This window comes from Leptinotarsa decemlineata, unplaced genomic scaffold (assembly GCF_025532065.1).
Source record: "Leptinotarsa decemlineata unplaced genomic scaffold, Ldec_3_MD MMD2_P_RNA_scaffold_1, whole genome shotgun sequence".
NCBI classification, from domain to species: domain Eukaryota; kingdom Metazoa; phylum Arthropoda; class Insecta; order Coleoptera; family Chrysomelidae; genus Leptinotarsa; species Leptinotarsa decemlineata.
In genome coordinates, this window is record NW_027412523.1 from 1 (window position 1) to 144179 (window position 144179).

General features: G+C 35.8%; 3 protein-coding genes and 1 pseudogene across 12 annotated transcripts; 3 read left to right on the forward strand and 1 right to left on the reverse strand.

The window, feature by feature from the left end:
* Positions 1 to 11345: 11345 nt before the first annotated feature.
* Positions 11346 to 26698, forward strand: LOC111517452 (regucalcin). 2 transcript variants are annotated; one of them, XM_023173612.2, is made up of 5 exons: positions 11346 to 11544; positions 20158 to 20361; positions 20745 to 20960; positions 22880 to 23061; positions 26400 to 26698. In XM_023173612.2, the coding sequence occupies exons 1-5, from the start codon at positions 11388 to 11390 to the stop codon at positions 26553 to 26555; spliced, it is 915 nt and encodes a 304-aa protein (XP_023029380.1). In that variant the 5' UTR covers positions 11346 to 11387; the 3' UTR covers positions 26556 to 26698. The 2 variants fall into 2 exon arrangements, with proteins under 2 accessions (XP_023029380.1, XP_023029379.2); XM_023173611.2 differs by lacking the exon at positions 11346 to 11544 and adding an exon at positions 12174 to 12384.
* Positions 23236 to 25969, reverse strand: LOC111511591 (small ribosomal subunit protein uS5 pseudogene; annotated as a pseudogene).
* Positions 26699 to 26847: 149 nt separating the features above from the next.
* Positions 26848 to 32646, forward strand: LOC141481055 (uncharacterized). 2 transcript variants are annotated; one of them, XM_074172239.1, is made up of 3 exons: positions 26848 to 30218; positions 30278 to 30499; positions 30557 to 32646. In XM_074172239.1, the coding sequence occupies exons 1-3, from the start codon at positions 30048 to 30050 to the stop codon at positions 31202 to 31204; spliced, it is 1041 nt and encodes a 346-aa protein (XP_074028340.1). In that variant the 5' UTR covers positions 26848 to 30047; the 3' UTR covers positions 31205 to 32646. The 2 variants fall into 2 exon arrangements, with proteins under 2 accessions (XP_074028340.1, XP_074028805.1); XM_074172704.1 differs by having other exon boundaries at positions 30278 to 30401.
* Positions 32647 to 37408: 4762 nt separating this feature from the next.
* On the forward strand, positions 37409 to 89094 carry LOC111511675 (sodium channel protein Nach). 8 transcript variants are annotated; one of them, XM_074177175.1, is made up of 10 exons: positions 37409 to 37695; positions 63116 to 63322; positions 69715 to 69895; positions 75438 to 75595; positions 75646 to 75763; positions 78719 to 78868; positions 82089 to 82284; positions 84426 to 84576; positions 86548 to 86648; positions 88750 to 89090. In XM_074177175.1, exons 2-10 carry the CDS (start codon positions 63192 to 63194, stop codon positions 88920 to 88922), a joined length of 1359 nt encoding a protein of 452 aa, XP_074033276.1. In that variant the 5' UTR covers positions 37409 to 37695; positions 63116 to 63191; the 3' UTR covers positions 88923 to 89090. The 8 variants fall into 8 exon arrangements, with proteins under 8 accessions (XP_074033276.1, XP_074032809.1, XP_074035248.1 ...); XM_074176708.1 differs by lacking the exon at positions 37409 to 37695 and adding an exon at positions 55908 to 56172; XM_074175782.1 differs by lacking the exon at positions 37409 to 37695 and adding an exon at positions 58036 to 59779 and having other exon boundaries at positions 88750 to 89091.
* Positions 89095 to 144179: the final 55085 nt, after the last annotated feature.

Sequence of the window (144179 nt, forward strand, 5' to 3'; positions counted from 1 at the left end):
TTAAGGAAACTTTCGGCTATGGAAGTTTATATTCTTTTCATTAGGTATTAATCATCATCTCATGCATGAGAATTTCTGAATGCTCAAGAAGTATTGTTCAATTTTGTTATTTTCACACCACCCAAGCACAAACAAGTGTTGCGATTTTCTTAATCAGCCGACTCGTATCTTTTCTACTTTCCAATTTTCCCTGGCCACCCTTATCTTGGATACGCAGTATATACACTTTCTTGATTTTCAGTTTTCGAAAACAATTCAGCCTGTTAAACTACCCAAAAACAACGAGTGTCCACTGGCAGGAATGAAAGGATTTGTATCAGGATGGGGTAGTATCTCATCTGTTTATACGTACATCCCTGATACTCTTCGAGCAGTTGAACTTCCAATACTCCCACAACAGTGGTGTCAGGCAAGCTACAGACATGTTCAAATTACTCCAAGGATGTTCTGTGCTGGATACAGAGAAGGAGGAAGAGATTCTTGTCAGGTAGGTTTTTGGTTGATGATTGATTAGGTTTTATGACGTCAAGGGCGATCCAGATTTGGTTATGACATCGAAACCAAAGTCTAATTGTCCCATTGGAAAATCCAGAGGAGCTAACACCAAAAAGTTCGATCAAATGTCAGGGTATTGCTCACTGTTTTCTTCGATTACCGTAGCGTAGTACAACAGGAGTTCTTGCCACATGTTTGTCCTTGCTTGTTCTTGATTTTTGTACCATAAACAACGTAACGACATCGTAATCAAGCATCAGCCATTGTATTCACCAGATTCACCCCCTACTCCTTTTTTTGTTCCAAGATTGAAAAGAACCATGAAAGGATGGCGTTTTGCGACGATTGAGGGGGAGAAAAACTGAATCAGAGAGATCTCAAGAACATACCATTATATCTGAAGGTAAATACTTTGAAGAGGACAAAATCGGAATTGATGAATGAATAAATATTTCTTGAGAAAAATTAAAATTCACACCATTTTTGGAACAGAGTAGTACACAGCAGAAATGGAAGAGACCATTAGGATATTCATAACTGATAGGAAACAGTGCGTCAAAATAAATGAAACACTTACTGTACCATAGAATATGGAGTCCCCAAGGAACAGTATTGGAGCCTTTCTTATTTAATATCTACTTGAATGATTTGTTTAGGGTCAATTCAGTTTCGCTGATGACACAGCCGAATTATATCGCGCTGATACTTGGAAAGAATTGAAGAACAAGATTGAGATAGATTTCATAAAAATTGACAGTTGGTTTAAAAGCAGGTTGCATCTTTCACTTATTTCAGCAACAACTTGCCAATTCATACTTCTTTGGAAATCCATAATGACAATGACACAATGACTATAACTATGAAAGAACATATAAAATATCTTGGCATAATAATAGATAAAAATGTAAGATGGAATAAGCACACAGAATATGTTGCGAATGAAATGAGGTTTCTACTGAACAAATTTAGGTTTTTCAAAAAAATTTTTGACATAGCACAGCTACGAATATTATATTTCACTCTAGTATAGTCCCATATCAACTAGGGAATAATTGTATGGGGAGTGGGGGGTATTACTGATAATCATCTCAGGTTATCAATGTCACTCAAAAAAAATTCTCATCAAAATTATTTTTAATAGAGACAATACATATCCGTCTGAAACACTTTTTACAGAATCTAAATTTTTTACATGTAGACATCTATATTTTCTAAGTCTTGCAATGCATCATAGAAGATATGAAACAAAATCATTGTCTTTGGATCACTTGCACAATACCAGATTCAAGCAAAAAACCTCAAGGATTCCTAAAGTAAGCACATCTCGAAGTCAAATATTTCTCACATACTTGTGCTCTATTGCCTATGCAGAAGTTCCATTTGAAATAAAGTATATTACAAGTGATAACAGATTTAAAAAAGAACTGAAATTATGGCTAACTAATATAACAATAGTATAATAAATGAAATATTGGAACGAACAAAAAATGAAGTAGTTATACAGAAAGAAAAAGCACATGTTCTCACAAAAAAATGTAAATATTTACAAGTATAAATGGAAATAATTTCACAATTCATGATCTACACCAGCTTTATACGTATATTTGAAATTTTATTCATATGTTTTAATTTACATGTGTCATTATTGTTCACCATAATCTGTACTGTTGCAATCTTTCTGAACAGGGACTTATCTTATAGAATAGACAGCAACTCTACAAAAGTGCAGGACCATATTAAGAACAGAACATTCAATGAAATATATATGACATATGGCTTTCAATTACTCTACGTTTATGGTGTATGAATGATAAATGTTATGACCGATAGTTTAGTTTGTATTGTTGTTTGTTCACTGATTCATGTTCATGTTATTTTAATTTTTTTTCCATCTCAACTGACATCATACACAAAACGTCTTAACTTTTTGTTTATTGTTTCAGTTTTTTTTTTGTCATACACAAGCTCTATGAGCTTCAGTGTCTTGTCATGTTTATTTCTGCATTTCTTCTTTTTTATATGTATATGTATTCAATCTTATGAAATAAACATTATTATTACTATTATTATTATAACTGTAGAGAGAGGTTTACATAAAGTATAAACATCTCCAAGTATCATGAAAACTTTGATTCTACCGATTTCTGTTTTATATTTGGTATGATTTTCCGTTTCGTAAACACATGCTTTCACTAAACTGTGCTTAACAAATAAAACTATCAAGTTGGAATTATTCCTAAGGATTACTATTACAACTTCAATTTTCCCTGCCCAATCATTATTGAATGATCATTATTGAATGATTAGGCACGGACTTATTGTAGTATCAAGAATAAAAACAACACCAATCAAAGTATCATAAGGGGTACTTCGTTTGGATTTTTGATATTACGGTAAGCCGCGCTTAAGAATAAAATGCGGAAGCATGCTTATTAGAAAGATTTTTTTTAGAGATAGCTTACAAATGACGTACACTTTGATTTTCCTAAAGAAATATTCTTGAGAATCATCAGAAATTCGGCTACAGATGTGACTTTTTTCAGGGTGATTCTGGAGGACCTTTCGTGTCAAATGGCACCCTTTTTGGATTGGTTTCCTGGGGTTTCAACTGTGCCGAGCCTGGTTATCCTGGAGTTTACACGAACATAGCAAGTCTTCGGAAATTCATAAAAAATTATACGGGTGTTTGACATGTCGTTTCATTTCATTTCTAAACACTATTTGCTAACTTTTATCCACTGCAATGAATAATGATCGTTGAATCACGATTCAATTCTTCTGTTTGTTCATAATGAGGCGATCAAGTACCATCGAAAAAAAAAACACTCAACAACTGAAAGTGAGGTTCTTCATGGTCTACAGAAACTCTTTAATACGGTTTGCTAACTGTCGTTCGTCGTTCCACAAATATTCAAGGTTTTACGTATTTATTATTTATTAATAACTAGTTGTTGCCCGTGGTAAAACGTGTGCGATTATTTAATGAACAGGAAGCTGAATAGGAAGGTGTTCGATTGAGTGGCTACCACATTTAAATGATTTCGATTTTCTTAAACCACCAGACACATAACAAGATCTGCAGGTCTCGAGTGTAATATCTCAAGTGCTCCAGAATATGCGACAAGCTGAATAGGAAGGGAGCTATTGGGTGGCTTTCTGGGTTACCCGATTTGAGTCCACTTCCTGGATGCTTTTCATTTGAGAAAGTAGCATCGTTGTTGTCATTTTAAATGCGAAAATCTTGCTAGGTACGGTTTTGATGGATGCAGTTGATCACTTGATCATTACCATAACACCGAAATAACGACTGACAGCTATTTGATATGGAATTAGTTGACAGTTTGATTTTGCATGGTTTATGTTCGCAATTATCGCAGTAGACTATGGAAGGCTGTAGCGACTGTTAGTTTGAAAATGTACCTTACGAAAATTATAAAATTTGATGATACACGAAAAAAATGTCAGATTTGACCCGTGTAAAGTATTCCATGACAAAAATAAATAGGTTGTTTTCTGAAGCAAAAAATCCACTAATAAAAAAACTTGAATATGCCGTGGACTTTCTATGAAACTGTATATGATACTTTTCATCATGAATTGATTAAAATAATTGACATTTTGGATAAATCATTTCTGTACTGACAATTTCTATCACAAATAGGTCACAGAAACAGGTCATGAAAAGCAAAAAATCACACATTTTTTCATTGTTTCACTGTTTTTTGTAATTTAAATAATTAACATTGATAGGTGAAATAAATACAAATGTAGGTATAATCAGGACCAAACAACAAATTGTTTCTCTTCAAATGTGATACTTGTAACATAAGCAATTTGACCCATTTTCTTCCCAATTCATAAATCCATAGGGTCCTCGCTGGTGGAAAAGTAATACTTCATGACAAATGATTGTAGCATTTTTTGTGATACATTTTATTTCCTCTTAACAGATGGCCCTTTTAAAACTGAGGTTTCGGGCATAAAAAAATTAGGTCATTCGAAAATAGATGTTAAATCATCTTCAAAATAACCTCTGAAGTAAATGGCCAACCACCATGTTCTGAATGTTAATTTATTTGATTCATTTGAGAGGTAATGATTATAAATTCTATAATGATAATCTTTAAACATTATTAAAAGCTTTGGGAAGTGAACAAGCATTTTCGATCTATAGGGTTTCATTTCAACTGACAGAGATTTGGAACTCTGTGTTTCAGTTATCGAAACTTCGACGAGGATGAAAGCAGACTGACTCCATACATACCACTTCTGCGTATTTTCAACTAAACAACTGTTGAAAGTGGATATCAAAGTGATTCGATCTATAGGATGCATTTTCTTAAAATGATCTTCTAAACCAAAAAGTTTTGAAAGGTAGTGTCCAATCTCCATATAGTTTTTTTCAACTGAAATTACTTTTTCAATCCTTTTCTGCCAATCTTCTCGGTAATATTAGATACTTCTTCTTCAACTACCTCTATCACCTTGTTATCAAATTTTGGAAAATTATTTTACGCCTGACGCTTTGTTTCAATGTTCGCCAAATCAACTCGATGGGATTGAAAACACAAAAATAGGGGGTAAGTCCCAATATGGTGTGTCCATACTTTTCAGCAATATTCTCAAGGGCAAATACTTTATCAAATGTTTTGCCTGTAAAACTTCAAGTAGTTGGTTTTTGGTAAAGTTATCTTCAAAATACAAATTGTTATCAATCAAAAAGTTTGTATTTCATCTTTCTTCAAATAGGAAGCTTTGTCAAGAACTATTACACTATTCACATCCAAATTTGAGATCAATGTATTAAAAATATTAGCTTCCAAGTTTTTATGATAGTCAACATTGCAGTCCTCAAGTTTTTTTCCACATAATTTCAAAGAATTCGGAACCCATCCTTTACTTCCTCCGCAATGCACAATGATTAGTAGCGATCCTTTGTTTGCAGACATGTTAGGCGTAGACATTCTCGAACCATCAGTCCACCCTTTCGTAACTGTGTCGTGAGTGTCATACCCAGTTTGGTCCAAATAGAAAATTTGCCGTTGTTCTTGTCTATATTTATTTATTTGTTCTAAGTGTTTGTCACGCAATTCTACTATTCTTAAGCGTTCCATAACTTCTTGACGTTTGTTTATTATTTTAAATCTAAATCCTAGTTTCTTTATCCAATTCTGAAGAGTTTTTGTCACAGCAGCTCACGTTATGGACGAAAGTATTCAATTTCTGCCCTATGATTTCAATTGTAGGAATCTCATTGCTTTTGTAACAGTCGTTACAGTCGTTAATGATTTTATTAGATGAACATCTAAAGGTTTTGGTAATCCCGCATCAAATCGCGTCTTGCGCTCATAAGGTTTGCTTTTGACTATTTTACGTACAGTTGAGAAAGGAATTTCGGTCAAATCTGATGTTGCTTGTAATAGTTTTTTCCCTCGAAACCAAACTTGATATGCAGATTCTCATATACATCGAAGCATACTCTTCGAGTTTCAGTATTCAAATGCATCCGAATCTTATTCACTGGTATCTCTTTTCGCATTGTTCACCAGCGCTATTGGAATCACTACACAGGAGAAAGTCTGCGTTGTTATCACACTATCATATTATTCATACTATTAGTACTTGTCCAAGGACGCCACATTTTAAACAAATAACAAAAATGTTAAGTAATTATAACTTCACCAATATCGAATTTCAACACTCAAATCGCGATCAGTTCCTGAAATGAATACTGACAACACGACTCTTCTAACCATCCTCACATTCTATTGGTCACCGTAACATGCCTTCAAATTTAATTTTATGATTCTTCAGCCAATCATAAAACCTGATTAGTAAAAATTATCCAATACGAACTGCCAATTCTTCATTCCACGTGGACTTTGGCCTTTGAGTTCGCCGATAGCTTTAAGAATTACTATATTGGTTACTTCGACTATACCCATTGATTAACTGACACTCTTATATTAACCTAAAGCCGAAGCTACTGAACCTATAATCTTGAAATATGCAGATAGGTTTTTTGTATAGCGAATCAGGGAATCAGGGATTTCCATCCATTGGGGTACATAGATTGTATTTTATTCAGAACTATTCAAGATAAACTTACGGTACATTATCTGCATGTAACTCCAACTGTATAGGCATCGCATGGCAAGATAGCTCTCAGTGAGCAAGAATTTTTCCCACTTAATTAATATTTATTGTGACCAAATTTACACAAAATCTTCGTAAATTGTAGCTTATATGTTATTTTGATGTACAAGCTGTATTTATGTAATGTTTCATCTGAATTCGTTCAGTCGTTTACGCGTGAAAGAGCCACAAACATACGTACATACATACATACATCCATCCTCACAAACTTTCACATTTATAATATTAGTATAGATGATTGACATTTGAATAAAAACAATGTTTGGGGCTTTTATTTTTATTTTTCTGTACACAATAAGCACTACACATGGAAATTTTCGTTGAAACGGTTTTAAATTACTCTAGGTAGATAACAGTTAATCTCTTTACCATTTGATCATTTAGACTGTAAACTATTCTTTGTAATTCTAATCTCTAACTAGAAAATACGCAGAGAAGCAAATAACATTTCTGAAAATGATTATTGTTTGGAGTGTGAGTTTTAGAAAATTATTACAAACGATATGATTCCATAAATAACGACTGCAAATTACTAACATAAGTGGTTTTTAATTATGCTTCACGGTCAGATTCGGATTATATAATTATTCGATGGCGTAGCTTATTTTTAACTCGTTCGAATTGAATGATGGCTTATCAATAGAACTATGTTAACATTTATGGGTTTTTGCTGATAAGTACGGCTATAATTCCCATTATCTCACCTTGATGTAGTCTTCTGCAATAAAAGTAGTACGCATAAGAATTTAGTATTACTATGTTTGGATCAAAAGACGTATATTTTTAGAAGATATTAATTTTTAGGAAAGACAGGTTTTGGCTTTCTTCTTCTCATACAAGAAAGTGTGAGAATCTCCCAAAGAAAAGAAGGAAGCAATTGATTTCAAAATTTACACAGCACTTCAGGAAAATTTTTAAGACGCTCAAGAGTGGTGCCTGTGCGAAAGTAGGGATTCATATTGGATTTAAATAGCTGGAGATCAAATTCTTTTGAAATAAATTTCTCAGAAAGTTTATTCCACATAAACGCAGTTCTCTATACAAATATGTGCAGTTCATGCAAAGAAGTAACTTTCAGGCACAAACTGAATAAAAAAGTCATCTCGTCACAATCACTTTCATATGCACATGGAATTACACGAAAGAAAAATACTTTGGAAACAACTACTTTTCTATTGATATTGAATTATACTATTATGGAATTGAATCAGATATTATTCGCAGGATTGCTACACGATGTAGCATATAAAAGAGGAACAAAGAATTTCCTTCAATTCGAAAGGGGTACATTTTTATGAAGGAATAATTTTTGGAAAAGAAAGTTTTTGCCTTTCAACTCTTTTCTTCATTCAAAATTTGTAAATCTTCCAAAGAAATGATGGGAGATTTCAACAATTTTTATAGTTGTTTCGAGCTTTTTCTGTCGATTTGTGTCTTTGTATGAACTACACATCATTTTGAAATTCATTGATTTTTCTTTTCTTTGGAAAATTACAACATATTTCTTGTATGAAGTAGAAATCCTAAACTTTTCTTTTCCATCAAGTTGTTGTTCAGAACTGACTGAAGTATTTTATAGAAATATGTTGAAAAATCGTCATAGTTTGAGAATTTGATTCAGTAGGAGTAAGACATGACAAATAGTTTTACACTCGATTTTTACCGAAATTATCGTAGTAAAAATCATTAAACAGCTTTTTAATGAGATAGAAAATTTGAATATTCAAGCAATAAAATAATTTTCAAACTATAAAGTAAACACTTGAACTCACGTGATTTACTATACGACCATGCAGTGGTGTAGGTAGCATTGAACATTTCATACATTGAAAAACAAAGAATCTGTGTGAGTTCGGCGAAAGTTAATTGAGGAACTGAGGAATATCATGAATAGGATATTCAGACTGAAGATGAACTTGGATAATTTACTCGTACGGTTTTTGGTTTTGATGCTAAGTACGTCAGCATAGCGCTGCTTATAAGAGGCTTTCCCGTTTCTCACAGGAACTTCTTCCGAAAGATCTCCATCTTGAGTAGTCATCAGTGTTGCTATGCAACATTTTGAAGACCATAATAGGTGGAATTGTCAGTTTCCCCAAAGAGTGCCTGTCTCGAAAATCAGTTAATCCATATCAGAGATATGTACATTTTCCATGTCACATTAGTCCAGCTATCTATCTATCATCATTGTAAGGGCCAAGAGCTCTCTCAGAAATGATAAAGAAAAAACGGCATCATGATAAAATTTACCTGTTTCTATCAAACCTCGTCTCGATTTCAAAACTGGTTATTTTTCGATTCGAAATCTGGTCAACTTACCTTTGACTCCTCTATATTCCTCAGTGGAATTTTAAATAACAAAACATACAACAATTTCATTTCTTGGTCTGAATTGTACTAGAAACTTGGATGACGTAGAATGAATGGGAACTCCAAATTTTGAGGACAGAGAGCCATTATATGACTAACATTAACAAAATGACCGGATCAATATTTTCACAGACAGACTATTCTAGGGGCACTGACGAACCCAAAACAGACATAAAGACTGAACTGGTAATATCGAGAGGAAGTGAGGAAACTGGAGGACAGGAATGAACTGACTGTAATTAACGAGTGTGCCAGATACGGATTCTCAACTCCCTATATAGGGCCTGAACCAAAATATTTGGTACGGAATCAGATTAGGAAATGGGTCTATTGGATTTCATTCTTGTGTATATGACCATGATATGATTACTTCCAACAGAAATGCTCTTTCATAGCTCTCCAGACTGGTAAAGATCAACCAAACTTTCCCTGCTAATAAAATGGCTGCTGGCTGAACAAACAACCTCTGGAATGTTCAAACAGAAATTCCACTTTCAATTGAAAATATAGCTCAATTTCATCCCTAGCTACAATTAAATATGAAGGGAAAATGTTCGAAAGATCAGGAATTTCATTAATATCGATTGCACAATCCTCTTTTGTGGATTGAGAAGGACCTGCAGAATAAGTATTGAGCTGAATATCTGAAACAGATGATGATGAAGTTTGAATTCATTGAAAAATACATGGACAATAAAAGGAAGAGTAAAATTCAACCCGATTCGGCATTTTCCACGGCTATCCGTTTGGAACAACTCTGAATCCTTGTTTGAAAGTGGTTGACAATGTCTCGTGGTTAATTTCATTAGTTCGGATTTCCATTGTCTAATATGATTCTACTATGATTCGAAATCTATGAAAAAACAAATAAAATTAGAATGAAAAACTGAAACGAATGAAATAATCAAGATACGAAATGAAAGCGACTACAGAGAGCTTTCACCTATCCCTTTTTCCATCTCTACGCTTCACCGGTTCAGCGGGAAATCACTGTTAGGCGGAGTTGAACCGATTTTTACTTGGTTTCCATATGTTTATATATGTTGCGTATATGTACACTAACTTGGCTGAATGTGTCGTTGGACAACACAATATTTGTCACCACTGCAACATATATGCAGCTTCTTTGAACTTCCTCCTGAACCAGTGTTCCTTCCTGTGGATGATCTCGGCTTGGGACCACTTGATGTTTTGTTGATGAGTCCAAACATGCTCTGCTATTACCGATTTGCCGATTTCTCCTTGCTGTATGTTTTTTGTGCTCAGCAATGCGGATTTTCAATGGCCTCCCAGTTTCACCGATATAAGAATTGCGGCACTCACATAGTATGCGGTAAATGCAATTTTTGAAATCACAGTCCTCGTTTGGTGGCCTGGTTTTTATGGGGCAGCTACGGATGATGTTTCCGGATCTGAAGAAGGCTCTGATGTTGTATTTGGACCCAATTCTTCCTATCCTTTCCGATAATCCTCTGACGTAGGAAAGTACAAGTACTGGTTGTGACGGATTCTCTTCCTTGCGAGGCTCTTGCTGTCTTCTAGCCAAAATCAGTTAGTTGAACCATCACTTTGGAGTAACCATTCCACTGAAGATATTTTTTGATGATGCCCAGTTCCTTTTCGAGATTTTCCACCGTAATACAGAGCCCGAAAGCTCGATCCACTAGAGTCTTGATGATTTCCTCTTTTGGTAGATTGAGGGAGGTTGATTCGTGATTCAGGTAATGCCTCATGTGAGTGGATTTTCGGTATACAGATGTTTCCCACTTAGTGTCGGTCTTTTTCACCAATACGTCCAAGAATGGCAATTCGTTGTGGGCTTCCTTCTCCATTATAAAAGTGATGGAAGGTCTTATGTTGTTGATGTGCTTCAGAAAGGTGACTAGTTCTGTATTCCCATGGTTCCATACTATGACTCGGGGCTTCTTCATTGGCCAGAGTTTCTTAGATTCCTAATGATAATAGACAATGGAAGTCCAGACTGATGAAATCAACTTTGAATCTATTGCTATATTCGTTTTATTTGGTAATTTGTTATGCTGCATACCAAAAACTGTTAATTTCTCTACCCTCTCTGCCCTGAAAATTACCTGCCTGATTTTTGATGATCGTAATACAGCAAAACTTTATCTTCTAACTATTTTTATGCTATAATGTAAAGCATGTGTATATTTATTCACATTTATTTAAATTTATTTACAAATACATTCCTGATTTCTCATGTATATTTTGTCGAATATATTTGCTGCATGTGTGGACGCCTCTGCTCACTCAATTGTAATAACCATTCCAAATATAAATTCTCAAACAAATCAGGTTTGAAGTAAACAATCCAAGTCAGTGCATTACTGTGCATTACATATAAAATGTCATCAAAAATAGAAGTAATTCTTGAAGGGTTTTCACTTTTGGAAGGACCTCATTGGGATATTGAGAAGCAGTGTCTTTATTTTGTCGATATTCATAATCACAGTATTTTCAAATACGTGCCATCTACGAAGAAGCTGACTAAAGCAGTTATTGGTAAGGACATACTTCTATTTTCTTTCATCGACTTTCGTGTAGTCACTTTGATAAAAAAATTCAGTTATGTAATAACATGTTAGGAATCACACGTTAAAAGGTAAGACCTCGTTAGTCCTTAGCTCGCACAGTTTCTCAACTTCTGAGAGTTGTAGTTCGTATAGGGGCAAAGGCTGATTAACGAAAAAACAGATTTTAACAGATTTTCAAACAATGAATGTCTGTTTAAAAAAAGTTGATGATGAAATCTAATGAATGAAAAGTCGAATTGCAAATGGAATATATCAGATTATAACAAATATGAAGCGGTAGAGCAAATAAACAAAATTCTACAATTATAATTTTTGGCGAATATTTCAAAAACTACCACTAAAATTCTCCATCTGAAGAGAGATTGTTCTAGTTTTCGAAAATAGTGAGGTTTTGCCCGATTCAACCGACCTTGTAAGTCTTACCGTTTACCAGATAGAAATAGTGTTAGGAGGATTAGCTAAAAAGAACGACCTGTATAGTAGTTCACGCATCAATTTTATCGCATGTAGTTGTTTTCTGTATACGGTCGAAAGCATCTATGAGCTGAATACTTCACATTTAATCTAATAAAATTATCAAACAATTTGTTGTGAATACTGAACGAATCGAAACAGTTTATAGAAGTTCACGCGACTTGACGTATCTACAAAATGGCACCAAATGTAGAAGTGATATTGGAAGGTTTCTCTCTTCTGGAAGGCCCACATTGGGATATTAAAAATCAGTGCCTTTATTTTCTCGATTTTCATAAGCACAGCGTTCATAAATACGTGCCGTCTACAAGGAAGTTGACTAACGCAGTTATAGGTGAGGGTCCTTTGGATTTTTTATAGATTAACAAAAAAAAGTGTGCCATTAGAAAAAAAAAAGATCATTATCAAATGCATACTATCAATTATTTCGACGTAAGAAGAATTCAACGTAGAGATACAAATAATTACTTAAGGCTAATTTGGTTTTTAGGAAATTCATGGGAAGAACTGGAAAATTTCCTTTTCTATTTCGCACTGTTTCTTCTTTATGTAAAGAGATTTTGAAAGTCTAATTGAACTTTTTCACGTGAACTTTTAATTAGGTTCTCGTGTGACTTGGACCACATTCGACTTTGGAATTTTGAATAATGACCTGCATTTTTTTGGAGGCAAAATATTCATGTAAAACTGTGAAATTAGTTAGAAATAATGATTTTCTCTACGGTAACTTCACGAGTTTTAAATGAAGTATTATTGTTTTATTACGACTGTGATAATCATATGCATCAAGTAATATATCCTTTTATGTACCATGACTGATTTTCAAAAAAGGGTTTTCACAGAATCAGCTGTGGTACATAATGGAGGGATTACATGTATGTGATGAAAAAAACAATTAACATTTACACGTTGAACATCAAAATATATTGTTGATCAAAGAATTGCTACAAATAATACAGGTTCTATTTTAACATGGTCGAACGGTAGCCGGGTAGTTCGACGTGGGTGCTTTGTTCATTCACTTAAATCGACCGCCGTGTTGGTCGGTGGTTCAAGCCTCAGGCTGAACGATCGATTTTCTCTTGCGATCGTCCAACCCATGTTGGGAATCACACGTTAAAAGGTAAGACCTCGTTAGTCTTTAACTCGCACAAGTTTCGACTTCTGAGGGTTGTCGTTCGTAGGGGTGCGACAGCTGGTTAACGGAAAAACATATTTCAAACAGATTTAAACAGATCTATAGCCACACGTAAAACCAATTGCTGGCGTGGCGACGGTCGCCATACACAAGCCACTGTGCGATTCTTTTCCCACTGGTTCGGCGTTTCGCTATCTCTCTGACATGAAAGTCCTTGTGGCAAAGTATGGAAATATTTCCAATGTATCTGCATCACAAGAGATATAGCAAAGAATGAATTTTTGAAAATTTTGGTTTTATCGGTATATCTTCTGAACCAAAAAACTGAAGTCAATTTTTTATACCATTCAGTCGTATTCAAAACCAGACAAGTTTGCCACAATTCAACCTAATCTGTTTCCACGATTTTGTTTCGACATTTCCGTACATTATACCCGAATTTGAGTATGACAATGGTCCCATAAGTACCCGGCCTGACCTAGAAATGGCGGTAGTTGTTTGAAAAATATCACTGTATTAGAAAGTACACAATCTATAAAGCATATGTTTCAAGTTTGAAGACGCTGCGTTGTTTAATATTCGTTTGGCAGCCATCAATAGCGAACGTTTTCGGTGAATTTGTGAAAATGAAGAAAATTGGTCATCGTAGTGTGGTACAATACTTTCATTTGAAAGGCCTCAGCCCAACCAATATGATGCCCTCGACAGAAAAAAAGCATATCTGCAAGCTTATGCAGATGACCTTGTCATCTTGACAAGGTCCACGTCGGGAAGGGTACAACGTTGGACGTTGTTCAAAGTTGGTGCCTGAGGGAGCAGATGTCTGTCAACCCCAGCAAAACTGTGATAATTTCCTTCACCAGGAAGGGAAAATTGGACGATCCAACTCCACTTTCCTTCAATGGGGAGGTCATTCCATTTGGAACGGAGGTGACATATCTTGGCATTGTCCTTAATGAAAAACTCACCTGGAACGTTCACTTGGAAAAAATTTTACACAAAGCCAGACTATCCCTATGGACAAGTCGAAGGATTTGTGGAAAAATTTGGGGGTCAGGTCCCAAACAAATTCAATGGATTTACGTGATGATTGTCAGACCAATGATCACTTATGGTGCAATTGCCTGGTGGCCGAAGGCTTTACAGAAAACGGCCCAAGCGAAGCTCTCTGGCTCACAGAGACAGGCTTGTCTGGCTATCACTGGTGTCATCAGTACCACACCGTCAGCGGCAATGGAGATCCTTCTAGATCTAACTCTCCACATTTTTCTGGAGAGAGAGGCTAGATGGACTGTATACATACTTATGTACATTGCCAATTACACAAATCAATTAAATGCAGAGTGCAACAGACTGTTGGTTGACATTGGAAGTCACAGCATTTTGGAAATGACCTCTGACTTTATGCCTCCAACTGTCAAATACGAAGTGCTTTATAAAGTACTGTTCCCGAGTAGAGAGGATTGGATCCTCCGGGAGAAGAAATATTAAGAGCAGATAGTTGTTGGTTCACAGATGGATCAAAAACACCTTCCGGTTTTGGTGCAGGTGTTTTCAGTCGCAGACCCAAGACAGAGATATCAACCTGCCTAGGAACCTATGCGAGTGTATTTCAAGCGGAAATTTTCGCTATTGAATTGTGTGCGGAGAGATTGAAAGAATCCAACCTCATACAGAAGTCAATAAAAATATTCTCGGACAGTCAAGCGGCGTTGGAAGCTCTTGGCTTCCACCGAGCAACGTCTAAATTGGTAGCAAATTGCCAAAAACGACTCTTCTCGATAGAAAGATTCAACAGATTGCCTCTGGTGTGGATTCCTAGCCATACTGGCCTGGAAGGCAATGAGGCTGCCGATTCCCTCGCGAAGGAGGGTGCTGGAAGCAGTTTCATCGGACCAGAACCTGTCATTGGCATCATTTCAGGCTTTGCCAAACAATGGTTGAACACCTGGATGGCAAGAAGATTTATGGACTTCTGGCAGAATCTTCCAGAATTGGCTCACTCCAAGGCGTTTATTTACCCTTCGAGGCTTGATACCAAACAGTAGTTGGATCACAGTAAGGATGAACTACGATGTTTAACAGGCCTTCTTACAGGTCACTGTTATTTGAATCATCATATGCAGAGACTCGTACTGTCGGAAGACATAGTATGTCGCCTCTGTGTGGAAAATTATGAAACAGACACCAGAGCACATACTTTGTGCCTGCCCCGCTGGGGACCGAATCAGGTTTTTAGAGTTTGGCAGAGCCGTACTCTCACCATCTGATCTGAAAGACTACCCACTATACAAACTAATCGGCTTCGTAAAGAACCTGGGTTTATTTGGTTTAATGTGAATAGGTGTGAGCCACACTAAAGCCTTGTGGGTTACGGTGGGCATTTTTACATTTCCTACACCGTTAACGCTACTGGTTGCGTTGACGAGCCAGGAAATGTACTGCGTATCAAGCTCTCCGTTCCCAAGACGATGGACGCAACAATTCGTGATTGATACTCAAAATGCCTGAGAGTAGGTCATAGTGGTGATAGTAGGTAGTAGGATTTTTCTGAAAGTAATAGAAACAAGTTGGGTGATAATTTGTGATGTATAATATCAATTTAATGTGTCATTTACATATATTTTGACAGTAGGTAACATTGTGTAATAGGTTAGGTTAGGTTAGGTTAATAATATATGAATAAATGCAGAAATATGTATACAGGTAGCACATTTTAATGTTTACATGGCTGATAGCATTTGGTTGATTAGGCTCAATATTTTTACCTAATGATCTCTTCTTTTTTGATCTCTTATTTTTGTTTCTTAAAACTTTGAAGGCCTCTAGCTCTAGCTAGCATGCTCTAGCGCCAGCATGTAAACTTCTACTTGCCCGGCGTGCAATAGAAGTAGGTTGGACTTTTATCCTTCTCGTTTTTTAAAATTACAAATGCTTGTGCAGATATTAGCAAACGACTGAATATTTTCAATAGTTTCGATTTTCTTAGCCTTGAGGACGTTACCACAATATAGCAAAACGGCTCTTCGCTTATAAACGTCTTGTTCCTTTCTCTTCAAAATACGTCTTCTTCTCCTTTTTGGTGGCGAAAAATCACTTTCCTATAACGGTTTTGCTGCTGTAAAAAAATCTCTCTATCATAGCAAAAAATTTCTCTCAGCGTACGTACATTCATTGTTCATACAAATGATAAATTGATCGTTTCATATGATTTACTTGGATATTGGCAAGAGTTTCACATATTTCATCACTTGAAGTGGTAGCTATTAGTTTCGACTTATTGAAATTTTTGGCAAGGGATCCCTGCATCTTTAATTTGCTTTCATTTTTAACCTCAATAAAGATTTAAGCGCCACAGTTCCTGTTTCTTTTCCTAACGCTGCTTGTTTTTGTTTTCTTATTTTTAGCATTGTGCTGACAAACCCAATATTTTCGATACTGTAGGTTTTTATTTCAGGATATGTTCTGTTTACAATCCACTCTGTGCAAGTAGCTTTAGGAAAGTTATTAATCCAATTGCAGTAATATCTACATCTCTTTCGATGTTGGTTCTCAAAATGAATTTGTTTTTGTCTATATCAATTATTCTGATATTACTATCAAACGTTTATACAGTTTCTTCTCCGCCCTGATTCATCTTGACAAGCCTACCTTCACAAAACAAACAAAATATGTGAAATAACTTTTCTAACTTGTACGTGAACGACTTACTGGCACCATAGCAAAAAAAACGCGCGAAATAATAAAGCACGTGGCGTTGCACCCACTATCTAGATCTAGGGAACGGAGTGTTTGGCACTCAATACATTTCCTAGCTTGTCAGCGCAACAAGTAGCGTTCACGGTGTAGGAAACGTAAAAATGCTTACGGTGAAGGGTTGAATAGACCTACTTACTTTGGAGCTATTGTAACCAATATGAAAGCTGAACTGGATTCTACACTGGGTCAGTCTGCTTCTTCTTTCACAATAGTAAGATATTGGATAGCAGAGCTTAAACGAGCCCGTACGAGCTGCTAAGACGAGCATTGCAGTGGTCGACCTAATGAGGTGACGGCTCCAGAAACGGTACTGAATGATTGTCGACTGAAAGTGCGCGAGCTAGCAGACTTAGTGAGTATTTCAAAAAGTTCGATATATCGTATATTATCTGAAGATTTGGACATGAGAAAGATGTGTGCAACACAAATCCTTCATCGCAATTACCAAAATTAAAGTTTGAATTGCTATTTCAAGCATCCTAATCGCCAGATTAAGCCCCTTCGGATTATTTTCCATTCCCAAACTTGTAAAATGGATCAGTGGCAATTCTTATTATAAAAACGATATTGAAATTATTGAATGTCGCTGGGACAACTGTATAGAGCTGCAAGGAGAAAATGTTGAAAAAAAAATTGTTTTTTCGAATTTTTTTCCTGTCCTGTATAAGTCCTAGTCCTGTTGAGGATGCTACTGACAACAGTAGTCGCGTCAAAGCTTTTTTTGTTTTTTTTTTGGCCTTGGACTGTGAGTTTTCATACCTGCCGTTTAGTTTACTAATGCGGCGATGAGGTAACGGTCGAAGTTCTCGAGTAGAAATTCGAGAATCTTTCTCCTTCGAAAGAAACGCAGGAACTCGCAGGATAGTCTTTCGTCGAGTAGAGAGACGTTGAGAACTACTCGAGCACTTCAATCTTTACCACATTGCCTCTGATGATGTCTACCGCAGTGGTAGACGAAACGTCAGACATAAAAACTCGCAGACCATGGCTGAAAAACCTGGAAAAATGTTTCGTCACAGTTATCTCCGGCCGTGAAAGTTTGAATTCTTTGATCAACCGTAGCCGCGTCCGGGCCTGGAAATTGCTTATCGCCAGATGTTGAAGTGTTTTTGTTATTTATCAACCCAACTCTGAGGTTTATCTGAATAATCGTTGAACTCAAGTAGCAATCATCACGTAATCATGTAATTTGGTACGAAACCAAAAAAAATAATTCTGAACTCAATTGTATCTTCTGAAATAAAACTATAAAAAACTTTTTGAAATATCCCAACCTTCAACCTATTCATAAAACCATATGAAATCAGTATCAACGTCATCAATTAGAACATTCTAAAAATGCCTACCGAAACATATTTATATTTTCTTCATTTCGTGTAACTTCAAGAGTACTGATCTACTAAAAGAAGATAAAAATAATATTTACATGAATCTCAAGTTGAATTAAAGTGGTCTTTCAAGAAAGGAATTTACCAGAAATAAGGAATCTCTGTCCGATATATTTTTTGTAGTAATTTTCACATGATCTTTTTGAATTTGATGTTGAAGTTATGCCTTCAAGTTTTTCCATTTGAGATTTTTCTTACAGTTTCATTTTATTTCGGAGCAAAACTTGCGACAGGAATGAAATTTCTACATATCAATAATTTAGCTAAATTATTATGTCAATAGAGACGCATAAGATGACAACAAATTTTTATGTGACAGGCGCTCTAAAAGCGGATTTGAATCCCTGGTGATTAAATCAATCAGAAAGTTTATTTCACATAAACGCAGTTCTCCAAATGAAAGAGTTCTTGAACAGTGGAGTTCGAGGTGTACTGAGTTAAACCTAAAAACGATGAGCAGCCACAGCCCGTCAAGAATTTCTGATATGTACCGCTCTTGGTGGAATTAAATGTCCAAGTCGCTTGAACACCTGTCCTAAAAGTATCTATAAAAGAGAGACAAATCCCCATCCTTTCTTCGATGTTCCAGACTATCAACTTTTACTACAACTGAATCTCGGAATTCAATATTATCGTGAACTAGATGTTATCATCGAACCCTAGAAGAATGGACTTAACATATTTTCGTCATCAGTCTGATTTTTGTGTCCTATAATTTTTTCTCTGATCTCTAAACTGATTTATCACTGTATGTGAATTTTTATGCAAATAGATATCCATACTGTATACAGGGCTTTTCATGATGAGCGTTAATTAGCCGTTTCTGACAAACTATTTAACGGATCAACCTGAAAATTTCACAGTATGCATAAATCAATAAGACCTACACGCCTAAAATATTTCAGACGAAGCGGCGTTGTCGCTTCTACCATAAAGTAGCGGCTTCTTTGATTTTTCAATTAGAACACCCCGTATATAATATCATATTATGATTCATCATCACTTTGTCAACAAATTCATATACTATTTCCCTATACATATCTATTACCGTTTAGAAGATATAAATTAATTTCGATTTTTTTTTTACCAAACATGAACTTTTATAAATGCTGATAATCTTGAATTCTCTTGCACTAAAACGATCAAATTTGAAACGGTTCAAAATAGTAGAGATCAAAGTATCTGCATTTTTTGAAGACCCTGTATGAGGCAAATGAAAATATGACTCGGAGTAAAGATCCTCATAGTTTCACTCCACTCTATTTCAAATTTGATCGTTTTAGTGCAAGAGAGTTCAAGATTATCAGCATTTATAAAAGTTCATGTTTGGTAAGAAAAATATCGAAATTAATTTATATCTTCTAAACGGTAATAGATAGGTATAGGGAAACAGTATATGAATTTGTTGACAAAGTGATAATGAATCATAATATGATATTATATACGGGGTGTTTCATTTGAAAAATTAAAGAAACCGCTACTTTATAGTAGAAGCGACAACGCCGCTTCGTCTGAAATATTTTAGGCGTGTAGGTCATACTGTGAAATTTTCAGGTTGATCCGTTGAATATTTTGCCAGAAACGGCTAATTAACGCTCATCATGAAAAGCCCTGTATAGTATTATCAAATTTTTATTACGATTGGATTATTAATTACTAAATGTTTGTGTGAAAAACTTACCAATATTAAAAAAAAAACAATAAGTGCCTCACCCGAGTCAGTTTAAACTGTAGACTTCGCTTGGACATCAGTCAAAGACTTGTTGAATTGTTCTCAGTTTTACAATCTATCATTGAATTGCTTTTATATTCTTGATTTCAGGAAATCACAATGTTTCAATAATTATACCAATCAAAGATAAAAAGGACAATTTCGTGATAACCGTTGATAGATCAGTGTCAACCATAACCTGGGATGGAGAGAGTAACACTGTGCTGAACCTCAAGAAATTGTATGAAGTTGATCATGGAACAGACCATGTCTTCAATGATGGAAAATGTGACTCAAGTGGAAGACTTTGGTCAGGTTAGTTTTGATTTGAATTCTACTAAATCGGTAGCGATATTTTAGTTTATAATTGTGACTGTATTGGAAATATTATTGAGCTAAATGTTGAAAAGTAGGCTGGTAACTGTGGTCTAATATGAATCCCACAAAAACATTTGATTAGACGAGTAAATACATATCGCTTGAACTAAAAAATGTTGTATATTACTGGAGGTTTATTCCAACACCTCAACGCGTGTTTCGATCACCAAGTGATCATCTTCAACTGTTTAATGAGATGAGATGGGAAAATGACTCGACAAGTGAATCATAGTATCAATAACCAATGTATCTGTTACAAAGTCAGACTCTCAATTTTCAAAATCAAAGATTGATTTAACACTTTTTTGTTTTCGTCACAGGAACTATGGGAGCACATGCATCCACTATTGATGGAATACCTCCAGGCAAAGGAACTCTTTACAGTTTTCAGAATAATTTGGTCCAGAACTACAGGGGCGGAATTGGGATATCCAATGGTATTGCTTTCAACAAAGAACTGGGAAAAATGTACTATATCGACTCTATGAATGGAACTGTAGATCAGTACGATTTGGATATCAATCGAGGAACTTTATGTGAGTGAATTATTTTGTTATGCTTTAAATTACCTAGAAATGTGTAGATGATTGGTTTGGAGTTCAGTTCGATTTTTTTTATTGCAATATGTCTCATCGGTGTCCGATATTGAAATTTTTTCATTGAAGTTCAGATGGTGTGCTAATAACAAACTTTTGTACTGAAGTACTAGAAGTGAATACAGCTTACATTCTGAAATCTCCATATGAGCAATCACATATTGTATCTACCAGCAACCATATTCTATGAGGGTTGAAGTGTATTCAATGTTTTTCAGTCAACTTTTTGAATTTCTCCTGAAGCATATTTCTAAGAACAATTCTTCAGTAAAGAGTTGCTATCAGCAACACAACGTCAGCGACCATGGACAGTTATCGAATCCTCTTTCGTCTCCGCATGAACATACAGAAGCAATATGCATATTGCTGATTGTACAAATTAGACTCTTACTGAACAACATTCTGGGAATTACCTCCGATTTGATGCTACCAAAAGTCAACCTGCCTTTATACAGTCCTAATTGCGAGTAAAGGACTGAATCCTTCGGGAGGAGTTAATAACTAAGAGCAGATATATGTTGGTTCACAGATATATTGGAATCATCCTGTAGGTTCTAGTGCAGGTGTATAGAGTGACCGAGCCAGGACTAAGGCATTGAAATATTCTTCGAAGAATGTCACTAAATAATTGTTCAACTACGAGAAGGTTATGTTGTCTAACATACTTTCTTACAGGACACTCATTTGAATCATTACTTGAAGATACTTGGACTGTCGAAAGATCTAGTGTGTCATCTGTGTTTGAAGATGATAAACCAGAAGACCAATAGCTACTTTTTGCCTGTATCGTTATAACCCAAATCAGGTTTTCAATCTTTGACAGAGTTTCACTCAGAGGAATGGTGGAGTGTGAGCTACAGTACATCCTGAAACATATTCGAGGATTGATTCAATTGATACTGGGTTGAACCGAACATTGAAGTTTTGAACATTAGTTTGAAATCTAATTATGTTGTAACACTTGTTGATCGTGTCATCAGGATTTGTGAACCATATCTTCTTTAAGAAAAACCTTGTCATCTAGATCAGGCTCTACAGCGCAAGAAATCGAATGTAATCTATATCCTAGAAGAAGAAATACTCCAACTTTGATGACGAAGTGGCAACCAGAGTCTATTTGCCTTACATTGTCATGGACCGCATCGAAAAACTGTTTGAACGTCACAACATCAGGACCATTTAAGAGCCAGCTAATCAACCAAACAACACTATCAGATCGGTCAACGACAAAAGAAAACATCTGACATCCGCCGATGTTAACAGGATTCCCTGTTTCTGTGGCTCAGTTTACGTCGGAACTACCAACAGCAGCATCAACACCAGGATACAAGAACACAAGCATAGTTGCAACAGGAGAAACTCGCGATTGGAGAACATGACCTCGAAATGAAATACGAAGAAACTGTTTAATTCAACGCATTACTACGTACCACTTCATACAGGAAGGCCCTTGAAATCAATGAGCATCTCAACAATTTCAACTGAAAAGAGAAGGCGTACTGGTCAACAAAATGAGGTATCCAGTAGTCAAGAAACCTATACATAGACTAGAATACAACTCCTATCGACATCCTACCAGTATCATACATGTCAACAACGTGGACCAATCAGAACGACCCAGCAAAAGTAAGGACCAATCAGGAGAGATAATTTACATGGAAACCCCGCCTTTGTTCCCACCATCAGATCCACCACCATCCATATCATCATCCCGACTATCCTCTGAAAGTATAAATACGAGTAAATATTCAGCTCGCCAGGGTCCTTTACGACTTCAATGAAATACTTCTTGAAACGAAAACTAATACATTTCATGTTTTCAAAATACGGAAATAGTCACATCGTGTTTTCTATTATAGCGAACCTCCAACCAATATTCACCAGAGAAAAGCATGGATTCGACGAATGTTTGTTTGACGGTATGACAATTGATTCAGATGGCAACTTATGGGTAGCAATATTCTTAGGCTCAAAAGTGATTAAAATTGATCCAAGACGACCTGAGACACTTCTAGAAACTATAGAATTTCCAGCATCCCAGGTGAGTTGATCAATCTCCAAGCATTCAATATTTCATCGTGATTGATTTCTTTTGAAGAGTATACATTATGTGTAAAATGTATTCAGCAAGAGTCTTAAATTCTGTAGAGAATTTTCACGAATAGTAACTTATCCCTCCTTTTCTCTTATGGCCTTCGATTCATTCTTCAGAACATCATTTTGGTACAGTTATTTCACTGAAACAAACAAAAAAACAATCACCTCTATTGAATGGATTAGAGTACTGAGTATATTGTTTTTGATAATCTGTCTTGTTGACGTTTGTGACACTTGTATTGACTTTGACGTTATTCCATCCAGCGATATGACTGATGGGACTAAGCAGCCATGAAACTCTGTTGGTGGTTAACATAGTCATCGACATTGAAAAAAATACAATATTTTCTCTTACTTTGTCAGCAAATTGATGACTGAACGCATTGAAATGTACCAAAATATAGAAAATGATTCAAAATGAATATTTATTGTCATAGACTTTCTTGTAACTTTGGTCTCCGGATAATGTTTATTTATTTATTTATTCATTCTACACACTATTCTACAGGATGAACCCAATTACACAATAGGTAGAAACAGTAGCATTTACAAATATGTACTTCCGTAATCTATATAAAAAATAAATAAAAACAGAACAGTCAGTTAGCTACGAAATGTCTTTTGATTTGTACAATCGGGCAGTTGAATATATCTAGGACACGACTAACAGAAATAGAGGTATCGCACATTGTATAAATTGGGGATATTTTCATTATATTTGCTCGCTTAGTGTTGAGATAAAAGGTGACACTATTCCACCTAGGAACCCAAAAATTGTAGCATGTAGCATGTAATAATTAAGAGCAGGTAATGATATTATTATGATTTTGAATAAAAAAGAAACGAATAATATCTACGCCTTACCTCAAAACTACAAAAATTATGAGTTTCAAGCAATTCATAATAGGGTATTCCCACAGAAGGATACCTGCCTTTAAGTTTAAAAGATATATATTTGAGGAAGCGCCTCTGTAGGGCTTCTAGTTGATTTATATGAACCTGATAGTAGGGACTCCACACAACAGATGCATATTCCAGCCTAGATCGAAAAAAGTGAAATAAAGTAAATGTTGAAGCTTTTTCGAAGTCTTTTGTATTTCTAACTAAGAGTCCATACATACGATAAGCAGCTGTGAGAGTAGTGTCAATATGTTTGTTGAAAGAGAAGAATGAATCAAAAGTAACACCTAGATCAGTGAGTGTGTCAGGACGCTCCAGAACTTGAAGGTTTATGACGTAGTTATGTAATGTCAGATTCCTTTTCAGTGAGCAGTTATATTTGAATATGTTGAGAGATAGATTATTCTGCTGACACCATGTAACATCACGATATAAATTCAGGGCGAGACGTTCGCAAAGATTATATTGTAATAGAGTTTCAAGTCATCTGCGTATAAAAGGAAATTGACATCAATCTCAGCTTCGATATCATTGATGAAAATATTGAACAGTGGGGGTCCTAGGTTTGACCCTTCTGGTACACCAGATGTGGCTACATATTCGACAGACTTGAGGCCATTGATTTGGAAATACTACATACGGTTGTAAAAATACGATTTGAAGAGAGTAATTAAGCTATTGGATAACCCAAAAGTCGAAAGCTTGTTGAGCAGGATACTATGGTCTAGTCTGTCGAACACTTTAGAAAACTCAGTGTAGATGAGATCAGTCTGAGACTGACAATCAATAACCTCCGCAATACATTGAGTGACTGTTACAAGATTGGTGATGGTTGAACGTCCTTTCATGAAACCGTGTTGATTGGGGCTAATAATGTTGCTAACATGACAGTAGATTGTCTTCTCAAGGAGCATCTCAAACACTTTACAAAAGTTGGATATGATAGAAATTGGTCTGTAATTTTTTATCTCCTTTTTTGAAAATTGGACACACTTTCGACATTTTCCATATTGATAGTACAATACATATATATTTAATGTTTTTATTACATTGCTGTTAAACACGATCCAAGCAGTTTCAGTACGTGCTGCGGCAGATTCATTGCGGTGATTTTTGTACAGGTAATCCGCAAACTCCTGGTAGGGTGTCTTGGTAAGAGGCATCTCCTTCCACAAATCTGGCGTTAAGTATGCGTAAGTCTTTGCAATTGCTGCATAAGTTGCCTTGGCGAAATTACCCAGAGTACCAGTGGAGCCCTTGGCTGATGTATAGCAGTCTTCGATACCCGCCATCTGCAGTAGTTTCTTGGGAACAGGAGCAGAAACGATACCAGTACCACGGGGAGCTGGGATGAGACGTACAGTTACAGACCCGTATTTTCCGGTGACTTTGCAAGGCACTGTGTGGGGTTGACCGATTTTGTTACCCCAGTAACCTCTACGAACTGGTACGACAGAAAGCTTGGCTAAGATGATGGCTCCACGGATAGCAGTAGCAACTTCTTTGCTGCACTTCACTCCCAAACCAATGTGGCCTTTGCTATCACCAATAGCTACGAAAGCCTTGAAACGAGTACGTTGACCAGCACGTGTCTGTTTCTGAACAGGCATGATCTTCAAAACCTCATCATTCAGTTCTGACCCAATGAAGAAATCGATGATTTCATACTCCTTGATTGGTAAAAAAAACAGGTAGATCTCCTCCAAAGAGCGGATCTTACCATCTTTTACCAACCGTCCTAGCTTAGTTACAGGCACCCATTCCTTCTGGTCTTCCTTTCCGCGACCACGGCCTCTACCGCGTCCACGTCCACGACCTCTGGGGCCCCCTCGGCCACCTCCTCTACTACCACCACCGAATCCACCACGGAAACCGCCACGACCACCGGCTGGAGCTGCGTCCGCCATTGTTTAATACTTCCTCCAACACTGTTGTCGAACGAAAGATAGTACATATAGTACAATTGATGTTTTCAGGCATATATTGATTAAAGTTGTTAGTGATTCAACCAGAGCTTAGGTACAATCTTTAATGATGAATGCTGGAATTTGCTCAGATCCTGCAGTAAATTTAGGCTTAAATTCTTTTAGGGTATGATAAACATCTTCATTACTAATATTTTCGATTACTAGGCTGGGAGTATCAGTACTGTTGTTCGCATGGTCACTTGATGTTGACGCTATATATCAATCACTGAAAAAATCTGTTAATTAACAAAGCCTGTATAAAAAATATATCAGATATAAACTGTTTCTCCTGTCTCTGAGTTACTTGATTCTGATACAACAGCTTTCATAGGTTTTGAAATAAAACACAAAATTTGCAGTATGATATAATTAATCAATAAGCTAGTATTATCTAATAATATTTTTTTATTATCAGATCACTTCTGTTGCGTTTGGCGGAGCAAATTTGGATGAGCTTTGGGTCACCAGCGCTAATTTCAAGGAATTTTCCCCCGGACAGAAAGGAGGGTCGTTATTCAAGGTCACAGGAATCAATGCTAGGGGCTTGCCAGCTGATGAGGCTGTTCTGTGAGATTCATTCGTAGAGATGTTATTTTGAAGGCGGTGGCGGAATACAGAGTTACATGTTATGTAATTGATAAAAAAAGGTGTTTGCATGTATTAAACTAGGTCAATAAGTAGCAAAATAGAATACAATAAATAATTACCTCATAAGACTGCCTGTTGCTTGTAACTTACCAATAAAATTCAATATATGAATCTTACGCGATGGTAAACGACTGAAAAAATATGTTGTTATCCAAGTCAATATGTTGTTATCCAATACTATAGTTGAGGTGCAAGAGGCATATAGGATAAGAAAGTAACTTTGGACTGGGCCTGATTCATTGTACATTCATAAAATTTTGTTCTGTGTGGACATGAACTGAAAATGTATCCATACTTTTTTGCAGAAAAGCCAAAACTAGAAATGGTAAAACAATACTAAAGTTGGGTTAGGCGCAATTGTCAGAAGATGAAATTTTTTCGATTAGCCAATTTTCTATAGCTTGTGCCTGTATTTCATAGTCAAGTATATCATAAAACTAATTGCTTGTTGCTTGTAACTATTGCATTACGACACGACTTCAGTGTATGAATTATAATCTTCAATAAGGAGATGAAGTGATACGAATACAAGTATATCATGTGAAATGAAATTTGGTATTTATTTTTGAAGTTGTCACCCAAAGGTTCGAATTGACGAAGCCAAAATATTGTAAATCCAGAATTACAAAGATTAAGTTCTCTATCGATCACATAGATGGCGTCTTCGTGAGGGAAGATGTCATCGCCGTTGTTTACCCGCACCTGTTAAGCGTGAAGGCAAAGATCCAGGGTCGGGTGGCAAGCCTGTACCCTTTGATAAATAGAAAATCTAAGTTAAGCCTAAAGAATAAAATCACGATCTATAACATGATGTTCAAGTCTGTCATCATGTATGCTTCAGGTGTTTGGGGACAAGCGGCTCCGACTAACATCTCCATCTTTACAAAATAAAATTCTACAGATGATTGTGAATGCTCCGTGGTTCGTGCGGAATGAAGCCATCCGCAGAGATTTGAAGCTGCCTTCCATTCAGCAGTCCATCCAGTCGAGAAACCGGCGAGTTTTTGATTACGCCGAAACTCACGAAAATCCGTTAGTCAGGGAAGCTATAGATTACGCTGTAGACGACCCCTCCCGATATAGAAGGTCCCGACACTCTGTCGAATGAGGCCCCTATGTCCTCCGTTAACAGATGAATAATATCTTCATCCATCTCACCCCAGCCAGGTAGGGGTATACAGCGAAGGGCGGTATGGATGTCTGAGGACTTTCATGCCACCATCAAACACCAGTCATGACCCGTTTGTCTTTCTGACAAACACCAGTTAAAAGGGGAAGGGAGCCAGGCTTCAACCTGAATAAACTCAAAATGGATTACGTCATGCATTTATCCACTGCGGAGCCACAACCAGGACAGAGTGTCCTCTGCGGAGCTACAATGAGTTTCCTCCCAGGATAAAGAACCTTATCCGGGAGAGAAATCGACTCAGACGAGTTTATCAGCGAACTCTCCACCCTGGAGACTAGGCTGCGGCTAGCAGAATGGCCAACCAGGTTAAACAGGCCATCACTGACTATAGAAACGAGAGGTGGAGCGAGTGTTTGGAATCGCTCGAACCTGGGGATGATGAGCTCTGGCGAGTCATCCGCAGGCTCGAGAAGGGGAAAACCGCTCCCTTCCCTCTTCACGGACAGCGCGGCATCTGCTACTCTCCCGCCGAGAAGGCATTGGCATTTGCAGATACAATGGAGAGTCAGTTTCGACTTAACGTTGATCCGGATGATGATATTAACCGTGATATTCGGTTGGAACACTGGGTTCGGCGCATCCTTAGGAAAAATGATGACGATGTGATCCGTCTAGCTTCAGAGGAAGAACTGGAGGGGTACATTAGGGCCTAGAAACCCAAGAAGGCTCCGGGAATTGATTCAATCAACAACAGGTTGTTGAAGCAGCTCCCGGAGAACTTCATCAGATACCTGCTGGATATTATCAACAGCTCAATCACTCTCAGATACTTTCCTCGAAGATGGAAGCATGCCACAGTTGTCATGATTCCCAAACAGATTCCGAAAGTTGATGACCGAAATGTTCTGCCTGACGAACAATTCGGCTTCAGGAGGGCACACTCCAACGAGCTGCAGGCTCTGACACGAGTCAAAAATTCCATCTCAGAGCTGAACAAAAGAAAGACAGTCCATCTTGTCCCCCTGGATATTTCGAAAGCCTTCGACCGAGTCTGGCACGAACGCCTGCTACACAAAATGCTCGATTTCGATCTGCCTCGGGGTCTGGTCCGGTGGATTAGGTCCTTTCTGAAAGGCAGAACATTTCAGGTCCGAGTTGAAAGAACCCTGTCTCCCGTCAGGCACGTCAGCCTTTACGTGAGCGACCTTCCTAGGTTCGATCACGTGAAGGTTTCCTTTCACTCCGATAATACGGCTCTCCTCGCTTCTTCCATGGGTCGAGCGTTGGCGGTCGTCTACATGCAACGCGCATTGGACGACCTCGAACGCTGGTACCTTGACTGGAAGATTCGAGTGAATCCAGAAAAAACTCTGGCGATAGACTTGGGGAGACGTAAAGTTTTTCCAGACACAAGGGTCACGATTTCAGGCAGGAAGATTTAATGGAAAACGCGAGTCAAGTACCTAGGTCTTTGGGTAGACCGCCGACTCACCTGGGCAAATCACATTGATTATATCAAGAGCAAAGTGCAGATGAGGATAGCTAAACTCTATCCTCTGGTCAATAGAAATTCAAAACTCAATCTCAAAAACAATATTTTTCTATACAACACGATGTTCAAGCCTGTCATCATGTATGCTTCAGGTGCTTGGGGACAAGTAAAACCGAGTTGGTGAGTTTGTAGTTATCCAACAGGTTGAATTATTAGTAAATAGCATGATAAAATTGGCGACATTTCCTTTGTTCTATTTTCTTTTATTTTACAGAATTTAACATTTTCCTTTTATATAAGATTTTACAAGTTGTTTTTTTATCATTTTGTCCATATAATCTTTTTCTACTTATTATAATTTATATTTGAACCTTTGGACTTTCATTTTCTCTTGGACTGAGAAAAATACCATTCTCCTAGAGTGAGATGAAGTTAAGAGAACAAATAGTTATTTATGTATCAAGGGAATTAGGAGGGCCTTAATTACCGATGGCAAAGTTTGCGTCCCGAGGGCCTCTGGCCCGAGGGACAGCAATTGCCTGAGGTTATTAAGGCTCATTAATTCCCGTGGTACATAGATAATTTTATTTCTGACCGATTTCAATAAAATTTTGTTCATTTTTGAAACGGAAAAATGTACCAATTCATTACCTTCCCGGTATATTTGAATCAGGTACCGTTGATTATAGTAGAGTTTTCTTGTTGCTAGGTTGTTGCTATGTTACTTGTTTATAAACAGAACTTTGTTATCAAGCTGTGTTTGCGGTGAAAACGTGTTTTCTACCCCAAATATAATGGAGGATATTTTGAAAAAAACTGAACAAGCAAGAGGATCATTAATTCCATCGAAAAGTGAAGCCGTATACCAAAAAGAATACAAGATATATCTGGACTGGCTGACACGGAAAAATGTTATGCCAAAAGATGTCACTGAAACTGTATTTCTGGCATATTTTCAAGAACTGGTAAGGAATTTTCTATGTTTTTCGGTAGATTTGGTAGTAATTGTGTTTATTCGTTTCAGTCAGAAACGTATAGTCCGAATTCTTTATGGACTAAATGGTCAATGCTAAAATCGATGGTGACTATACATGAGAAACGAGATATCACCAAGTTCAATGAACTACAGGCTTTTTTGAAACGGAAGAGTAAGAGTTATAAGCCGAAAAAGTCTGCTGTTTTATCTCCTAAAGATGTTATCAGATTCCTAAAGGACGCTCCTAATGATATTCATTTATTGCATAAGGTAATTTTTTTCTTATTTTCCTTTTTGTGTGTATTTATTTCCTTTTTTTTGTTATAGGTTGTTTTGATTATGGGTTATTTTGGAGGATGCAGAAGTCAGGAACTTTTGAATATGAAGATATCGGATATAGAGGACCGGGATTCCGTTATGGTAGTGAACGTACCGGAAAGTAAAACTGGTGTATCTAAGAAATTTACAGTTGTGGATGAAAAAGAGTTCTCCGCTTTGCCTTTATTAGGACTTTATATGTCTTTGCGTCCTAAAGGTATTGAACGATTTTTTTTGAGCTTCCGACAAAATAAATGTACATCTCAGCCAATTGGAAAAAACATGTTTGGGAAAATCCCCAGCAAAATCGCAATGTATTTAGGATTGCCAAACTCATCTTCCTATATGGGACATTACCTTCGTCGCACTTCTGCTACTGCTCTAGCCAATGCAGGAACAACTATGACTAACTTAAAAAGACACGGAGGTTGGAAAAGTTCCACGGTGGCGGAGGGGTATTTGGAGGATAGCATCGAATTGAGAAATAAAACGGCGCGTATGTTGTCTACTTTGTCATCAGAAGAGGCAGGTACCTCGACTGTAGTGAACAGAAGCTCCAGCCATACAAAAGAAGAAATTGTTTCCAGTGGCGGAAGTAATTTTCAGGGAACATTTCAAAATTGTACATTTATTATTTGTAATGACGTGAATAAATAAAATATGGTTCAGTTTTCATTTCTATTTATTTTTATTTGTGAAAGGTAGAGGGAATTATAAAATCTATAATGTCCCAAGGGAGTTATGACCCTCTTTATTGATAGCGTAACTATGACGATATAAGCTTATAATATCCCGGTCAGAAATAAAACAAATAATATACTTTTTGTCAATCTATCGAGAAGAGAATAGTGAATGGAAAGCATTTTAATTAAGATTGAAATTCAGATTTGGAACCAGATAACGAGAGAGAATAGAAGTGGGTATACCAAATAATCAGATTTCAAAAAGACCGGCCTTCGTGCGATCGGCACGAACCGTACAGCCTTCTCGGAATTGCCTTGATATTCAAAATTTTGATGTGGAAAAAATCTGCATCTGGTGACAGCAGCTGCCAAAATTGATTCAAAAAGATTAAATAAGTCAGAAAGGAGCATTTATTACAAGGGTTTTACAAAACCCGCGACACGTGTTTCGCTATACAATAGTTTCTTCAAGCGCAAACTTGAGGAAACGCTTGAGGATTTAATTACGAAACTGTTTCTTTCAGTTTGTGTCAGTTTGCATGATCCACATATTTTTGTACAGATTTACTTTAACACGCTTTAATTAGCTTCAATTGTATGTTTGTTCGTACCCGACTTCTGTAGACTCGATTTTGACTAACTTTGAACGGGCAGATTTATTTTAAACTTTGTTCGCTATCAGTGACAATACAATAATTCAATGAGCTTATCTCATTATCTTGATCAGGATAGCCAGAAAAAAATAATTTCGTCACAAAGTCTCATCGATAGGGGTGCGATAGGGAAAGTTAGATCAAAAGTGAATATGTCAAAATGTGTCCCCCTGTATACTATTGTTGAGGTGTATTATTTCACCTGAAAATTTCAGGTGTTATTTCACCTGAAAATCATATAATATCATAATGAAAAAAATATCTGTAGAGAATGTCTACGTTTGAAAAGAGAAAAATTAAAATTGATTGACATTTCTCACGAACTTGTTATTTGAATTGGTTTAGAGGAAGCTTCAAAAACTGTATATTTGCCTTAATAACTAACACTAGTAAGCCAATAATAATAATAATAATCATCTTTATTTCAGAATATGCCAACAATACAATAAACATATATTGACAACATATAATGAAATGACGTTACTGAAGGTTACATGATACAATGATCTTGCGTAAATAGAAATATAAGATGCATAAATAAAGATAATTTTAAAAATTATGATTAAAATAGTCCGCAATATTACAAGGTTCCAGATGTATGAGTACCTTTTTTATTTCTCTTTTGAATTTATTGATGATGACCAATGCTTTTATTCTATCTGGTAATTTATTGAACAATCTAATGCACATGTATTGTGGGCTATTTTCAGTTACCGTGAGACTGTGAACAGGGTAGTTGATATTTCTAGTCCTAGTTTCATATTTGAGAGGGATGTAATTTATAATAAACAAAGATTTATTTCAAAAAAAGAACATTAAACATTCATAAATATAAATTGCAAAAATGGTCAATATATTGTTTGATCGGAAAATACTTCTGCATGATTTCCTATATGGCATATTTAAGATTATTCTTAACGTTCTCTTCTGAATGATAAACACTTCTTCCGTATCAGCACTGCTTCCCCAAAACATGATGCCATATTTAGCAGCTGCTTCAAAGTTTGCATGATACATAATTTTTATTGAACTGAAATTTAGAAATCTATTGAGAGTTCTCATGGCAAACACGACTGAATTTAGTTTCATGCATGATTTTGTTATTTGCTCAGACCAGCCCAAATATTCATTAATGTAAACACCTAAGAATTCAGTACAAGGAGCTATCTCTCTCTTTCTATTTTTCATATTTATGCTTGATGAACGTTCTATCTGTAGCTGTCTTGGACGAAACAGGATTGTATTAGTTTTTGATTCATTAAGAATCAATTTATTACTTTCAAACCAATGTTTGGTACCGCCAAATAGATTACTTGCATTTTGCATAAATCTGGAAAATTATCACCCCCGAATAAAAGGTTTGTGTCATCAGCATAATTTGTAATAAACTGATTTTCTTCAATACTGGTTGCACATAGATCATTCATGAAAATTATGAAAAATATTGGACCGATAGTACTACCCTGAGGTATTCCGATATTTGATGATGATATTTCAGATTTATAAATTTTTTCTTGATTCTTAATGCACCCTCTTTGAGTTTGTTCAGTGAGACAAGATTTAGCCCATTTCAGAGCATTCCCTCTAACATCATATCTCTCTGGTTTAACCATCAACAGGTTTCTATACAAACAATCATAAGCCTTGGAAAGGTCCAAACATTCCCAAGGTTAGTGACTTTTTTTCCATGAAATATAATATATTTTGAGTGAACTGAAAAATGGCCGACATTGTTGACCTTCCTTGGATATACCCATGTTGATTTTTACTAAACATGTTGCATTCATTGAAGAAGTCAATTAATTGTGTACAATATGCCAATTCAAATATTTTCGCAAAACTTGGTGGTATACTAATTCTATGATATGATTTGGTGTAACTTTTTTTAAGTATAGCGACTTATCATTTTCTGTAATATTATTGAAAGATGGAACATCAGGAATATCTTTCATCATTTGGATTACAATGTTTAATAAATATTTATTGTATTCAACTGTGATTACTTCAGGTTTTCCTTTAATGAAATGTTGTTTTTCCCTGTCAATTCGTTACATGTACTCCACATGCACTTTGTTTTGTTATCAGACTCCTGAATTTTTTTGTGATACAAGTCTTTTTTTGCTTTTATTAAAAGATTGTTATATTCAATTTTTGCTTCATTATACTGCTCTTTGAAAATTGGTACATTTCTCGAAAGAATTAGTAAAATTTCTAATCTATGTTTATACTTCAGTACTTCATCATTTACCATGGTTTTCTTATTGTCTTGTTTCGCTCGCACCTTTTTGAGAGGAAGACATTCATTAAATATATTTATAAAATTGCTAATGAAAGAATTCCATTGCAAGTCAACTGATGATATGCTATGACTGTATGCTTCAACCCAATTTTGTTCCTTTAGTCTGTTAGTGAAGTTAATTTTATTCTGTTTGTTTTCTATAGAAAACGAATGGACTGAGCTTTGAGAACTGCGAAAGTTGGTCACATCAACCTAGAAAAGTCTCGTGTTGCCCTACACGCTCTAGAGAACAATCTTATAATGAAAAAGCACTGCTCGCAAGGTTGAGACTGTAAAATCTGCGATATGGAAAGACGAAAAAAGAATTACGCACCCAACGTGCCAGTTCTGGAGTGTGAGAGGACGTGCGTTAAATTGATTCTTCCTTAGATTCAAGTCCAACCTTTTAAAATTCTCAAGTGACCTTTGGAAGGGAAAATACTCAGGAATTTTCAATTACTTCCTTGACGTAAATGATTATTCAAATTGGTTATTTCAATTTGTTGTCGAAGTGATAATGATTCCACCAGTGATGATGACCAACATATTACCGAACAAAATGAACTTTCAGATAAGAAACCACTCAACTCAAATGTTTGATATTGCAAATTATTCTCATTAATAGGCTATAGCAAAATGATTAAAACATTATTGTTGAAGAGGTAGCATTATCAATGCAATACTTGTCAAATTTAATCGACTCATGTCTGACCGTGATAAATTGACTTCTATGGTCACGTCAATGGAGAATGGACGACAATTTTGAATGACGATTTGAAATGGACACAAATTTTCCAAGACAGGTATACTAGGAATACTTTTCTCAAATGCTAATCAATGAGAATACAAATGTTTGCCGGTTTTTAACAATAACTGTATTTTTGAATCTGAAATAGTTCTGGCATTAGATTGAAGTGCAATTTTATTTATTCTCTTCGATGGTTCATATACATTATGGAGGTACGAACCACTATGATCCATCGTTCTAACAATCAATGAAGATTTCATTTTTAATAGTGGTACCACTATATTTCAATTGTTTTCTTGTAGAGCGATTTCACTCAAACGTACTTCTCACTTTCATGTCTTCACATTTCATGCGAGAACAAGGAATTCTTCACGAAGAACAACATTAATTTTTGCCTTCACGATCTTCATCCATTACAGTGCTTCGACCAGTAGATTAGAGCTCTGAACAAAGGACAGCTTAACGACGTCATATATATATATATATATATATATATATATATATATATATATATATATATATATATATATATATATATATATATATGATGTGTTGTTTTTCCGGGTGTTCATCCGTTGTGTACTATTCGATAGTCGACGTTTCATCTCAGATGGCATTATCAAGACGAGTTACTGCTTCGCTTCGAGAGGTGTAACTGATGTTAGGTTCTTCTTGTGGTGTTTTTATATGGCTTCGCTTGCGTAAGTTGTATGGATTTGTTACCTGTTTTTTCACCTGAGGGTTGTTGATGGCTTTTGGCGGTTCTCCTACCTGTTTTTCTACCTGAGGGTTGTTAATGGCTTCTGGCGGTTCTCCTACCTGCGATGGTTCATTATCAATTCGTGGTTGTCTTTGGTGGTTGTTTTTAATTATTGTTTTCCAAATCCTTGGGATGTTTAGTGAGTCATCCCTTTTGTTGATGAGGCCTTGCTTTTCGATTTCGATAGCTTCCCTGATTTGTCGAATTCTTGGGTTTTGCACCTGTGCTATCTGTTTTGTGGACTCAAAATTAATCTTGTGACCTGTTTGTAGGTGGTGTTGAAAGAGGGCAGAGGAGGTTTGTTTTGTTCTTATCGAGTTTTTGTGCTCCTGGGTTCTGGCAGATATACGTCTGTTGGTCTGACCGATATATTGTTAACCACAGTCCTCGCATGTGATGCTATATACTCCTTGGTTTTCTAGGGAAATTCTCTCTTTCGGTCTGGGCAGCCAACTGGATATCGTTTTGTGCGGTTTGTAGGTTGTCCGGATGTGTCACACCTTTGACATAAGGTAGTGTCACAGATTGTCTGTCGTGTGGAGAGTCTTCTGTCGACCTAGTGGATGTTTTTTTGGTTCTTCTTTGTCTGTCGATGGCCTTTTGAATGATCTTTGATCCGTAGCCATTTTGTCGCAGAGCCTTTGTTGTCTCCCTCAATTCTGTTGCCCTGTTTGTTGGTTCTGTTATATATATATACATATATATATATATATATATATATATATATATATATATATATATATATATATATATATATATATATATATATATATATATATATATATATAAAATCTAGAAAGGTTAATGCAGTCAAGCTGCTGGAAAATAATTCCATGAAAATAAAAAAATAAATAGATAAGTACTTTTTGATCATTTCCATATTGATTTCAATTTAAGATCCACCGGTAGACAGCTGTTTCAGCCTATTGGGCATCGTCAGTACCGGGCAGGCGGTCCTCGATTGAAGACAAAGGCAAAAGCCCGAAACACGTGTCTATGGTTTGCCACTTTCTTGAGTGTTATGTCCGATATTAACTTCTGTTTCTATATCAAGACACTCAATAACTTTCATATTCGTATAGTTTTCTCGTAAACACAAGATCTATCAACTGAAATCACAAATGTGCGGTTGGCTCCTGTTATATATATATATATATATATATATATATATATATATATATATATATATATATATATATATATAATATATATATATATATATATATAGACAAAGATGGCGCTCAGTCGCCATCTTGAAAGTTTCATCTGTCAATTTCACTTCAAAATGAAGTATTCATGCATTACTTTCATTATATCAAATCTCGATTTTTTGAGTTGACCTGTTCAAAAAATAAAAGGGGGGGACTTTAAAGAAATGCACTGTATAGTGTGCCCATAGCTAAGGCGAAGAAGGATTTGATGCGAGAAATAAACTGTAATAGCAAGTAAAGTCATGAATTTTTATGTAGTCTATATTTCTTTCATATAATCCGTTAAAAAAAATTTAATATGGTTTCCGCTCACTGAGACAAACTGTATGTACGAAGAGTTCATGGTTATATATATCCAGATTGGTCAACTTTGTTGTTTATACTGAAATTGAAAATCTCAATCAAGCGACTCCAAAATCTTCAGCCCCGATTTTTTGCTCAACTAACAATTCAACATTTTCGGACTATGTCCTCATTCCAAGGATAAAAAGATCCTTAGCAATCACCTTCCGCTGAAAGTTACCTTGGACCTCCTTATCATTAACAGGTTAGCGATCACAAATTTGTATAACAATAACCTGGTGTACAATTATTTCTATGGTGTGGATTGACCATCGCGGACGGTTTATTTGCGATAGTGCAATATCTGGCGATAGTGCAAGTTTCGATTGATTGGTTCCTTCGCGACGGTTAGTGACCAAACGGTAATTTTGAGTCAGCGAAAATACATCATTTCTAAAATTTTGTTTTTCAAAAATTTACTTTAATAGTGCCATTTTTCGCTGGTTAACGAGTACGGCCTTTTTATACATCTGGTGAGTAGAACTTCTAAATTGATTAGAGTAGATTGTTATCTGAGGAGAACATTATAAAAAATAATCAGAAAGAAAAGTTTTTTCCACCAGCAAAAATGAGTTCGGACTGAGGATATTGGAATTCCATCATGACCTCATGGTATTTCAAAATAGAAATACAGTGACTAAATTTATGAGTTATATGGAGTTATATGGAACAGTTTTGAATTTTGAAATATAAAAAACGTCGACCATGATGTCAAATTGTAAAACTAAGAATTTTGACATTGAGAAATGCACTCCCTACATAACATAGAATTTTGAAAATTGTGATCAAACTAAGAAAAAACCTATCATGAAATACTAGTGATCTATAAGTAGATCATTTTACGAAATTATAATAAAGAAGCTGTTGTCCTAATTGAACTTGAGTACTTTTTAATCATGAAATGTTGATTTATTGATGTTCTGAAAGAATAATGTACTGAGATATGCAACCTCCTGCTGCCACTTGAAAGTTCACACACATTAAAAAAAGGACATTCGCGTATACCGGGTATAATGAAACTTGGTGATGAGGTATTTGATAAGCCTGGGGATATTGTCAATGGATACGCCAAGTACCTAAGAAGTGTATACTGGTTTCGTACGAGAATATGCTTCGTGAAAATTCTCATGATTCTGATTAAGATACATTAAACATCCCTGCTTTCTCTAAAATCGATATTGTTACCGTTTCGAAAAAATTAAGAAATAAATTCACCGCAGGCGTTGACAATGTTCCTAGTCTTGTGATAAAGGACTGTATCGACGTTCTCTCGATATCTCTAATAGGCATATTCAACTTAATTTTTACAACTTGTGCCTTCCCTGAACAGTGAAAAACGGCTCGAATTTGTCCGATAATAAAAAAGGCGACTCTAGCGATATCACAAACTACAGGGCAATTTCAATTTTTTGTAACTTCCCCAAACTCTTCGAGATATGTGTGCAAAATTTGATATTCAAAAATATATATCTCCTACTCAGCATGGTTTCGTACAACAAAGATCATGTATGATAAATCTTGCATGTTTAAATCAATATGTCTGTACGTACCTGGACAAGCAAAAACAAGTCGATGTTGTTTATTTATACTTCGATCAAATAGACTATAGGCCATCACGTTCTTCTCAGCAAATTGAAAAAATTGGGACTCTCTAACCAATTGCTAACTCTAATTGAATTATATCTAGTTACCAGAAAACAATTCGTCGAATATGAATCTTTCAAATCGGCTCAGTACGTAGTTACATCTGGGGTACCACAAGGTTCTATTCTTGAACCTCTGTTATTTTTGATTTTTATTAATGATTTGGCAACCTTTTTGAATATTCCTAGTCTACTATTTGTAAACGACCTGAAACTATATTATAAAATCGACGACATTACTGACTACCAACGTGTACAACATGAATTAGAAGTAATCAAACTTTGATGTAATAATAATCGTCTACAACAAAAAAGCGAACTTTAATGTACGATTATTCAATCAACAATACTACAATCAACCGCGTACACGAGATAAAAGATCTTGGTATAACATACGACAGTAAATTAACATCTACAACACATATAAGGAATATGACTGCTGACACAAATAGGATGCTTGGATTCATTTACAGAAATGGCAAAAACTTCAAAAGTTTTGTCATCTTATAATTGCTATATTTTGCGTATGCCAGATCTAAGTTAGAGTATTAATGGCCCTGTGTTATGGAATCCAGTTTACGACTACCAAAAACATCAATTGAGAGCGTGCAGAGGAAGTTCCGGAAATACTTATGTCTTAAAGTTGATGGATAATACCCCACGAGAAGCATCGATCCTGACATTTTGTTGGCACGCTTTTATATGACATCTTTGGAAAATAGGAGAGTTATCCTTGGTATAAAATGCCTGCATTAATTACTAAACAACAATATTGACAGTACGGTTCTTTTACCCGAGATCAGTTTCTTAGTACCAAGAAGTGAAGGCCGACAAAGCCTGAAATTCTGTTGCGAAGCATCACGCACAAATGTTGTGCTACGATCACCATTGAGTTTTATGTTCAGTAGCTTCAATGAAATCTGTGAACACTGCTTTATTCATTTCGACTCTCTGAACTTCATGGTATCATGTATCCACAATCACTTTTAATGATACTATGAATAACATTTGTGTCAGTACTGCTACATTGCATGATTTGTAACTTTTTGTAACTCAAGTTTTCATTCCTCTTTTGAAATTATACGTATACGAATATTTTATATATACTTTGTTTCAGCATTTACTTCTATACAGTTCCATATTTTATTATTTCCACCTACCTGGAAGACCTACCTTTCTATTTCTAACTTAGTTTCGATGAAGTGTCCCGAGTCCTTAATGAATGACTCTGTCTTTCCTATGAATGCCTACAGTAGGCTTGTCAAGTTTTTGGTCAGCTCATAGGATGGTGAACTTATCGTATTTACGATGGGTCTTAGTAACACCATCTACTCATGGATTTTTAGTTAGTCACACAGAAGTGGCGGAAAGGCTTCGGATTTTTGTATAACTGTTTTTGTGTCCTCTCCAAAATCCTGGAGGTCGTGAAGTTAGATCCTGGAGACATACTACTGAGTCTTGACTTCTCGATGATTCCGATCAACGACATGATACGGCTTATTAGCAAAATATTCCCAGCAGATATAACCGCCATCTCAGATCATTGCTTAACATCGGTCCCTAGAGTAATCCGCCGTGGAACCACTCAACAAATTTCTATGATATCCAAACACTCTCTACCCAAAATTCCTATTCACAATGGAACCAGAAACCCACAGGAATCTGGCATTCTTAGATGTTTTTGTGAACAGATGTGAATATGGAAAAGAAAAGAAAATGAAAACAAAATTCATTACCCAACAGATGAATCCATTCACAGGACAATATATAATATAATAATGCAGTCTAAATAAAGGCTACTTGAGCTAAATATATAACAAAAGATTGACATATTGAAAATTTGACAAATGAATTCACATATACGATCGAATTGAGAAAAAATATCACATTAATTAATTATTATTTGTAAATAACATGAAATGAAGACAGTAAGCTACATGATAGTTTGTTCAAATTTGGATAATATGGTCTTCAGTAGATCGAAATTAATATCGCATTGATTGCAGTGGGTATTACAATTTTCACACATCAAATTTATAGGAGGCACTTTTCTAAGGTTGGATCTAGTAAAAGGTTTATAGAAAGGGATCTGTCTACGTGTAGTAACTTGAGGTAAGTTGAAGTTAATTTGTTCTAGTAACGAAGGTGCTTCAATGGAACAATGCAAAACTTAGTATAACATAATAATACTTGATGAAATTCTACGTTGCTCCAAGGAAGGCAGATCAAATCTTTGGAGTAGTGTGGAGTAGTCAGTTCCTCTAGCGGAGTACACGCTATTCGTTCTAAATGTGAGAAACTTCAGAAAACGGCTTTGTACATTTTCCAAGATTTCCTTATGTACATTATGACGGGGATACCAAATCAAAGTAGCATACTCTAACTTGGAGCGAACGAATGAAGTATGGTTAAGGCACAGTATTGGTGTGGCCAACAAATGTCAACCTGCTGTCGAACGTCACCCCTAGACCTTGGACAGCTTCTTCGCGAAGGAGAATTTCATCCTTGAAAGTATAAAAATAATCAATACTATACGCATTACTTGTAAAAAGGCAAAATATGCACTTTCCAACATTCATTGCCAAATTATTGATTTGACACCAGTTATCTATCAGGTCTAATAGAGAATGGAGGTAAGAGCAGCTCTCTAAACTTGTGATAGATGAAAAGATCTTCAAATTATCTGCAAAAAGTGAGTTGCCACACAAAAGCTCGAAGGTGATCGCATTTATGAAGATAAGGAAAAGCAGGGGTCCGAGATTGGAGCCTTGTGGCACACCGGATGGTGATAAGTATGGTGCAGATATAATTTCAACATTTTGTTGAATGGTTTATTGAAATGTACATGGTTTCATTTCAAGTTTCGACCAAATCGAATAATCTGCAATGATTTTTTTCCAAGATCGCCCTTGATTACCTGAACTTTGAAATTTTCCATCCAGCAGTGAATTGCATGATGTAGGTGCGTACTTTTGCTGCTTGATAATAATCTTCATTACAAATTCAGTGTAGTCTCATGACCTTTTACTGAAATATATATTCACTGTCAGTTATAGCAGTTTTTTATCCGTTTGTTATTTAAAATTTTCGAGAATATTAATGAACTTTTTATATGAATATGTTCAGTGAATTATTCATTAGCCATTTGAGATGCAACTGTTTTGTCTACTCGAAGAACACATATACAGATAATATATTTTTCAATATACATGAACTCAAAATTAATGATTTCTATGAGAGTATGCCCGTAGAATACCTGTTGAATATTCTCCACTCTCCGAATAAATTACTAAATCTTGTTTGAATATTACCATGAATGGTAATGTGGGTGATGACAATTATTTAAACAAATTAATTCACTTGAAAGGTGCAGTATTTTTCTAGTAATACAAAGATCAACACGTGATGACGTATGTCTGGTAGTAAGTTTGGGAAATGAAATAAATTATCAAGCATATTAAGTGCGGCTTGATAAATGGCGAAGGAGCCAGTTCACCACTTTTTCGTATCGATTTTCTGGAATGAAGTGTTTTCAATACCCCTCATTAATTATTGAATAGATTATATCTGACTAGTTGTTCCCCGCGTGGAATTTCGTTTGTCACATTAAGTTTCGTGACAGACCATTTCAAACAAATAGTTACAATATTTTTTATCAACGGAAAACTTCAGGTTTCATACTTCAGAACTGACAAAATTCAATACAATCTTCAAACTCCTATTTTTCCCTTTTTGGAGTTGAAATTCTTGATTCCCTTTCTTGATTATACACTATACAAAGAACCTATCTGCATATTTCGAAATTCTAGGGTCAGTAGCTTCGGCTGTACATTAATATAAGAGCGGGCAACAGCGCTTCATTGCTTAAACTGCCCCTCTACCCCCGCGCATCGTCTTCCGACCTCTTACAGTAGATGCGACGCGTTATGTCTTACTGTGTTGTGTCAAATTATTCTTGTCGTGATAACTTTCAAACGATTCGTCCAAATTGCTTAGTATAAATGATAAAGTTTATCTATATTAAATACTTGAAACGACAATTGTATCAATTTCCTTAAGAATTTGACAGATATTCTGAAATGTGCATTGTAAAAAAAGAATCCCATTTAATTGTATTTATGGCTCACTATTTTGCGTATAGTGGCTACCACAGAAGAGTGTGTAAAAGCCAAATAAAGTCAAATATAAATTATAATTCGACATTCTTCAACGTAAAAATGCCACCCCTACCTTCAACCCCCTTCCAATGACAGGTACGACCCCCAATTTTTTAAAAAGGAATTATAGGTTCGTGATATATCGTTTGAAAGGTATCATCATTCTTCATTCAAATATATTATTGCTTTCGAATTTAGTGCAACAGTTAAGATAAAATAAATTAAAATTATGTGGTTACCGAAATTCGATAAAATACACTCAAAAACTAAAATGTAATGTAAAACGTAATGAAATGTAGAATACGAAAAAGAACTATGGATGTTAACGAAGTAGATGTTCGAAATGTTCACCGTGAATGTCTTGGCAACATCCCAATCTTAACTAAAACTATCTTGTAACATTATTTAACATATCAGGCGTGACCGACCAAATCACAAGCGTTATTCGTTCTTTTGAGTCATTCAAATCTGACGGTTTGGTTCTGTACACATTGTTCTTCATATATCCCCATAAAAAGAAATCTAATGAACAAAGATCAGGTGATCGCGCTGGCCATTCAATCGATTCTCGCCTCCCTATCCACCGATTGGGAAATGTTGTATCGAGGTATTGCCAGACATTAACTTGGTAATGTAGTCATGCTTTATCTTGCTGAAGCCATATATTTATATTCTGGATCAGGATATGAATTTGCTCCACTTGGAATGACTTCATTTTGAAGTTGCCCTCATTAAAAAACGAACCAACGATATGGTTTCCTACAATCCCTGCCTAAACATTAACGTTTTTAGGGTATCGCGTGTGTTTTTCTCTAATCCAGTGAGGATTTTCCGTTGACCAGTAGGGGCAATTTTGCCTATCAGTATGACCGTTAAGAGACAAAGTACACTCATCAGAAAACATAACGTCTACTAATTGGATAATATTGTTATACACAAGTCCATTATTTGCTCACAAAAATAAGTTCTTCTATCAAAATCGTCTTCCATGAGCTCCTAAGTGCATATCATTTTATAGGGATGCATTTTATTTTCTTTTGCTATGTTTACTATCGTTGTATGGCTAACATTGAATGTAGTAGATGCCTTTCTACTCATTGTATGTGGGTTTCCCTTAAACTCAAGCATCACATCTAATTTGAGTTCATCACTCATTGCCTTAGAAGCTGCGTTTTTCATCTGCCCCACATGAGCAAACTCGCGAAATTGCTTCTTTATTTTGCTTATTATTTCTTGAGATATGGACCGTAAATTAGGAAATTCCTCACGAAACAGGCAAGCTACTTCCTGTTGTGTTCGGGTTGCATCTCCGAAACCAATCATTTGTAAAACTGTTATTTTATGCATTTTCGTTAATGTAACCATTTGTCAGACTTGAAGTTAACGAACTTCAAACTTGAAATACTGACCAATAAAGTTATAACATACAAAACAACTTGTCAAGGCGTTTCAAACTAACGTTGCCACGGAAATTATTTACAGTTTTTTAAAGATTACCATCTAAAAAGAACATTGCCATGGTTTTTGTCCTTATTGTCAATACCTCAACATGAAATAAGTTTTGAGTGTATTTTATCGGTAACCACATGATTTTAATTTATTTTATCATAATTGTTGCGATAAATTCGAAAGCGATAACATTTTTGAATGAAGAATGAAGAGACCTTTCAAACGATATATCACAAGCCTATACTTCCCATTTAAAAAATTGAGGGTTGTTCTTGTCATTCAACGGGGGCTAAAGGTAGGGGCTAAAGGTGATGTCAAATTATAATTTAAATTTGACGTGTTTCGGGATTTTGTTAAAATCCGTAACCGAAATAATGAATTTATTTCATTTGGCTTTTAGACACTGTATTATATTCTGATGTATAAACTGTATTTATGTGAAATTTCATCTAAATCCGTACAGTCATTTAGGCGTGAAAGAGCCACAAAATACATACATACACACATCCATTCTCACCAACTTTCACATTTATAATGGTATAGATATAGTTTCATCTATACATTCTGAAATTCAAAGTTTTTCCCAAAAGAAATGGGCAAATTATATATTTTATAATCGTTGACAAAACTATTTCGAAAAACTCTTTTTAGAACATTTACTTCTCAACCCAACATAACTTTATCCTAAAGCATGGAAATCCTCACTTCGAAAAATTATTTCAGAAAGTGATAGAGGAAGAGTTTTTGTTGTAGTTATCTATTTGGTTCAAAAACTTGGAGGGTGAACTCATTGATTCAATTCACACGATTCTATTTACCCTACAAGAATCACTCTGTAGTGAAAAAATTAATACAGATATTGCACTTTTGGTGTATATTCGTGCCACATCTAGATATCTGAATATAGTAAACGCAGTAATTACATCCAGGTCACATTTCGAGTAGTTTTCATATTCGTGATGATTGATATTTCCAGATGCATAAAAAGTTTCTATGGAATTAAAACGGAGATCAACGAAGTATTTTGAATGTTTTATTCAACATACATTCTGCATGGAGACATGATTCAATGAATATTTTTTTAATGGAAAGAAAGTTTATATTGAACTGGTAACATATTGATGTAATTTGACAAATTTGAATGTTTCGAATAATATGTTCGTGATGGGAGTTTACGAGTATTACTGAACGGCAATCGAGGATTATACAATGTCATCCCCAAAGTATGCACCATATGGGAAACTTCTTTGTTTTTCGATAAAAAGTTATTCTTGATAAAAGTTTGTGCTTCCCCTAAAACTAAACATGCAGCAACAAAATACAGTAAAACACATGTAATATACGAGGAGCCTTCAAATATTTGATTTTGAGACAAGAGTAAGGACCACTTTCACCAGAACAGAGCTATCGGCTCGTTACCTGACTGACAGTTAGGTAAGGGAGGGTACTTTAACGGATAGATTGACAGCATTTCTTTCACCAGCCTTTATCGACAGTTAGAGAAGAAGCAGTTAGCTAATTGTGAGGCGTTGCCATTCAAGCGAGAGTTATTCGTTCCGTGGTCATTACATCTCTGACTGGCAGTGAAAGAAGCAAAGTGCGCAGCGACAGTTAGAGAATTATGGAGGGTGATTTAAAACGTACGAGAGCCCCAAATTTTACAAAGTCTGAGAAAACCCTTTTCAGGGAACTGGTACATGAGTACTCAAAATTTATTGGATTCAAGAAGACAGACGCTATGAGCAATGCTGAAAAGGCTAGAAAGTGGTCAGAACTATGTGAAGAGTTCAATTCGACGAGTTCCTTACATCATCGTAGTGTTCAAATTATACAGAGTCTGGGAGAATTTGAAATATCAAATATAATTCTAGGCTCGCCTAGAATCTACAATTACATTCTGCCCTGATCTGTTGTCATTATGTTTTTGGCCATATTCTTGGTCTTGTAACACATCCATTTCAACAAATGTTGAGTTTTGACTATCTAAAGTTTTTCTTATCCTTTTTCTTACATGTATTCTGACATCCTAATGTTTACCTGTTTATCATTCTACAATTATGTTAGGTTATGTTTCACACGATAGAACTTAACAGGTACACATTTGGCCAGTTAAACTTAAGCAACTGTTACCAATATTAACTGCAAGATTTGCATTGGTGAAAGCCAATTATTTCTAACCGATCGTTAACTCTGTCGTTATATGGAAAATATTATTTAGAAAAGTTGTTCATCATTGAAAAATACATCTAAATTTGAAGTCAAGGCCCTCTGAGTGAAGTTTTTTTACCCATTTTTTTTAAATGGGGACCACGAAAAGGAAAATTTGCTAAAACGATAAATAGACAGCATCCTGTATACAACATTTCATTTTAAAAGCCTGCAATATTACGAATTACAGAACTATGTTGTTAACCACGGTCAATTTTTTTGAAGAGTAAAATAATTTTCAAATTTTTTGGTGCAAAGTTATTATTATTTTTTGTTAACACCGAAAATTACTCAAAATTATACAGTATTGTCACAAGAACTCAATATTCAATAAAATCATATCACAAAACATCAAAATAAAATAGGTATTTTGGAACCAACTGATTGATTTTCTGGAGATTATTTTGGAGAAATATTTTGGACTCTTCAAAAAAATTGACCGTGGTTAACACCATAGTTGTGTAGTTCGTAATATAACATTTTTGTTTTGGAATAAACCGTTTTATACAGGATGCTGTCTATTTATCGTTTCAGCATTTTTTTTCGTAGTGCGTATTTTAAAAAATGGGTAAGGAAATAAAACTCCATTTAGATGGCCATGACTTCAAATTTAGATGTATTTTACAATGCTGAACAACTTTTTCAAATAACATTTCTCGAAATTTTTCGAAATAAGAGTACTTTTCTCCTGTCTCAAAATCAAATATTTGAAGGCTCCTCGTATATTACTGTATTTTGTAGGTGCATGTTGAGTTTTGGGGGATGCACAAACTTTTATCAGGAATAATATTTTGTCGAAAAACCCTTAACAAATAAGTTTCCCATATGGTGCATACTTTGGGGATGACACTGTATAGTAAAAATTTCACCTTGGATTCTATTAATCAAATACTGTGAACTATGTTGGGCACGTGGATAAATAAGTCCGAAAATCGATAAAGAACTACAGACATGACGTATACTAACAAACAAAATCCCTTTATGTTGTATCCGTTAGGTAGCGACGATCGAAAGCTCATACACTAGGTATCACAAGTGTTTTTTAGGACCCGGTTCACATTCTTGTGCTTTAGAAATGGCCGAGAAAAACCTTACATGGTTTGAAGTTTTCAAAATCACTCTAAGAGAGTACCTGCTCAATTCAAGTATGCCTGCATATAAATATATCAACACAAATTACAGATATGAGAGGTAAATTCAAAATTTTAATTTTTTTTTCTACTTTAGATCACATATCTTCGCAACATTAATTCATCTTTGATGTGATGAACACTTCATTGCGAGATTTTAACTAGCACTACACATTAACTTCCTCAAGCGCCGATCAGATGAATTTTTTTAAATTGACTGATAGTTCCAGACATATTACCGCATTCAAACCAACGAAGAAAAAAACGCGTGCGTCTCGGGACGTCCGACAGAAGTAATAAACACTATTCTAAGTTGAACTATTTGATATTGGAATTGGTTAACTTGAGAAAAGCTTAGGTTATTAGGTACTTGAATTTTATGTATATTACGCGTTTGGCAGCAGATAGGTAATGGCTCATTTAGAATACACCTGTAATCTAAATTAATGGCGGCCACTTCCATAAGAAATTTTTAAAAATGATGAGATATGTAACATTTACTCTGATAAATATGATCTCATGAATACATTCAATTGCCAAAGGCAAAAATCAGTGAATTTTCTCTCCAAGTTCTCTTTTAAATCGAAATAAGAATTAATTTTCAGTGAATTTATTGTTCAACAGTTTGTAGGTTGGTAATGAATCTAGTTATATCAACAACGTGTATCAACAACCATTTGTTTTAATTATGAGCTGTCATTCAGTATCTCGTAAAAATGAGTGACAACGATCATGAAATTTGTGCTACCCCACCAGATATTACCGAGCAAGCAAATATTGCGATGAATAATTTGCTGCTAGCAGAAAAAAACGAATATAATTTCGAAAATTTTATGAGTTGGAGGGAGAAGAAAAACATAAGAATCTTTCTTCGATGTTCCAGACATCCAGACTATCTGAGCTTTATAAAACATCAAAAGTTGCTGAGGTGTGTACCCTTTCCTGATTGGCATCAGTGTTCCAAGCTTTTGAGAAGCAGCCATTTGGTCCATTTCAATCCCTAACATACTAATCGAAGCAGAAAGCGGAAATGTCTGACCTGACATTATTATATCCGATTCGGTTCGACCATTGTACAGAAGTTAACTCAGTCACAGAATTATTCTATTCGTTATTAACCCCAATTATTAGTCAGTGTTTTCCGGTTAGTCACAACTGCATTAGAAAATATCCTCCCTGGTACAATAATGAAATAATCAACGATATCAAAAGAAAAAATAAAATTTTTAGAAAACTGAAAGCTACATCAAGAATTCCTAGTATTCTATTCTGGGACGATATTGAATACAACAGGGCCTCCGAAATCGTTAATGCATTCGCAATTTTTTGAAAGTGCATATTCTCCACCTCTAAAATCATATGAACACACGAGTGTTACCTCAAACAATCCTATCATTTCTTTAAAACATTTTTGACTATTTGAAATCTGCAATTCTCTCAACAAACTAAAACCAAAACTCACAAGCGGGGATGATAACATACCTAGCTTTTTCGTTAAAGATTGTGCACACCTCCTAGACATACCATTACAAACAATCTTCAATCTAGCACTGAGTACAGGATGCTTTCCTAACAAATGGAAAATATAAAAAATTTGCCCAATTTTCAAAGCTGGTGCCATAAGCAATATCCAAAACTACCGACCTATAACCTTGTTATCAAACTTTGCAAAGGCTTTTGAGATGTGCTTGTACACAACAGAATCTTTCCTGATGTTAAGAATTTAATATCAAACAATCAACACGGTTTCTTTAGCAAAAGATCAACAATAACTAACTTAATGTGCTTCACACAATCAGTAAGTAATGCACTTAATAATAACCTACAAGTAGATACTGTCTACACAGATTTCTCGAAGGCGTTTGTCAAGTTGGATCATAACATTCTTATCAATAAACTTCACCAATATGGATTCGACTCCCAACTCTTAAACCTTTTCCGCTCATACTTAACTGAACGTATCCTATTCGTAGATTATAGGGGTCACAAATCGTTCCAATTTATTGCAAACAGTGGTGCCCCTCAAGGAAGCAATTTAGCACCTCTTTTATTCTCACTCTTCATTAACGACATAGGAAATAATCCCTCTAGCAATTTCTTACTCTTTGTAGATGATTTGAAAATCTATCGGCCCATTTCATCACAGGAGGACTACTTAACCTTACAAAAAGACCTTGACTTTTTGTACAATTGATGTACCAAAAATAATCTTCCCCTCAATAAAAACAAATGTAAATACTCAGAATACACCCTTAAACATAATATTATTTCTCATGATTACTGCATAAATAATACACCTCTTCAAATAAGCACTCATCAAAGGGATTTTGGTGTCACATTTGACCCTGAACTGAGTTTCTCCATCCACTGTGACACAATAACGAGCTCAGGCAAACGGATGCTAGGGCTTAATTATCGTAACTGTAAGAACTTTCGTAACCGAGACAGTTTTTTAACTCTTTTCAATGCATACGTCAAATCTCGGCTGGAATATGCCTCCCTTATATGGTCATCCATATACAATGTCCACATAAACAAAATCGAGTCTATACAAAGAGGCTTCATGAAATATATTAGTTACAAGCTAGAAGGAGTTTACCCTGAACAAGGCATCGACAACAGAATACTACTGAATAAATTATTATTCCTTCAAAAACGAAGAACCTACTACTCTATAATTTTCGTTTATAAACTAGTGAATAATCTGATTGACTGTCCCGAACTACTCTCCCACTTTAACTTTCATGTTCCACGAATCAATTCTAGAAATGAACTGACTTTTTATCTACCAAATTCTAGAACAAACATATTACTCAAGTCACCAGTTGTTGCAATGAGCAAACTTTACAATCAACTCTGTGAAAATCTCGACATTTATTATGAACCTATTGGTCAAGTTAAGAACCTCGTTAAAAAACTTTTACACTCTAGTCAAAATACATGAGCCCAAATTGAAATTTATTCTACCATGTGAGCTCATTACTACTACTGTATCACTGCTGATTCATGTTTTTTTTTGTAATACACCTGAACTATGTTTTTACTTATTAGCTCTATATCTGCCTTATGTTTTTTTTCAATTACTCTCCTAGCTTGCTGCACACAAGTGTTCCACCTATTTTTTTGCTTAACTCTCCTAAATGTTTACTTAATTTTATTTTTTGTTTACTCGCTTCAGGTGTTTCTAGTTGATGAATTAGTATTGTATTCATGTATATGTGTATGTATGTATATGTGTATGTATATATGTATGTGTATTGTGTGTATATAGGCAGATATAAACTGTAACATGCTTGTTAATAATATTAATATGTCTTGTTATTGGGATTCATTCCTGGGAAAGAAAGTTTTTGGCTTTCTACTACTCCATCTGATACAAAAAAAGGGATGAGAGAATCTTCCAAAGAAAGAAAGGAAGTAATCAATTTGAAAATAAGTAACTCTATACATGGATGTGTAGATCATGCAAAGAAGTAACTTTCAGATTTATTCCTGTTTAGACATTAAACAATGTTTTTGTATTTATCTTTTTGGAAAAAACTGACGCTGGGTTTTGTATCTGGTTACTTTCACCCCAACTCGAAAGTACTTCTAGATCCTCATTAAGATATTCAACCTCCTGCTGCCGGTGAAGATGTGCATCCACAACCGATGTCCTAGAATCTAAATGCTGCCGTCAGCAAAGCAATATATTGGATTTTTGTTTTTTCCAATAAGTTGATATACAATAAAAAGAGGTTTGGAGACAATATGGATCCTTGGGGAACACCAGAGTTGATGGTAAAAGTATTAGAGGGATATCCATCAACGGCAACTTGCAGGGAACTTTTTTTCAGGAAACTGAAGAGCCATACACAAAAATTGTCCGGCAAGCCATAGCATCAAATTTTGACCAGCAACCCTTATGCCCCACACGCTCAAAGGCCTTAGTAATATCAAGCGCCATAGCTCTTGACCCTCCATTTTTCGATTGCGTTATTCCAAATATGGGTGACATACGATAGAGGGTCCCCTGTTGATCTTTATTTTCAAAAGCCATACTGATGATCGCTCAACATGTTGAAGCCTTCCAAAAATTTGAGAATATGTTGGTTTACAGCTTTCTCTATGATTTTTGATATCACTGATGGCAAAGCAACTGGTCTATACTCATTTGGAATAGTTTTCTTGCCCTTTTTGGGAATAGACTAAGCGTAAGCAATCTTCCAACAAGATGTGAAAACCCCTTTTTTGTGAGACATGTTGAATAGTCTGCCAGAACCCTTCAGTGGGCTGCCGAAGACATCTATGAAGGCCTCTATCGATTCGTGGATGCAAGCTAAATCGTTAAATTGGTGGAACAAGCTTACAGGAATAAGGCAGGCAACAAAGTTCATTAAGAAAGTCTCGTCCAAATTCATGGAAGACCTGCTCAACCACAACCGCAAGGTTGTGGTCTTCCAGGTTTTCTGCCAAGCTCATAATGCTCACATGAAACATGTGAATCATGTGAAACATGTGAGCATAATGAGCTCAGCACAAGAGATCCAGCCAGAGAGCCAAATCCTGAAGGATCATCATGTATGATGTACATAATTTCCAACACTAACTGTAAATCGAGAATACTTAGAACATTCTTGAGACAGAACCCTGTTGATTCTCATACGTGATAATTGAGGAAACCCGATTGGTATATTTCGATTCACGAATCTGAAAGATCATCACAACGTTACTCGAAAATCTTCTTTTAATAATGTTTTAAATTATATCTACAAGAAATCCCCAAAACGATTGCCAGTAATATTCTGCTATCATCAGGTTCCAAACTGTAAAACACCTGCATTATGGTAAGATGTTTATTTGATTATTTTATGTTCTTCCACATCTACTTAATTGAACTTACTGATTGTTTATTGGTTAAATAATTGTTTATTGGTTAAATAATGCTGAAGTGCAATAACCTTGGTGTGAATTCCCGGTTTTCAATAAACAGGATTCCACAGTCTTTTGATATAAAACGTCGTGCCTTCACTCAGGATGTATTCTAAAGTAGGTACTTGACATTCTGACTGAATTAAAAAATTGAAATCGCACTGTTTAATGAAAAACTATATTTTTTTTCAATTTCACTGAGTAGGATTACCCACAATTTTCAAAAAGTAGTACTCTGATTATATCGAAAGCAGTTCTCAACTCGTTTAGTTATATTTTCAGATTCTACGTGAGATTCTACAGACTTCTTTATACGAGTATCAAATCATTTATCTATGTCTGAGTGTTTCTGATATGTTTTGTCAAAAATTAACTGGAGATCAGTTATACTTTTGAATAGAACTAGCTGATACTTGATGACAATCCATATTTAAACTAATTAATACAGTTTACTGTATGATTTTACCTATAAAAGGTTTTACAAAAACCGCGAGACGTGTTTCGCTATTCAAAAGCTTCCTCAAGCGTGAACTACGCTCTTGTCAATAATTTTTATTATGATGTTGCTAAAAAAATACATACAATTTGTTGATTTGCCAGGGTACTTGAACTCTATCAACGAACATAATTTGAAAATAATGTACTTTTAATCCGCAGCAAAACCTTAAGGAGAAAACTAATAATTTTGGATTAGAAAACCTTCTATTAACCACCATACATTTTTGGTGCTCAATGAGCCCTTTTGTATAGAAAAAGTTGATAATAAAAATAAATATGTTTTCCGTTAAACAGCTGTCGCACCCCTATGAACGACAACCCTCATAAGTCGAAACTTGTGGCGAGCTAAGGATTAATGAGGTCTTACTTTTTAACGTGTGATCCCTAACACGTTACGAATTGTTTCGAGTCATCAACTCCTTCCATTTTGACACTGAAAAGATATGATCTTTCACGTGAGAGAGAGAGAAAGCACTTGTGTCTAAAGGAAAGCACAAATTTCGTCATTCTGCATGAGTAGAAGAGTATTGCTGTTTTTTATTTCAATGGTTCGATATATTTTTTTTCCAGTTCTGAATTGAAAGACAGATTATTATCGTTATTATTACAAAAAAAAGTTTATATTTCTTTCCGCCCTGCAACTATAAAACTCACGATCAATAACGTATGTTCATTTCCTTTTTGAAATATTAATTTGGACCTATAATCGCGACTGGTTTGAATATTTGAGGACTTATTTGAACTCAGATACAACACACCTAATCTACCACACAATTTTGGTATCTGTAGAAAATGGCATTGAGATTTTCCAAGTGGTTGAAAATTTTGAAAATAACATATAGCAATTATCTCACACAATCAAGCATACCTGGTTATAAATATTTGAGCAAACATTTCAGGCGTGAAAGGTAAGTTGAAATTGAAATATTCGTTTTTTCCTCATTTTGTCTTATTTGGAAACATATACCCTGCATTCTATTGTTATCAAATTTGGAATTTTTTCTCTTTCATTTCATTAAACGCGAATGGCATATTGAAGAACAGCGATGGTAGTGTATTAATATTTTTTACCGATAAATATTCGGCCTTACAATGAATATCACCAAGCAAACACATAAAACTGGTAGAAACACTTTCAACATAATTATGCAAATTACTGTCCCCGAACCTTTGGTGTAGTAATAAATAATACTTGGAGTTTTTTCTCAACACCAAACCGTTATTTCAACACCACGACACGTGTTTCGATCACCAAGTGATCATCTTCAAGAGAAAGATCAAATTGATCTTCCTCAGATCACATGAACTATCGAACAATGACTCGACACGTGTCTTGCTATACGATAGCATCTTTGGGCGTGTATTATGACGCCCAAAAATGCTACTGTGCTAGAAATCACTCGTTGAAAGTTAAGACCTCGTTAATCATCAGATCCCACAACTTTCGACTCCTGAGAATTTTCGTTCGTAGGGGGCGATATTTCCCTTTACAAGTACACTTTACAAGTACATACCCGTCAAATCAAATCAAATCAAAATGTACTTTATTGTTGAAGATGAACTCTCATTGACAAAGTATTACTATTCTAAAAAATATAAGATACACAACTTGCAAGGTATTGTAGAAGATAACATATCATTGTCAAAGTGTTATTTTTTTAAGGAATATGAGTTATACAAATTAAAAGTAGTACTTGAACATTTATTGACTTCAGAATTTTAGGGTGAAAAATTATTCAGAAAGTAATAATATATATGCTACATATTGAAATAATTAATGATAATAATGAATATTCTTATGCAACACATACATGTAAATATAAGAATATATAAACTATAAAGTATAAAAATATTAAAGTGAATGCATAGAAAATGAAAGTAAGTATCTATTCCTTAAACATTTTCAACTATACATTTCAGAGCCAAATGTAAACATCAAACAAAAAAATAAAAAAATTCACATAGTTCAAACACCACTAGGAACTGAATACAATAATAAAAATTAATTGTTTATATAATTTAAATTTCTGTCGGAACAGAACTCGTCTAAAGAAAATAGGCTTTTGAAATCAGAAGCTTTTTTACACACTTTCTAAATTTAGTGGTACATGTTTTGCCTTTGATCTCATTTAGCAAATGGTTAAACATTTTTTTCCATTATATATGAAAGACCTCTCAATTTTTGATGATATTGGAGTCGATAAATCTCTATTGAGTTTATTTTTGGTATTTCGTCGTGGGGAAATGAAAATTTGCGTCCTATATTTTTTTTGCATCAGACATACTAATTCCAATATAAGTATGGAAGGCAAGGTCAAGATATTATGCCTTTTGAATAAAGGTCGACAGAAATTCCTGAATCCTTGAATTTTGTAGTACAAACACCCTATCAAACATGTATTGGCAACACGTTCCCCAAAAACCGTATCTCAGATGGGAATCAATGAGAGCAAAATACACATTTTTTGCCATATTAGTGCTCAATTAATTTGCTGATACTCTGACTGCAAAGCATCCTGATGAAATTTTTTTACTTAGGTTATTTATGTGACCTTCAAAATCAAAATTTTTATCAATTTGTAATCCCAGAAATTTTGCTGACGTTTTGTTTTCTATTAATTGAGTACCAAGGTAAATATCCAGTGTGGAGCACTTGAGGGTGATGATCCTAGTTTTGAGATTAGACAAGCGATTAGTATCACATCAGTCTTTTATTTTTATAATATCCTTGCTAATCAAATCATGTAGTTCCCTTTCATTCTTGCAATGTCAAAATAATGTAGTGTCATCAGAGAATTGGGTTATTTCTGCATATATATTAATGCGGGCTAGGTCGTTAATATATAACAAGAAGGAATTGGGCCTAGAACCGATCCTTGTGGAACACCACAAGTAACTGTCTGGAGATGGGATATGTTGTCCGGGAGTTTAACTTTTTGAGTACGTTCTGACAGGTATGATCTGAACCATTTCAAAGATATATTTCTAAAGCCATACACTTCTAGTTTTTGCAGCAGAATTTCATGATTCACGCAATCGAAAGCTTCTGAAAGATCGCAAAAAACTGCCGCTGCTATTTCACGATTATTTAAATTGAGATAAACGGTATCCAGTAGATGAAACATAGCATCTTCCGTGTTTTTCAAACTCTGAATAATATTATGCTTAATCACAAAAATCATAATTCTTTGTTCAACAAGTTTTTCTATGATTTTAGCAATGCCTAAAGTTAGTAGAATTGTTAGTTTCAAGAACCAATAGTGATGTAATACTTTTGATGCATTCCAGTTTGTGTTACAAAAATTTAAATCCGCACATGGCGATTGCACATTTTTCAAAATAACCATTAACATGGATCAGAACTGGTAGCTCTGTTCAAGGCCATTCGATTAGAAATTTAATTTATTACATGATCTTGTCAGTCATTTCTTTCATCACTGAAATTAATGAAATTTATAAAAAAGTTACCATACCGCTCTGAAAATAATTATTGTCTGTCAAAAGGAATGAATAAATATAAACGGTTATTAAATGATGTTACTTTATTGCGTCACTGTTTGACTTTCAATTGAGTGAGCACTAAGTGAAATAATCTGCACGAAATACTTTGCAAGACGATGATATATTTGTTGTTTGAGATAGACTGGCATACGTTGAATTTCTTAATAACTATTTTATGGTATATTTTCAATAACCTGCATGATCTTTGGATCGTTCCACTATAGGTATCATCAGTGATACCAGGCTGAACCACGCATGCCTTGCTCGACTCAACTGTCCTGGACGGGTAAGTCTGAGTCAACGGGATACAAATCTGTTGAAAATAAGCGGGTATCGAGAATAGAGAAGAACTTATTACACTGAAAATCCGAGTCTGTTCCACAATGAAATGAAAAACTAGATTCTCAGTTCCCAATTCTATAACTTCTCTCCAAATGTGAACTCTCTACTGTTACTTTAAATTTTTAACAGGTAGACAATCGATTGACTTATTTGCAGTCGATACCTTATTATACGAATCAAATAATAATTTAAATTGTAATGAATCGAACGGTTGAATATTTGCTAAGTAATAAACTTGCACTAAATGTGAATGAGAGCAAAATGATGATAATTGGGTCTAAATATCAGTTCGATAAAATTGACCATGATACAGTGAACATCTAAATAGGAAATCAATATATTGAAATTGTTATTGAGATAGTTATGTTGATTATATTATAGAACAGTCAAGCTGATTATACTATCAAAAATCTCAATTTTTTTTTTCAAGAGTGGACGCACATTTCAGTATTCACTCAGAAGTCAAGATTCACAACTCTTATAATTCAGCCACATTTTTACTTCTGTGTCAACTACAAAAACTGCAAAACAGAGGTATGCGTATGATTCAGAGATGCAATTGACTTACCCCTATAAAGACTATGTCCGATTCTCTTGAGTGGCTACCAATCTCAAACAGATCTTATCTGTATGGTTTTTTTAGTCAAAATAACAAAGGGTATTCTACCCAGCTGTTTCAATAATTTGAATAAAATCAACAATGTAGTCCACTAATATGGCACTAGAAACAATATAAGCTTGCATGTATCTTGGACAAACTCAAGGTCAGTAATGAATAGTCTCTTTTTCTGAGGACCAGTGGGATTCAACAAACATTACATTAAACAAACATCAAACAGAAGGCTAAATTCAGAAAAAAATTCAGGAAATTTAGACGTAATGAGGATAGATTTTAATTCCAACGTTTACGTGCTTTGATTAAAAGCCAAATATAAACCGCACATGATAACTATCTTGCAAACATACAAACAATGTTGTCCAGAAATCCTAGCAGATTCTGATCATATATTCACTCTAAAAATAACAGAACAGAAATATCAGGATCAGTAACCTACTTAGGAAACAAACTCGAGAATCCTCAAGATATTGGTGATGCCTTCAGTAATTTTTTCAGTGAGGTGTATTCAAAATCTGGCTCACTTTCGAACAAAGTTGGTACAGTGAATAATAATGTCCATATTCATTTTTACCCCATTCAAGAAAATGAGGTTGTATCTGCAACTAAAAAACTAAAGGACAAACTGACATCAGGCCAAGATATGATCCCATCATTTTTGATGAAGGATTGTGCAGGAGCAATGGCAAAACCTTTAACGAGAATTTTCAATTCATGTCTGATATCTGGAACATTCCCAGATATTTGGAAATTAGGTAAAGTGTGTCCTGTATACAAAAGTGGTGAAAAATCATTTATAGAGAATTACAGACCCATATCTATTTTATGTATGTTTTCTGAAATTTTTGAGATTATTTTATATGATCGCATATATGCTTATAATTCAGTCACATCTTTACTTCTGTGTCAACTACAAAAACTGCAAAACAGAGGTAAGCGTATGATTCAGAGATGCAATTGACTTACCCCTATAAAACTATGTCCGATTCTCTTCAGTGGCTACCAATCTCAAACAGATCTCATCTGTATGGTTTTTTTATTCAAAATAACGAAGGGTATCCGGTCGGTTCGACGTAGGTGCTTTGTTCACTCATTCAATCGACCACTGTGTGAGTCGGTAATTCAAGCCCCAGGCTGAACGATCGATTTTCACTTGCTATCGTCCAACCCGTGTTAGGAATCACACGTTAAAACGTAAGTCCTCGTTAGTCCTTAGCTCGCACAAGTTTCGACTTCTGAGGGTTGTCTTTCGTAGAAGTGCGACAGCTGGTTAACAAAAAACAGTTTTTTCTCACTGCGGAATAGAACTTTGAATAAATCTATTGATAATATGTGACACTGTATAACGGCTGGTAGTGTTGCCCTCCGGTGAGTTCTATAAGCATTCTACAACATTCCAAAACATCTCGGAACACTCTGGAATATTGTGGAATGTCAGAGAGCAGTTTGAAACTCTACGCAACATCCTGGAACAACCCCGATCATTATGGAAAACTACTGAACAGTTCTGTAACATTCCAAACTTTTTTGTATGGGTTGGACTACCTATTGGTGGGCGTATATAAAGAAAGGTTCGTCGGCCCCGTATTATTTCAAGTTCATCTTTTGAAGTTGTCGCTTTTGGTTCAAAACAACTGATGGTTCTAAATTAAAATGTTATTTATAGATACTTTCAACAGTTATACCATTCGACTCAGTTAAGCATTGAGAAGGTTAATGCTATTTTAATGTACAGTCGCTTCTATGGTTCAAGTGAAATAACAGAATAGTATCGACTTGAAAAACAATGTAACATAATTCCATGAGTAATCCCTACAGGCGTAAACGATAAACAACTATTCGATTTTAAGTGTAAACTAATGTCTATTTTGAACAACACATAGAGTGTGTTTCCTTATGATTATTCTAATGATATTTTTTTCTAGTCGTCAATCAAGTTCAGTCCTTGAAGATGACAATACAAAAAATTTATTTCGCAGTGTACAAAGTTTGCAGTGTTTGAAAAACAAAATAGCTGTAATGTGTTTTCTTTTGTGGAATAACCATATGCCGTGTTAATTTGTGTAAAGTAATTACACTCGCATAATGGACTTTATAAGTAGGTAAATTTTTTGTAAATATTTCGTACCGAATATCAGTTTATTAGTTCGTGTTCAACAGAGAGAAAGCTCCTCAAAATATGAGGTAGCTCGTTGAATTCAGAATGAGGTGTAGAAAAATGAGTTCTCATGATATTACAAAAAATGTTGGTTTTCATTGAAAAATAACAAGAAGAAAAGGTAATTAGTTGGAGGAAGATCAAACTAAGTTTGATCTTCTTGAAGATGATCACTTGGTGATCGAAACACGTGTCGAGGTGTTAAAATAACGGTTTGGTGTTGGGAAAAAACTCCAGTAATATTCTTTGCAGCTATTGTTAAATGGCTGATATAACAATCCGCTTATAAAAATTAATTATTTTTTTTCCATGATATTTTCGTATTTTTCATGACTCATAACTTGTTAAATAATGTAAATACGATGATGAACCTTGAAAGTAAATTTCTCGAGGAAAATATCTTCCAAATTATGTTTTAGTCATATCCATATATATATATATATATATATATATATATATATATATATATATATATATATATATATATATATATCCGTCATCTATTTAAATTTTGCTATGATTCTACTTTCGAAATATTATAATGAATTATAAAAGCTTCTATCACTAATAGCACTTATGAACTGAAACGAAAAATATATGAAATGGGACACCAGATGAGCAACTATCAATTTTGGCCCCGAATAAGATGTGGTCGACCTACACTAATCTAGTTCTGCCTCAGCCAACATACTCCTCAGTCCTCTCGCCAACCGACAACCATATTTAAGCACTCCGATAACTTTCTCACCGGTAGAACCGTCGCCAATCAGAACCAGGCCAAAAACGGCCCTCGTCGACTTCCTCTTATCACAAGCACACAATTTCTATGGTGATAGATTCAGATTAGGTTAGGTATAAAGTGAGTGGGTTTATTCGACCCTCCACCGGAACCTGCAAGTGTTTATTGTGACTCACACCTATTCACACGGCTCTGCCGAACTCTAAGAACCTGATTTGGTCCCCAGCGGGGCAGGCACAAAGTATATGCTCTGCTATTTCATCATTTTCCAAACAGAAGCGATACACACTGTCTTTCGACAGTCCAAGTCTCTGCATATGATGATTCAAATGACAGTGACCTGTAAGAAGGCCTGTTAGACATCGTAGTTCATTCCTACTGTAGTCCAACAACTGTTTGGTATCAAGCTTTGAAGGGTGAATGAATGCCTTGGAGTGAGCCAATCCTGGAAGATTCTGCCAGAAGTCCATTAATCTTTTTGCCGTCCTGGTGTCCGATGTTTGCTTGGCAAGTCTTCCTTTCAAGGAGAGTCGTTTTTGGCAATTTGCTACCATCTCTGTATCTGTAGAGTAGGGAAGGTGAGTGTAAGCTCACGCACTTAGGCCACATGTGACCCATTGTACATCCTCCCAAGGAGTTGTCCTCCTAGGTCGTCGTCCATCCTGTCCTTTCCAGGAAGGTGGACAGGTCGCTGGGAGACATCTCCTTTATATCGGCAGGTGTAGGCCAAGACTCGCCGAACACACACTCTCTTATTGACGATAACTCCGGGTACTCGCACAGGACATGCCTGACAGTCTCATCTTCCTGTTCACACATCTTGCATAGAGGTGTGTCCACTAGCCCCATATTATGTAGGTGTTTCCTTAACGGACAGTGGCCAGTCAGAAATCCTACTGTAAGGCGTAGATTTTTCCTGGTCATCGCCAGATATTTCTTCGACGCCAGTTTCCCAGGGTCGCCCAAGGTGATCCTGGCAAGATTACATCCTTTGATTTCATCCCATCTCTTTAAAGATTGAGCATGGGTGTAACATTTGACTAGTTCCGCAATTGTCGAAGTCATCAGGCCGTGGGTGCCACTGGGTCCTAAAATTCTTAGTCCAGCCGCTTCCTTGGCTAAAGAGTCGGCAATGCGATTACCTATACTCCTGTCATGCCCTTTAACCCACCTCAGGATAATGTTATTATCTACCGAGGCTTTGGCTAAATCTTGGTGGCACTCTAGTGCTAACCCTGAAGTAACACGGTGTCTGTTCAAGGCTAATGCAATTTGCTACCAATTCAGACGTTGCTCGGTAGAAGCCAAGAGCTACCAACGCCGCTTGACTGTCCGAGAATATTTTTATTGACTTGTGTGATAGAGTTAATCGACTTATGTAACGCTTGCAAAACTGCATTGATTCAAATGGCGTCTATTTCGATCAAATTTAATGAGTATTCACTGAGGTATCACAGACCATAAAAACGAACAGATTGCTATTACAGCTGATCAACAATAAGGCTCGATCCACACTATGATGCCGTTCTCGGTCCGATCTCGCTCCGCTCTCGGTCCGGTAAAGTATTCTCCAACAAGAAAGAATCAGAGTATTCTCACACTATCTTATCGCTCTGGTTCCGATCCGACATCGCGCCGGTACCGGTTGGTCGAGAAGAATATTTGACTGGAATGAGACTGGAGCGAGATCGGACCTGTCATGACTTGTACCGACAGTGTGAATACGTTTTTGTTTCAACTCCAGTCTTTCTTCGGTCTTGCAAGGAGACGTTACATTGTTCTTCTAGTCATATTGCTAGTAATAAATCATGGGATTCTGAAAAAGATAAGTACTTTATTTGAGTTATTTATAATATTTGATCATAAATAATAAATTTTTCTTCGTCGTCTACCAAATGACGATTTAACGTGTGATATTCGCCTTCTTCTTTTCTCGTTAGTAAACTGGGATATTCTTCTTCTTTTCATTTTATGTTGTAATTTTTTTTCATTTGTATTCTGTTCAAACTAATAGCTATTATCGCTATTCTATTGCGTCGATTGAAAAATTAAATGCTTTAAAATGGATCGAAACAGACTGAGTGTGGAACTAGTAGTGTAGACACAGCGAGATTTGATGGGACCGAGACCGGTGCGAAATCGGAACGAAAACGGCATTATAGTGTGGATCGAGCCTAACTACCAACTTTGTGTAGCTCGTTGTGAACATTAATTGATCCCTTATAAAAACGATCTGAATGTCCAAAAATGAATTCAAGAGGCCTCACACACACACAGATACAGCGAGTCGACACTCTTAATGAAGAAAGACTGCGATTGCGTTGGTTTTGTTCCACATAGAGAAGTACTTTGGAGGTTAGGGTCGTATTTTTGTTTCGTGTTGTCTCGAGGTAGAAAGATATTGAAGTGAAATTGATATTCGTGAACATACTGCCATTTGATTAGATTTTATCAAAGATCATCAGTGTTAGTAGACAGCAAAATATGTGTGTACTGTGATCAAAGATATGTTTTGCAATTACGAATTATTTTTTGTTTCAGATACGTATGGTATCTGGTTCATATTTTGACTCTTACTTTTACGACAATTCTGATAAAACATACATGGGAGAAATTCATGGATAATCCTACGGTTACCACACTTGATTCATTCAGTTACGATTTGAAGGAAGTTCCGATGCCTGGTATATCTGTTTGCAATGTTAACAAAATAAGCAAGAGCAGAGCACAAAAATATGCTCGAGAATTGTAGGTATAAGGAAACGGTTTAATATTTACAATTAATTCAAAAACACCTAGTCTTAACATGGTGTGATCATCGAAAGAAAGAAAGTTTCAGAGGTAATGCTAGCATTCTTCCAAGTAGAGAGGAAATAATAAATCGGCATCTCCAAGGAAAAACGTTGATCAATAAACTTGATTGACTAAAATTCAATAACAAAATATTCATTGTGCTTAAAGAAACTGTTGATTAATTTCATCAATGTAGGATTTGACAATCAGCATTGAAACCTCATTTATTGTGCTTAAAGAAACTGTTGATTGATTTCATTAATGTAGGATTTGACAATTAGCATTGACTCAGGCCTGAAATGAATCTATTGAAAGCACTTTTTCACACCAGAACAAGAACCTGTGTTTCGACGTTCGTAAGCCAAGTAGACATAATCTGGAGATGAGTACAACTGTAGTGGTGGCTACTACAATAGAGACTTGAATTCTTATTCAATGAAAATAACAAACCACAACATCACAGTTTTAAAATATAACAGAAAACATTCTCAAAATAATTCATATTTACACAAACTCAATAAAAGCTGTACATATTACATGGCTAAAAATTACATAGGCACCTTTATCCCATCGTATGCCAATTCATAAAATCACAAACTGCCTATCAATATAGAAATTATTGAAAAATGTAATTAACGACATAGTATTTGGACTCCTACTGGACATCAGTACTGGAGAAATTGACAAAATTGAGAAATGAACTGACAATAAACTCTTCAACCGGATACTGACAGCTACCTATACAAGAATAAACCAATGGCCACTTTATTCTGAATTGTCTAAAGATCATTTCTAGAAAGAGGTTATTTCAGATTCTTATCATTCCAAAAACATATAGGATAAAGAAAATCACCTTTGTCTAATTTCTACTCAGAATTTCATTCGTTATGATCGGTTTCGGTTCATCAAACAATTCTCAAGTGAACTGACGCATTTTGACAAACAAATTCTTAAAAATACAGTGATACAGTAAATGTCCTTTAGGTATCTGCAATAGGTACCTGGAATAACAAAGATGATACTTGAATTTATCAATACCTTATCTGACTTAACAAATCAAAATTACTGACTATTGATCCAAAACACTACTTTTGGATTGCTCCAAATACCAATGGATCCTGAACTAGTTGCCAAAATTCAAAATGACAGCTGCATAGTTCTTGTTGGTCATTGAAGGTTTTGAAATTGGGTTTTTTATTCTCTTTATTCATTTCCAATGCTTCCAACAAATGCATCTCTCCTCTCCTTCAATAATATATCAAAATTACTGACTAAAATTCAGAATGAAAGCTGCATAGTTCTTGTTGTTCATTGAAGGTTTTGAAATTGGGTTTTTCATTCCCTTTATTCATTTCCAATGCTTCCTACAAATGCATCTATCCTCTCCTTCAATAATATATCAAAATTACTGACTATTGATCCGAAAACACTACTTTTGGATTACTCCAAATACCAATGGATCCTAAACTAGTTGCCAAAATTCAAAATATAAGCTGCATAGTTCTTGTTGGTCATTGAAGGTTTTGAAATTGGGTTTTTCATTCCTTTTATTGATTTCCAATTCTCCCAACAAATGCATCTCTCCTCTCTTTCAATAACATATCAAAATTACTGGCTATTGATCCAAAAACACTACTTTTGGATTGCTCCAAATACCAATGGATTCTGAACTAGTAATCAGAATTCAAAAAAAAGCTGCATAGTTCTAGTTGTTCACTGAGGGTTTTGAAATTGGATTTTTCATTCCATTTATTTATTTTCAATGCAAGTCAAAATTCAAAAAAAGAAAGCTGCATAGTTCTTGTTGGTCAGTGAGGGATTTGAAATTGGGTTTTTTATTCCATTTATTTTTTTTCAATGCTTCCAACAAATACATCTCTCCTCTCCTACAATAACATCAAAATTACTGACTATTGATCCAAAAACACTACTTTTGGATTGCTCCAAATACCAATGGATCCTAAACTGGCAATCAAAATTCAAAAAAAGAAAGCTGCATAGTTCTAGTTAGTCATTGAGGGTTTTGAAATTGGGTTTTTTATTCCATTTATTCATTTCCAATGCTTCCAACAAATGTATCTTTCCTTTCCTTCATTAACTCAAAAATAACTGAATATTGACCAAAAAAAACTACTTTGGGATCGTTCCAAATACCAATGGACCCTGAATTAGGTGTCAAAATTCTAAGGAAGGAAGCTGCATAATTCTAGTTGGTCGTTGAACTACGAAACTCTTCACTTTTGAATTTGTGAATTTTGACAACTAGTTTAGAATCCACTGCTATTTGGAGCAATCCAAAAGTAGAGTTTTTGGATCAATAGTCAGTAAACTTGATATGTTCTGGTATCCCAGATGAAGTATTGATAATTCAGGTGACATTTTTGTTATTTCAGGTACCTAATGTACCAATGGATATTGACTATATCATTGTGTATTTGACAATTTGTTTGTCAAAATCATCAGTTCACTTGAGACCGAAATCGGTAGTAACAAATAAAAATCTTGGTAGAAATTAGACAGAAGTTATTTTATTTATACTATATTTGATATTAATTCCTACAAAATGAATGGGTCATCAATAGAACAAATTCCAAAAACAGAATGAGTTTTTTATGCAGTGGCGATAAAAATATACTGAGATGGATGCAATTTATTCAAACAAATTACTATATAACTATAGCTATTTAAAACAACTCAGGGACATCACTGAACACATTTTGAGTGTAGTCATATGTCTTCTCTATGGATCCTTGAGTTTTTAGGCCGAGGGAAAGCAAAAAAAAAAACAAATATTTGTTTTTTCCTAATTTGTTACTATCTTGCGTACATACATTTCATGAATATCGACTTTCTTACAAAAAATACTCAATGTCATACTTGACATCACGATTACTTCATTCCTTGACCTCAGGGGATCATAAAATTGAAATTTTGACAAATCCACCTGCGAGATGAATGAGTTAGCAAATACATTCAATTAAAGAATACTACAAATGAAGGTCTCCGAATGCCGGAATGTTTAATGCGAAATTAATCACCACGGAGAAAAGCATAGTAGCACTTATTCAAATTCAAAGTTGATGTAGGAATTATTGACAGCACCATAATCCTTGATCATCATGATTTATTGAAGGCATCAATGAGTAGTTCTTATGCTGCGTGATTTTCGTCTGAATTCTACCGAAGAAGCTAGGATCGAATATGAAAAAATTACACCTCACGTTTGTATTTACTTGTTATTAGATTTGAATTAAGCGAAAATTCTGCAAAGGATTCGTTTCACATTCAAATACTTTAAATAATTTTCCATTCATTGGTCCACCATGATGAATGTTCAGACCAGTTATGATTTACGGTAAAAAAACATCGATTCCTGATCGAACGTAATTGGTTCGACTGGGTTTTCCAACACACTCTGTGACGCACATCTAGTGAATGTCATCTTTACTGATGAACAAGTTTGACGATGAGAGAAATATCAGCTTTTTTGTAGTTTTTTTTAGAGGTTAGATTCATTAAAATAATATTCATATCATTAATTAAGCAAATTTAGGATTGTTTCATTAATAATTGACTGTCAGCGAAATACGGTTGATGTAATCAATGCGAAAGTTTTTCTCTCGAAAATAAGAAAGGAATATTGTTTATTGACCAAAACAAATATAATGCACAACATGCAGAACGATTCTTTTTCATTTTTCTGGTGTAAAACTCTCATCTCAATAATTTGGCTCATTTGTGATGCACAGTTTGGAACCTTTGATGTAGCAGTGAATATGTACACGTAACACGTGTCGAGGTGTTCAAATAACGGTTTGGTGTTGGGAAAAAACTCCAGTAATCTGGCTTAGTTGAATTTTTCAATTTGAGGTTTGATCAATGACAAAATCGTTCTCTTCCATATCTGGGTTTCAATTTGTTCTTGGATATTTCTTGTCTTGAATGTTACGATAAACAAATCTTTTGAATATCTCGTGGTATTATTGAATTATAGAATATCACTCCAAGGATATTTTGCTATTCACAAAAAGTTTTCATGAAGGATTTAAGGAAGACAGACAAAATGACGTTGAGAACTATATCGGGATAACTGATCACCTGAAGATGATAATGGATACCAAGAATCGAAACGTCGAGAAGTAACTTGGTTTGGAATCTCTTTATTTTTTATTTGATTGTTCTATTTTTTTACACTGTAATTTGTTTCACTGTAGCTTCATTTCAGGTTTTTTTTGCTTAATAAAATTGTTATTTTCAGCTATTCTTTTGAATTTTTAATTTGAATTGGTTCCTTTAGGGATTTCAAATCATTTTATATATTATTAGACAATGGAAGTCCGAACTAATGAAACTCATCATGATACATTGTCAATCACCATCAAACATAAGATGTATTCTTATAAGTTAAGACCAGTGCAAACACTAGAACCTGGTGACCCTGAATGACGATTGGGGTTTTGTCGTTGGTTTATGAATGAATGCAGACAAGATCCAAACTTCTATAGAAATATTATAATGATCGATGAGGGATGTATGAAAAAAAATGATTGGAGTAGACATAATCCATTTCTAGTCCATCCCCATAATCCTCAGAAACGATTAAGTATCAATGTTTGCTGTGGTCTATTCAGAGGCAGAATTATCGGTCAATTTTTCTACTATAGTTCTTTGAACGGACCCCCCTGTATGTCTGTATCTGTAAAGTAGGGAGGGTGAGTGTAGGCTCACAGCCTTTAGGCCGCATGTGACCCAACTCCCGAGGAGTTATCCTCCTAGGTCATCGTCCATCCTATCCTTTCCAGAAAGGTCACTTGGAGACATCTCCTTTATATCGGCAGGTGTAGGCCAAGACTCGCCAAACACACACTCTCTCATTGACTATAACTCCGGACACTCGCATAGGACATGCGTGACAGTTTCATGTTCCTGTACATACATCCTGCGTAGAGGTGTGTCCACTATCTCCAAATTATGAAGGTATTTCCTTAGTTGACAGTGACCAGTCAGAAATCCTACTGTTGAGCATAGATTTTTCCTGGTCATCGCCAGAGATTTCTTCGGCGCCAGCTTCCCAGGGTCGCCCAGGGTGATCCTATAAAGACTGCATCCTTTGATTCCATCCCATCTCTTTAGGGATTGAGCATGGGTGTGCTCAATCCCTAGGCCGTAGGTGCCACTAGGCCGTAGGTGCCACCGGCGTAGTTGCCATTAGGTCCTTAAATTCTTAGTCCAGCCGCTTCCAGTCGGCAATGCGATTACCTATACTCCTGTCATGCTCTTTAACCAACCTCAGGATGATGTTATTATCTACCGAGGCTTTGGCTAAATCTTGGTGGAACTCTAGTACTAGCCCTGAGGTAACACGTTGTCTGTTCAAGGCTAATAGGGCTTGTCTGTGCAGATTGTTATATTTTTGCCAGAAATTCCTTTCCTGGTTATTTATTTTGTGGAGATTGAGATACCAGCCAGTTCTGTTTGAACCAACCTGGTATTTTTTCCCATTCCCCATTCAATCCTCAGGCTTAGTGATCAGGAGTAACCTCCACATCCTGAACGGACCCCGTTACATTAATTCATTAACATGACTGTTGTACGAGTTTTTCAATGATCTTGATCTGGAGGCTCGTCATATGATGTATTTTCAGCAGGATGGAGCACCAGCACATAATTTCAATGGCGTAAAATGAATGCTGCGAGACTGTTTTGGAAGCAGATGGATTCTTACAAATGGTCCTATTATGTAGTCTCCTCGTTCATGAGACATGGCATCTCTGGTGCTTACTTTTGGGGATTTCTGAAAAATGAGGTGTACAAAATGAAACATGATAATATAGATGGACTGAAAAATTATATTGAAACTATAATCAATAGAAGTGATGGCTGAATTGTGTTGAAAGCAAGACGTAGTATCAAGAGAAGGGTCCAAAATATATGTTCGTCAAAAAGGCGGTATTTTTGAATGTTTACTCAATATTTTATAGCTCTTTATTCACCAAAATAAAATTTTTTTGTACTAGTGAAGGAAATAAATATTTTCACAAAAATCGCTCATTTCCCACTTTAGGAAGAAAGGTGATATGAGATTTGTTGTTGAGAATGTTATTACGAATTGGAGTGCATGATAAAATATAGGGTGTTCCATTGAAAACAGTATCATTTTATGAACTATTTTAAAAACGCGACTTCAATTTTTTTTTTGTCAAAAGACCATTGAAAATGCTACTGAGTTTGTCCATTTAACCGAACTCGTAGCATCAATAATAACGGAGTTGGCAATGGCGCCGACTTAATTTGGAGCACCCTGTATAATAAGTCCAAAAATTTCGATGCTTACTTTATATTTCTAGATCTGGAAAGTCAGGAGAACCAGTAGAAGAAATTTTCAACAATATTTCTCTACTTGGTAGGCTCTATGAATATAGCTTACCCACCAGTTCATCAGACTCACCGATTAATTTTCAAAACTTTTTGGATAAGTACGATAGTGGAATAGAGGGATTTTTCAACACATATAAGGTTCTCAAAGAGGTTAGCGAATAATAACTTAAATTGCTCTGTTTGGAACCTTTGGTGTAGTAATAATATTACTGGAGTCCTATCCCAACACCAAACCGTTATTTTTAATAGCCCGACACGTGGTTCAATCACCAAGTGATCATCTTCAAGAGGACGAATAAACAGTTTGATCTTCCTCTTGAAGATGATTACCAAACCGTTATTTTTAACACCTCGACACGTGTTTCAATCACTAAGTGATCATCTTCAAGAGGAAGATTGAACAGTTTAGAATCTTCCCATTGAAGAGGAAGATTGAACTGTTTAACTTCCCTCTTGAAGATGATCACCAAACCATTATTTTCAACACCTCGACACGTGTTTCAACCACCAAGTGATCATCTTCAAGTTTGATCTTCCTCTTGAAGATGATCACCAATCCGTTATTTTTAACACCTCAACACGTGTTTCAATCACCAAGTGATCATCTTCAAGAGGAAGATAAAACAGTTTAATCTTCCTCTTGAAGATGATCAGTTGGTGATTGAAACACGTGTCGTGGTGTTAAAAATAACGGTTTGGTGTTGGGACTAAACTCCAGTAATATTCAATGATAACTGAAGACTTCATTATTCACAATTGCAAATGCTCAAATGCTAAAGTAGAAACGGAAATCACCACAAAAATTCCGAAAGTAACCGACTTCCGATTATTATTTTGAAATCAGGATTGTTTCTTCCCTTTCAATTTTTTTTAAACAAAATAATTCACTCAGCAAATCTGTTTTTGTATCTGTAGAGTAGGGAGGGGGAGTCTAGACCCACAGCACTTAGGCCACGACATGTGACCCATTGTTCATCCTCTCGAGGAGTTGTCCTCCTAGGTCATCGTCCATCCTGTCCTTTCTAGGAAGGTGGACAGGTCACTAGCAGACATCTCCTTTATATTGGCAGGTGTAGGCCAAAACTCACCGAACACACACTCTCTTTGGCAACCTTGAGGTGTCTCACGGTGGCCTTCGCGAAGGTTTTGGAAGGTGTAGCGACATTATTGTCGCGGCTTCTTCAACCTTCTTGGGGCTTCCTTCGTGGAGATGCACAAGTGAGGGAGCTTGCCTGCAGGTGCAGCCGGTTCCTTGCCTTCATTCAAGGCGGAGCTCTGGGCGTCCACCACCGGAAGTGCCCTTGGTGTTGGAGGTAGAGTGGGGGAGAAAAAGGGTGCACTTATAGTTGCGGCCACCGCCTTAGATTGAGGTGAGCACTTCAATCCAGCCTCGGGATTGGTTTTTGTTTTTGTTGTTTTTGTGTCTTCCCACGAGAGGCAAGGGAAGAGTTGGTCACCTCTGGCAGAGCCCCGCATTACCAAAGGTAGGCTGATTACAATGAGGTATCGCCCAGTTCCCCAAGGGGATCGTTCGTAATCGCATATCACCCTGCGGCCATTCAGCTGTCGGCACGATTCCTTACACCTTAGCTTGGGTACGCTGGTCCACGATGGCATGTTTCGCAAAGACTTTTGGGGAGTTCCCCTCATCCTACTGATTTCTGCCACTGACCAGGAGTCCGGCGACCTCGTCCATAAGGCCACATTGTCTTCCCTTGGCCGTTCTCTTATCCGCCACCTAGGGACGCGCCCGATAGGTAGCCAATCCCACGGGCAGCAACTCTGTAAATATAGCGCCTATTTGAAATTATCCACATTGTGCAGGTGAAATACACCAAATACACTCGTTGCCAGAAAAGTGCCACAGTTCTTGTACGTAAGGGTGGTATTTTTGTAAGATCGGCGAATTCGCAAATGAGACGTAACTCGAGCACTAATGATTGGCAGTAGTGATAATATAGGATGCTTGATATCTTTCCTCAAGTAGACTCCATCTATCGGATTGACAATAAACTTAATTCGCGAATATTGAAGACTAACCACTCTTTCAAAGAGATCACTGGCGAATTTAAGCTTCGAAATTAACCGTTGAATGACATTCATTCACAGTTTTCACTTCAGCTATCACTACTACAAATAATTTAGTTTTGAGCAGAGCTCAAAAAAAACTTTCTTGATCCAGCACCGGATAGCACTGTTTGGACCTCAATAGGTTTCATCAGTGGTGATAGGCTGAACTTTGAATTCATTGCTAGACTAAAATATCCTAAGAATAGGCCCGAGTCAGTAGAGGCTGTAGCACCTCCCTTTGCGGGGACGTCATCTGTCAGAAGACTCAACTAATTGGCATGCAGTGAGAGCTGCAGTCACTTTAGATAAATTATTTTCTGTATCATGAATTGATACTTTGGAGTTTCATTTTTACTTTTCTGAATATTCATTATTTTTATTTCTTGTATTGAAAAAATAATAACTTGCCTTACGACAGAAATTGTCAAGTTTTGAGGTCTATTCTTCTTTGATTTTGCGCAACCAGAACGATCCTTTTTTGGATCGGATCGTTACGTGTGGTGAAAAGTGGATCCTCTACGACAACATGAGACGTTCACGACAGAACATCGATGAGTCCCCATGCACTTTCCGCAGACGAAAACTCTCCTATGGTTACTGAATGGTGGCCAGGAGTTGGTGTGATTCATTAAACTTTCTGCAACCGGGCCAAACCATCGACGAAATATACTGAAAATTGTGTTAGTACCAGCCGCCACTTGTTAACAGCAGAGATCCGATCCTGCTTTACTACAATGCATGTCTACACTTTTCACAAATCACCGTTCAAAAATAAAAAGAATTGAGCTTCGAAGTTCTGCCTCATCCACCATACTTCCCAGATCTTTCTCCAACCGACTATTATCTTTTCAAGCATTCCGATAACTTTCCCACTGGTAGAACCTTCGCTAATCTGGGCCACGCAAAAACGGCCATCGTCGACTTCATCGAATGCCGACCACACAATGAACTTTAAACGTTCAAGCCAGTCTCGGATATACCTACACAATAGGTTGAATGGACTGACGCCTATCAGAAAACAACTACCCAACAACCCTGGCCAATACTACGAATGGCGTTGGATTATATCCGACAGGCGTCAGTGCAGGAATCTTCACAGAAAATTTCCTGCATATGCAATTGGCAATACAACTGAATTGAGCGTTCAAAGTTCATTTCATTAGATTTTTTTACTGCCAGTCTTCAAGCATAGCTAATAAGAAAGTTTTTCTTCCTTATTCAGAGGAATCGGGCAAATTTCGGATATGCAGTTGGTTAGTTCCTCGTCCACTGGATGGAGTGACATTTTGTTGTTCGTTCCAACTTAGAAAGAGAAATGAAATAATTCAAATTTTCAATTATGGAATATCATTGACTAAAGGTCGATGATGGCCACTATCTTGCACTAACGAGTAGCTAATGAGCCCGAAACCGTTCTGCAAGTGTGCCCGTTCCAAAATTGAAGGTCGATCCTTTCAGTTATATTACAAATTGCATATACAGGACATTTTCTGTAAAGATTCCTGCACTGACGCCTGTCGGATATAATCCAACGCCTTCGTGGTATTAGCCAGGGGAGTAGTTGTTGTCTGATAGACGTCAGTCCATTCAACCTACTGTGTAGGTATATCCGGGACTGGCTTGAACGTTCGAAGTTCATTTCTTGAGAAAAGTGCATTGATTGAAATGGCGCTTATCTCGATTGAATTGAACAAGTATTGAATTAGATATTACAGTTTTATGAAACATCTTAACATATGATTTCTAGATACTTTTACATAACCTTAAATGAAAAAGTTCTTTGATAACTGATCACAACAATTTTGATGAATTTGTCGAAAATTGCAGAGCTGTACCTCGGTTTTCTGTTAATTTTCTCAAGATCATTCTGTAAAAATAATTTTTGTAATTTTGAGTTTAAAAAAGGCATCAATATATGAGTTCAACCGTGGAGTTTCTCAAAATAAATTGAGTGGAATTTTGTTTTCTGTTTAAACATGAAACAGGAAATTATTTTCTATAAATTTGCCTCTAGATGAGGAACTTTGATTCAATTGGAAACAATCAAATTTATGTTAGTTTAAATTTTACTTTTCAGGTCGGTTATTTCTGATTAGTTTTTTGGTTATTTCTGTTTCTATTAGAGTAATTGTGCAGAACACACAAGTAAAATACAGGGGTGCGCAAAAGTCCAGAATAAAATTAATATCTTTTTAACCAGTATTTTAGGAAAAAAACGCTGAAACACGTCAGTTGATTTCACGTTGTACGCATTTTTTGGCAATGAAATGATTATTTTTTCAACCCCTTACCTGCAACCCTCCCCAACTTTTTTTTTCAAATGCAAACCTATGTCGTGTATGGGCTCATTGAAAAGCTCGTAAAAAATGGATTCTGACTATCCCCTTTTTTGTTTTGTGGTTACAACGAAATGAGGACGTTGCGTACGAGCTTCGCATATCCAGTGTGGGTTTTCCTGATTCCAGAATCGATCTACTCCATGTAAATAAAAAGTAGATTCGTTCGAAAATAGTATGTTGAGTGGAAACCCATTATTCTAGTCACATCGTCTCATTATTTCCTCACAAAATTGCAAACGCCTGTCATAGTCATCTTCCAAGAGCTCTTGGACAGGACATACCTTATATGGGTGGTATTTTTCTGTTTTCAAAAACCTCCCAATCGTATGTCTAGACGCAGGATTGTTTTGGGCTAATGAAACCGTTGACAAATGTGGATCTTCCTGCAGAGATACGGCAATGTCCAATTTTTGATCTTCGTCTAAAACATGTGGCCGGCCATATTTTGCATTAAATAAAGTACACACCTCACTTTGACTCCGCATTCTATCCCCACATCCCAACAATATCAAGACTTCGATACGCTGCCTCTCTGACAATACCATTTTTGTTTAGCAAATTAAAAAAGAACACTTTGAAGGTACCCAATCAATAAACTAAACATACAAACAATTTCAATTTCACTCAGAAATGCCACAATTTTGAAACTGAGTTAAGACAATTGTTCTTATCAGGGTATTCATTTTGGTACAAAAAATGCAACAACCTATTTTATGTGTAAGTTTTTAGTGAAAAAATAAAATTCACAGAATGTTGATGCTACATTACGTTATCAGCGTTATACATAAATCAATAAAATTTGTTGTGGTGCCTGGCCCGGTTGGTCTGTTCTTAATCAGGACTTATTTGTTTTTTGAAACGTTAATTTAACCGTAGATAGCACTAATTAGGTATTTCTAACTTTTTTGGTTTTAAAAGAGTTTTTTCTCATTTCGTGGTAACTGCATGAGTAAAAAAAATAAAGGGTATGGTCAGATTCCATTTCTCACGAGCTTTTCAATGAGCCCATACACGACATAGGTTTGCATTTGAAAAAAAAAGTTGGGAAGGGTTGCAGCTAAGGGGTTGAGGAAAAATTTCATTTTATTGCCAAAAAATGTGTACAACGTGAAATCAACTGAAGGGTTTCAGCGTTTTTTCCTAAAATACTGGTAAAAAAGATATTAATTTTATTCCGGACTTTTGTGCACCCCTGTATTAGAAGTTATTCAATAATATCAATCTCGCTATGAAGAATCAGTAACATACCATACCCCAAAATAAAATGTACTGATTTTTTCCAGATATCTACTCCTTGTTCAGAACTTCTCACGAAATGCCAATGGCAAGAGGAAGATATAGAATGTCACGAATTATTCGTGTCAGAATTGACAGCTGAAGGACATTGTTGCGTTTTCAATTACCTCTTTCAAAAAAATGAGGATAACATTCCAGAAATAATGTAAGGCTAACTGGTCTGCTGAAACTTCACTCACGAACGTTTTATTTCAGCAAAAGCAATGATTACCAGGCGATGAAATTTGGGATGTACGGACATTTGACTTTCATTGTTACGGCGAATATTTCAGATTTTTATTACACTACCCTCAATACCGAAGCATCGGCCAAGGTACCATTTTGGTTTCATATTTAAAGTAGGGCTAGAAACAAATGCAGAAGTACTAGTCACAAATTATCTGTGAAACAGTTCATAATCATTTTGATCTAATTTGCGAGTCATCAACCACTGTTGAATATTTCATTGAAAAATAGAACAAATGATGCTAGGTGAATTAGGATGATTTGTTTTTCCCACACCAGTAGTGTAAGAATGGTCATAGATTCTGTATGAATTATCGTTGAAAGCGCAAAAAATATCAATGACTAGGTGGAAATCTAAATTTTTGTGAAAGAAGAGTATGGAGATCTTTGCCGTTGGCCTTTCTAGCCTTCATCCTGAAAGTAAAGGATTGGTCGCCTCCTTAAAAAATACAACATCAAAAACATGTACATGAGCCCATCAAGAAAATAGAGCATTGCCTTGGGTCCATAAATACAGAAGAGATCCCCAATCGAATCCAGTTTCTCGTATTCCAAGTTTCTGTGACAACGTGAATATCGGCACAACCAAGCATCCGATCAGCACGAGGACTGCGGAATACGGAAGCTACTACAGACTGGGTTACAAAAAAAATCAGTTGTGACAGAGATCACCCAACTTCTTGTATTGTAACCGGTTAGTTTGTGCTGCAATAGAAGTCCACAAATGATAGAACAATTAAAATTCCAATAGATTTAAATGAAATTTGTACATCAGCTCTCTGAAACACAAGTACGGTGAGAATACCGGGACACATGATTAGTTAGAAGTGGTATTTTTTTCTCCCTTCAGTGTACTTCCAGTGTGAGCGAGAATACAGACCCATGGAACGGCGAAATGTCAGCAAAATATGAAATCACGAACAGTTTTATAATATGGCCGTGGAAGTCTGAATTTCTACAGATTTGAATCCAAGTTGCAAGATCACAGTACACAGTAGGGTCTGGTAAATATCTTACGCAAACAACTATTCTTCTGGCTAATGCCACGACGGACATTATATAATATTTGGGTATGTTGTACTGTTGTGCTATGTTGTACTAATTGATTGAATGATCTACAGACCGTTTTCAAAATACGAAATATCACTTATTATCAGTGCAGGTCACATCCGACCAAGACAGCAGTGCTATCTGGTAATACACAGATTTTATCGACATTTGGTCGATTATATGAAAAGAACAATGTTGTGTGCTGAAACTCGCGGAATCTGTAAAGTAAAATATCACTTCGTTGATTTTCTGTCTGACGCTCTGTCTAAGGGTTTGCAGGTTGACTCTGTGTACACTGATTTCTCCAAAGCTTTTGACAAAGTTAATCATGAGCTATTGATCCATAAACTTTGTTTATATGGTGTTGATGGGCAAATATTGCAGTGGCTCAAGAGCTATATTACGAAAAGAACACAAATTGTTAGAGTTAATCATTATTATTCTCATACCATCGCAGTTACATCGGGTGTTCCACAAGGTTCACATTTGGGACCACTGTTGTTTAACATTTTTATCAACGATCTAATCAGCTGTTTCCATGAAAGCGAAGCTTTGCTATTTGCCGACGATTTAAAATGTTTCAAAATAATTAAAAGTGAACCTGATACATTGTGTCTACAAAACGATATAGATTGCCTATCCAACTGGTGTTCGCAAAGTGGTATGTGTTTGAATGCATCCAAATGGCAAATTCTTCATTTTCATCGAACATATCATCCAATCACTTTCGAATATAGTATAAATAATCGTACCTTACATTCTGCTATTGAAACCAAAGATGTAGGTGTGATCCTAGACTCCACACTTAGCTATAAATCACACATTTCCGCTGTAATTCAAAAATCTTTGAAGATGCTTGGCTTTATAAAGAGAACCACTCGTGATTTCACCAACATCACCGCTATTAAATCTCTTTATTTTTCCCTGGTTAGATCTCATCTCGATTATTGTTCCACAGTTTGGTCCCCTCACTAAGTTACACAAAAAAAGAAACTCGAGGCCGTACAGCACAATTTCTTACGATATATTGCCCTCAAGATGCGTGTATACTATGACTATACTGCATTGGAATGCATTTTGAACATACCTTCTCTTGAGACTTGCAGAAAACATAAAGATTCAATACTTCTATTCAAAATTATCAACGGACTGAGTATCAGTCCCGAGCTTCTCTCCAAAATATCTTTACATGTCCCCAATCGTTCAACTAGACAGGTGCAAACGTTTTACGTTTCTTTTCAAAGATTCAGTCATTCATATGACGGCTTTATTCCCAGAACTCTTAGATTGGCTAACTCTTTAAACAACCTTCAAATCTTTAATATATCAGTATCCCGCTTTAAAAACCATATTCTTCACTTAACCATCTAATACTCTCTGCTTGTGTTGTTGTATTGTGTCTATTGTTACTTGCCTGTAAGAATTATATTAGTTCATTTTTTTATACATTTTAATTTTTTTCTTAATAATTTATTTGCTATCTTACTTCGGAATTGTATTATTGTTATAACTTACTTTTAATCCAATGTATTGTATCAAGTACTACATAGCACTGTACTATTTATATCCGAATTGGGCTTGCCCGTGTATATATAAATGAATAAAAATCATATTGATGATCGCTCAAGATGTTGAAGTCTTCCAAATATTTGAAGATACGGTGGTTTACGACTTTCTCCATGATTTTTGATATCACTGATAGCAAAGCGACTGGTCTATAGTAATTTGGAAGATTTTTTCGCTCTTTTTGGGTATAGGCAAGCAATCTTCCAATAAGAAGAAAATTTAAAGAGGTATATTTTTATGAGAGATTAACTTTGTATGCAGATGGAAAAGTGAAAAGCCAAAGCCTTCCTTTCACATGTATTATTCAAGTTTCATATAGATCTTCATATAGATCATTGTTTGAGCCGACTCGTATGATAATGCTAAGATTATGAATTCAAAATCATCAATAGTCATCACTTCAAACAGTCTATTTTCACTCTTCTAGATCATGGTGTCTCTTCCAACTGATTACCCAGATACTACTTCTGGCAGTCTAACTGAAGAGTTGATAGGCGTAGGAACAGAAACGTTTCTGAGAGTCTCATCAGTCACAACCATAAGTACTCCTGAAGTGAAGAAATATCCAATCGAAAAGGTATCCTATTGGTTCAAATTCAGCACGTGAGGGTATAAATATAGTGACCTGTGGATTCTTATTGTTTATTATCTGTATATTACATATTCTCAGAAAATAATAAGTTGTGAGGTTAGGAAAGAGATGGCTGAAGTGCAATGTTACCTATCGAAGATTTAAAGTATGTTACTTCCAAACTCTATCGACTTTTTTTGACACATCTATAGTTGAAACCACAAGTTTGATAGAACATACATTATTGCGTGTCATCTTTCTGAAATAGAACTAAAAATTATTGTTAATAAAACACATAGGCTGAAAAATCCCGAACACAAGAGAGAAAAAGCGTTTTTTTATTACAATTCCAGCACCCTCTAACATTTCAATACCACTTTTGTAGAACAATTTATCTTTTGCCTCAAAATAGCCCCCATTTTCAGCAATAACCTCTTCAATCGAGCAAAATTTCTTACCGGTGAGCACTTTTTAAGGGGGTCTTTTGAGGTTTGTGAATAGCCAGTACTCGCTGCAATTCAAAGCAATTCAAAGTGGGATTCATGTAATTTTGCCTTTGTTTCGATTGACCTGTGACAGGGTACATTGTATTGATTAACAATTTTTTTATTTGACATATGCGGTCGTTTCTTTGCAATTTCGGCATTCAAATGCTCCAATGACTCTATATGATTATCACTGTTGATGTATTTCCCTGCTCAAGATAGTCGATGGATATTACACCAGACCCATTTCAAAATAACGAGGCCATAACCTTTCAATTCGATTGTCTTGCTTTCGAGCGCTTTGGATGAGGTTCACCAGTTACTCTCCACCCATATGACGAGCGATTTGATTTCGGAGTGAAGTGAAGGGTCCACGTTTCATCAATTGTCACATATCGACGCCATTCCGGTTTCTTATGTTTGAACATGGCTGAACACTGCTCATAATCATCCAGACATTCTGATTTAACTGCCAGGAGTTCCATCTGTCAGGAGTTCCATCCCCACCATGACCAGATCTGTATCTGTATCTGTCTAATAGGGAGGGTGAGTGTAGGTCCACAGCACTTAGGCCACATGTGACCCATTGTACATCCTCACGAGGAGTTGTCCTCCTAGGTCCTCGTCCATCCTGTCCTTTCCAGGAAGGTGGACAGGTCATGGGAGACATCTCCTTTGTATCGGCAGTTGCGAAGGCCAAGACTTGCCGAAAACACACTTTCTTATTGACGGTAACTCCGGACACTCACTTAGGATATGCCTTACAGTTTCATCTTCCTGTTCACACATCCTGCATAGAGGTGTGTCCACTAGCCCCATAATATGGAGGTGTTTCCTTAGTTGACAGTGGCCAGTCAGAAATCCTACTGTTTCTTGAGTGTAGGTTTTTTCTGGTCATCGCCAGATATTTCTTTGGCGCCAGCTTTCCAGGGTCGCCCAGGGTGATCCTGGCAAGACTGCATCCTTTGATTCCATCCCATCTTTTGAGGGATTGACCATGGGTGTCACGTGTGGCTGGTTCCGCAATTGTCGAAGTCATCAGGCCGTAGGTATCACTGGGTCCTGAAATTCTTAGTCCAGCCGCTTCCTTGACTAAAGAGTCGGTAATGGGATTACCTTTATTCCTGTCGTGCCCTTTAACCCACCTCAAGATAATGTTATTATCTACCGGGGCGGTTTTGGAACGACCAGATATTTTTCTAGAGATAATTTATCCAGTTGAAGTAGGCATAATCCTGCAATGGTTCATGGCTGACGGATTGCGAACAGCCATGACTCGGGACGTTATTGAAATTACCTACCCAGAACACGAAGCTAATGACCAAAGTAGTGGATGACGTTGACATCAAAAAATAAACTTCGAAAATAATTGAAATCGGTGAATCCCCCACCGTCAATATCGTATGAAAATTTTGTAATTTGTGAAACAGAAAGGAAACTTCAATTCTAGTTTGCACGCAATGTGAGACCAAAAAACTTTCCAGAGACAATTGGTCACTGTGGGGTTAATCTGTATTCTTCATTGTGCATTTCACTGGTTTGGACTTCCATTGTCTGATATGATATAAATTGATTTGAAATTCCTTAATGAATCTATTAAAATTAAATAAATCATCTGAAAAAACAATTATATTAAGCGAAAAAAACCGAAATTACAACGAAATAAAATACAAACAACTATTGAAAAATCAGAGGAGATGAGAATTAATAATTATTAACAAGAAATGAAAATCAAAAGATTCCAAACCAAGTTACTTCACGATGTTTCGATTGCTGGTATTCACAATCGTCTCCGGGTGATAACTGGACTTATTCCCCCGATATCTGACTATTTATAGGTTATTCAAGTGCTTTCATCTATCCCCTCTTCTCTCTCCGCGCTTCATCGGTTTTAGCAGGCACTGACCGTTTGGCGGGAGATGGTCGTGTTCCGCTTGATTATAGGTTTCCATATGTTGCGTATCTCTACGCTAGCTTGGCTGAATGCGTTGTTGGACAACATTTATGCGGCTTCTTTGAATTTCCTTCTGATTCAGTGGTTCTCTTTGTGGATGATTTCATCTTGAGACCACTTGATGTTATGTTGATGCCAAACATGTCCAAACATGTTCTGCTACTCCTGATTTGCTGGTTTCTTCTCGCTGTGTGTGTTTCTTGTCCTCTGCAATGCGAACTTTCGATTGCTTCTTAGTTTCACCGATGTATGATTCTCCGCACTCGCAGGGTATCCGGTAAATGCAATTCTTGGAATCGCAGTCCGCGTTTGGTGGCCTGGTTGTCGTGAAGCTGCTACGGATAGTGTTCCCAGATCTGAAGCAGGTCCTGATGTTATACTTGGACCCAATCCTTCTTATCCTTTCCGATAATCCTCTAATGTAGGGAAGTACAAGTAGTGGTTGTGGCGGCTTCTCTTCCTTGTGGAGCTTTTGCTGTCTTCTAGCTAAAGCCTGTTCTATCATCACTCTGGAGTAACCATTCCGTTGAAGGTAATTTTTGATGATGCCTAGTTCCTTTTCGAAACCTTCCTTTGTATTACAGAACCTGAAAGCACGGTCTAATAGAGTCTTGATGATTCCTCTCTTAGTCGATTGATGATGTTTCTATTTAGTTTCGGCAATTCGTTGTGGACTCCACAGTCCACAAGTCCAAACCAATGAAATGCACCACGAAACAGTGTCACCCACCTTCAAACAAATGTATTCTTCATTATTAAAATATAACTGATTATATTTACTTTCTAGAGAGATTGTATATTTCGAGACGAACTATCGACAGTTTTTGGCGATTACAGTTACAGTGACTGCATTATGGATTGTAAAATCAGAAGTATCGAAGCAATGTGTGGTTGCATTCCATTCAATTATATGAGCATATTTAGAGGAAAGTTCTGTGATCAGTGTACATTAGCGGATCTTCCTTGTCTCAACAGACATGCAAGTAAGTTATTATATGTGCATTTTGGAGTAAATATCGAAACTATGAATACTCATCCATGGCCAGATAATGGACGATCTTGTTAAGTTCAGTTATCGAATTGAAATCATTGCATACTTCCTGAATATATTCATGAGTATCACTACGATGCATTTAATTCATTCAGTTTTTCCTTTGGAGTTTCAAGTTTCACTTTTTTAGGGTAGATCTGTCACGTTTTGGGACATGACTGAAGTTAAATTTTTTATACCTCAACTATTGAGATAAAACGTAGGCATATAAATAGATAGATAGATTCTTCCATTGACTACGATATTGCATATATTGTACCAGGCTCTGTATCTATAGAGGAAGCAGGGTGAGTGTAGGTCCACAGCACTTAGACCACATGTGACCCATTGTACATCCTCCCGAGGAGTTGTCCTCCTAGGTCATCGTCCATCCTGTCCTTTCCAGAAAGGTGGAGACATCTCCTTTATATTGGCAAGATGTAGGCCAAAACTCGTCGAACACACATTTTCTTATTGACGATCTTCCTGTTCCCACATCCTACATAGAGGTGTGTCCACTATTATGGAGGTGTTTCCTTAGTTGACAGTGACCAGTCAGAAATCCTACTGTTAAGCGTAGATTTTTCCTGGTCATCGCCAGATATTTCTTCGGCAACAGCTTTCCAGGGTCGCCCAGGCTGATTCTGGCAAGATTGCATCCTTTAATTTCATTCCATCTCTTTAGGAATTGAGTATGGGTGTGACGTTTGGCCGTAGGTGCCCCTGGGTCCTAAAATTCTTAGTCCAGCCGCTTGCTTGGCTAAAGAATCGGCAGCAATGCGATTTCCCTTACACATGTCGTGCCCTTTAACCCACCTCATGATGATGTTATTATCTACCGAGGCTTTGGCTGAATCTTGTCTCTTCAAGGCTAATAGGATTTGTCTGCTATCAGTGCAGATTGTCATGTTTTCGCCAGAAATTCCTTTCCTGGTTGTGGTGATTGAGATACCAGCCAGTTCTGTTTGAACTACGCTGATATTTTTTCCCATTATACACTTGATCCTTAAGCTTAGTAATCTGGAGTACACTCCATATCCTGAGCTTTCTTTGGTTTTTGAGCCGCCTGTATGTATGCGTATTGCATTTGTAGCATCTGACTCTGTGTTCTCTTTTATTTGTATTTTGTAGGGTGTAGGTAAATGCTTAAATTGTACACGAATATTATCACAAAAATTCAACAGTAGAAATCTCAACTTTTCTTCCACACTAATTCATTGATGAGGTCAATTTTGTCTGAGTTAGGTAGACTCCTAAGCCTTTCAATCTGGTTTGGTATTCACGATCAGAAGCTTATGTCTTCAAGGTCATTATTTCAGTAAAGAACAGAAGCCTGCGGTGAATAATTTTTCGAAAGTTATGTTATATCATACTTGAGAAAAAGAATATTTTTAAAATTGTTTCAATTTTTGCCAAATAATGAACATTTCATCCACTTTACTGAGATTTGTCAAACAAATACTAGTTTTTACTTGGATTTATTTAAAGTTTATTAGTAGAGCATCAGTTTATCGTTGATTTTGTTAGTTCTTTCGGCAATATGATTACGATAACATTGATCTTACTGGATTTATCTGGAACAGAAAACCTAGTCATAGTTACCTCAGTATTAATTACTCTCGATAGTGAAAAAAATACATTTTTGATTTCCATTTCCGGGCCATATTCAAAAATACTCGATAAAACTCAAAACTGATATCCGAAAGTGTATTGACAAGTGATAGAAATTCAAAAATATAGGGATAATTGCAAAAGAAAAAAAGGAATGAACATTACTGAAATCTGGCTACCTGTCCTGAATTGTACACAAAGAAGGTCAGGTAATCCAGTCAAGCGAAAACAAGACACGTCACAAGATAAGATAATATAAAAACGGAGTTGAATATCAACATTGTAGTTTCTGCGTAAGGAACAACAACTCGAGCACTGCAACTATTAACACATCGCCTTTGATAATATCTACCACAGTTGTAGACGAAACGTCAGGCATTGAAACCTGCAGATCACGGCTAAAAAACCACATAATCTCCGGTTCTGATTCTTTGATTGTCAAATGTAATTTATGATATTAATATTCATTTCATCATTTTCAAGTCAAATGGAAGATGATGTATCCCGTAGATTACCACGGAAACGTTTTGGAAAGAGAGAAACAAAACTCTATTCTGTGCAGAAAGTGCTACCCAGCTTGTATGGATACTTTGTATGGTATCTCAAGCGACAGTATCGACATTTTGGACAACGGGTAATTGTACTTCTTATAAAATTATAATACGAAGCAAATAGTTATATGAATTTCAGTTGCCGCTTTTAGTTCTTCAGTAGAAATTTTGATTTCGTAATGCAATCAGCTTTATTTGTTACCAATATCTTAAGTTCCAGATGATTTTACGAGGGGGGACTGGAAAGTTTCGACCTCAACATGAAGATAGCAGCACTTGTTGTTCATCTGCTGACAGTTACCCACTCACCAAAGTTTCAGCCATTTTGAACGCGCAGTTGTTATGTAACAGTCGTTTTGAGTGTATTGATGTGAGTGTTTTTATGAAAATGGACAAAGTCGAGTATCGAGCTGTCTTTAAATATTTGTTTTTGAAAGGTAATACGCCTACGCAAATCAGAAATGAGTTGGATTCTGTGTATGGAGACTCTGCACCATCATTTACCACGGTGAAATTTTGGGCTGCTGAATTCAAACCTGGCTGTGAGAGCATGGGAGATGCTAAACGTTCGGGGCGTCTAAAAACTGCAACTACCGACGAAAACATTGACAAAGTTCACCAAATCATGCTAGACGACGGCCGAATTGAAGTGAGAGAAATAGCAGGGGTTATGAACATGTCAGAAGAATGTGTTTGTAGCATATCAAATCAACATTTGGGCATGAGAAAGCAGTCGGCGCGTTGAGTGCCGCGTTTGCTCATGTTAGACCATAGAAGTGTTCGAGGGAACATTTTCAACATTCTGCTGGCGCGGTTTAGCGCCGATTAATTACTGTAGATGAAACTTGAATACACCATTATACGCCCAAATCAAAAATACAGTCCAAACAGAGGACTGCAAAAGGGGAACCGGCTCCGAAAAGAGCAAACACTGTTTTTAAGGCTAGAAAAGTGATGTCTACTGTTTTTGGGATAATAATGAAGTTATTTTGAAAATAAAACAGAAACCTCTAGCATAGAATGAATCCATTGAAATACTTCTTCTACATACCAGAACTGTGATACTTTTTCCCATGATGGTTGTGTATACAAATCTTCTCCCGAGCTTGCATGCATGTAGTTTGTCTTGTCGATAGCTCTCTTCTGCGATATCTGGATGATTGAATCCAAAACAACACTTCCTACAAAAAACGTCGTCTCTTGATTCGACAGCAAACTGAAGTCATCTTTAATAATTGAATAGAACTGGCCGATACTTGATGCAAATCCATAATAAAAACTCATCAATACAGTGAATCGTATGATTTTCACTGTAAAGGGTTTTACAAAAACCGCGACACGTGTTTCACTATACAATAGCTTTCTCAAGCGTTAATGATATTAAAGGGTTCTACAAAATTCCTTTATAGTGAAAATCATACAATAAAGTGTATTAATGAGTTTTTTTTCATCTTCAATAAACTTGCAATAATCACATTCGTACCCTCTATTGCTGTAACGCATTACAGTGCCAGTCTGTCTAGCTTCTCTTTCTCTCGCGCATACGTCAAAGGAAGGCAGGCTTCTCATCTCTCGTCGGACAGACGCTCAGTGTTTAGTGTGCGATAGACATATACTGTTGACAGTATTATGAAAATCTAACCAGCAAACATGTAATATTCTTTTATTATATGAAACGTGGCTTGAAAATGATGATACTGATTTTTTTGTATGTACATTATTGAGTATCATTATTCAATCCCACAAAAGTAACAATTGGCTGACGGCAGCTATTGTATATGTACTTACATAAAATAATCATAAAAGATTTCATCGATAAATAACCTTTTCTTACATTATCATATCAATGTACATAAAGTTTAAGTAATAACCTAAGCTTTTCTCAAGTTAAACAAATCCTATATCAAATAGTTGAACTTGGATTAGTTTAAGTTATCACTTCTGTCGGGCGTCCCGGGACGAATTTTTTCAGTATTCCCTAATCATTGATAGTTCCAAATTTGAATGATATGTCTGAAGTTACTAAAAGGTATATAATGAAAACTGGATTTTAGGACACAGGTTCGCAACTTCAGCGTCGTACATGTACTTATGGAAAAACCTGTTGGATCTCTCAATAAACAAGATGTGTATTTTTATTGGTATGATATAATAGGTATGTGAAATACAGTCAGTTTTGAATGATATTTATATTTGTATTCGTATTACATGTGAAAAGTCGTTATAACGATATATGTGTGTGATGCAATTTCTTCATTACAATACAGGCCAGTTTGAATTTCATTAGTTCGGACTTCCATTGTCTAATATTATATAAAATGATTTGAAATCCTTGAAATAATTGAAAAATTAAAGAAGGGGAATAAAAATGAATAGCTGAAAAAACAATTATATTAATCAAAAACCTGAAATGAAAATTAGTGAAGTAAAATACAAGTGAAAATGAAACAAATTGAAAAAATATAAATACAATAAAAAGTTAATTCACGATGTTTCGATTGTAAGGTATCCACAATCGTCTTCGGGTGGTGACTGGACCGATTCCTCCGTGAGCTGACTATTTATAGGTCATTTGAGTAATTTCCCTTATCTCTGCTTTCCATTTACCGCTTCACTGGTTTAGTGGGAGATAACCGTTTGGCGGGAGTTGGCCATTTTTCGCTTGATTACGGGTTTCCATCTGTTGTGTACCTCTATGCTAGCTTGGCTGAATACATTGTTGGATAGCATGTATGCGGCTTCTTTGAATTTCCTTCTAAACCAATGTTCCTCTTTGTGTATGATTTCAGCTTGGGACCATTCGATGTTATGTTGATGGGTCCAAACATGCTCTGCTATTCCTGATATGCTGGTTTTCCCTCGCTGTGTGTGTTTCTTGGGCTCGGCAATGCGAACATTCAAGGGCCTCTTAGTTTCACCGATGTAGGATTTCCCGCACTCACAGGGTATCCGGTGAATGCAATTCTTGGAATCGCAGTTCTCGTTTGGTGGCCTGGTTTTCGTGAGGCTGCTACGTATAGTGTTTCCGGATCTGAAGCAGGTTCTGATGTTGTAATTGGATCCAATTCTTCGTATCTTAACACAAGTTCATTAATGCCGTCTGCATAAAAATTGCGTGCTCGGAATTCGATGTAGTCGACGAAGGCCGTTTCCGCCTGGTCCTGATTGGCGAAGGTTCTATCGGTGAGAAAGCTCTCGAAGTGATAGTCGACTGGCAAGAGGTCTGGAGAGTATGGTGGGGAAGGCAAAACTTCAACGCTCAATTCGTTTAATTTTCGGACAGCGACTTGAGAAACATGCGGACGAGCGTTATCGTGAAACATTTTGTTGATTTCTATCGTCTCATATCGGAAAGAGTTGCAATGTTATGTTTCTCTGGACATCATCAAACTTGGTGGGGTGATGAATGTTGCACGTAGGCTGAATAATCTCTAGGCTAGAACAGTTTTATTGTTAACCAGCTCTTATGTCAGTCCTCAATAGGAAAGACGTACGCACTATTGAACAGGGAAATCTGTCTTTTTCATTTTTTGAATTTCAAAATTGATGAAACTGAAATTTTGAATATTTCCATCGTTATTTTCATTCTGAACATTGAGAGGGAAAGTTAATCAAAATTGATCAACAAGCCGAAGAAGCCATTGTACGTGTTGCGTTTTTGTAAAACTATTTAGTTGAAATCTCACAATGAAGTGATTTTTGAATACGTTAATCAACTAATTCTCTTTGATGACTTTTTGATATAAAATAACATTTATATCAGATTAGCTCGTTCACTGAAGTAGAACTAATGAATTTGTGGACGATAAAAGTTAAATGCCATCAAGTTTGAATATATTCTCAAAATAATCTGTGAATCAATTGATAGTTTATATTCATGTGAATCATCAGATGAAACATTGTTGGTTCAACTGTTATTAGAATGAATAAATAAAGATATTGGATACCTAATGTTATGCAGATACATATATAATTTCATCATTTGAAAATATATTTACCTCTTTTAGTCTCGTTCATTAGAAAATATATTGTACCCCTTTCTTTCCTTTATCGTGAATTAACAGAATGTTAATTGGAACTATCTATTTCGTTATGACATACCCTGAGCTACTTTTCATTCATTCAAATTCTAGTTCAAATGATACTTTAAGATATTTTATTCAAGATCTATATAAAACATTCGTCAATAATTTTATAGTTGTATCCTTGATGACCTTTAAAGAATACGTTCTTCACCTAAATGAACTTCTTTTTAGGACTTTTTGGAGGTATTTGCAGTCTTACAATGGGATTGAACTTCATTAGCTTACTCGAAATGATATACTTTTTTTTGTGTATTTTTGAGAAGAAAAACATCGAGAAAAATCGCAGACATCAAAATGTTGAACCATTCGAAGAAGTTAGAGAAATGAGTCAGGAAGCAGAATAAAATATTGTATTATTTTAGCTGTTATGGATATTTTTGTGAAGGAAACAATAAATAACTGAAACAGTGAAATTTATAAATCGTTCTTCAAAGTTTTTACTGTCTGACTAACTAGTTATTATATTAGGAACTATGTATGTGAATCCCTAATTGATTAGTCTGATAAGCATTTATGTGTTCTTCTGTAAGGAGATGAATGAAGTTACTACTACTACTACAATATCAAAAATTTTTATAGGACCAATTATGTTCATCCCAACAAGTTTCCCCAAATATGTCATTTGTTTTTCTCGCAAAATGCTTACTGGGATTTCCAATTCTCGACATAATTTTTCGATATTATAAAATGAAAACAACTCTCAAAACCGTTTTGTTCCTATCAAGGAAGTAAACATTGAACTTCCCTACAGGTTTTTTGTAATATGCTATAGTTGAGAAATTGTTTCAGAAAAAAAGTTTCAATGGACTTGAAATAATTGTATTGTTTCAGAAATGAATGAAACAACCATTGGATTTGGATATTTCTTAATACTTCACTTCGAAATTGCTTTTCAAAACGGTTCGCTTGAGTAACCACTTTACAAAATAATTCTGGTAGCCCAAAATACAGATCCAATTTTATTAATAAGCAACGTAATTATGATGTACTTTCCATTGCACGGGATATCTGCTAGAACTTATCGAACATTTGACCGATGCGAGTCCGGTTCAAAGTTCTCTCTTCAAAAAACTAACTTGTCACAAAAACATGAAGTTACTTGACCATTTCATTACGACTTTTGAATAATTCATCAGAGCAACTATAGATAATATCGATTAATAACGATGAGCATTAGTTTCTGAAGGTGTTTCGATGGACATTTTTTTGCTATCGTTTTTTCATTTTCCGTTATAGTGGTAACCTTGGAACAAACTATAAGCGAAACCTATAATTTCTTCTTGTTATGTTTCCATTTCAATTTTCCTTATGCCTTTCCGAAAGCAATGATTTCACAATTTTTGTCCTAATCATAATAGCATTCACAAATGGCATAAAGAAAATTTTAATTTACCCTTATGCTGTACTTTAACTATCACAAAAATAGTGGAAATGACGAAATTCTATTCAATACCTGTGTATCAACGTCAGATATGAAAATAAGAGTATCCTACATTTCGAAAAAAAATTCCATGGCTTTCCCATGTAACTAACACTCATGAAAATTTGTGGTTGCAACAAAAAAATTCAGTTTTTTTCCAAAAATGTCAGAAGAATAATCAATATTCCACTGACAACTGCCTCCTACTGTCAACTACGAACTGCCTTATAAAGTACTGTTCCCGAGTAGAGAGGACTAGATTCTCTGGGAGAAGAAAATATTAAGAGCAGATAGTTGTTGGTTCACAGATGGATCAAAAACACCTTCCGGTTCTGGTGCAGGTGTTTTCAGTCGCAGACCCAGGACTGAGATATCAACCTGCCTAGGAACCTATGCGACTGTATTTGAAGCGGAAATTTACGCTATTGAATCTGTCATTTGAATCATCATATGCAGAAACTCGGACTGTCGGGAGACAGTATGTCTCGCCTCAGTTTGGAAAATGATGAAGCATCAGAACATACACTTTGTGCCTGACTCACTGGGGACCGAATCAGGTTTTTAGAATCCGGCAGAGCCGTACTCTCACCACTCACCATACGAACTAATCACTTTCGTTAAGAAGGTGGGTTTATTTGGTCGACTGTGAATAGGTGAGAGCCACAATAAACCCTTGCGGGTTGCGGTGGAGGGTCGAATAGACCCACTCACTTTGGACCTAACCTAACTCTCCAATGTCAATCCGAATACTTCACGAAATAATCAAGAATACCACTATGCTCCAATATCCTGAATTACCTGTTTGACCAATAGGTTTAGCTCATTCTTCGACTTCTTACAGTACCGCTTTGACACTTGACACTCAACAGATGTCTGAACTGAAAGTTCGCCACAGTTTCGATAATTGTACGTGGTCCTATGTTGGAAATAATTTTCAAATGGAGCAGTTTATTGATGAATCCCCATTTTCCTTTCTGTTCCTGGATATTTATTGCAAACAGACATATTACAAGCCAAAAACTCCTACTCGATAGTTTTCCAGTCCATTTATCTCAGTGAAGATGCAGATCAGGGATCGAACTCGCATTCACAATAGCTGTGATTTCAGGACTGGATTTTAATTACCAGTGACCTGGGTTCTACTTTTTTTTCCAAGTCCCAGAAACTTGAAGAAAATTACTGAAGGCTAAAAATGAAATGAGTAATTTGAATTCGTTTTGATATCGAGTAGATTTTTTTTTTCAGTTTTTTCGTTCCCTCCACGAAACGTACCAACTTTTTTTTCTCAGAATTAACATAGTCAATAACAAATTATCAATAATTAAAAACTTTTCATATCAATCGATCACTATCATACTCTGAGTATTTTTACCGTAATGAATAATTCGTAGAATAATGGTTGAACGGTTCGTCAACATCGATAATAATTTTTAGAAGCGTTACACGCAATAACAATATTTAATTACAATTAGCACCAATAAACATACAATTTTCATATATTTTAATGACAGTCATAAAAATATCAATTCGATAAATTGTAGCGGAAATATTTTTTTTGTGGGAAGTTTGAAGTAAATCGCCAACAATTAGTCGCATACAAAAGGTTGCATGCCGAAGAAAAAAATTCAGGCGAAATTAGTCGCGCGAAAATCAATCGCATCGAAAATTATATGTATGCTCCATCACACTTCATGAAAATCGTTGTTTTTCGAAGTATTTATATATTATACACAGTTTGTTCTGTTTTTCATGAATTTACTCCAAAATGGTTCGGCATAGACTCCCCTTGGTGAACATTGAAGAGTCTTGCAACTTATTTTACCCACTATAATTTAACCCTTCAACAATATTTAAAAATTGAACCTGTGAAAAAGTAAAATATTTTGGTGGTATATTTCTAGATTCATACTTGAGATGGAATGAGCATATCGAGTGGTCCAACGAAAAGTATGCACCTTGCTTTTCTCCTTTTTTTGTAAATTAACGCAAAAATGCTCGGACAGGTCAATTTTGCTTTTGAGGGGGATATATCATTTGAAAGGGCACAAAATTCTCTTTCCAATGATACCTAATTTGTTGTATTTACTTGAAAAGTTATAAAAAAAGCAAGAACATTTACTCGATATTTTTGGTGTTGATGAAAATGCGGAAAAAACGGCATTTTTATTACTACTACATTTCTCAATTTCTCTGGTGCGTTTTTTGGTTCAAATAACAACAGCAGATAAGTGTACAAAAATAAATTAGACAAACGTTCATTGATTCAGTTCGGTTGCTTTTGAAATTATTTCAACTTTACTGTAAAAATGGTTTATTCCATTCCTGAACGAGTTGAAATTTTAAACTTTATTATCAACATAATAGTTGTGCTAGACTTAGTGCTCGTCTCTTTAATAACAGTCATCCCGGGAAAAATGTGAATGATTCGTACGTTGCCAAGTTAGTCCAAAAGTTTGTCGATACCGGATCTGTCTGTAATGTGAAACACCAGCCACGAAAACCGATCAGAAATGAAGCAGTGGAAGTCGCTCCTTTGGGACATGTTGAATTGGATCATACTCAAAGTACCCGTCAGCTTGCTGCAGCCTCAGGTGTATCCCGTTCGTCCATAATACGGATATTAAAAGTCTATAAATTTCATACGTACAAAATTAAATTAGTACAGGAACTCAATGAAGATGATCCTGATAGAAGGTTGCAATTTTGTGAACAACTGAGCCAGCTACTAATTGATGATCCGCACCTATCATTCAACACGTGCTTTTCCGATGAGAGTACATTTTTTTGAATGGATCTGTGAATAGGCATAATTGCCGTTACTGGGATGACAGTAACCCACACTTATTCCGAGAGGTCCATACCCAGTACCCTCAAAAACTCAATGTCTGGTGTGGCATATTAGGTAGTCATATCGTAGTGCCACTTTTTATTCCTGGGAATTTAACTGGTGAGGTCTACCTGAACATGCTTGAAGATACAATTGATCCTCTCATAACAGAAATAATTGAAAATGACCGAAATCATATTGATGATCGGCTTCATTTACAGCAACATGGAGCACCTCCTCACTATGTTGCTCCGGTAAAAGAGTTTTCAGGTGACCGGTTTCCTGGACGGTTAATTGGAAGGAGAGTCCCCAACGAATGGCCTGCCAGGGCAGGCACAAAGTATATGCTCTGGTGTTTCATCATTTTCCAAACAGAGGCGACACACACTGTCTTCCGACAGTCCAAGTCTCTGCATATGATAGTTCAAATAACAGTGACCTGTAAGAATGCCTGTTAGATATCGTAGTTCATTCCTACTGTAGTCCAACAACTGTTTGGTATCAAGCTTCGAAGGGTGAATAATTGCCTTTGAGTGAACCAATCCTGAAAGAAGTCCATAAATCTTCTTGCCATCCAGGTGTTGCCTTTACAAGGGAGTCAGCAGCTTCATTGCCTTCTAGGTCAGTCTGGCCAGGAATCCAGACCAGAGACAATCTCTTAAGTCTTCCTATCGAGGAGAGTCGTTTTTGGCAATTTGCTACCAATTTAGACGTTGCTCGGTAGGAGCCAAGAGCTACCAACGCCGCTTGACTGTCCGAGAATATTTTTATTGACTTGTGTGTGAGGTTGGATTTATCCAATCTCTCCGCACACAATTCAATAGCGTAAATTTCCGCTTGAAATACAGTCGCATAAGTTCCTAGGCAGGTAGATATCTCTGTCTTGGGTCTGCGACTAAAAACACTGCACCAGAACCGGAAGATGTTTATGATCCATCTGCGAACCAACTTTCCAACTATCTGAGAAGACATGGGAGGGACACACTGAACCTATTTCTACCACATAAATGTTCAACACCCTAGCATCAAGTTGACCATGGAGATTGAACAGGAAAAACGGACTGACACATACAATGTTTCGAATGCCGATACATACGATACATATATGCCGATACATATATCTGCATGCACCATCCAAGTCAAAAGCGGAAAATAATCAACACCATGACGGAACGTGCCCCTAGAATATATAAACCTGAACACCTACAAGAAGAATTGGAGCATCTTCGAGTGACTTTAAGATCCAATGGATCTTAACCGAGATCAACATTGCCATGAAACTGAAGACTTCCACAAGTCGAAATAGGGAGGAAACTCAAACGGTTGCACGTCCATTCCTATCGTACAGCCCCAGGGTTACAGGCGGAATCGGAAAAATCTTAGAAAAGCATACAATAAAAACAGTGTTCAAGCCCACCCGGTAAATACAACAAAGCCTTTGATCTGGAAAGACAAAGGAGGTCCACTATCAGCCGCGGTGGTGTATCGTATACCATGTACCCACGGAAAAGTTTATATCGGTTCCACCAAAAGATCCGTGGGTACAAGGCTGAATGAACATCGGAGAAACTGTAGATTAGGTCAAATAGACAAGTCGGCAGTAGCGAACACGCGCATAGTGAAGGAGATCACTCGATACTGTTTGAAAATGTGAAACTACTTGCCCCCGATCGTGGATACCACAGTTGGCTTGTGCGGGAAGCCACATAAATCAATAAACATACGGAGAACTACAACATAAAAGAGGAGGCGGTTACGCTCAACCGGATTTTGAATCCCATAATCAAATATGCTGAAGTGGCAACAGCGCAATGCAATGTTACGTCATTGACAGGTAATAACACTTCGGCCAATAGCAACGCATCAACAAGAGAGGCTGACTACCTGAGTCAACATAAGGTTTGTTCTGGTTCTAACATCCGAAACTGTTTGGAAACTGCGCAAGACTTGATGGGTATAAGCAAAGAAATCTCAAGCAGTCCGAAATAGTCTTGGACACTTGGTTAAACCAAAACGCATTTTCAGGAGACCACTGTGCCACCTATCGTATACATGACAAGATGAAGACGAGAAAATACTGTTAATCATGTCCATTTTGTTATGTAGCGTATCCTTGTAGTCGTTCAAATGTTATTTAACCTCAATTATCAATGATGATCCTGACGTTTTAGAACCTGTATTTCGTAGAATCAGAATAAACCTATAAATACAACCTACAAACTAGAAATCAAGATGAATAAACTTTTGAGGAAGCCAGCCACTCGTGCTGGCGAAACGGTAGGATGCAGTTCCAAACTACGATGGCCTTCAAACTTGAAGATAATAACAATGAATCAATGTTGTGTTGATCTATAATTCGAGTTAATAACTTTTCTATATCGTGTCTATGAAGCACAAAGTCGGGCCATACTAACGCAGCCAGTGTTGCCCCAGTTCATTTTTATGCTTACCAGTAGATATTTCATGTAGAATAAAAAAAACTTTTGTCTAATTTCTACTGAGTTTATTATTTGTCACGACTGGTTGTACATTGTAGTTTTCACTATTTACAGTCGTTCAATACCTTCCTCAGAAATCAAACTGAGTCAGTTATCAGGTAAATTCAGAATTCCACTAAATGAATGAACTTCGAGATCTCAATGTAGGGGATTTCCACTCACAAACTGATTTTCAGGCTAGGAAAGATAAATTCAATCCAAAATCGCTCGAGAGGTCAATATTCAACAAAAACTTGTTTTTATTCTCGACTGAGAATTCAGTATTATATGCTGCTGTATAATTAGCCACACAGGCTTTCAGAGTTCTTTGATGGAACAAGTGTGGTGTTAATCACTGCAGGTAGAGATTATTTTTATTTTTTATATGTCGGTGGCTTCCCTATATAATCTGACCTTCTGAAGATTCTTCCAATGATGCTCAAAATGAAAGATAGAAAAGACTTTCGTCATAAGCAGTATGTTTCTTTGGGTTTTCTTAATTTTGCAGATAAGGATAATTCGTACCCAACTTATACATATGTCCTTTTTTTTCCTTCTCCCACTGAAACGATACTTCATCGTTTGCCACAATGTGACTAATGTGTATTATTTTATTGTAATTATTGGTTCCTTCAAGGATTTCAAATTGACTTGACCAATGTTATTTACAAATGCTCAATTTAGTGCGTGAAATGCTATAATTAACTTTATAAAAAGACTATCATATAAAAATAAAATAACATTAGCTCCTTCGGCAGATTTTTAAAAATAATTGTTCGATCGTCTAAAACCTTTTAAAATCAGACAAAAAATTGAATTGGAATCTAGATTCATTAATTACTTGTGATTGTGACAAATACTCAATTCTGTGTTTTCGTCATCGTCTATGTCTCGACGCAGATTTTAATACCTAAGCTAGCATTATCAGAATATGAGTAGAACGTTTGTTTGAAGGTGATTGACAATGTTTCATGATGAATTTCACTAGTTTGGACTCATAATCTCTATCATAAAACACGTGTCGAGGTGTTAAAACAACGGTTTCGAAACACGTGTCGAGGTATTGAAATAAAGGTTTCGAAACACGTGTCGAGGTGTTGAAATAACGGTTTGGTGTTGGGAAAAACTCCAGTAATACTAACAAACTTTCTTGATATGAAGTTGTTTCGGTATTCGTCTAATAATATGCTGTACAAAAGTAGTTGATATTTGGTGATGAGAAAGAACTCATAAAAAATTTAATATTTCGAAATGAAATGATACATTCATCTTTTCTCAGTTCAAAAACTGCATGCTACGTATATTTTACATGCTACATACAATCGATTAGCGATTTTTCAATTTTTTATGTTGGTACATTCATTTGGAACATATGTTCCCAGTCCCAACTGCTTAGCATGTATAGTTTGTTGTTGAGAGGCATAAAAGTTGGAAGTGTTTTGTGTGTTCGAAAATTTTCTGCTTTCGAAAAAATTATTCAAAGAATTTCCATCAAATTTTGTGTGACAAATGAAATTAAGTGCTCAAGAACACTTCGAATATTGACAGAGGCATATGGTGATTGTACTCTGAGTCAGAAAAATGTTTACAAATGATACACGCTTTAGACAGAAAGTCGAGAAGACTTGATTGACGACACCCACCTGGACGCCCCAGCACATCAACAACCGATGAAAATGTTGAAAAAGTGAAGAAACTTGTTATGGAGAATCGTCAAATCACTATAAGAGAAGTTGTTGAGGATGTCGACATATCGGTTTTTCTGGGACTTTGCGCAGTATGAAGCGTGTCGCAGCGAAGTTCGTTCCAAAATTGCTGGATTTTTACTAAAAAAAAACCGTTGCATGAGCTTCGCTAAGAAATTGTTGAATGACGTCAATGGCACTCCAGATTTACATTGGAATGTAATAAATGGTGACGAATCATGGATATTTGGTTAGGAAATCGGGACCAAAGTCAAGTCGTCCTGGCAGAGCCCAGGAGAGTCAATAATATAAAAGCACGCCAAGTTCGATCAAATGTCAAAGTTTTGCTCACTGTTTTCTTCGAGTACCATGTCGTAGAGCATCAGGAGTTCTTGCCAGTTGGTAGTACGGTCAATAAGGAGTATTATCTTGAAGTTATGTACCGTTTGCGAGAGCCAATACGAAAATAATGTCCGATATCTCCGGCACCATAATCATGCCTCAGCCACCGTATTCAGCAGATCCGGTCCCCTGCGACTTCTTCCTATAACCAAGATTGAAGAAATCCATGAAAGGACGGCGTTTCGCGACGTTTGAGAAGAGAGCTCGAGGACATATCAAAACCGCTTCGAGGATTGAAAAAAATATTGGCAACAGTGTATAATATCTGAGGGGGATTACTCTGAAACGGACAAATTGGAAATTGATGAATGAATGAATATTTTTTGAGAAAAATCAAAATACACTTAATTTTTTTGCACCGATAACATTGATGAATGTTTCGAAATATTCATTTTTTTCAGTGTCACTGTTTTCCGAGTTTGAAAGCCGTAGATTTTTGGAATTTCTTCCTGACGTTTCGCTGGCGCGAGTGGCTAGCTTCTTCAGAGGTTCAACCATCATTGCTTGTTGTCCGATGACTAACTTTTAGGCTTCGTAAAGGGTATTTATGCCTTGTCAGGTAATCAGTTGTATTGGTACCTGTATTGGTACCTGTATTGGTACCTGTACTTGTACCTGCCTTGTATCTGTACTTGTACCTGTACTTGAACCTGGAATATTAACAATCTTACTTCCTGTCATTCTATTCGTTATTTTCGAATTCTTCAAAATTCGATTGAGGTTCACCGCTTCTTTTTTTCTGTTGAAATTCTCCGTGTGTTTGTGGATCTCTATTGCCTCCCGTACAAGTCGGCTATGGTATCCCTGGTTGGGGGCAATTAGTTCTGTGTTTTCAAACAAAATTCTGTGGTATCCTTCACTAAGTGCGTGTTCTGCCACAGCTGACTTGTCCGTTTGGCCTAGTCTGCAGTTCCTTTTATGCTAATAATAATACATTCATTTTCCCAAAGATGATAAAACATATAGGAATAGTCACTTATAATCTAAAGATCTAAAAAATTAAAAATTCATCCAATGTATAAAAAGCATTGTCGAGTAAATTTTCCTCAAGCGAGTTTTAAAAATAGAAATATTGGCGCAACTAACTATTTCTTTAGGCAGTTTATTAAAAATCCTCAGACTCAAATATTCAGAAGATTTTGAAGATACAACATATTTACAGAAGGGAATGTGTAAATCAGCGCAATTTCTCGTATTATAACTATGGACTTGTTGGATACTAGTGAGTTTATTTTTATTTGTGTAAACGTATACACACATTTCTAAAATTAAAATACTCGTCATTGTTAAAATTGTTGATGCTTTAAAAATCGGTCTACAGGATGCTTTGCTTGAGGTATCGCAAATAATTTTTAAAATGCGTTTTTGTGCAATAAATACGTCTGGTGCTCGAGTGGACACACCCCAGAAACATATGCCATATCGTAATCGGGAGGCTACTTGTGCATGATATAATACGATTAATTGTTCACGTAACAAAATGTCCTTAAGATTTCGGAACATAAAACATAATGAGTTCAATTTTGAGATCAAGTTGGTACAATGCTCTTTCCAGTTTAAACCAGAGTCTATAGTAGTTCCAAGAAATTTAACTGATAAAGTAGGCTCAATCAAGATTTCATCAGTTTTTATTGTTACAGTTTCACATTGTTTTTGGTAGTTCTGGAATCGTATTATATTTGTCTTATTACTATTGAAATAGAGACACTTCTGATCACACCATGAAATGAGGTTACCAACCGCAGTTGTACACTTTTGTTTCAAGGTATTTTCACATTTGTCAGAGACAAATATATTGGTGTCATCTGCATATCTAGTAAAGCTGGCAGAAGATTTGATATTATCCATTCGTGTAGAATAAAAATAAAATTGGTACCAAAACAGAGCCTTGGGGAACGCCCATAGAGATATTTTGATATGCAGATTTAGTGGAAGATATACTAACAAACTGTTTTCTGTGTGTTAAGAAACTCTGTATCCAGTCGAGTGAAACTCCACGAATACCATATTTGTACAATTTAGACAAGAGTACCTCATGCTGAACGCAGTCAAATGCCCTGCTGAGATCACAGAAGATCCCAACAGGGCACTCACCTGATTCGATTGCTTTGATCAATTTTTCATAAAATGACAACACCGCACTCTGAGTTGAGAGTACTGGCAGGAAACCATGTTGGTTATCTGAGAAGATGCTATGACTTAATGCAAAATTCATAAGTCTTTGGAGATAAGAATATTCAAAAACCTTAGAATAACAGGATGTGACAGTAGTGGGCCTATAATTTTCAAGATTTGCTGGATTTTGTTTTTGTATACTGGGATGACTTTGCCGATTTTCAATAAAGATGGAAAACATCCACAAGTGAAAGAAAGATCAACTAGATAAGATAGAGGCGAAATAATGTGACGTAAAACCTTCTTCAAAATGAATGACAAAATGAATGCTCTTTAAGTCTTGTTCCCACAGATCGTTTGGTGGTTTCGATATATACCTTTCCTGCTGCTGATAATGGGTCTCTTTTGTCTTTAGCCGACCTGAGGCTTTGTTGTATCTTCCTCGTGAGTTTGAAGACTGTTTTGATGTCGTGTTTGCCCAATAGTTTTCCAATTCTATCCATGACCCTAGGATGAACGGTAGATATGCGAGTGCAACCATCTGATTTTTTTCCGCTTTTTGAGCCGTGGTGCTCTTGGGTTTCATGGCTATCCTGATCTCGGAGGCACTGTATCCATTCGATCTCAAGGTATTTCAGTTCCCTCCCAGATGTTCTGGTTCACATATTCTCCGAATCCGTTCCGTTAGAGAGGAGATGACTCCTTTCTTTTGGCTAGGATGGTAGTTCGATAGTGCGTGCAAGTATCTATCCGTGTGTGTGGGTTTTCGATACACTTTGTGGGTTAGTCTGGTACCACATCGTTGTACTAGTACATCTAGGAAAGCTATGCGTTGGTCCTGCTCAATCTCCATGGTGAATTCTATGCTAGGTTGTTGGGCCATCAAGTCTCTTCCATGTTTCCAGATGACGACGGCTTCATCCACGTAACGAAGCCAGAAGGTCGACTTCAATTCAAAAGTGTCTATCGCCTTCCTTTTAAACCATTCCATGAAATAATTTGCCATCACTGGGCTAAGTGGACTCTCCATCGCAACGCCATCTAGTTGCTCATAGAAGTTTCCCCTACATTGAAAGTAACTTCCTGTGAGACATGCTCTAGAGAGTTCGACGACGTCATTCGGGAACACGTGGGCTAACTCCCTCAGAGAGTCTTCCAGTGGGACATTAGTCATCGGACAGCAAGCCATGACGGTTAAACCTCTGAAGAAGCTAGCCACTCGCGCCAGCGAAACGTCAGGAAGAAATTTCAAAAATCCACGGCTTTCAAACTCAAAAAACAGTGACACTGAAAACCTCAGCAGCGAAAGTCTAAATCATTCTTTTTTTTTCGTATGTATCTCTTCTCGATCAGTTTTCAGACTCTTTTTCAAGAAAGAACTCATAGAGTAGAGGTTTCAATTTCTGTTCAAGAATACCTAATAGGAGGTACCAAGCTTCGATTTCAGGAAGGTCAGTTAATTGATTGAATCAAAGTCTTCCAGTTACTATTATCTACTACCTCACTGTTTACTTGTTTATCGATGAATTATGACAAACCTTGTTGAAGATAGATGGGTATCATAGTACAAATAATAACAAAGTATTTAGCAAAATTGAATAACATGAGAGATTGATAGATAATTATATACTATGAATTACATAAAACGGTGATAATTTTCAACTACCACCATTAATCATTCCATGCAAACGAAGGATCTGAACGTGTAAGCTTTCGCGACCGAGGTTTTCAGTGTCACTGTTTTTATTCGGATTTGAAGGCCGACGATTTTTGGAATTTCTTCCTGACGTTTCTCTGGCACCATTGACTAACTTCTTCAGATGTTCATACATCCTGATGACTCGGATGTAAACTCTTACTTTCGAAACAACTTCATCGTTTACACGAAACTGAACCTCTTGGTATCATCAAGTCTATATCGTCTAAGAACTAGCAGCATTGATGAACTGCCTGGCAGAGTATTGTTGAATGTTGCTGAACTAGTTATTGAACCACTTACATACTTAGGTACTTGATTTATCTTTTCCTTGACGGTTCATTTCCCTCGTATCTCAAACAGGCTATTGTGGTTTCTGTTATTTCTTCACCGAAGTGTGCGCTGGTCAGGCCCTATCCCCCTAAGCCCCGATACATTCGGGAGGGCGCGCCAGCATTATCTCCAATGACCACTCCCCACACCGTATTATTATTATTATAACGAATCCAGCTTGAGCCACCTGTTCTGATTCTCCTCTGTTTATTGAATATCGTCATTATAGATCGGCAATATTTCATTTAAAATAAATGGTTTGGTGTCATTTTATTTTCACCGTATTATTCTCATTGAAATATTGTCCTTTACAGAAATGTGACAATTTCTTTCAATTGAGAAAACTATTATAATAATTCCAACATTGATTCGTCTCCAATTGTTTGATGGATTTTATCATGTAATTTTTAATTTTTTTTTTTGCGATCGTGAATATTTTCATCAGTTCCGTAACCTATCACTATATGCAAGCAAAATCAATCTTATGACTGAGTCGACGAGACATGCTATCGTACCAAAGGAATAAATATTTGAATCAAAACTCTAAAAACTTCACTCTCTCAACGTCCCTACACGGTAGGATATGTCCTGCACTGACGGTGAGTAACACTCCGAACAAGACGCATCCCTTATGAGAAAAGTTGAACAAATGTCTGTCGTATATAATTCAATGCCCGTCGTGGTATTGGCCAGGAAAGTAGTTGACCCCGTTAATCCTTAGCTCGCACAAGTTTCGACTTCTGAGGAATGTCGTTCGTAGGGTTGCGACAGCTGGTTAACGGAAAACAGATTTTTTTTAAACAGATTAGTAGGGATGTATGTTCAGAATTTGAATCCAAGATATTTTTCTTATTCACTAGAAGCTTTACTTTTTGGGAAAGAAAGTTTTTGGCTTTCTTCTACTCCATCTTGATACAAAAAAAGGATGAACCTTCCAAAGAAAAGAAGGAAGTAACCAATTTGAAAATAAGTAACTCTATACATGGATGTGTAGATCAAGCAAAGTAGTAACTTTCAGACACAAACTGAAAGAAAGTCCTCCTGAAACAGCTACTTTCATATAAACATTGAATTACACGGAAGAAAAAAATTCTTTTGAAACAAATACTTCTATATGAACACTGAATTATACAGAAGATACTTTTCTCTACTCACTTTGTATTTCAAATTTTTCTCTACTCAGTTTGTATTTCAAACAGAGAAAAGTATCTTCTGTATAATTCAGTGTTCATATAGAAGTATTTGTTTCGAAATGATTTTTTTCTTTCGTGTAATTCAATGTTTATATGAAAGTAGCTGTTTCAGGAGGACTTTCTTTCAGTTTGTGTCTGAAAGTTACTTCTTTGCATGATCTACACATCCATGTAGAGAGTTACTTATTTTCAAATTGATTACTTCCTTCCTTTCTTTGGAAGATTCCCCCATCCTTTTTTTGTATCAAGATGGAGTAGAAGAAAGCCAAAAACTTTCTTTCCCAAAAATGAATCACTCCTAAAAATATAACCCCTTCAATTCAAACTTTACTTGTATTTAATTTATCTGACAAAAAAAACAAAAAACTGTAAAGTGTCCATTGCCCAATCTATTGTAGAAATTTTGCAAACATTCTCAAATCAACCAATCATTCCAACTTAAAAATTCTCCAAGATCGCATTCAGTTTATTATTATTCTTGCTTATGTTTATTATCAAGTAAACACGCACAAGCTACCTACAACTTATGAAATTTGAGTCGTCCTACATATAAAAGTACACGAGGTGTCCCCACCTGAGTTATCATACTGATAGACACCATTACCAATCGGGTTTTGTTTCTGCAGTGCTTTCTTGATTTTCTCCGTAGTATTAGCATTCCAAATTCTTCAGTTGCTCTGCCGGGCGGACGATACGAATTCGTTTTTGGCGTTTTTAATATACCGAGTAGTCCGCAGAAATATATCTACTGATATCGATTCGGATTTTGTGAACTTGAACAATTTTCATTTTTTGTGGATTGTGCTCTTCAGGATTATTTTTAATGTGGTGTCTAGTGACAGGATTTTGTTTTTTGTGTACGTTTGGAATTTTTAGAGGAAATATGTCAATCAGTTACTGATATAAGGTATGATTAGTGAGTTTTTTCATATTTCGTTCATATTTCAAAAACAGGTTTATTTTAGTAACTTTTGCTTTCGTTCTGAAAGACCAATTCTATAAGTACCAATTTTAATTTTTTTGTAAAGAATTGTTAAGAGAGAAAATTGATTTATCCATGAATGAAGTACGTCGTTTGATTGAACATATAGAATTGAATTTCCAAGATAGAATTATAGGTAAGCGTAGTTGTAATCTCTGAAGATTTTTTCATAGCGTATTTTTTCATTTTCCAGAATTTTTATTGGTAACAATGATGAAATATAGGCTGTATACAAGTGGCAACTTGATTCTATGCAAATTATTTTCAGCCTAAAATTGGCGTATAATGTTCTCAGCCTACTTCGAAAAAAAATATTTATCATCAGACTCTTTCTCAGACTAATATTTCACGAACTTCTGTTTTAATTTCTTTTCTTTTCATTAAGTTTCTTGCAAACCCCATCAATATGTAGATCCCAATTTAAAGATTGATCTAACATGGTTCCTAGAAATTTAACATCATGTGGCATCGTTATTCCATCAGTAATATCGACTCCATCTGGAATGTTATTTATTCTGTTATAAAATTTCATGGAAACAGATTTGGAGGTATTTAATATCAAGTGATTGCATTCACATCATGACGCAAATCTATCAATAACCTCTTTGACTCTCGTTAATACATCTTCATGTGTAGACCCAGTGATTGTCATTGTGGTATCATCTGCAGACATAGTTATGTGGCAATTGTTAACATGTTCTGAGAGATCATTAACAAATACCACAAAGAGTAAAGGTCCCAGTACTGATCCCTGAGGAACTCCTAATGCCAATTCATGTTCCTTGGACACAATATTGTTATATTTGACTGTCAAATGCCGACCACTCATATAGGATTTTATCCAAGTCAGTATGTTATGTGGAAACCCAAGCCTCTCTAACTTTATATATAGAAAATCTGATGAAACAGTGTCAAATGCCATTGACAGATAAAAAAATACTAATTACAAAACTATTGGCATCAACTTCGGGGTATATGTTATTGAGATAATCATAGCCAGCGGTTTCTATGGAACGATCGTTCCTAAATCCATGTTGATTATTACATAGTATATTATTTGACTCTAAATAATTCACTATTCTAGTAGCCACCACTTTTTCATACAATTTCGAAAGAGAACAAAGTAATGAAATTTGTCGGTAGTTATTCAGGTCATTTCTATTTCCTTTTTTAAAAAGAGGAATGACTAAGGCTTTCTTGAACTCTTGGAAAGTAGCCTAGCATGTAGGATTGATACATTAGATAAATGAGAGGAGATACAATAAGGTCAGATGTTTCTTTAACAACTGGTATTGACATGTCATCTAATCCATTCGAATTTTTTTTATTTTTCATTATTCTCAATGCAGCATGAATTTCAGCTTCAGTAATCGGTACATTCTCAAATGAGTGTACAATATTAACATTCGTACTGGTTGTACAAGGTAACGTTAGATTTTGACCTAAGTGTGTGGAAATAGCCGTTTTAGCAGAATTTGCAAAATGATGGGCAAATAGGTCTGCTACAGCAGAAGGGTGTTTAACCACAACTGATTCATTATGGAGAGTGATAACATTATCAGCATACCACTTTCTTTTTCTTCCCAACTCGTTGTTTACTATATTCCACGTTTATTTAGTTTTGTTACTGGCATTGTCAATTTTAGTGGAAAAGTAACTAATCTTTTTCTGCTTAACGTTATTCTGGTGTTGTTTCAGCCTAGATTTGTATAATAATTTGTATAATAATGGTTTCAACGCAGATACTATCCAGAAGTTAGTCTGAAAACAAAGCCCTAAATTCACTTACAGATCAATATACTCACAGGTCAAACAACCAGAAATCAAAAAAATGGGTAACGCTAACATATTTCGGAAAAAGAACAGATATAATTGCGGGTTTCTTCAGAAAAAACAATGTGGAAGTGGCATTCAGACCACATGTCCAGATCAACTTGTCCATGTGAACAAGTTCGAGAAATCTGGAGTTTATAAGCTCAAGTGTCCGGAGTGTAATAGTGTTCATGTCGGACAATGTGGCCGAAATTTCTCAAAAAGGTGTGTCGAACATGAAAGGTCTTTCAGACTAAGTAAAAATTATTTGACGTCTTCAAACCATTTCTTGAGATGCAACCACAAGTTTCCGAATCTAAACGATAAGGAAATTTTGCACTGGAATCCTTGGAAATTCATAAGCATGAACATTGCGGGTGCAACCTGTTAAATGATCAAATCGATCTAGTTTACTCAAATAAGCGAATCCACATTGTCACAAGTAAACAAATTTCAGGTACTCAATTAAGTCAAATACCTACATCAATGCACTTGAGTTGAAAGGTATTTTCCATAATAAACAATTCATAGTAGCTCCATATCACGTATTCCAAAGTATTGTTATTTTTTATTGAATTAGGTTTTAGGTAATTCTCAATAGTATCCATGATAATTTCTACCCAGGAAGCTACTGTTTTAGCAAAACGCGTCTAGAAATTGAAATGTTAATAAAAATTGTCTACCTAATTATCATCATGGATAATGTTATTAATTCTCATCAAGTACCGTGTTAGGAATCACACGTTAAGAGGTAAGACCTCGTTAGTCCTTAGCTCGCACAAGTTTCTCAACTTCTGAGAGTTGTCGTTCGTATGGGGGCGACAGCTGATTAACGGAAAACAGATTTTAAAACAGATTTTTTAAAACAGATTCATTCATAATTTGCAATACTTTCCACATTGGAAACGCAGGTTCGAAGCCAGGCAGAAGAATAGATTTGTGAAAGAACCTGCCATTCACCAGTTGTGCTGAGCTTCCTGACGTTTCTCCAGCATGAGTGGCTGGCACCTTCAGAGGTTTCTATTATCGCATTCAAGTGTTATTACTTTCAAGATCGCATCTTGAAATCCTCTGAAGACACCACCCTCTCACACCAGTAACATTTTAGGAAGAGATTTCAACAGACAACGGCCTAAAACTGGAAGCAACAGGCAGTTTCAATCTTAATTTTTAGGAATCATATTCAATCCATCATGAAAAAGAGAAGAGATTTTGTTCGGACTTCACCTTTTAATTACTGAAGATTCTCAAAATTCGAAATCATCTTCGAATGTAGCTAAATGATCTGTATTGGGGCATTGGAACATTTTTACTAGACGATTTATAGAAGCGCAACACGTGTTTCGCTGTTGAATAGCTCACTGGACGGCTTACAGAACCGCAACACGTATTCCGCTATACAATAGCTTACTGAGCGGCTCACAATACATACCTGCAACACTTGTTTTGCTGTATAATAGCTTACCGGACGTGTTTTGCTGTACAGTAGTTCACTGAGCGGCTTACAAAATCACAACACGTGTTTTTCTGGTTAATAGTGGACGGTATATACAAAACTGCAACACATGTTATGCTCACTGGACGGCTTACAAAACCGCAAAACGTGTGTTCCGCTGAACAATAGCTCACTGGGCGCCTTACAAAACCACAACACGTGTTCCGCTGTACAGTAGCTCACTGGGCGCCTTACAAAACCACAACACGTGTTCCGCTGTACAGTAGCTCACTGGGCGACCTATGAAACCGTAACAGTATTTTGCTGTACAGTAGCTCACTGAGCTGCTCACAAAACGGCAACAAGTGTTTCGCTGTAGAATAGTGGATGGCTTACAAGACTGCAACAAGTGTTTCGCTCACTGGGCGGCTTACAAAATCGCCACACGTGTTCCGATGTACGATAGCTCACTGGGCGACTTACAAAACCACAACACGTGTTCCACTGTGAAATAGCTCACTGGGCGACCTACATGACAGTAACACGTGTTTTGCTGTACAGTAGCTTACTGAGCGGCTCACATAACAACAACACATGTTTTGCTGTGAAACAGAGGACAGGCAGTAGCCCACTGAGCGGTTCACAAAACTGTAACACGTGTTTTGCTGTGCAATATCCTACTCAGAAGTGTTCATACTAGAGTATGAATATAAACACGACTCAGAGAGCTATTGTATAGCGAAACATGTGTCGCGGTTTTGTAAACTGCCCAGTGAAAACCTCACAATTATGTCTTGCTTGAATACGTTATGTATTTTCATTAAGTATCGGTCAATTTCATCTCATGAATAATTTGTTTTATAATTAACATACTATTTTCGTATTTCTGATGAAGGTGAAGGTATGAAAATACGTACTTTCCTATCGTAAAAATTGAAACTAAGTAATTTTTAGCTGATATAACGTTTGTGGTTATTCATATTTGTCATCACTTAGGAACTTATGAAGCGGATTACATTGAACATTAATTATCACTTTCGTGCAATTCAATGTTTAAATGGAAGTAGTTCCGAGAGGTCTTTTTCTTTCTATTTGTATCTGAAAGTTACGTCTTTGCATGATCTATTTTGAAATTAATGTCATTCTTTCTTCGGCAGATTCAAGGTAATAGTTATGCAAAATACAACGTAAACTAACTCTTAAGTTTTCTACTTCCAAAGATAGTGTTAGGGTAGATATAGCTTTAATTTCTAGCGAAATATACGAAAGATAGTTCAGTAGCTGATTATCGATTAGTTCCCAAGTAGATATGAACGTTATCGTTTGGCTTTGAATACCTCAAAGTTGGTATCACAACCTCAGATGAAATAGCTCACTGCAATGATATCAATATGTCACAATTTTTGGGAACAATTCAGTAATAGCTGAAATTTGCCGATAGAGAATATCTGCAATGAACTGAACAGATCATTTTAAGTTTGAGCAAATATGCCTAAAATATATTTTTCCGTTAACCAGCTGTCGCATCCCTACAAACGACAACCCTCAGAAGTCGAAACTTGTGCGAGCTAAGGATTAAAAGGCTCACCTGTTAACGTGTGATTCCTAACACGGGTTGGACGATAGCAAGTGAAAATGGAGCGTTCAGCCTGCGGCTTGAACCATCAACCACACATCGGCCGATTGACTGAGTGAACAAAGCATCCACGTCGAACCGCCTGGCTACCGATCGATAGTTTCGATCAACAAGGTCTATTGGATTCAAAAAACACTTTTGCGTTATTTGCCGCTCTGATTTTTGTTCGCTAAAAATTCAGATAGGTATAGTCTGTCTAGTGAATTGTGGTAAAATTATTTGATAATCTTTCAAATTATTTATTTATTTTCGAACAGGTAAAAATCTCATTACATTAAAATAATTATTTTTATATAAATGTTGATAGAGTCTAAATAATAAATAGAAATCTACTATTCATACATTGTATCTACGAGTAGTTACTACATAAAGCCGAATGGAAGGAAAAAACATAGTTATTCTAAACTTGAAAAGTATTTTTTCACACCACTATAAACTTGTTTGGGAAGGAGAACAAAATTGATATCTGACATTGACAGTAAGTTGTTTGTTATTTTGATCATTGTAATGATAGGTGAACAGTTATTTTTTGATAAATATAGTACATCAAAGAATTGAATGGGTCTTGTTGTTCTTTTGGAATTACCTCTTTAAGTAAAGATTTGAGATTGGGACAGTTATAATTTTTTATATATTTTATAACTAGACTGGGTATTTTAAATTCATTTCGTAGTGCTACTGTACTAATTGTATTATAATCCGGGTATATTTTTTTTTGTAATATAAAAATCTCAGAAATCTGTTTTGAATTTTTTCTAATCTATTTTTATGAACCATATAGAAGGATGCCATACTACAGCCCCATATTCAAGTTTAGGTCTGACCAAACTATTATAAAGTGTAGTAATCACTTTAATATCATTGAAATGTGCACTTTGTCTCATTACAAATCCAATAATTCTTAGTGCCTGAGATGCTATGTAATCCAAATGGGGATTGTACGAGAGTGTGGAATTATAGTATACACCTAAATCTTTGACAGTCTCTACCCTGGATAATTCAATACCATTCATTAAGTAATTGTATAGTGTCTTTTTTAGTTTTCGGGTACAAGACAGGACAGAACATTTGGATATATTGAACGGAAGATCATTTTTCACACTCCATCGATTAACACTATTGATGTCCTGTTGTAGTTTGACACAATCTTGTGAGTTTTCGATCTGTCTATAAAATTTAAGGTCATCTGCGAATGAGAGACACTTAGAGTACTTTAAATTTTGAGTTAGATCATTATTGAATGTAAGAAAAATTAATTATATCTTACTGGATGACGTTGTTAACGCTGGGCATAACTTGATCTTTCAACAATTCGAAGTAACCTCAAACATTTAGGATTGTTTCGAAAAATTTAGTTCAGCAGTAACGAGAAGATCAAATTAAGAACCATATTGAGTACTTAAACAAAAATATTACCACTGTAAGTTCTTATTTCTATTATATTCATCAGTATCATACAATGTTACTTAGTTTGAATAATTCATATAGGAAAATAAAATGTTTAGTTTGACCCTCTAATTTTTAATTGAATGAAAACTCAAAAGAGTATTTTTGTCTAAAATTGTTCATAGTTGTGATATAAAAATTGTTACAGAGGCAATACAGAATTAAAAAACCTTTCAAATAGGGAGTTACAGCATTTTTGACATTAGGGTTGTTGTGGGTGCTTGATTTTTATTCTAACTAAAGTTGACGTGTTTCACGACGTTCTACTTTACAAAATCAGAGTGTTTCGTTTCAACTGAAACATTGTGTATGAGCATTATCGATATATCGAGCAAAGGCCCTGTTGAGTCACCCGGTATATAATAGTGGTATTTGGTAAAAACCATTCAGTATCTCAAAACTACCGTTTGAGGCAAATGAAAACAACCAATTAGATTGATTATACTTCGAAAGTGACGAGATAAGTAGATCAGAGCATGGTCTGGTAGACGCGATCTAGTGATATCGCTCTTTATTTACTACCGCGAAGATTATTATTCAATTTTAATGAAACACTCCTCAACAAGTTTTACAGGACAAACAAAATTTTTCAAACAAATCAATGAATAAAAGTAAAACCTTGGTAATGCAAATCTTGTAAACAGATTGTTTATCAGAAAAAATTAAAGTATTTTTTTGGTTAATCATTTTCAGATTGATGATAAAATAACAATTTCACTATTAGTCGGTTTATTATTTCTTTACCATCATAGGCTTAGGAGTATTCAATATGGAATTTCCTTGAAGTTTTCAATTACTGATATATGACGATCTATGCGGAATACTTTCTTATTCCGTGATACGAAAAAATCACGGAATACCAAAGTATTCTGTGCTTCTGCTTCTGTTTTCAACAACATCTCTCACACCAACTGGATTCATCAACATAATTTTATGACAAATTTTATATTTGAAATTGTTGTTCTTGATAAATCAGGTTTCCTTCATTTGAGAATTTTTTTAAAGAAACCAAAATAACAAAACCTTGACTCTTAATATTCCGAGCAGCTTTCGATTTTAGTATTTATATTTCCAACACACTGATTTTGCAAATAGTTAATATTCCTATTTTTTATAATAGCTCTTCTTCTAGTTTTGAAAGACGCTAAATTTTGTAAAGATAAGCTTTTCGTTCAGGTGATTAATCTGTCAGTCACCTCTTGATGGATTGATTCTACATTAAACTGATTGTCTTCAGTAAAACTAAATTACTGGAGTTTTTTCTCAACATCAAACAGTTATTTCAACACCTCGACACGTGTTTCGATCACCAAGTGATCATCTTCAAGAGGAAGATTATTCTTCCTCTTGAAAATGATCCTCGAAGACGAAGATTAATCACTTAGTGATCGAAAAACTTGTCAAAGTGCTAAAATAACGGTTTCGTGTTGGGAAAAAACTCCAGTGATATCCATTATCACACCAAAGGTTCCAAACAGTGCATCACAAGTTCAATGAAACTGTTTTTAGAATCGGAGTACTTTTTGGTACCATATTTATATGTTTCATACTGTCCTAGAATATACCTTCTGAAGGATGTCACCTTTCCCATCTTCTCTCTTAAACTTGAAAGGTCAACAGTTGTTTAAACAGGTAGTTCTTGAATCATTTCCTATTTTATTTCTTGTTTGTTGACGTTTTTGTTCGGTTGGTTTAATTTTTTCTAAAACCAAATCCTCTTTGGAATCATAACGATTATTACAACAAAAAGATTGAAAATTTGTAATAATTGAATCAATGAAAATTTAATCTTCCTCAGGAAAATATGAAACATGATATTATAAAACAACAATAAAAATTTATTGGTGCTCCGGGGCGACTTCATTGATTCCAGTGGCGCATTTGCTTTTTCAGCTGCACAAAAACCCGCAAAAACCTGCAGCACCACATCATCTGAAGATTTTGATCTGGCAATGTCCTCTCTCTCATAAAACAAAATGTTAGGTGTCTCCAGAGGCTCCAATAAATTCAATACATTGCCAGAACACTTCGTGACACGACTATCGTCAAACGAATATTCAAGATATTGAATAATCGGAAAGTAGTTTTCACTACAGTAGTGAGCACAATATCTAGGATTTTCACGCAAATTTTCCATGAAAATACGAGGAATTTTAATGACGGGAAGTGAGATGTCTCCTAAATCAGTCAACGGTAACTGAACCTGATCTAATTATCGATCCAATCACCACTTAGAAGTTTATTTCTGAATACCATTCCACAGGTTGCTATAATATTCTGAAAGAGAAGAGAGGTCTTTCTTCACCCATATCAGATGAAGCATTTTTTTATTATGATCTGTAGGCTGGCACTGCCAGTGTCTAACAAATTGTCCGATGACTTCGGGTTTATTAGCTGTTGTCTGCAGATTTTCTTCAATTACTGAAAGAATCTTTGTGTTATAAAGTGTATTGCTGATGTTTGAGCTCTCTTCCTTACGATTGGAGTTATGCATGCATTTTATGCATGTTCATGAATCTCTATGGCATCTCTGAATATCCTTCAATAAAACCCTCTGGTTTTATAAAAAACTTTCATGCTTTCGAAGTCTATGTCATGGCTGCCCTCTGAGAGAGCGTGTTCTGCAACTGCCGATTTATCTGTTTGACCATATGCTCAGCCACACGCGTTTAAACGCTTCTTTTCGTGGTTCCAAAGTTGTGGTTTCCTCCCCAAACCACAACTACATTGTATCCAGTATTCTCCTGGGGTACCTAAGGGATCCCTGTGGTGTTTTGCGGAACCAAGACTATTCTATATCGTTCTTGTGGGCTTGAAAATGGTCCTAACTCCATATAGGATAGAAAAGTTCCTCCATTGGCCAGAGTCATTGACCTACTTTGGTGAACCCATCAATTATATCTCCCGTTTTATGAAAATTGAAGAATCGACCGTAGCATGCCGAATACAGAGCAATTAATATTTTGAGAAAATTTGTTATTTTAAACATTCGGTAGATCGAGAGTATAGAAGCTGACATGTGTATCTTGTCCCATAATTTATATTAGTCAAACTGGTAAAACATTTTTCAACAGAATAAAGAAACATAGAAGTAATTATTATTCGAATGAGAAAATCAATTCCTCATGTCAACAAAAAAGCACGAGTTCAATCATGAATGAGCTTTTGGAATGCTTATGAATCAGCGTATTTGAGAATTCGGAAATGTTGTTCAATAATCAAATAGATTTGAATAATATACATTAGATAAATTTGTTTTGTAAAGATGAAACTGGTAGTTATGGTAGATCTTAATCATGATAATATGAGATCACAGGTACTGATATAGTAATTGTTAGTATTTAAGATTCCAGAAGGAGCTATGGGATATTGAAGCATGTCTTGAGTAAAATTATCACAACAAAGTGTTATGTGATAAATTCCTGCTAATTTGATGACAAGGTGGTTATGAATTTTCGATTACTCAATATCTAGTATTAAAACATCATAGTTCATGCTTAGTAATCGTGAGGAAATTTCAAAAGCGGTACAATATATTGGAGGTTATGCTCAAAAACTGTGTATTTGGTGTGCCCATTCTCTGATGAGGTCACACACGAGATTATTTTTACGCCCATTAGAAATCATCTGTATATTCGAATTTGTGTGTGTCGATTACAAGGATTATTTATTGATAACAAGTTTTACAGAGAGGAAGTTATGAAGACCTAATTATGACTTCAAATAAAAGGTAAACGATCGATGATATAATATTTACTATATTGGTAATCATTCGTAATACAAAGTATTAATATGAACCAATATGACCTTAAGTGTCGACACTACATAAAATATGCAACTCATTAGTTTTTATCATTTACAGAGAGACTGTACGATGTGGAAATTGGAATTCATTTTTGTTGAAATGACAGATTGGATGAATGGCTTTTGTTGAAGCTCATGAATAAAATGAAGTCGATGGAACCAGTTGAGCTCTATGAAGTATTTTTTTATTTGTATAAAACATTCAATTCCGTGAAATGTTGCTTCTCCAGAACCGCATCTTATTCGAATTTTCTAAGAGAGAAATTGCTTTCGTGGAAATGTCTGAATCAACAATCGTTTCATGGAGTTGACTAGAATAGAATATAGAATTGTAAATGTGTACCTTACCGCACCAAATTCAGGAAAAGTTTTTCCCTAGAATATGCAAAATACATTTAAAATACATTCAGGCCCCATAGTCACTCAGTAAAAAATTCATCTACTTTATAGTAACATTTACTGATTAGAAGCTTTCTCAATTTGTTTTTGAATATTCTGTAATTCCTCTCACTCGCAATATCCTCAGGCAGCTCATTGTATAGTTGAATCCCTGTGAAGAAAGGGGCATTTTCGAACAGGGTTGTTCTATGTTGTGGTGTCTGCAAGCGAGTACCGTATCTTGTATTATAATTGTGATTCGATCACCACTTGTCGGGAGGTTAGAGAGTTGTAATTTAATTGCCAATAATGATTTCATGATCTATATATATGGCACAGTGAGGATATTGTTTTCAATAAAGTAGAGTTTGCAAGAATCGGTACGTTTAATTCCGAAAATCAGGCGTATTATTCTCTTTGATGATATCAGCAATCTTTGAGATGATATATGGGGATATATGAGGGCATAGAAAATATTGATGAATTGAAGCTTATTGAAGGCGTTCTTCATTTGCAGAATGTCATAATAACCACTATTTACTTTCTTGCTGATATGATCGATACAATTTCTGAAGGATAGATTGGAGTCTAAGAACGTGCCTAAAAACTTTGTAAATTCTGATGTTATCAATGTCCCGTTACGTATACTTATTACCGGGACCATATTATTGTTTTTTATAGAGTATTGCATAAGAATAGTTTTTTTGTGGTGTTAAGTATTAATCGATTAGAGACACACCAGTTACTGAATATGTTATAAAGTTCGTTAACTTTTCCATCAAATTCACATTCATTTTCATTGTGAAATGCAACAGATACATTATCGGCATATAATACTAAGCAATCGGCACTCATATACTCTGGCAGATCATTGAAGGACATAAGGATCCGGTATGGACCCGGTATAGATCCATGTGGTACTCCTAGATTGATGTTATTCAATTCAAATCATGCTTCATTGACATTGAGTTTCACAATAATTTTTCTGTGCCTCAAAAATGACATATGACTTCATATGTATGACTTCAATATATTTCCACGAATTCCTAGTGAATTCAGATTGGTTTCAGTATGATCTAGGTCTAGGCAATCAAAAGCTTTCGTGATATCAAGAAAAAGGACACCTACAAGTTTTTTTCTATCGAGATATTCATAGATGTACTCAACAAATGTACGAAAGCTGTCTCAGTAGATCTCCCAGGGTAGAAACCGTTTTGAGTCCTTAATTATTTTGTTTGTCAAGGTAAGGTATCAGTCTATTGTACGTAGCTCTCTTGATTAGTTTGCTTATAATGCTGAGCACAGTTATTTGCCTATAGTTATCCATTGAGAGAGGATCGTCCTTTTTATAAATTGAAGTTACCATGCCAAGTGTAAGTTCTTCAGGAAATATGCCAGACTCAATAGATCAATTTATTATATTTTTGAGATGCAGTCAACTCCAACTGAATTTGAATTCATCAAATTTTTTATAATTTGTACAGTTTCTTGATTACAAACCGAGTTGAAATAAAAGGAATTACTGAAATGCAAATTGCACATGGTACATGGTTCAATATGAGCAGTGCCATAACGATGTTCTATTGCAAATTTGGCAAATATGGGTAACAGACGATGAAAGACCGCCTGATGATCTTTGTTTCCTAAAGCCATATTGATGATCGCTCAAGATGTTAAAGCCTTCCAAATATTCAACGATACTGCGAATTATACCGCTTTCTCCATGATTTTGGATATCACTGATAGCAAAGAGACTGTTCAACAGTTAATCGGAAGATTTTTCTAGCCCTTTTTGGGTACAATATTGTATGCCATTGTAATACTGAAAATACATATAACCAATGTATGTGATTGTATAATTTAATGTTCATATATAACAAGTTGTTTCGAAAGTATTCTTCCTTTCTTGTAATTCAATGTTTATATGTTGTTTTAAGAAGGATTTTTCTTCAAGTTTGTGTTTGAAAGTTATTTCCTTGTATGATTCATACAACTATGTAGAGAGTTTATTTGAAAAATTGATTGCTTTCTTCATCTCTTTGGAAGATTCACACATTTTTCAAAAATGGAGAAGTAGAAAGCCGAAACCTGTCTTTTCAAAAAATTGATCTATCCTAAACACGATTTCTATGGCTGGGATTAAATTAGATAAGCGAATGAATGTCATTACCTACTGTCATCGATGACATGAGTATAGATTCAAGTTATTCGTGACATAAAGTCACGTTTCATTTCGTAATGTTATCCAGATAAGTAAAATTTCACCTCTTTCATATACTATATTGTGTAGCAATCCTGTGAGTGATAACTGATTGAATTCCATAACGAATGTTTGGAGTACAAACTGGATAGAAAAAGTGTGCACTACCTAAAAACCAAAACTATTCATTTTTAACTTACCGGATGGTTCACACTAATATCCTATATTTTCACTTTCAAATAAACCAGTATAATATATAGGAGAGCCCCAATAGCTATTCATAATTGTGGCGATCTATGGCTTCAACAATTCTCTTACAGACATAGCTTCATTGACAGAAGTAGAGGAAACGTCCTTTCATATTTTTAACATTTCCTGAGCTATTGACTGGAGATGGCAACTCAAAATCTCCTACATGAAACTTTTCAATCTGTCTTTCCCAGTCGATGTTACCCAACTCTGGAATTTTTACTATGTAAATAACATTTGCGATTTTTACACTATAATTGATCTGATTCATTCGACGACCTTTCTTTCTGTAATCACGAACGGTTACATGTTTACCTGGTTAAATTTCTCCAAAAAATACCCCTTTCAATTCAAACATAACCAGTAATGGATAGTCTTCTGATGAAACAGAAAATAAAGAGAAAATAGCCAACTTGGTCAAAACTGCATACATTTTGAACCTCCTCCTTTTTCGGATATATAATTTTTTGTACGGCACATGGTATCACCATTTTCAATTCACTCAAAAAAAATTGTTTCTTTATCATTGATCATTTCTTCTGACAGACAAAGATCTCTGTCCATTGAAACTGGTATGCTACCCAGATGTTATAATAATCAAAGAAACAAACATAATAGTAGCTAATTCGCTATATCTCAAGTCATAAGTATCCTCTATAACTGTCTATCAACTGCTACTACGTAATTGCCAGTAAAACCTTCGGTAATATCCAATCAATTATATAATTCTCCTAAATATCGATTGCAAAATATCCTTGCTCGATAATTTATTTTCACATGACAGACTCTCAAATCACAGCGAACTGTCCAACTTTCCATTTTTTCTCGTGCATACTCACCGGTTCTTTTGTTAAACAGAGCAGGTAGGGTTTAAGGTGAAAACAAACATGTGTTTCCATCGCTAATAATACGATGAGAGTAGCCTCTAATTGATAGATAGCAATTGTATACAAAAATCATCAACGTGCATCGATATAATAATGGTAGATAGTGCTTTGATACTTTCCAAATGCAATTGGCGTTTCTAATCTTCCGAATGACGATAATTGAATGACCTCTTTAGAGAAGATGGGGGAAAGCAATCGTAATGAAGGCATACAAGTTGAGGTTATGTCTGAGACAGTTGAATAGGAATTAGGAAACAGAAAAAATACCTAAGTAGTGGTGGTCACGATAATGGCGAAAGAAAGTTGCAGGTAATGAAAATTCGATTGAGATTATGGGTATTCTGGACACTCTTATGCCGCACCTGGTTGGAATATTCAGAGCCTCTCTAGCTCTGAGGTATATTCCCAGTAAGGGGAGAGAAGTAAGAGTAGTATTTATACCCAAACCAGGTAGGATGGACTACACCCTACCAAAAGCATTCCGACCAATTAGTCTCACATCGTTTTTCTTACAAACCATGGAGAGGCTATGTGAGCGGTATATAAGAGATGAAGTACTTGTTAACAACCCACTTCATCCAAATCAGCATGCATATACTCCGGGAAGGTCTACTGATTCCGCCCTTCACCATGTGGTTGGCAGACTCGAGAGATCAATGTACAACAAAGAATCCACCCTGGGTATATTCATTGATATCGAGGGAGCGTTTGATAAAACAACCTTTCCAACAATTACCCAGCAACTACACTCCAGAAATGTACCCCTGGTAGTAGGAGAATGGATACTCCAGATGCTCTCTAGTAGAGCAATGAGTATTAATGTAGAAGACATCACAGTGAAAGGACTGGTCATGAGGGGATGTCCACAGGGATGGGTCTTGTCTCCCCTTCTCTGGAACATAGTTCTGGATACCCTAATTAATTACCTCAACATAAATGGATTCTACACAATTGCATACGCAGATGACATAGTTATCTTGCAGACCGGCAAATTTGTAAACACACTGTGAAAAAATATATTTTCAATAGATTCTTTCCACGCCAGAGGTTCCAAATTCTACTAACCATTGTTTTTACTTGTGAAGAACGCCTTGATCGGAAACAGCAAACAGTAAGGAACATTCACTCTTACATAAGAAATGTTCATCACTCAATTTTTATTTATATTAACCTTGTATATATCCACCATTTATTAAAAATCAACCTCGATATGCTCTTAAATCACCGAACTAAAAAAAAAAGATTGTTTTTTCAGTAGGTCGGTAAACGGTCAGTTCGACGTGGAAGCTTTGTTCATTCTCTCAATCGAACGATGTGTGAGTCAGTGGTTCAAGCCACAGGCTGAACGATTAATTTTCACTTGCTATCGTCCAACCCGTGTTAGGAATCACACCTCGTTTGTCCTCAGCTCGCACAAGTTTCTACTTCTGAGGGTTGTCATTCGTAGGGATACGTCAGCTGGTTGACGGAAAAACATATTTCAAATATATTTTTTTTATGATTATAGTTTCAACAACTGAGATGAAGAGTGGATGGATTCATAAGAATGAAATAAATGAACGTTCATTAAACATAAAATTATAGTCAGTGGTAGTTAAACATACGTTCTTTAGTGATAACAACACTATCTACAACAAAAATGATCCTTATATGACGTTAGTGGAGTATGGCAATTCAAATAATTCACAGCCGTGAAATGAGATTTCTCTCTGATTCTGATGAAGAAATATGATGTCACGCCTATGACTGACAAGTTAGGATTCCACTATGGAAAACCACTCTATCGATGGTTTTATAATTATTTAAGATAACAGTGTCTCTAGTCGAACATTAACAATCAATTATCGCTGGCTGTATTATCCAATGAACGTTTGTTGCATAACACTTTCACTTACTGGGGCATACAGAAAACAGCAATGTTTCTTGCAAATCGAGTCAAAACTTGTCCTAGTTTATCTGCATCCGATTTAGGACGAATTGTTCCGTAAATTGCACTCGCAGCACATCCATTCAAGGTGTGACGAGGTCGGAAATTTCCAATGAAGTCGGTATCGAAATTTCTGAAATATTTTCATAGAAACTGAGAAGTTCTGAAGGTGAGCTGGACCACATTACTTGTGAATTCGAGACTGAAGGTTCTTCCGATATCAAAATCCTCACATCAATAAAAATCAGTTAATTTGTTGACCTTATACAGTACAGTCGAATTTTGAGGAGAATCAACTTTCTTTTCGAGCTTTCTGTTGTGCCTTCAGTGTTTTTTCATTACCGTTTCTAGGCTCACTCATGGTTAGAAACAGTTTAAAATTGATATTCTATGTTTACGAAGCACTTGATAGAGGCAAACCATCACTAGGGATTTTTATTGATCTATCAAAAGCATTTGATACAGTTTACCACTCCATTCTACTATACTGGAAAATATTGGAATAAGAGGTGATGCATATAAATTGATAGATACATATCCCACGGATAGAAAACAGATTGTAAAAATAAAGAATATGAAAAACGGTGAGAAGATAATTGAATGCCGCAAGGAACTGTTCTGGGTCCGTTGATTTTTAATAGTTATGTGAACGGACTGTTTTCGATTGGAACCGTAGGACGCATAATAAGTTTTGCAGACGATACTGTTATTCTTTACTCTGAGCTATCTTGGTCTGAGGTCAAAGACATGACAGAGAAAGATCTAGAAATTATTAAAGATTGGTTCGACCATAAACATCTTTCACTGAACTTCAATAAAACCTATAACTTGCCATTTTCTAATAATAAAGCTACACTTCCTCAATTCAATCAAATAACTATCCGAAACTTTTTCAAGATATTCCCAGCTAACCATATAAAGTATTTAGGGGTAATCATAGATCCTCACCTGAGACGGGACTTTCATATCAAGCACATTGTAAACAAATTGCGATGCATATTATACAAGTTTCGTCAACTGAAAGATATACTTGACATTGAACGAAATAAAAATAATTCACTTCAGTTTGGTTCAAAACCATTTGATATACTGCATAATAGAATGGGGAGGGGTATCCAAATCACATCTTCGCCCACTGAAAATCATTAAAAAAAATCTGTTCAAAATCTGTTTTTCCGTTAATCAGCTGTCGCCCCATACGAACGACAACTCTCAGAAGTTGAGAGACTTGTGCGAGCTAAGGACTAACGAGGTCTTACCTTTCAACGTGTGATTTCTAAAACCTAACCTAACGTGTGATTCCAAAGAACATTTTCGAAACAGGTGTTGAATAAACCGCCCCGTTATCCCAGTGATATGCTTTATAAACAATAAGGAGTATTCGATCCTAGACAGCTGTTTTACAAGTCACTGATATTGGATCAATATAAAGGAAAACAAACATTGTGTGGGCCAAGCCATAACTACGCCACTCGAAATAAAAACAGGTACATAGCACCATTTGCACACAAGTCAATAGGACAAAAATCTTACGTTTTTTGGGGCCCGTTGTATATAACTCTTTACCAAAAAATATTCAAACTCTTGGGTCATATAGTTGAATGAAACATTCATTAAATGAATAAATACGTAGCATACCTCGCACAAAAAATAGTGAAATATTTCACCAGAGTAATCAGATGTCCATTTCATACAATTCAAATATAAAAATTAGTATAATTATCAATCAGAACAACTGGGTGAATATGGGTGGGTGAATATGAAAATCAAAAAGTCAATTATGGTTCCGCTGAGACTTTCCATTAATCATTGATGAAACTGTATGTATTCATTGTGCATTGGATTTTATTATATTTTATTCCACCGCAGTTTATTTATGTATCATTTATAATAATAATAATAACAATAATAATAAATCGTCTTTATTGGTGAAGGTACAAAATAGGCGCAGTTTAGCCAAAGGCTACTCTTACACTTAACCTAAAATGTACAATTCTATTCAACTAAAATGATAAATAGAGAGAAAGACACGATGAGAAAAACGCATCACATAATAATAATTTATATCATAGGTATCTAGATGACATATTGTGACAAGGTAAATAAAGGTTGAAGGTAAATTCAGGACACGGCCCTCAAGTTCCTGTTGGTATTCAGGAAGTGTTTTTCAGAAAGTGTTTTTTCAGAATGATTCTTAACTCTCCTTTCGAAAGTTGCATACAATTGTATAACAGTGAGTTGTAGAATTTGATGGAGAGATAAGTGAACGACCTCTGAAACAGTGGCGTCTTATGACGAGGGACATGCAGTTTATTTTTTGATCTTACATCCAATGAATGTAGCATAGACCTAGGAATCAGTTTATTGTAAAGTGATGTGGGAATTTCGTAACTCAATACTTTGTACACAAAATTGCAAAGATTATAATTAGTACGATTGATCATTGTCAGCCAATTCAATTCTTTGATTTTACTCGAGACATGATCGAATTTTTTTAAAGAATAGACAAGTCTACAACAGAAGTTCTGTACTTTCTGTTTCCGATTTAAATCAAATTTACTTAAAAAATTGCTGTACACAATGTCACCATAGTTGAACCGTGATAAGACCAACGACTCAGTGAGAAGTTTCCTGATTGGTCGACTGAAAAAATATCTATTTGAATAAATCAGTTTGAGAGTCCCAAACGATTTTCTAAACAAATCATTCAAATGTAAATCAAATTTTAGGTCAGAATCAAAAATAATACCTAGGTTTTTAATGGAATTCACAACGGGAAGTATGGTGTTCTCAATTCTAATTGTGAGATGTGCGACTATAGCCCTATTCTTTTTATTACCGAAAAGCATCAAATGGCATATATTCCTATTCAATTTTAGATTATGTTGCGCAGCTCAATTAGAAATGGTTTGTAGGTCGGAATTGATGAGGTTTTGAATAGTTCCATAGTTGTAGATTTTTAAGTTGGTATACAATTACGTATCATCTGCATAGGCCTGAATTTTTGAGTGCTTCATAGAATTCAAGATGTCACTGGTGTAGATTATAAAGAGTAATGGTCCTAAGATTGACCCTTGAGGCACACCAGAAGTAACATAGACAATATCACATCACTTTTTGTTTTATTCTCCAATAATTTTATTCTGTACATTGTATACATTTTTGATTAAGCTTTTGATATATACAAATGGGTGTAAATCTGAAAATCAACAATTCAATTAAAGTTCCGCTGAGAATTTTCATTAATTATTGCTGAAACAGCATGTATTCATTGTGCATTGCATTTTATTATATTTTATTCCACCAAAGTTTATTTATATATAATTCAGACAATATCACATCACTTTTTTTTGTTTTTTTCTCTAATAATTTTATTCTCTACATTGTATACATTTTAGATTAGGCTTTTGATATATGTGTATACATGTATATCTGTATATATGTATATTCCTTATTCATTACACCACACACAAGTAACATATGTGGCTTCAGTGGATTGTACGATATTTATTCGCAATGTAATTTTCTTCTACTTGTGAGCAAATAAATATATTATTATTATCATTATTATTATATTAATGCTTCTTTGGAAGGACACGTGCTTCAACTTTCAATCTAGTTTTTCTTCTATGTTCTCTGTGGGTTTTTTCTTCAAAGTTCCTGAAGAATTTTCACCACAACACTCTCTTCCATTTCGGTAACGTGAAATTAAACCCGTAAACCACATGTCAATGTGATTTCCCATCTGTTTTTTACGAAGTTGTTTAGCATATCTTCGTTGAGTTAATTTTGGAAACTTCAAAACCACCGTGAAGCTATGTAAATTCACTTCGGATTTGAATTTTTCATTCAGTTCTGACTGTTGAGACGAAAGCCTTTCTTTCTCCTGAGTTTTTGTTTTTGTTCAGCAACGATTGAGTTATTTTCCGTCTGCATGGTTTCGAAATGGAAATCTTTACTCGTTTTCTGTGGATGTTGTTTCCTAAAAAAATTGTAACCAAATGCATTCCGTGTTAATTTGATTTTGATCTTCATCTTTCATTCTCAAATTCAACTGGTATGAATTTTTTCTGTTGTCAACGGTACCCACAGTTATACACATTAGCCTCGTTTTCTGCGTGGGTAATGTTAATAATTCTTCGAGCCACCTGGGAAACATTATGGCTATTCGCAGTTCCACCAGTCATGTAACAAACAAATATCAACCCAATTGCAATTAAAGAAATTATTTCGAGGAAATTATCTGGTCAAAGTTGGATTCGAACTCACGATGTTGGGAAGTATGTATTGATGGAATTCCATCAATCTTCATCAGGATTTTGATATAGAATTATCGAAAGTATTGCCACCAGACCTCAAAATTTCATCAAAAAATTTTAATTTTTTTATGAAAACTTTGTTATTTAGAAATACCTTGAGAGAGACCAGTAGTTTTATCTATGGCCGGTTGATCCATCGGTATTGCTCAAAACTAAGAAAGTTTGAGTTCCAAAAAATTGCCATTCATCTGCAAAATATTTCAGTTCAATATAAAACTAAAATACTAACTCGATTTTATCACCTGAACAACGTGAAATGTAAACAAGTACATTTGTTTCAAAGTAAGACACAATGTTTGAACAGAGTACGTAAATGACTAAACTCGTATTTTTCAATAATAATATTTCTTTTTTATAATTTATTGTGTTTCGAAGAGGCCGCAAATCCGGCACCCGAGTCACCCGACTAACTCTTTTAGATTTCAATTATTTTTCGATTCGAATTAAAAATGTTTCATTATACCAGTTAGTTTCGATTGACATATTGAGATTTCTGAATATCATATATAAATTATTGGTTTTCAAGGTGGAGTTTGAACTGAAGGATTGTTGTTTTATTTTCGTGAGGTTATGTGAGTTAGTGAAGTGTGGCAATTTGTTTTTCATTTCGGTCGCTTGTATTTGTTCATTGTAGAGGTGAATTTTATTTGATTTACATATTCATTTGAATTGTCTGAAACTGGGATAGTTACTGTCGTAATCATAATATCAAATTGTGCCTGTGAATTTCTCCAGAAACTGATACAATAACATCCAGTTTCAATGACGTTGTTAAACACAGAAATGAAAAGTTTGGTTTTCACTTCTCTCAAATGATATATTCAACTCGTCGAAAATATTTTTTATGATCAAAAGGAAATTTTGCTAGAAGTAAATTATATCCACGATAATCAGATCGTCTCATAATTTGAAGAAACTGGAATTGTAGCAAACAGAAGAGTAGTACTAGATAAGTGAAATTTGAAATGAATCTACTGAAAGAACTTTATCTTCACTAGAACTGAAGTACTGTCTCTCGACTCTCGTTTAGTTAACCGATTTAGAAAATGACTAAGACTCAATCATCTCCTGATGATGCTAACTCGGTAGCAGAAGTAAATCAACCAAGAGTTTTGAGTTCAGGAACGGCTAACTGAAATGATTAGTGAATTTACAATAAATCCGTCAATATTCACTAAGCAAGCAATGTATGTAACTGTAAAACTGTGTGTAGCCTTTCGCAGACCACAACTTGCCGAATTTTGCGTCGTGACTTGAGCCTGCACCAGCACAAAATTCAACTGGCCCAGGAACTGAAGGTAATTGACTACAGACAACGACATGTGTTCGCTGAATAGGTCCTGGAGCATCCGGCAACTGACCCTCATTCTCATAAAAAAATCATCTTCAGAAAAAGACACTGTTCGGTGTGGATTTTGATCTGGCGGAGTCATTGATCCATATCTCTTTAAGAACGACTTTGCCCAAGCCATCACTGTCAACGGCGAGCACTATAGGTCGATGATGACCAATTTCTTCTTGCCAATATTGGATGATCTGGTCACCACCGACATGTGGTTTCTACAGGACGGTGCTACGAGCTACATTGCTCATGTCACATTGGATATTCTGCATGAGCGATTTGAGGAAATGGTCATCTCACGTGAAGGTGATGTGAACTAGCCACCAAGATCGTGTGGTTTGACCCCGTTAGATTTTTTCTTGTGGGATTTTCCTAAGTCGCAGGTATATGTGAATGAGCCACAAGCCACAACGATCCTTAAAGCCAATATTATCCATGCCTATACATGGATTTCAGCTCTAGTAGGCCAGTCATTTTAGGAGGTATGCCTAGGAAAGTGGACCTACCCAGCTGTAAATTTGTATAAACTTTCTATTTGGGGATCATAAAAGTATTCTCAAAATTCACATATGATTCGACGGCCGCAACTTCAAAAATTGGAGGTTAAAATTCAAAAAACCGATTTTTTGTATGTTTTTTGCCAATATCTCGTTTCCAATGGGTTTTATGCTGATTGTATTCATCAACAATATTGTAGAGAATTCAATTTTCTACAACTTTTGTTCCAAACATTTTTTTATACGTTGAATCGTTTTTGAGATAGAGGGCAGCGCGAGCGCAGATTAAATATTATTTGAAATCAACCGGTTGTCTCGATCGAAATCAGCTCATTTAAGGTTTATAAATTATTACTTAATGAATAATTATAAATAATTTTCATTTTTTATCAACAGATACATTATATTCAAATATTTTTTCCATTAATTATTTATTTTCAATTAAGTGTCAATTCATTTAATAACACTTACCTGCCCGTGTAGTTATTAATTTGTAAAGGGAAAAATATATATTACATTATAATTTAAATCTAATCTATAGTAATTATTCTTCAATAAATAAAAATTAATAGAAAATAAATGAAATTTTAAATAATATTTTTATTAAAAAATCTCATTTGATACATTTGTGAATGTCAAAATTAAAAAAACAGATGAAATGATTGAAAGAATAATGAGTTTCAATTTCAATTTTCTTCTTCTTCATCGTCGTCGTCTTCTCGCAGCTGTAAAAGTTCAAGGGCGTTATCATCTTCATTGTCATCTTCACCCAGATTCGTTTCCAATTCTTCCATGATTTCTGGATCAAAGGACCTATCTTCGTTAACATCGGTCTCATATGGTACAGCATTGCGACAAGCTTGCCCATTACACTGGCCACAAGCTAAAGAGCATTGCAACCCCGCTTTCCTGCATCCACATCTTGAACCACAACCACTTTTGCAGTTACAGAATATCGTATCGAGTAACTCATCTGGAGCAGGTGGTAAAATGGTCATGACACGTTCTAGCAATCCGTTACGCATTGTCCAACCCCATTCCTGGGGTACCAAATCATGTCCTAAAATAATATTTAATCTGCGCTCGCGCTGCCCTCTATCTCAAAAACGATTCAACGTATGAAAAAATATTTGAAACAAAAGTTGTAGAAAATTCAATTCACTACAATATTGATAACGAATACAATTAGTATAAAATCCATTGGAAACGAGATATTGGCATAAAATGTGCAAAAAGTCGGTTTTTTTGACTTTTGACCCCCAATGTTTGAAGTTGCGGCCGTCGAATCATATGTGAATTTTGAGAATACTTTTATGATGTCAAAATACAAAATTTAAACAAATTTACAGCTGGGTATGTCAACTTTCCGAAATACAGGCCTAAGTCGACCTAAAATGACTGGACAATAGGAAAATAAAATTAGAAGATATTGCTTAATCTGCATGAAAGATCTTCTGTTTCGATTCCAATTTTCTGCCTGTAAAACTATCGTGAACCATACCACTATTTTGAAAGATATGTTGTCTCAATTGAACTATAATCAATGTATGATATCAAGCCATTTCATGGTAATGGAACTTTGCTAACATAATCTTCAGAATCATCATGTTGCATTTGTGAATTTGAAAATTTTGGCTCCAGGCAGAATTGAAATAATATGCTATTAACTTTTCGAAGCTTTGTGATCGAGGGGCGAGTAGGAAAACGTGGGGAATATTGTTTTGCCAACTTGAATAAACAGACATGGTTGGAAATGGTTGGAAATATGTACAAAAACCAATATAAATGACGCCTTCAACTGCTTCCATGAGATTATCATGCATTATTTCAATGAGTATTTTCCTCTCAGACAATACTTTAAACAAACACAAAATGAAAAAAAATGGGATGAAGTAAAGAAACCAAGCAATAAACTGAAAGATTTGTTCACTTTGAAACGTAGTTATCCATTCTAGAAAGTGGATATAAAAAACAGTAGAACAAAAATTCTGCTAGTAAAAAGCACGAAAAAATACTATTTTCAAAACAAAATATTCAATTCCCATGACACCTGTAAAACTACATGGGAGACAGCATATGAACTATCTAATAAACATAAACAACATAAAAACATTATCTTAACAAGAAATTATAGCACCATTGAAGATCCCAAAGAGGTATCAACTTTATTCAATCATTATTTTGTGAACGCTGCATCTGAAACGAGGAAAGCAATAGATGTCACACAGAAACAAATAAATACACAATCTGCCAAAATACCATGTAGAGACAAATCAGTCAACACAGTTAAATTCAAAAAACATCTGAAGAATATTCTATTAGAAAAGTACTTTTACTCACTAGCTGAGTTTTACGATGAATACTCTAACAGTTATTGCTTTTGTGCATAAGCTGTAGTTAATGTATCAATGTTGTGTATGTGGAACTGTTATGTGTACATACTTTTCTTTGTAATTTTGTATTTTCTGTATATGGAATTATTAAAATAATGTCTAAACATCATTATCTTTTACACCCTGTAGAGTACTTGTGATAGACCGGTAATCCAAATGCGAATTGAGAGAACAATTACATAATGCAAGAAGAAATATCGACTATATAACCATCTCGTGAAAGCGTTATGCAATTATGACACTCAAGACCTACTTTAAAAATAAATATTTCTTTATTAGGTTTATCACAACATACCGCTTTCGGGTATTATTTGCCCAAGACATTTTACCTAGTATTTTATATTATGAAATTGTGCAGATATTAATAGTATAACACAAGTGCTTGTTTTGTTTGTACACGATTTACATAAGCAGTCATTGACAATTCACGAAATGTTGTGGAAAGTAGGTATTCAGACGTATAAAATACCACAAGCGTTAGTAGATTGTTTTATATCTATATATTTTTTCTGTTTTCTGTCTTTGATAAATTCAACATTTTTGCCAACATCATAACTGAAGAACAATTGTTTTCAATGCAAATTTGGCCAACCAGATTCACCTCATTTATCTACTGAAAAAATCGCAGGATTACCTGTTTCCAGAAATTCTATTACATTGATTTCATGATTCGTTATCTGATGTCTACCTATCTGACTCTACTCCATATATCCACACAAAAACCTCAAAGAAGAGAACGAAATGAGATACTTCTCATCGTATTGTTTTCAGAATTATATTCAACTAAAATATCTCTCTTCGCAGGAAAGTTAATTTCTTGCCGTTCCCTTCATTTTGTAGGTCACAATATCTCAGAAATCATGTACCTTCAGCCCTGGAATATTATCAATATTAATTACGTTCCAAGAGTTACTTTTCGCGTTACTCCTCAAACCTTCCATAGAACAGAGGTCGACAATAGCAAAACATGTTTATACCTTGAGTAAGGACAGTTCTATCTGTCTCATTTTGCTGAGGTAAAACCAACTTTCTATGAGTAGTCTCTCATTCTGAAATTATCCAGACAAAGGAACTCACTAACCTTAGAACGGGCCTTAACCTTGGTATCCTATTCTAGTTGGATTTTTATGAGTGAGTTCACATTGCTCACGTTAGTCACATGCATTTTTGCAAACCTGTGAAAGAGTCTCAATACTAGCTGTTTCCCGCTGTTCTACCCTGTTTTTTACAGTGTTCTTCCAAGTCATGATCTATCTATATACCAACTTACATTTGAATCCGTTGAGCTCTTTAGGCGTGAAAAAGTAGAAAACGTAAATACGTTTCACGTATTTACGTTTTCACGTATTTATGATATTAGTAGGAGTAGGATTACCAATGTATTTCATTCTAATCTATTGATTGAGTGACACTCTTATATGAATGTACAGCCGAAGTTACTGAACCTAGAATGTTGAAATATGCAGGTAGGTTCTTTGTATAACGTAAAATTTACGTTATACAATGCTCATTTAATGAGCATCAAGAAAATGGTGAATAGGAGTTCAAAATTGTTTTGCATTCCGTCACTTTCGAAGTTGGAAACCTGAAGTTTTGGGTTAATGAAGAATATTGTAACTATTTGTTTAAAATGGTCTCCTCGATACAGTCTCCATACTTATTTTGATTTCATTTCTTTGAGTTGGGTTCCCACGGTATTTTTGCTTAATTTTTGTTGATTGTGTATTAATTTATTCGAATCTGATACTGAAGCAATCATATTATGAAATTTTCGAAAAATATATAAGAATGTATATTGAATCTATCGATACCATATTTATCATTGCTTCACTATTAATTGAACTTTGTGAGTACTTGTGCAGAAATCATTTATGAAAACTCTTATTTTTCACTTGTGTCGTTGAGTTGTTTTGATTCAATTTTTTTTTCAGATTACGGTAAGAAAATTGATCCATTTAAAGTTCCAAGCGGTAAGTACCTACCACTAAGTACTATTACTGTAGATTACAAACATCATTTTTGCATCAATGAATTTCCAAACACGTTGTCTACCAAGAACAGTTTTCAATTAGCTTCTCTTAATTATCGTGACGAACTCGACTTAATTATTTCAGAGAAAAAAAAGTGAAAAAATACTGTAATTTTCACCTAACATCATAATGAGGTAATGAAAATTTCCTCTTGTGAATTCAATTTGATGGTAAAACACTTTTTTCTACTCCATCCATTTTTAACTAATCATTACGTGTTTGACAGCGGGTACGTATATGGCTCATTTAGAATACACGTGTATTTTCTTCAAGTATCGGTCAGTTCTATTCAAAAACAGGTTATATTTCTATTTTGAAAATAACAATCTCTTGAATCCTGATTAGTATGGTTTCCGTAAGTCTTGCTTTACTGTACAAGCAGTTGTAAGTGTGGTGAGGAACATTGTCGACGGCTTTGAAAATGGGCAGCATAGAGCTGTAACTCTGTGTGACTTGAGTAAGGCATTCGACTGTGTCTTTCACCACTTACTTCTTCATAAAATGAATGAATATCGTATTTACAAAATCGAAAGCAATATGTCGACCTAGGAGACAATAAAACGTCTAATTTAGAGTCTATAGTAAACGGTGTTCCGCAAGGATCTGTGCTGGGACCTCTCCTATTTATGATATTCATTAATGATCTTTTCTTCCAAGTTCTGCCCCATAAATGTGTTGTTTATGCCTATGACACATCTATTGTCTGCTCAGACAAAAATTGCAAAATTTTTTTGAAAATCTAAAAACTTGCTGAAAAATAGTTCAATGCGAATCTTCTCAAATTCAATATGAAGAAAACCCAGAGACTGATATGTTCTTCCAAAACATACTTTTGGAAGGGGAACTAGCCCAATTACTTGGTATAACTTTGGATGACTCCCTAAATTGGACATGTCATATTGATGAATTGAATACGAAATTATCCAAATATCTGTTTTTAATAAGGCAATTGAAAGAATTTGTTTCTATTGACACTTTTCTCGCTGTCTACTATACCTTTTTCCATTCGCTTATTATCTACGGGACACTTCTTTGGGGTAATTCGACTTCTGCTGGAAAGATATTTGTAACACAAAAAAAAGCAATAAGGATAATTTCTAACGCGGAATATCGGGACACATGTCATCCATTGTTTAAAAAGTTGGGAATCATGACTCTTCTATCGATTTTCATTTTTCAGTCACTGCTGCTACATAAAATTAACTCCCACTTTCATAACTTTGAAACACGTCGTGCTAATCTTATACGACCTGCTGAATTCAATCTACAGAAATCTTCCAAGAATTCCTTGGATGTTAATCTATGCAATATCTTGCCAACTACAGTCAAGAACTTATCACAGACACGTTTTAAAAAGGGCATAAAAAATTTCTCATCAATAAAGATATTTATAGTATAGATGAATATATGGCTGCTTCCATGGTATTGCCCGGATTTATTTTTCAAGCGAAAGTGCGTGTGATAATATCTTTCAAAATTTATTGTATTTTGTTATACAGTGCTGGTTGAAATAATGTATTAAAAAAAATGATGGTCCCCCTTTTGGGTGCCTTGTATTTTCGTTATACTGTAGTGTTAATGTTTTTTACTTTATATAGGTATCATTCAATTTCAAATGTTTCACTGATCACCTGACTTGCTACAAATGTTTATTACATAAATAAACTATCTATCTATCTATATTTGGCGTTGTATTTATTACACAATTCCACTATTCTTCTGCTTTCCATAACTGCTTGACTTTTGTTTATTATTTTCAATCTAAATCCTAGTTTCTTTATCCAATTCTGAAGAGTTTTTTTCACAGCAGGTCACGTTATGGCCGGACGTATTCAATTTCTTCCTCATGATTTCAGTTGTAGAAATCTCATTGCTTTTGTAATAGTCGTATATTGTTTTTTAATGATTTTATTAGAAGGTGTTGCTAATCCTGTATCACATCGCGTTTTGCGTTCATAAGGTTTGTTTTTGACAATTTTACGTATTGTTTACAAACGAATTTCGGTCAAATCTGATGTTGCTTGTAATGGTTTGTTTTCCTCGAAACCAAACTTGAGATATAGATTCTTATATACATTGAAACATACTTTCTGTGTTTCAATATTTAAATGCATCCGAATCTTATTCACTGGTATCTCTTTTTCGCATTGTTCACCATTGCTGTTGGAATCACTACACTGGAAAAAGTCTGCGTTGTTATCGCACTCGTTATTACTAGATATTAGTACTTGTCCAAGAACGCAACATTTCAAACAGATAACAAAAATTTCAAGTAAGTATAACTGCAGCAATATCGAATTTCAACACTCAAATCGCGATCAGTTCCTGAACTGAACACGATGGTGTTAACCATCCGCGCATTCCCCGATTTCTATTCGACACTGTAAAATGACTTCAAATTCAATTTCATGACTTTTGAGCCAATCATAAAACTCGGTAAGTGAAAATTATCCAATACGAACCGCCAATTGAACAGTTCACGTGGACTACTTCGTAGCCGGTTCACTTCTATGTATTGGTTTTTTGGCCTTTAAGAGTGCCGCAACTTTAAATGTGCACAATATCGTTTACTAAGACTACACTTGCAAGTGATAAACATAAGAAAAATAATCAGGATAATCGAATTATGAAAACATAATGGATTGTGTTTTGGCGTAACAACGTAAGGAAAGTATCCAATAGTTATTGAATAGCAGACATTTGTGTTGAGACTTTCTATCATTTTCGAATAAAAATGATACACAATCAGTTTGAAAAACAATTTTTGAATAGGGCGAAAATATATGTACATATATGAAACATATTACAAGTGCATTTGACTTCGATCCCTGGGCTAATGAATGCGTGTCACTTAGTGAGATTTTTTGTGTTTTGAGCTTTGAGCTATTTTCAAGATGTCACAACACTTGTTCGTTTTCTCAGTGGAGTAACAATTTCATAAAATATTTGAGGGATGAGGGGTGAAAGAATTTGTCGATTTCAATATTCAGGTTTTCAATACAGAAATATATTCCTTCAAACTTTCCAATTTGACACACTGTATGTTATAAACCGCTTCATTTACAAGTATGAGATATCCTCTCATGATTATAATGAATAATCATCTACCTTCCCAATGTTTTTAATTTATTTTTCATCAACAATCTTCGTCTCAAGGATGATTCAAGTGTATGATTTCGCATTGCCACAGCCTACTTACGATTCTTTACACTTATTTAGATAATGTCAAGGAAAACCCCATCTGTCAAGCAACATAGGAAGCTGTTTCGGTTGAAGAGATTACTCAGTAGATTTCGAGCTTTTTTGTAGTCTCTCAATCTTATTATTTTCTCTAATATAGTCAAAAACCATTGAACAAGAATGAGATTATTATTTCAAACGAAATTTCCAAACCGCAAAAAATGAACTACGCAATGTTTTTTGAAATTGCTTATCAATGATATAAAGCACTTTGTTGCCTCATCATCTTCGGTAATCTCTACCGCAGCCGTAGACGAAACGACAGACATGAAAATGCAGTTCACTGCCGACAAACTAGGAAAACATCTTTGTGTTTACACTTATCACAATTTTTTTCGATTTGAAGATTTCATGTGTTTGGGAAAGGATTAATACATTTGAATTCAGTTGTAATGAAATTACACTGGAATATATAATTTGTTATTTGGCATAGTTGGAATTTATTGGAAATAAATCAGTATAAGCTGAACAAAAAAGCTGAGAAAGTCAATATTTCACCTCACTCAACCTTCTTCCAGAGTAAGACCTGGCAATTTTTGAAAGGAAACAACTATTTTCCTGGCCTACACCATGACGGACAATGATCCAAATCTCTCACGACATTTGTGCAAGTTTTTTGCAGAGATAATTTTTGCAAATGTTATTCGTCCAGCAACAAGATATCACTGAACCCAATCGAGTGAATAATGGGGAAAATGATAGGTGATTAAAAGAAGGTTTCATAAGTAGACTGAGGCATAACCTACCCTATTAAAAAATCTGTTTAAAATCTGGTTTTCCCTTAACCAGCTGTCGCACCCCTACGAACGACAACTCTCAGAAGTCGAAATTTGTGGGAACTAAGGATTAACGAGGTCTTACCTTTCAACGTGTGATTCCTAACACGTATTTTAGTAATACGTTAGTGGTTATTTCTGACTTGCTTCTTTGTCTTTGTTAATCCTGCTGTCGATGGTTCCTTAATTTCATCAGTTTAGCATTTGTCTATTCGAGTAGACAAAATTATTGTTTCTGCTCATAGCAATTTGAGTCGGCTCTGGTCCAAAAATAGGACTTTGAACCTGCCTTCTTAGAACTAATGTTGACTCCATTCGTCGTTGAGGTTTTCAGGTTGTCACAGGAAATTATTCTTTCAACTATTTCTTTAAAGAAAGCAGTGGTAGACGCTTCCGCAGACAAATATTTTCTACTTACTCAGAATTTGGGAACAAACTGTCCATTTTTTGTTGTTACTGCAATCGTTCATTCATGCTGAAACTCAAGTCGATACCTCATTTTAATGTCCACTTACTTTTTCTTGGAGACTAGCACTTCTTTGATTCACTACTTTTCAGCTTTACCTGCATCAAACAACAACCAGTTATCCTTGATGATTCTTTGGAGATTCGACGTGATTAACCTGCAATAATGCGTCTTTTTGAACCTGTTCAATTTATATCGACCTCAGTTCCGTTCTTTGTTTTTATTGTTTCAATCCAGGACCAATCTTCATTATCAGGGACGTTCCTAAAAAATAATATTCGTATTGGAAATATAGTTATATATATTAAGAAGGTTAGGAAAGTACTCGTATAACGATATTAATGATGGTAGTGATAACCAGAAGGTAACTAATGAGACGAGCAAGAAGCATCGCAGAAAACCCTGAGCTTATAAATAATTCGCTGACCGTTGATGAGGTGGAACAATTCTAAAATAATATTCATGAACTTTCGCAGCTGATCAACCTAGACACTTCAACCTTAGCGCAACTCGAAGCTTTCTGTAGGGAATTTCCACAGACCGAGTACAATGAACTATTTCGGGTCCAAGAGTTATTACCACCGAGTATTCCTGAAAAATTATTTTCCTTCTTCTCTGCATCTAAATATTACCATCAATGTTTGCGCTCGGGAAACCTCGAGAGTATAATTGTATCACCGCCATATAACGCTACAGATACAGAGATAACGAAAGTACGAAGTTCTTCATGTGGATGATCCTAAAGTATATTTGAAAAATATAGGTATCTCATTCCTTAGGTATCAACTTTGAGACAGGCAAATGTGCAACAGTCCATCTCGAAAGAGGACGATGCAGCTCATTTGTGGACAGTTACTTCGAGATGGATCAACGCAGCTCACAAATGGTGAACACAGTGAAGAAATCTCCTCCAGCAAATCATAAGCACAAACTCCGACAGGTCTGACGGAAAAGAACGAAGTTGCTGCTGAAATTATAGTTTAGTTTCTGATTTCACTGTATTACTTTGGATCAATGAACCTTTCGTTCTACGGTGATGGACTTTTCAGTTTGAAGTATCTATAGAATATGGTACTGGAAAGAGTCTTTGAAGTCCTCAGGAGTTCGGATCTACTTTTATATATTGTCCGTGACAGAAGTGCCTATACTATTGAGGTGGTAGAGTCCCTTTGAAGATAATTGGTCATTGGTTTTTATTTTATTACTCCATTTCAGTGACTAGACATCAAATGTGAGTTTTTGCAGTATGAAGTCAGTTTGGACTCCCAAGCATGTAACTCCAGAGCTTTAATTGTTGCTTGGTTCTTTAAAAGGATATTTCTCCCTAGTATGCTTGAAATATAAAGGGAGCAAACGGGTTGGGTGTCATTCTTCCACTGCCTGAACCACTGTGCATGCTGTTTTTGGCGAGTGCATTGGCTTGGGTTGTGGGGGCTGTACAAACCGGCCATCGGATGCCTGCTTCCACGTAGCCCCGGTGGATACGGCAATGACAGAATGACTTGTGGTGCTGTTATTCCTTAACTGAATGGCATCCTAACGATGGCTTAATCCTAAGGTGTGTGTCCGTACCGAGAGGATGAATGACACTGAGTCTATCAGCTATCACTACGGAACCTTCCAGATACCAGGCGCCCTCTCGTCGTAGCATCGCCTTGTCACAGTTATGCAGGGCTCTGCCGTGATTGATCTTCTTTCCCTAGCTACTCGTGGGACTTTTATGGACAGAGTAAACTTAAAAATTGTTTCTGACGATGAGTCTACACAAGAGATGGATGTCGAGCTTACGACTCCAACTGACCTCTCTGTAAATTTAGATCAGGAGCGAGAGCTTCTCAACTCTCCCAACTTCTGATTCAATAACTGAACCTAAAAAAAGGTTTGGTGGTGCAGTCAGGAAACGACTGAGTCTCCTCAAGAGCGGAGTACCTTATGAAACCGCCTTGCACCAAATTCTTGAGCGGCATACGCGGAATCTGTCTCAGGTGGAGGGACAAACCCCCCATGAGCAGGTTAGCAAACGTTTGCGCTGATTCACCAAAACCAGAGGCGAAAAAGCCCTGCACGGGTGAATCTAAGGCATCGTCAGATGTAGCTGAAGTGCAAAAACGCTCATATGGAAAGGTTGTCGCGGGTATCAAGGTGGGAATCTTGCACCTTGACTATCCGACTACCTCATTAACGATGAAACAGCAGAGCATATACTTTGTGCCTGTCCCGCTGAGGATCGAATAAGGTTTTTAGAGTTCGGCAGAGTCGATCTCTTACCATCTGACCTGAAAGACCACTCACCATACAAACTAATCGGCTTCGTTGAGAAGCTGGGTTTATTTGGTCGAGTGTGAATAGGTTTGAGCCACAATAAACCCTTGCGGGTTGCGGTGAAGGGTCGAATAGACCCACTCACTTTGGACCTAACCTAACCCTACCTAAAGGGGACATTTCCAAGAAGTTTGAAGAACTTGAACTTCATTCCTGTGGGTCCCATTCATTTTGGAACCTTCATCGTACGTTTAATTTTTCTACCACCTATATTCTCATTCGCTCTGCCTCTTTGATGACTGTTCATAATCATTTCCTTGTATCTGTCTTTTTCATATAGAGAAAATTGAAAATCTTCATGTGTTTCCCAGATTTCCTGGTTTTATAATGACTGTATGTGTAAAGGCGCGAAATTTCAATTTACAAAAGTTCAAAACCAGAATTGTGAAATGCGTTTGAACCAATGGTTGGGACTTATGAAAATTATTGTTACAGAAATGAATTGCGGTGAATGAATGAATGAATAGTACAGATTGGAAGAAAATATCGAAAACAATTATAAAAATAGCAAATACGAGTGTGATAACAATTAAAAAAATGGGTACTGCTATAATGATGGAATAAATTGGCAGATGACAAAATCATGGTAAATTTATGAATCTCTTTGTTTGGTATTGTGTGAGTCATAAATCAAATACATGCTGCAAATTAATGATTGATCATCCAAAGAAACTATCACAATATTCGAAATGGATTTCAATTAATTTTTTTTATGATTGAATCACTGAGAGCTACTTGACGAGTTCAAATTTACCAGGAAGTTGACCGTAACCTAGTTTTATATTTTTCGGCTGCAGCCTATAATTATTCAGTTGAAAATATGTCTTTGGGCTATTGATCATTATCAGTTACGTCATTGCTTTACCATAGGTATACACTTGAGATTGTTCTGGGTGCGAGCGATCTTGAGCATTCTTGGGGATTACGCAAAAAATCTATTATATCAATCACTTGTCACATAAATTATTTTTGTGGTCGAAGTATTTGTGAAACTCGTAAAATTATGATAGTTATTGTGATTTGTTGAGGTTTCTACGAATGACCGATTCATCGATTTTCCTAGACGTCTTTGTATCATATTTGAGGTGTTAATAATTTCATACGCCATCGTTGTTATATTTTGCATCTTCAGGAAAACTGGAGTACTTTTTCTAATTCATAATTGCTATATTTTTTGTCCGAATTGAAGGTTTACATAAAAACCTTGATAACTCCCAGTAGCCTGTAATTTTTTTCTTTTTCTTGGAGTTATTATGTGCTTTATGAAAAAATTTCATTAGGAAATTAAAAAAAAGTGTGAGCAAATAGATTACCGAATCAGAAATATGAATAAGGCTCTGGAAATAATATTATATCAATGACTTTATTGGTTGGTTTTCATATTGATGAATACTGGCTGAGTTGTGAATTGTAAATTGTGAATAAATGCATTTCATCAGTTCGGACTTCCATTGTCTAATTTGATATAAATTGTTTTGAAATCCCGAAAGAATATGTCAAAAATTAAAGAGATTAGCTGAAAATTAACAATTATATCAAGCAAAAAAACTGAAATTACAATGAAATAAAATACAAGCAACAACCAAAAAGTTAAAATAAAAAAGTGAACTATCAACACGAGATGAAAATCTAATCTTTTTAATATTTTGACAGATTCTTTCAGGGAGTTAACTAAATTTTTCATATTCTAATTGTCAATGCTATGTTAGTAAAAACGTTTCCAAAAAAAAGTATTGGACGAAAACGCATTTCTCAATCAACTACTTATTTTTGCCAGTATTTCACTGAAGCGCATGTTGAAAGCTAAGGCCTCGTTAATTCTTCAACTTCTGAGGGAAGTCCTATAGATTATTTGTTACTCTGGTACAGAGAGTACATGCCATATGTCATAAAAATACAAACAAAACAAAATATACAGAGTGTAACAATGATGTGTGAATGAATGATAGAAAAAAACAACTATCAACATACAGGGTACGTACATCAGAGTTTTTTCCAAATGGAATACCTATACATTTTTATTTTTCATACTTCTAAAAGACCTCTTCAAGAAATGATGATGAATCTGAATTTAGTATCGGGAATGGAAGATAATTTATATTTCTTAGAAAAATGGAAACATCTAAACGGGGACATTAAGGTTGCTCAACTGAAAAAGATGTCGAACTATCTATCAAAACGTATAATTAATATGTTCGAATCAAATTTATTAGAACACATAGTGGGCTCTAATGAAGGAAACTACTAAAGAATTGGGAACAAAAAATGTTTCTCACAAGAAATGGAAGGTTTGTTTCGACACACATTCTGTAATTTGAGAAAATTTTCTTTGATGAACGTGATGCCGATCTAGAATACTCATCTCTAACTAGATCAAAGGGCCTCACCGCCACCCGCAAGGGTTTATTGTGGCTCACACCTATTCACACTCGACCAAATAAACCCAACTTCTCACCAAAACCCATTAGTTTGTATGATGAGTAGTCTTTCAGGTCAGATGGTAAAAGTACGGCTTCACCGTTTGAAAACCTGAATCGGTACCCAGCGGGGCATGCACAAAGTATGTGCTATGCTGTTTCAACATTTTCCGAATAAAGGCGACACACACTGCCTTCCGACAGTCCGAGTCTTTGCATATGATGATTCAAATGACAGTAACCTGTGAGAAGGCCTGTTAGACATCGTAGTTCATCCCTACTGTAGCCCAACAACTGTTTGGTATCAAGCTTCGAAGGGTAAATAAACGCCTTGGAGTGAGCCCATCCTGGAATATTCTGCCAGAAGTCCATAAATCTTCTTGCAATCCAGGTGTTCAATATTTGTTTGGGAAAGCCTAAAGCGATGCCAATGACAGGTTCTGGTCCGTTGCTGTACCCTCGTTTGCAAGGGAGTCAGCAGCGTCATTGCCTTCCAGGCCAGTATGGCCAGGAATCCAGACCAGAGAGAATTTGTTACGTCTTCCTATCCAGGAGAGTCGTTTTTGGCAATTCGAAAAAACGAGTCTCCATAAGTAGCGCTCATAGATAGGCTAAGGCGAAACATTATTTTTCCTGAAACCAGGGAACAATAGAAGCTGAAGTTATTCCACCATTGGTTATTGGAATTCGTGCTGCAGAACTGTTACCGGTCTTCTGTGAGAATCCAGTGATTTCCTCAAAATATGCAATAGATATCCTGAAAGATGAAACCTGTTATTTCTGGAAGAATATGGTGAATATTGAAGATGTTGAACACCTAGAAGTCTTTCGAGCGCAATAAGCGGATACATTTTTCACAGACAGTCAGTTTGCACTGATGTACCCAGAAGTAACCTTCTTATCTTGGCAAGGTCCACGTCGGGAAGGGTTGCTTGTAATATCCTCCAAAACGCATTGGACGTTGTTCACAGTTGGTGCCTGAGGGAGCAGATGTCTGTCAACCCCAGCAAAGGTGTGTTAATCCCCTTCACCAAGAGAAGAAAATTGGACGATCAAACGCCACTTTTCCTCAATGGTGTGGTAATTCCATTTGGAACGGAGGAGAAATATCTTGGCATTGTCCTAGATAAAAGACTCACCTGGAACGCTCACTTGGAAAAAGTTTTACACAAAGCCAGACTGTCTCTATGGACATGTCGAAGGATTTGTGGTGAAACTTAGGGTTCAGGTCCCAAACAACTCCATTGGATTTATTTGATGATTTTTAGACCAATGATTACTTATGGTGCAATTGCTTGGTGGCTGAAGGCTTTACAGAAAACGGCCCAAACGAAGCTCTCTGGCTTACAGAAACAGGTTTGTATGGCTATCAGTGATGCCATTAGCATCAGTGATCCTTCTAAATCTACCTCCTCTCCTGATTTTTCTGGAAAGAGAGGCCAGATGAACTACATACAGACTTGTGCACATTGGCAATTGCAAAAATCAATTCAATGCAGAGTGCAACAAACTGTTAGTTGACAGTGGAAGTCACAGCATTCTGGAAATGACCTCTGACTTTATGCCTCCAACTATCAACTACGAACTGCCTTATAAAGTACCATTCTCGAGTAGAGAGGACTGGATCCTCCGGGAGAAGAAAATATTGAGAGCAGATAGTTGTTGGTTCACAGATGGATCAAAAACACCTTCCGATTCTGGTGCAGATGTTTTCAGTCGCACACCCAGGACAGAGTTATCTACCTGCCTAGGAACTAATGCGACTGTATTTCAAGCGGAACGTCTAAATTGGTAGCAAACTGCCAAAAACGACTCTCCTCGACGGGAAGACTCAACAGATTGTCTCTGGTCTGGATTCCTGGCAATACTGGCTTGGAAGGCAATGAAGCTGCCGACTCTCTTGCAAAGGAGGGTGCTACAAGCGGCTTCATTGGACCAGAACCTGTCACTGGCATCGCTTTGGGCTTTGCCAAACAAACACTGAACACCTGGATGGTAAGAAGATTCATGGACTTCTGGCAGAATCTTCCAGGATTTTCTCACTCCAAGGCATTCACTCACCCTTTGAAGCTTGATTCAAAACAATTGTTGGACTACAGTAGGGATGAACTACGATGTCTAACAGGCCTTTTCACAGGTCACTGTCATTTGAATCATCATATGCAGAGACTTGGACTGTCGGAAGGCAGTGTGTGTCGCATCTGTCTGGAAGATGATGAAACAGCAGATCATATACTCTGTGCCAGCCCCGCTGGGGATCGAATTAGGTTTTTAGAGTTTGGCAGAGCCGTTCTCTCACCATCTGACCTGAAAGAGCACTCACCATACAAACTAATCGGCTTCGTTAAGAAGCTGGGTTTATTTGGCCGAGTGTGAATAGGTTTGAGCCACAATAAACCCTCGTGGGTTGCAATGTAGGGTCGAATAGACCCACTCACTTTAGACCTACCTACCCAGAAGTGACTTCAAGACTAGTCTGGAAATGCCTTGAAGAACCAAGAAAACTGGCGGACAGTAATAGATTGACTCTTTATTGCATATCAGGATTTCCAGGAATCGCAGATAAGAAAATATCTGATAAGTATGCCGAACACCGATGCCAGATCAACTCCAGCTGCCAATTTAGACCTTGCTCGGTAAGAGCCAAGAGCTTCCAACGCCGTTTGACTGTCCTATAATATATTTATTGACTTGTGTATGAGGTTGAATTCTTCCAATCTCTCCACGCACAATTCAATAGCGAAATTTTCGTTTGAAATATAGTCGCATAGGTTCCTAGGCAGTTTGGTATATCTCTGTCCTGGGTCTGCGACAGAAAACACCTGCACCAGAACCGGTAGGTGTTTTTGATCCATCTGTGAACCAACAACTATCTGCTCTTAACTCCACGTAGCGGAGAGGCTGAAAATTCTACTGTTTAAACAATTTGCCGAAGGTAGTAGTGGAAAAGAGAATCGATAACATATTGTGTAAATGCTGTTGGTTCATGAAATACACCGATGTATTTCAAAGAAAGCGCCAGACTCCAGGATTGTGTAGAGGTGCTTCAATTATCCCATTACAGAGCTATTCATGGAGTTGGAATGGAATATTTTGATAAAATAGTCAAGTCAGGAGCCAATAAACTCCTACTCTTATACTTCTTGAAGTATACTAAAAATACTACAATAATCTAGAGGTATAACGCTTGTATAATACTCACTCATTCCAATTACTCACTCACAAGATTCTTGCTGCTCAAGATTATTGGTTATTCTCTCTTACAAAGAGGCACAAAGTAGATACAACTGAAGCAGCTGCCAAAAAACTCAGGAATCTGGCAAGTAAACAGAAAATGCTTTATTGAGTATATATTTGCACCATCGCTTATACTAGGTCCAAGAGATTGGTGAGAAAGATACTACACTGGCCTACGGAAGAAAAACAAAAACTTTTCAAATAAGCTGGTGAGGAACAGAGAGGTTAAAGAAGTGGTTCAAATCAGGATCCCCGAAGTTCAATGTCAGCAGCAGCATCCTGCTGCTGTTTCAACATGATTTTTTTCTCAAGAATATAAGTTGATTCAATGAAGCAAAATGAATGCTGATGGATTCTTTTTTCCTTCGATCCAACAATGTTTTCACTCAAACGTGGTTCAACGTAAGTTACTCTTCCCTAATTGACATTTATTCATGTCACTCTTTTTAGAGAGAAGAATTCAGTTTTATAATTATGTCTCTTTATATCTATTATTTATATGTAGATTCTGTTCAGAATTCCAATGGCTTCGTCGTGGAAGACAAAATTAAAAATCGAATATTTTATTGCGGATCATGGTCCAATCCTCAAAGGTTAATCTATGAACTGTCGAAAAAATCGCCTGCTTAATATTCTCTATTTCAATAATAACATACATCTTAATGTGATTATAATCACAGTCACCAATAGTACAGCAGGAAATACCGGACCTGGTATTTGATTCACTTAAAAAACATATCGGAAAAATATCATGAAGTTTTGACGTCAATTTCATGTTTTCTTTTTTAAGAGTTGGTCACCTTCAAAAACTAACGGAGTATAAATTATGCGGAATACGATAATAAAAATGATGAGAAACTTGTTATTGAAAAATAAAAGTACAGAAAAATTTCCTTTTTCAGAATAGGTGATTATTAAATACATGGGACTCGATACTATACTTTAGTGTCACATAAACCAAACGATTAATGACAATCCGGTCTTAATGGAATTTCTGAGAAGGAATGGAATGGTGAACTGAGAGAACTGCTGAATTTATTTTTGTAGTCACTACAGCAAGGTTCGAATTTCAGAAAGAAACAAAACAAATTATTTCAAACAGCAGAAAGTATAAATCTTCTGAATTGCAAAGCGAAAAATATTTTTTTAAAGACACAAGCACTGCGGAAAATCCTTGGGGCGGTGCCTGAGCGAAAGTAGCGACTCAGGAACGCAGTTCTCCAAATGAAGGAGCTTTCGAACAGTGCAGTTCGAGGTGTACTGAGATGAACCTCAAAACTATGAGCAGCCACAGTCCATAGCGTATTTCTGATATGTACCGCTCTTGGTGGAATCAAATGTGCAAAGTCACATGAACACCTCCCGTGAAAGTTTCTATGAAAGAGAGACAAACGATGCTCCAAAGAAGGTCTGATCTGAGCTTCACAGAGCATCAAAAGTTGCTGAGGTATGTACAGTTTTCTGGTTCGGAACCATGTTCCAAGCTTTTGAGAAGCAGCCTCTGCAATTCCAGCGACATGATTGTGCCAAGATATATTGATATATAGCACATTTGTGGTCTTTTTCATGACCAACTGAGAGTTCTTTTATTTTACGATGACCGATATATCATCAGTATATAATACAATATCTTCATTGACTACATTTGGTATTTCATT

Excerpts from the sequence above, each read along its gene's own strand:
- LOC111517452 (XM_023173612.2), top strand. The coding sequence starts at position 11,388 with ATGTCATCAAAAATAGAAGTAATTCTTGAAGGGTTTTCACTTTTGGAA. Across the intron at positions 11,545-20,157 it reads GCTGACTAAAGCAGTTATTG|GAAATCACAATGTTTCAATA; the intron begins GTAAGGACATAC and ends TCTTGATTTCAG. Across the intron at positions 20,362-20,744 it reads AAGTGGAAGACTTTGGTCAG|GAACTATGGGAGCACATGCA; the intron begins GTTAGTTTTGAT and ends TTTTCGTCACAG.
- LOC141481055 (XM_074172239.1), top strand. The coding sequence starts at position 30,048 with ATGGAGGATATTTTGAAAAAAACTGAACAAGCAAGAGGATCATTAATT. Across the intron at positions 30,219-30,277 it reads TGGCATATTTTCAAGAACTG|TCAGAAACGTATAGTCCGAA; the intron begins GTAAGGAATTTT and ends TATTCGTTTCAG. Across the intron at positions 30,500-30,556 it reads ATATTCATTTATTGCATAAG|GTTGTTTTGATTATGGGTTA; the intron begins GTAATTTTTTTC and ends TTTTTGTTATAG.
- LOC111511675 (XM_074175782.1), top strand. Across the intron at positions 69,896-75,437 it reads CATATAAGGTTCTCAAAGAG|ATATCTACTCCTTGTTCAGA; the intron begins GTTAGCGAATAA and ends GATTTTTTCCAG. Across the intron at positions 84,577-86,547 it reads ATCGACATTTTGGACAACGG|GACACAGGTTCGCAACTTCA; the intron begins GTAATTGTACTT and ends ACTGGATTTTAG.